Below are 140,670 nucleotides of genomic sequence, written 5' to 3'. Positions count from 1 at the left end.
TTCGCTGTAAAGGACAATAAGTACTTTTTAGTGATTGACAGCCATTCAAAGGGGTTGGAAGTTTTTCACATGACATCATCGAACGTCATTGAAAAGCTACAAAGCCTGTTCACAGCCTACGGATTGTGCAAAGAAATCATCTCTGATAATGGACCCCAGTTGGTCTATTCCGATTTCAAAATGAGTGGTCAACCCCAGAGGACATCCCCGATATCCCACGGACAGCTCTAGTCCTGACTGCTCACCAACGTTCCCAGAAAGCAATCTCAGCCCAAGTCAAGTTGCGCAGCCAGCACTTGAAAGGTACCAAATCCAGATCCAGTAAACTCAAGGAGTGCCATAACGTAGACTGCGGAGCTTACAGTGCATTCAAAAACCTTCACTTTTCCACATTTTGTTGCGTTGCACCTTATTTTGAAATGTATGAAAATAAATAATTGAATCAATCTACAAACAATGCCCCACAATAACAAAGCAAAAACAGTTAAAAATATATATATATTTTGGCAAAAGCAGAAATACCTTATTAACAGAAGTTCAGACCCTTTGCTATTAGACTCGAATTGAGCTCAGGTGAATCCTGTTTCCATTTATCATGCTTGAGATGTTTCTACAACTTGATTGGAGTTCACTGGTGATTGATTGGACATGACTTGGAAAGGTACACACCTGTCTATTTAAGGTCCCACAGTTGACAGTGCATGTCAGAGTAAAAACCAAGCCATGAGGTTGAAGGAATTGTCCGCAGAGCTCCGAGACAGGATTGTGTTGAGGAACAGATCTGGGGAAGGGTACCAAAAAATTCTGCAGCATTGAAGGTCCCCAAGAACATAGTGGCCTCCATCATTCTTAAATGAAAGACGTTTGGAACCACCAAGACGCTTCCTAGAGCCGGCCAAACTGAGCAATTGGGGGAGAAGGGCCTTGGTCAGGGAGGTAAACAAGAACCCGATGGTCACTCTGACAGAGCTCCAGAGTTCCTCTGTGGAGATAGGGAACCTTCCAGAAGGACAAACATCTCTGCAGCACTCCACTAATCAGGTCTTTATGGTAGAGTGGCCAGACAGAGGCCACTCCTCAGTAAAAGGCACATGACAGCCCACTTGAAGTTTGCCAAAAGGCACCTAAAGGACTCTCAGACCAAGAGAAACAAGATTCTCTTGACTGATGAAACGAGGATAGAACTATTTGGCCTGAAAGCCAAGCGTCACGTCTTGAGGAAACCAGACTCCGCTCATCACCTGGCCAATACCATCCATACGGTGAAGCATGGTAGTGGCAGCATTATGCTGTGGGGATGTTTTTCAGTGGCAGGGACAGAGAGATCCTTGATAAAAACCTGCTCCAGAGCGCTCGGGACCTCAGACTGAGCTGAAGGCTCACCTTCCTACAGGACAACAACCCTAAGCACACAACCAAGACAACGCAGTAGTGGCTTCTGGACAAGTCTCAAGCCTGGACTTGAACCAGATCGAACATCTCTGGAGAGACCTGAAAATAGGTGTACAGCAACGCTCCCCATCCAACCTGACGGAGCTTGAGAGGATCTGCAGAGAAGAATGGGAGAAACTCCCCAAATACAGGTGTGCCAAGCTTGTAGTGTCATACCCAAGAAGACTCGAGGCTGTAATCGCTGCCAAAGGTGCTTCAACAAAGTACTGAACAGTTATGTAAATATGATATTTCAGTTTTTTATTTGTAATACATTTGCAAACATTTCAAAAAACCTGTTTTTGCTTTGTCATTATTGGGTTTTGTGTGTAGATTGATGAGGGGAAAAAACTATTTAATACATTTTAGAATAAGGTTTTAAAGTAACAACATGTTGAAAAAGTGTAATAGATTTGTCTATTAACATGGTAATATGCTTAGATACAATTATCACTTACCTGATTGGTTAATCCTGTGACCTATTAACTTTGATACGTTGATAGAACGTGCTGCCTCAAACATGCCCCTGTGTGGTACTACCATGTTTTGGATTAGTAAAGTTACTAAATGGAGCTCCCCTCTCCTTTCCAGTTATTAGTAGTTATTCTATATATTATAAAACCTAAAATACTACAATAGTAAAACTGCAAAACATTTGGCAAAGAAATGTACTTTGTGTCCTAAATACAAAGCGTTATGTCACTGAATACCACTCTTCATATTTTCAAGCATAGTGGTGGCTGTATCATGTTATGGCAAGGACTAGGGTTTTTTTTAGGATAAAAATAAATGGAATAGTGCTAAGCACAGGCAAAATCCGAGAGGAAAACCTGGTCCAGTCTGCATTCCAAGAGACACTGGGAAACAAATTCACCTTTCAGCAGGAAAATAACCTAAAACACAAGGCCAAATATACACTGGAGTTGCTTACCAAGATGACATTGAATGTTCCTGAGTGGCCTAGTTACAGTTTTGACTTAAATTGACTTGAAAATCTATTGCAAGACTTGAAAATGGCTGAAGAATTGTTTTAATAATGATGTGCAAATATTTTACAATCCAGGTGTGCAAAGCTCTTAGAGACTTACCCAAAAAGACTCACAGCTGTAATTTCTGCCAAAGGTGATTATAACATGTATTGACTACTTATGTAAATGAGATTTTTAATTTGCATATACAAATGTGCATAAATAAATGAAGGGGGTTGAATACTTTCTGACGGCACTGTAAGTCTTCACATTGCAGTGACTTTGATATAGCCAAAGTTCACAGTTCAACGCGCATGCACATGTGATTCTGTTGCTTACTCCGAACTGTGAGAAATATTTATTTTAGTATGAAAAAACTTTCATCTCATTTATCATGAGCTGCCATCTGTCTAAACAGTTTTGGGGAAGGGTGGCATGTCTGGACATGAGCACAGGAGCTGGCTCCCAGCAGAATGTTGGTTAGCTGTCAGAAAGGGATCATTTCTCTCCAGGACTCTCCTCAGATTCAAGGAGGCAGAGTGTTAAAATAGATAGAATTATAGACATTTTTTTTCAAAAGTGGTGATGTCACCAGACAGTCCAAAACTCTATCCCACCAAAAACCGCTTTCAAAACGCTCTTACACGAAAATGGCATTACAATAATTTATCACAATTTCACAGTATTATTCCAACCAAGTGTGGAAATAAAATCAGCAAAAAAAGAAACGTCCCTTTTTCAGGACCCTGTCTTTCAAAGATAATTTGTAAAAATCCAAATAACTTCACAGATCTTCCTTGTAAAGGGTTTAAACACTGTTTCCCAAGCCTCTTCAATTAACCATAAACAATTCATGAACATGCACCTGTGGAACGGTCATTAAGACACTAACAGCTTACAGACGGTAGGCAATTAAGGTCACAGTTATGAAAACTTAGGACACTAGAAGCCTTTCTACTGACTCTGAAAAACAGCAAAATAAAGATGCCCAGGGTCCCTGCTCATCTGTGTGAACGTGCCTTAGGCATGCTGCAAGGAGCCATGAGGACTGCAGATGTGGCCAGGGCAATAAATTGCAATGTCCGTACCGTGAAACGCCTAAGACAGAGCTACAGGGAGACAGGACGGACAGCTGATCGTCCTCGCAGTGGCAGACCATGTGTAACAACACCTGCACAGGATCGGTACATCTGAACATCACACCTGTGGGACAGGTACTGGATGACAACAACAACTGCTGGATCAGACTGTGCTCAGACTATCCGCAATAGGCTGAGAGAGGCTGGACTGAGGGCTTGTAGGCCTGTTGTAAGGCAGGTCCTCACCAGACATCACCGGCAACAACGTCGCCTATGGGCACAAACCCACCGTCGCTGGACCAGACAGGACTGGCAAAAAGTGCTCTTCACTGACAAGTTGCGGTTTTGTCTCACCAGGGGTGGAGGATCCGTCATGGTCTGGGGCGGTTTGTCACAGCATCATCGGACTGAGCTTGTTGTCATTGCAGGCAATCTGACGCTGTGCGTTACAGGGAAGACATCCTCCTCCCTCATGTGGTACCCTTCCTGCAGGCTCATCCTGACATGACCCTCCAGCATGACAATCCCACCAGCCACACTGCTCGTTCTGTGCGTGATTTCCTGCAAGACAGGAATGTCAGTGTTCTTCCATGGCCAGCGAAGAGCTTGGATCTCAATCTCATTGAGCACGTCTGGGATCGGAGGGTGAGGGCTAGGCCCATTCCCCCCTAGAAATATCTGGGAACTTGCAGGTGCCTTGGTGGAAGAGTGGGGTAACATCTCACAGCAAGAACTGGAAAATCTGGTGCAGTCCATGAGGAGGAGATGCACTGCAGTACTTAATGCAGCTGGTGGCCACACCAGATACTGACTGTTACTTTTGATTTTGAACCCCCTTTGTTCAGGGACACATTATTCCATTTCTGTTAGTCACATGTCTGTGGAACTGGTTCAGTTTATGTCTCAGTTGTTGAATCTTCTTATGTTCATACAAATATTTACAAATGTTAAGTTTGCTGAAAATAAACGCAGTTGACAGTGAGAGGACGTTTCTTTTCTTTTTGAGTTTATATATCAAACACAGAAAAATCATGTTTTTGACCTCACTGGGCCTTGAAGTATTATTGCTGCAAATTAATTAAAGTAAACCAAACTGTTGTTCATGAATTACTTACACAGCTTTCTGCAGATGGCAGGTTCACTGAATAGAAATCAGAGAAAACAACTAATCCACAAATTGACTATAAAGTGACGAATTGTAACATTGACTGGTTTAACATGCACCAGTTTTATTTACTGTTGTCATGGTATAGCAATGCAATGTCTTATTGAAAAGCAGAGATGGGACCGAGTTACAATTTTGCAAGTCCTAAGCAAGTCTCAAGATTCGAGTCTCGAATCAAGTCCCAAGTAATAATGGGCAAGTCTCAAGTAAAGTCCACAGCTCAACTCACAAGTCCCTAATTTTGCATTTCCAGTCCTCAAGTCAATGGTTAAATGTGTCATGCCAATTTCAGAGGAGGCACCACAGAGTTTTAATCTGCTAATCTGCTAATCTAACTGTGATTAATTAATAGTTGTTTTTACATGGGCAATGATGGGACTGGGACCAGATTTATATTTCAGCAGACCCTCTTATCCAGAGCAATTTACAGGAGCAATTAGGCGTAGCTGCCTTTGCTCAATCAATCAATTGTATTTATAAAACCCTTTTTACATCAGCTGATGTCACAACGAGCTATACAGCAACCCAGCCTAAAACAAGCAACGCAGAAAGGCACAGAGAGATTTTCCACCTAGTCAGCTCGGAGAGTTGAAACATTGACCTTTCAGTTACTGGCCCAATGCTCTTAACCGCTGGGCTACCAGCCCCCTAGATATACAGCTATTTTCTAAACAGGTCACATATAGACATTCTGGAAAAACTCCTGGCCCTAGGGAGGAAACCCTGTCAAACTGCAGCAACCTTATACTTGTCAATATTAATTATATTTTAAAACTAGACTTTCCTTTACACAGTCACAATTTGACAATATAACTCACAAGGCTGAGCTTGCATCATATAGGCCTATGCAACTGCAATTAAAAAGCAACTCACAGTCTATTTATGTAATCCGTATCGTTGTGTTGTCGGATTAATTTCTGTTAATAATATGATTAAAAAAGGTCAAGGTAGCCTACTCAGCCAGACGCAGTTTAAATATAGCCTAAACCAAACTTGATCACGTTCATATTTTCTCCAAACACAAATAAATGGGCAATAAATAGGCTACATAACATTACCACTTCATTTACCCTGGCCAGAGGGCAAGTGGGGACAGGGCGTTATCAGTAGCCTAGTTGATCAGACTGAGAAATCGTCTTGTTTTCTTCCCAAACAGTTTAGTGTATGCTGCTGTAATATTTTTGTGAAGAGTTCTTGCTTGAGTATATCGGGAGTGATGTGTTATCAAGTTTGCTAAATGAATACCGGAGGACAGTGGAGCAGTGCACACTTTGCTAGATGACGTGCTTTGTGCCCTGCCTGCGCAACCTGTGATTTCCGTGAATCTGATTGGTCAAGAAACAGAACAGAACGCAAAGAACCTGCAGCACTCCGATATTAAGCACATATAGGCTTACATAGTGTGCGAGATGAAAAACAAGTATTTCGAGTTATACAGCACAAGTCCAAGTTAAGTCACAAGTCATAGATACTCAAGTCGAAGTCAAGTGGCAAGTACTTTTTCTTTTTGCCAAGTCAAAATTTGAGACTCGAATAGTACTCCAGTCCAAGTCACATGACTCGATTCCACATCTCTGTTGAAAAGACTCAAACCAGGACCAGGTTTTCTTCCCTCTGAAAAGACTCTGTGCAGTGGAGTGGGTCAAAAACATATTTTCTAACCCCTCATGACAACACAGGGTAACCTCTGACCCTCTAGCCTGCGATGCTGTTCATCCATACACCTTCAGAGTCAACAGCAGCGTAGACAAACACAAACACCCTGGATATCTGTGTGTTCGTATTAATGGGTGTATCTGTCAATGTGTGTGCCTGAGAGTTTGCAGATATAGTCAAGAGGGTCTTCAAGTTCACCATGTAAAAAATCGCAGATAGACTCAAACAACTAACACACACATACCTGAAAGTACAAGCACAAACCCTGTACTTTAATCATATTAAATAGGCTACTCCATATGCTTTTGATCAGATTGGTCAATGTGAGTAATGATATAAGTCGTCTGGGCAACTGTAAAAATAGTCGACACAAAGACTTCCGAGTTGTGTTTAACTGACATTGTCCCCACTCCCGTTGACTGATGCTTTTGTTCAAGCAGCCATACACCCAAAACATTATTTGTGAGTAACCCAGAGGTTTACCCGATTATCTCAGTTTGTTTAGACCATTTGCCAGGCCTGAAATAGCCTGTCACTTAGCACCTGCTATTTACCAATTTCCTTCAATAGCGTGCCGGCAAACATTACTCCCTAGCTGCCGGGACAGACCAACGTAAAACAGGACAAAAATACAAAAACAAGATTTTACTGGCGTTACTCCATTTCAGAAATCAGAGAAAGCAGAATGACATGTCAAAGAGAGTCAGAGAGAGATGGGGGGGAGTGAGAAAGAGACAAAGAATGAATGGACAAGAAAGACAAATTGACCTCCCTTCAAAGACATTCCTCTCCCACTGTTATGAGTTTATGAGTGATGAGGACTTAAGAGGAAAGCAGTTTAAGATATGATATGATAAACAAACAGTAACAGTGCATGAGCTTAAAAGATTACTGTGGGCACAATGGAAAGCATAACAAAGTTCTTAGGATGTGCCTTTTGAGCTTTTCGTTTCTCGTAAGACAAGTGCATTAATCAATAAAACGACAGAAAGCACTTTGAAGCTACCCCTTAAAAATCAACACTTAAATTTGCTTGCAAGAGTAAATCCTGCTTTTGATGGATTATTAAGAGTGTATTTGAACACAGATTTGTAAATACATAGTTTTGGCTGTGTTAGAATTCTTTACTGGATCAATTGTAGTCCTTCTTAGCGAAGCACAGTCGGCATAACACAATCATGCACAACTACAGTGGCTACCGGGAAGCACAGTCGGCATACACAATCATGCACAATTACAGGAGCTATTGGGAAGCACAGTCGCCATACACAATCATGCACAATTACAGGAGCTATTGGGAAGCACAGTCGGCATACATGGTCATGCACAATTACAGTAGTTATTGGGAAGCACAGTTGCCATACACAATCATGCACAATTACAGGAGCTATTGGGAAGCACAGTCAGCATACACAATCATGCACAACTATAGTAGCTACTGAAAGTTGATCTTTGTTGAACTTTCACTGTTAGGATTTGTTTTTAAACACAGGTCTGTCCTATGAGGTATTTTTTTACACATAGGAGCAGACACACACACAACACCACTCTATCACCAGCTGAGTCAAGGCAGGGATCTAAGTGTTGTCTGAGCAGTATGTCATCACACAACTCTCTGGAGAGCTCCTAAAGGTCTCCAAACAGTGGCATCTTCCTCACTGAGACTCACTTTATGTCAGTAACAGTGACTATTCCAAGACCTGTGGTAACATGAAGCCATGAAGCATTTTCCATCTGGTTTAGTCTGGGGCCTCCTGGCAGTTAGAAGATATAAAAAGCCTAGCGTGCCTGGCTCTCTTTCTGCCTCGTTCTGCCCCATGGAGATGAATGGCTGCTATCAGTGGATCCATCTGGCAACATGGCACTCCGCTCCCCATGCTTTCATCCCCACTCACAGGCCTGACAGCCACAGCCACCCAGCTTGCCAACAACAAGGACCTGCCAATCAGATCTTCCCCTGCTGCAATAACACTACTCTCTAGGCCAATCACATCGCTGGCCCTGTGGGAAACAACATGGAACTGTAGCATCCGTGCAGTTCTACAGTGCTGTAGCGATGTTTGGTTCTATCAGTAATGGTGATGCTGAGTGGACTGAGTGGTAAATCCCCGCCTTATCTCAGCTCACTGGTCACCATATCAGCACCCACCCGCAGCACGCTCTCCAGCAGGTATATTTCACTGGTCACACCCAAAGCCAATTCCTCCTTCTGCTGCCTTTCCTTCCAGTTCTCTGCTGCCAATGACTTGAAAGACCTGCAAAAATCACTGAAGCTGGATACTCATACCTCCCTCACTAGCTTTAAGCACCAGCTGTCAGAGCAGCCCAGATGGGCTGTGTACCTGTACACAGCCCATCTGTAAATAGCCCATCCAACTACCTCATCCCCATACTGTTATTTATTTTGCTCCTTTGCACCCCAGTACCGCTACTTGCACACTCATCTTCTGCACATCCATCACCCCAGTGTTTAATGCTATACTGTAATAATTTTGCCACTATGGCCTATTTATTGCCTCACCTCCCTTATCCTACCTCATTTGCACACAATGTATATAGACTTTTTCTATTGTATTATTGACTGTATGTTTGTTTATTCCATGTGTAACTCTGTGTTGTTGTATGTGTCGCACTGCTTTGCTTTATCTTGGCCAGGTCGCAGTTGTAAATGAGAACTTGTTCTCAACTAGCCTACCTGGTTAAATAAAGGTGAAAATAATAAAAATTGTTACTGAGCTGAATGTGTTTTTATTTTTTTTTAAGTAAAAAAATGAGACTATGGTTTTTATATCTGTAGGAGCAGTATGACCAGACATGGGAAGGAGTTGAGACAAGATGATGAGGCCCTGAGACCACTTACATGGGAGAGGCAACACACCATGCAGCCTGGCCAGTAACAAACCATGAGAAGTATGTCTACCGTAACATTTCAACACCGATTTGTCAATATTCAACACATGAAAGGTATATTCTCTCTACACATGCTGTTCAGGTATTGGATTAATGCTTCACAATATATATAGACTTTATTGTATTATTGACTGTATGTTTGTTTATTCCATGTATAACTGTGTTGTTGTTGTTTGTGTCACACTGCTTTGCTTTATCTTGGCCAGGTCGCAGTTGCAAATGAGAACTTGTTTTCAACTAGCCTACCTGGTTGAATAAAGGTTAAAAACAAACAAAAAACAAACATGGAAACCATGTGTTTTATGTATTTGATACCATTCCACTTATTCCGCTTCAGTCATTACCACGAGCCCGTCCTCCCCAATTAAGGTGCCACCAACCTCCTGTGCCACACACACTACCTCAGACATGGTTGTAATTGTAAACGGCTGCTGGTAGCTCTACTGTAAGCCGTGAGGTGGAGGGACCACCACGGGCCACTCATGTAGGCAATTCATGAATATCATAGCTGTCAGGATCAAACGAGAGAGACACTTCCTGTTTGGGTCAGGTGACAACTTAAGGCATGCCGCGAGGAGGGTGGCTCTGTCTGAAGGGGACTGAGTAGGTAGAAGAAGTCGCCCCTAACCACTGATACTAGGATCAGATATTTTTCAACATCCTAAAGTTTAACTTTAGGATTGGAGTAGGGACATCTGATCCTAGCTTTGTGGTTAAGGGCGACTACTACTGTACGTCTAGTAAGTCAAACCCTGAACCTCACCCTAACCTTGACCCTCTGAAGCTCTGTAATTTACCTAGCAGACTAAAGTCCACTCCGTGGTGAAGGAAGTTTCTGATGACTCCACCAACGGAGTGGAGCAGAGACCAGGCTTTGTGAAATCTAGCTCCGACTACATCGATTCCCCCAAGGTCAATACTTAAAAAATATATATATTATGAAATGCCTACCTTGTACCTATGTTTGTCCTCTGTAGTTGCGTGCCTTTCTTTGTTTGCTTAAATCCATACTTTTTCTATAAATGTAAATCAAATACAACCATCAACTGTTTGCTTATTACTGTTGCTCTAAGATGGCAGCTCAACATAAATGTGCATGTGCCAATTGAATCTCAACAAGGAAACAGTTGATGGTTGTATTTGATTAACGTTAGCGCTGCCCATGCTGTCATAGACCTTATAATGGCACAGATAGAGAGAGATAGAGAAATCATCTTTATCTCTCTCTATATGCCACTCTGATGAACCCTCATAGATATGGGATATAGCAATCTCTCTTAGCCCAGATAGGCCATATATGAAGATAAACAGTCACTAGTTACAGCCATAGTCATAAACCCTGCCTATTTCTAAAATGTAGCTTCTTAAAATCTGATTTTAAACCTAACCTTAACCCTATAAAAATATATGAAAACAAAAAATGTGCTTTTTGATCTTAATTTAAGGGTAGGGTAGGGTTAGACATAATGGGTAGTGTAAGGCATAATGGGAACGGGTTAGTCATAATGGGTAGGGTAGGGTTAGACATAATGGGTAGGGTAGGGTTAGACATAATGGGTAGGGTAGGGTTAGACATAATGGGTAGGGTAGGGTTAGGCATAATGGGTAGGGTATGGGTAGGGTTAGGCATAATGGGTAGGGTAGGGTTAGGCATAATGGGTAGGGTAGGATTAGGCATAATGGGTAGGGTAGGGTTAGGCATAATGGGTAGGGTAGGGTTAGGCATAATGGGTAGGGTAGGGTTAGGCATAATGGGTAGGGTAGGGTTAGGCATAATGGGTAGGGTAGGGTTAGGCATAATGGGTAGGGTAGGGTTAGACAAAATGGGTAGGGTAGGGTTAGGCATAATGGGTAGGGTAGAGTTAGACATAATGGGTAGGGTAGGGTTAGACATAATGGGTAGGGTAGGGTTAGACATAATGGGTAGGGTAGGGTTAGGCATAATGGTAGGGTAGAGTTAGACATAATGGGTAGGGTTAGGCATAATGGGTAGGGTATGGGTAGGGTAGGGTTAGACATAATGGGTAGGGTAGGGTTAGGCATAATGGGTAGGGTAGGGTTAGGCATAATGGGTAGAGTAGGGTTAGACATAATGGGTAGGGTAGGGTTAGACATAATGGGTAGGGTAGGGTTAGACATAATGGGTAGGGTAGGGTTAGGCATAATGGGTAGGGTAGGGTTAGACAAAATGGGTAGGGTAGGGTTAGGCATAATGGGTAGGGTAGAGTTAGACATAATGGGTAGGGTAGGGTTAGGCATAATGGGTAGGGTAGGGTTAGGCATAATGGGTAGGGTAGGGTTAGACATAATGGGTAGGGTAGGGTTAGGCATAATGGGTAGGGTAGGCTTAGACATAATGGGTAGGGTAGGGTTAAACATAATGGGTAGGGTAGGGTTAGACATAATGGGTAGGGTAGGGTAGGGTTAGACATAATGGGTAGGGTAGGGTAGAGTTAGACATAATGGGTAGGGTAGGGTTAGGCATAATGGGTAGGGTAGGGTTAGGCATAATGGGTAGGGTAGGGTTAGACATAATGGGTAGGGTAGGGTTAGGCATAATGGGTAGGGTAGGCTTAGACATAATGGGTAGGGTAGGGTTAAACATAATGGGTAGGGTAGGGTTAGACATAATGGGTAGGGTAGGGTAGGGTTAGACATAATGGGTAGGGTAGGGTTAGGCATAAGGTTATTATGTCTAACCCTACCCTTAAATTATGATCAAAAAGCACATTTTGTTTTCATATATTTTTATGATATAGCCAATTTTTACTTTATGGCTGTGGTAACTAGTGACAACCGTGTTGAGGCTGATACAAGAGGAGATGGTGGCCAAACAATCTCCCCCAAGGAGGTCGACAACACACACACTCACTCAAACACCACCCTCATCCTTTAGAGATAAGACATGATGTGCCGTTCCCAAAACATAAAACGAAGCAAATCCTTCACTTTTTTAGGTTGTTTGTTAAAATGGTTCTGGAGGCTGGGGAAGCCAAACACATTCACATCTCTACACAAACAGAACTAGCTCATTTTTACATCACAAGCTGACCTCATAATGTTCCAGTGTTGACCTTTGATGAGATCCAGTCTTGATGCCAAGCCTAATGTAGAAGTACCACTGCTTGACTATCAGCTGCTCGACTCTCTTGACCCTTACCTGTGTGACTCTCTAATATTGACTTATGTCAATCTGCTCCATTCAAAAATCTTATACATTTGACATAAAAACATTCACCTGTGGTATTGAAATGAGAGCTAATCGGGTGCGTGCATGGAAGGAACCAATTCTCTGCTCTACTCCACTTTAGGGGGCCCTAAGCGAGATTTGGTAGGGGGGCCCCTCCACCTCGCGGCAAAACATTTTAGTTGACGGTGGAGAGAATTTTTTTGTTTTAAAGTTAATTTCCAGCAATTCTGCACATTTTGCCATGGGTGGAGAGATCATTTTGCAGTTTTATAACAAATTTCATGCAATTCTACTAATTTTGCCATGGGGTGGAGCAATATTTGCAATTCTACACATTTACACATGACTTATGCCAACAGGTTAATATGGTATCTGAGTGAGAATGACTAACAAAATCAATGGGGGCCCACTGGAAGTCAGGGTCCCTGGGCATGTGCCCTACGTGCCTGGTCGGTATTCGGCCATGATTAATACAAGTTTAGACAGCTGTCTAGGCTAACTGCCAATTAAAAAATTGTTAGCTGACATGACTAATGGAGTGACTGTCAGTGACTGACATAAAAGAACAACCGGCCGGGGGCCCTAAGCGACCTATTATGTTGCTTATGCCTAGGGCCAGCCCTGGGAGGAACAATGATAATTCTATATGCCCTTTGAAGTACCAGGCAATTTTCTCTCTTTTCTATGAGGGCCAATTTCTGTCAGACAAAGGGGGAGGAGATTTTCCAACTAAGGTCAGATTGACAGTAAGAGCTGTAATTACTTGGTGACTGAGGAGCAGACTCCGCTATCCAATCAGCCACTGAAGGGACGTCCAGCAATCCAACCACCCGGCGTAGAGACACACTGCCAATCCTAATCTCTCACAACGAGCCACCCTGGACCTACAAGGCTCTATCAGTAAAGGGTGCATGCTGAATAATGATGCATGCAGGTGTCTACAATTTCCCCCTCGGTTAAAATCAATTACAGGTTATTTGTCTTATCCACCTTGAGGTCTGTGGCCAGCCAAGTGTTTATACTGCAGCATGCAGATTAAAAGGCACTCTAGCCTCCTCTTGAGGCCAAGTCCAAACATGGAAGCTGCAGTGTGACCCATATCATACAGCTCTCTGCAGATTAGCAAAACACCCTCTAACATGTTAGTCATTTAGCAGATGCTCTTATCCAAGAGCAATTAGGGTTAAGCGCCTTGCTCAAGGGCACATCAACAGATTTTTCACCTAGTTGGCTCAGGGATTCGAACCAGGAACCTTTCGGTTATTAGCCCCACACTAGGCTATCTGCTGCCCCAAGCATGTTATCCACATTTTCTGAAACACTACCAAGGAAAATTTATTCAGACAGGTGGGCTATTAAGTTAGGCAGGGGGGGGGGGGAGAACACCAAAATAATAGTAAGTGAAACACTGAACCGTAACTGGCCTTTGGCATCAAAATGTTCTATTGAAATATCTGTGTAACACTAGTGGAAACCCTGAAGTGAAGCTGGGCCTCCTGGTGGTTCAAAGCGGAGCCGGTGCAGTTCCTCCTGGTTAATGAGGCGGGTCTCCCTAATGAAGCATGCAAGAACCAAACGGGCCTGTACAGAACCTGACTGAATGGGTTCTGATCCGCAGGAAATGGGCTCTTAACCGCATGCCATATCCCCATCAGAGCCACTGTCAGAGATGAAAAAGGTGCTTGGTGGTCCATTGATGTATTTCCCCATAGTAATAATGAGTACTAACATCTCTCTCTTCACAGGCAAAGAGACCATCAGAGAGCAGCTGACTGTACTAAAATACAAAGCACGAATACATACACACATGGATGTACGTTTGTGTGTGTGTTCTCCTGCACGCTTTGAGACAATATGGTGGGTGGTCTAAGCTAAAACAGATGAGGGAGTTGCACTGGAGGCAAAAGCAAAACACAAATGTGCACTTTGTTTTGTTACACAGGTGCCAGTTATCAAAAATGAAAGGGGTGGATTATTTAGTGAGATTAGATTTACAGTGAATTTACATCAAGGAAAAATAAGCCTTTGTCTTATGGCTATGTTTGTGACTGACCTTGTCATAGACTTTCACTGTGGTTGGTAATGGACCTTTAAACTTCCTTCTGCTTTAGTCCACGAATAACACCATAGTTGTATACACTCCACTCTTTGCTCTGTCTAGACTATAGAACAGAGGCATTCAACTCTTAAAGACAATTCATGGTTGATCCGAAATGTGGTTGGAGGGAGTGAAGCAATTGCGGAGGCCAAATTGAGCTCCGTACTGCATAGCCGTGCACCAAATTGAGCTCCGTACTGCATAGCCGTGCACCAAATTGAGCTCCGTACTGCATAGCCGTGCACCAAATTGAGCTCCGTACTGCATAGCCGTGCACCTCCCACATTTTGTAACAACGCGGCAGGCGCCGTATATCTCCGCATTGACATGATTGGTTGACAGTAGGTGGGGGCTGGAGGTCCTGTGCAAACACAAACTCACTTGCTTGACAATAGCTCTTCTCAACAGCTCTGTGCTGCTCCACGAAGCACAACAAGTATGAATGCCCTGACTTCCGCAGAGTACGTATCAGAGGAGAAATCTGTATACAAACGACGGAAAAGACGACAGAGACATTAATCCAGTTGAGCTAAAGGACTGCTTGGACAATAGTTGGGCTTTGAGGTTCAGCTGGTTGCAAATCAGACTGTTGGTACTCATAGAACCTGTTGATGAATGAAAAGCTTTTACTATAGAGAATCATAGGCTTGAGTTTTGAGTCAAGTAAAATGTTTATGTCACATGCACAAGTACAGTGAAATGCCTTTCTTGCAAACTCAAAACCCAACAATTCAATAATCAATAACAATGTAATACTACAAAAAACACGAGAAATAAGAAGAAATATTAAGAATACAATAAGTAAGCAAGCATACTATACAGTGCATTCGGGAAAGTATTCAGACCCCTTGACATTTTCCACATTTTGTTACGTTACAGCCTTATTCTAAAATGGATTTTAAAAAAAATTCCCCCTAATCAATTGACACACAATACTCAATAAGACAAAGCAAAAACAAGTTGACATTTTTGCTAATCTATTTTAAATATATGTGATATATATATATATATATAGGTTATATCCTTCCTGTTTGGCCCTGTCCGGGGGTGTCCTCAGATGGGGCCACAGTGTCTCCTGACCCCTCCTGTCTCAGTCGCCAGTATTTATGCTGCAGTAGTTTGTGTCGGGGGGCTAGGGTCAGTTTGTTATATCTGGAGTACTTCTCCTGTCCTATTCGGTGTCCTGTCCTTTCTCTCTCTCGGAGGACCTGAGCCCTGGGACCATGTCCCAGGACTACCTGACATGATGACTCCTTGCTGTCCCCAGTCCACCTGGCCGTGCTGCTGCTCCAGTTTCAACTGTTCCCCATGCTGGTCATTTATGAACATTTGAACATCTTGGCCATGTTCTGTTATAATCTCCACCCGGCACAGCCAGAAGAGGACTGGCCACCCCACATAGCCTGGTTCCTCTCTAGGTTTCTTCCTAGTTTTTGGCCTTTCTAGAGAGTTTTTTCTAGCCACCGTGCTTCTACACCTGCATTGCTTGCTGTTTGGGGTTTTAGGCTGGGTTTCTGTACAGCACTTTGAGATATCAGCTGATGTACGAAGGGCTATATAAATAAATTTGATTTGATATATCACAATTTACATAAGTATTCAGACCCTTTACTCAGTACTTACAGCTTTGGCACCGATTATAGCCTCGAATCTTCTTTGGTATGACACTACAAGCTTGGCACACCTGTATTTGGGGAGTTTCTCCCATTATTCTCTGTAGATCCTCTCAAGCTCTGTCAGGTTGGATGGGGCCATTCTACGCTGCACAGCTATTTTCAGGTCTCTCCAGAGATGTTCGATTGGGCGACTCAAGGACATTCAGAAACTTGTCCCGATGCCACTCCTGCATTGTCTTGGCTGTGTGCTTAGGGCCGTTGTCCTGTTGCAAGGTGAACCTTCACCCCAGTCTGAAGTCCTGGGTGCTCTGGAGCAGGTTTTCACCAAGGATCTCGCTGTACTTTGCTCCATTCATCTTTCCCTCGATCCTGACTAGACAGGTCAGTTGAACCTCCAGACCATGGATACTTTGGACTGCGTAGAGAGATATCACACTGAGAATGCACTCTGAATTAAACACAGAACCACCACTGTTATACACAAGCATATCAGTAAAGCACTTCATACAGAAAAATTAATACATGAAAAACAAACTAAATTACAAACCAATATGATATTTCCCTGATTGCTGACAGTTAATCCAGAGTTTCTAAAGCCAGAATTTATTGCCACAGTGTACTGTAAAAATAAACATCAGCAGGGTAGCCTAGTGGTTAGAGCATAGGACTAATAACTGAAAGGTTGCAAGTTCGAATCCCTGACCTGACAAGGTACAAATCTGTCATTCTGCCCCTGAACAGGCTGTCATTGAAAATAAGATTTTAAATAAAGGTAAAATAAAAAAAAACATGAACAATCACAGCAGTGTTTTTCTGGCAACAAATGAAGATCAATCCAAATGTCATGGTACAGTAGTTTCAATATAAGTGTAGCCGGTGCTATACTACACCGCTGTAACTCTGCGTTGTGTGTGGTTGATAGAGACCATAAACGTGGACTTTGGAGATCAGGTAGTTTTAATCAAGCAGAACTGACTCTCTGCATCTTGCATCTGCATCCAAAAGGAAATAAAACATTTGTAGAGCACATCTGTTCTGAGAATCGTCGCCTCTTTCTCTCTCAGTGCATCAAAATGATTTTTTTTTGGGATACAAAAATTAATACACTCTCTCCTTATTATACATAACATATTTTACATTGATAAAACCACATACCTGCATCCAAAAGGAAATAAAACATTTGTAGAGCACATCTGTTCTGAGAATCGTCGCCTCTTTCTACAACAGATGCACAATAGGAGGGACTGGGATCATTCGAGGAGCTAGCCATCGTTCACACATACAATAGCCTGCTAATACCTTAGCTAGCTATTAACCACATGTTGAATTCAGAATGTTGATATCATCCTAAAAAGTACAATTACAAGTGCATCTTAACAATACCATCCACTTATGAGTAACCTCTAAATATACATCATTATTCATGAACAAAACATTGTGTGTATGACTTTGTACTTAAAAGAATCAAACTTTTCTGAAGACAGAAAAAGCGTGCCTACCTCTCTCAGTGCATCAAAATGATTTGAGCACGAGCACGCCGGGCAAAACGTAAGTACACAGGATGCAGGCATGCATAACAAATCAACACAACATATTGATATATGAACCTGGTGAAATTCACATAGTACTTTAACAACTGTTACATAAGCAAGGATACAAAGGCAACTGTGATATGTTGTAAACTAGTCTGGAGAGTTTGATATGTTCAATGAGAACTAGAGCAGGAGGGTTATCTGACTTACCAGAAACTGGGCTTCATCAAGCTGTCTGCATTAGACATGAAGCACAATAGGCTCAGGCTTTAGTGTCTGAAATAATGCAAAAGCTAGCAAAAAGCACACCCCATGGGTGGGTATAATTTGTGGAAGTTTCAAAGGGAATCGTTCCAACAACTTCGTAGAGGTTCGTCACTTCGTCACAAGGTTGCCAACAAACAACGCATCCAAAGATGTATAGCGGCAGAATAAAATACCGGGTAGGGAGTGCAATATTTCATTATGTTTTTCACTCACCACATTTATTCAATGTGGTAGCCTATGGACAAACATTAAGAATAAGCTACGTGGCGAGTTGATGCCTATTCAGCAGCTAGGTGAATTGATCATGCTACTTTGTATGCGTTGTTTGTTGGCAACCCTTGTACTCCACGAAATTTTTGTTACAGATTCCTGTTGGAACATTCCACAAATTATACCCACCCTGTGAGATGTCCCTTCTTGCTAAAAATATATTTGTTTAGACATAGTTTTTTGGATTGGATACGTGTATTTTCCATCCCAGCTAACAGATTGAGAGTATATTACTCCGTACCGTCTATAATGTACATCGTCAACTAATGCCAGCTAGCATGCTTGACTAATCATTATTCTGCTATGGTATATTGGGGATTACACAATTTAATGTGCATCCCGCCACCTACTATGCGGGATGGAAACAAGATTCCCAAAAAACTGAACCACAAAAAAAAAAATTCTCAAGAGGAATCAGGGGGTGGGTCTTCCACCTCTTGCAAGTTCTCAGATGTAAAAAATCCTTAAATCCCACAAACTTCTCTGCCGCAGCCACAATAATGTCCAGTTTCGTAGACTTCTTTGAGACTTGTGCAGTCCATTTTATAACTGTGGCAATGAACAGAACAAAATCCAAATTTTTAACATACAGGTTATCTTTTGTCTGGCAGCAAACATTTACTACAGGCTGTGGTGTATCCACTACCATAATTTTCACTTGCTTCACTTGTTCTCTCAATTATTTTAAGGAGATTCAATTGACCACTAAATTTGGCCACCTTCACAGGGCACTCCATGAACTCAGGATAATAATCCCCACCACAATTGGAACACTGTCCGTCCTTCTACACACCATTCTTCAGTATACGCTGTTCGTCTGCACTTCACTTGAAACATGACCAAATCCTTTACAAGTCTTACAGCGGTCTGGAAACTATAGCTCTTACAGTGTATCTTACATAACCAAGCTTCACATGCATAGGTATTTGCTCTTTATCAAAAAACAACAGGACTTCCAGACTTTCTTATTATGCGCCATTCACCCAGCGGGTTAGGCGCGTTTTACAGCATGACATCACAATCAGAACACGATCAAAACGATTGGGAACTATTTCACGCTGGGGAGTTTTACATGACACCGGGCAACAACCACACCAGGAATTTTGAACATGAACATCCATCGTCACCCCTGAGATGACTCCTTTTATGGATGCTCTACTCCAAAATTCAAAACTTCTGTTGTCCGGATTATTTTGAGGCCCACTGCAATCTTCCTCTGCTCCTCAGAAATATAATGAATCAAGATAAGACCACTCCTGGTAACTCTCACAGACTCCACTTTCCAAGCGCATACCTTACAATTATCGACACTTCAAATGGGTTTCCCACACATGCATCCCAAGAAGATGCGATTCCTTATAATTCACACGTAACCTTCACTGGAATCTTGGACAATTTCATGTTTGTTCCTGTTTCGATACCACTATCCGTCGCCAAATTTGCCTGACGCGCTGCTTGATTCGAACTCAACATCCACTTCCCCCTTCCTGCTTAATGTTTTGAATGAAGTGCAATATGTATCAAACGAGAAAAGCGTTTTACGGTGGCGGAGAGTGTCAAATTCGGATGTTTATAATGTCATGCTGTCGCCACCGTGCGGATAGTTATTTTGAGACAGAAACCACTGACAGCTTCCTTGCATAAATGGTGAGTCCGTTTCGACTTTTATTGCCTTGATATTAAGTTTATGCTAGTTGTATTTTAGAAGCATTATAGTATTTGTATTCAAATGTCCTGCTGATAAGTTAGCTTGGTAACCAGACAGTGCAGTGGCTCGTTTGGTAACGTTAGCTAAGTTCGCTAATGCCACTGCACTGTCCAAAGTCCACAAGCCACTCGTGTGTCTACTAACGTTACTACTTGCCAGCTAATGTAAGCTGCATGTAAAGGTTTTAGTTAGTTAGCTACTCTATTTGTGTGCAGATGGCAACAACACCCAAGTTAATGAGAGCCATTCGAGTGAGTGAGTTTGGAGGACCTTCCGTTTTGAAACTCTGCTCCAACATACCTGTGCCAAATCCAGGTCAGAAACAGGTAAAAATCATAAAATGATTCAAAAACGTTAGTAACTTACTATTGCAAACTGTAAAGTGCAAAGGACAATGGATACCTTTTACATATATTGTATTGCACTTCTACCTGTAGCTGTTTTCTAAGTTGTATTATGTTACTTAATTATAGTTCTGCAGAAGGTTCTCTATGTATGAAACAGCCTGTGTGTTATCCAGGTGCTAATCCATGTGCATGCGTGTGGAGTGAACCCCGTGGACACCTACATCCGCTCTGGGACCTACGCCAGGAAGCCCAGCCTGCCCTACACTCCAGGGACTGACGTGTCAGGGGTCGTGGAAGCTGTCGGAGACAGAGTCCAACTCTTACAGGTGCTGATCTTACTGTACCATCCATCCCTAGACTATCAGTAACATTATGATCACTGATGGTATTTAGTAACTATTCGCATGCAGCATGTGTAGTTTGTGAGAAAGTAATTGCTTACCAACATTTTGCTTTGAACACTCCTTGATTATATAGACTGAAATACTATGAGTAGTCATTCTGTGAATGTATTCATATTGAGTTTGTGTATGACTATACCATTAGTTGCTGGAGTGGAAGTCTGGTCTATTTTACCTTTCAGGCTGGTGACCGTGTGTTCACCACCGCCACAGAGACAGGAGGGTATGCTGAATACACTGTCGTGTCTGAGGACTGTGTCCACCGCCTGCCAGACCCCTTAGACTACAAACAGGGAGCTGCCATTGGGATCCCCTACTGCACCGCATACAGAGCTCTCTTCCATAAGTAAGAGACCAGCATTTTTTTGTTTTGTTTAAGGAGAACGAAATTCTGAACAGGTTATTTTTATGACAAGATGGGCGCAGAAGCAGGGAGACAGGGTTTAAGTGCATAGGGCTCACCGGTCCTACACCAATGTTTTGGTTGAGTTCTTTGGATTTGACATGGTTAGACAGACTCAGCATCACAATCGATATGATGTTCAATTAAGTTGTGATTCACCGACTCTCCTGCAAAAGAAGACTTATTATTATCTGTATTTACTAATAAAGTCTTTGATTGTGGGGTCTGTACAGTATAATGAGTGATTGAGTCTTATTCTCCATTGTGTCTTATGCTCCAGAGCACATGCTAAAGCAGGTGAGACAGTACTCATCCATGGAGCCAGCGGTGGGGTAAGATCAATGCTCTCTTCTGTTTAATGTCTGAGCTATAGTTATTTTCCCCCATTTTCATTTAATAAAGATCAAATGAATCCAAATTGCCTTTATTGCACTGCTTAATGACAAGTATTATTGGGGGGTTGATTTACTAGGGCCCAGTGTTTGTGGCCTTTTCCTTTGTGGTGTGTATCTTTTCAGGTGGGGGTGGCAGCGTGTCAGATGGCCAGAGCCTTGGGTCTGAGGGTCCTGGGGACAGCAGGAACCGCAGAAGGACTGGAGCTGGTCCTAAGGAATGGAGCTCACCAGGCCTTCAACCACAAAGAGGAAGGATACACTAGCAAAATCATGGTAGGTGGGAAGGAGTCATAGTTGCGGTCTCCATAGACCTGAATACATTTTAAGGACATTTTGTGTATGACTCTCAGTGGGTGACTGCTATTATGTTCTACTTTGACACCGATTAGCTTCTAAACCAGGGGGGGGTAAAATAAAACACTTGTTATTACAGATAAAAAATATTCAAATTTCTAACATGTTAGCCTAGGATAAGTTAAGAACTGGGGTGACGCTTTTGTAAACACAGGCTGTCTTAATGAGTTATGTCTGGGCAATTGTTTTTTACAGGATGCTACCAAGGGGCAAGGGGTAAATGTGATTGTGGAGATGCTGTCTAATGTGAACCTCAGCAATGACCTGCAGATGCTGGCCTACGGGGGGAGAGTGACGGTCGGTATATGTGTCATTTATTTGAGACTTTTAGAGCCACTGTTTTGAATATGTATTGGTTATTCATTGTTAATTCTTACTCAGTTTTCCTCTTTTGCTGTTTAGGTTGTTGGAAGTAGAGGCCCCATTGAAATCAACCCTCGAGACACCATGACCAAAGAGTCCAGCATCATTGGTGTTGCCTTACCCTGCGCTACTGTTGTAAGAGTCTAGATTCCTAGTATAATATGTAGGTTCAGGCAGTGGTCGTTCTATAAATCATACATTCTGTAGTGTAAATTATACTCTACCCTTCAAAAGTTTGGGATCACTTACAAATGTTCTTGTTTTTGAAAGAAAAGCACTTTTTTTTTTTTCCATTTGAAATAACATCAACTTGATCAGAAATACATTGTAGACATTAATGTTGTAAATGACTTGTAGCTGGAAAGGGCTGGTTTTTTTTTAATGGAATATCTACATAGGCATACAGAGGCCCATTATCAGCAACCATCACTCCTGTGTTCCAGTGGCACGTTGTGTTAGCTAATCCAAGTTTATCATTTTAAAAGGCTAATTGATCATTAGAAAACCCTTTTGCAATTATGTTAGCACAGCTGAAAACTGTTGTGCTGATTTAAAGAAGCAATAAAACTGGCCTTCCTTAGACTAGTTTAGTATCTGGAGCATTAGCACTTGTGGGCTCGATTACAGGCTCAAAATGGCCAGAAACAAAGGACTTTCTTCTGAAACTCATCAGTCTATTCTTGTTCTGAGAAATGAAGGTTATTCTTTTAATTAATGGACAAAAATGCATTTTTTTTCTTCAAAAATAAGGACATTTCTAAGTGACCCCAAATTTTTGAACGTTAGTGTATCTTCTGTTGTCTCTACAGGAAGAGAAAGCTGAGTGTGCCGCGGCCCTGTTTGCAGGGATGGATGCTGGTTGGCTGAAGCCTGCTGTAGGAAAACAGTACACCCTGGACATGGCCTCCCAGGCCCATATTGACATCATAGACTGCCCTGGGGCTTCTGGGAAGATGGTACTGACCATGTGAATGGAACAGCTGTAGGATTACTGTGAAATGTTACTGATTTACATTGGGATGAAATTCTGATTACTTTACATGTGTTTCATGCATATGGGATTAAAATAGCTGAAAATCTTGCCACAGACAAAGATGGTGTGGCTCACTTTCGGTGATCTTCGTGATTAATCATGTGCATTTCTAAACCAAGTTGTTGTCATTTCAATGCATTGGGTCAACAATATTTTGTTGTTGTTGTGAAATAACTAATTGAATGCCATTTTTGTAAAATATTACAAAGATAATGCCTCCTTTTCCAGATTAAATAATAGCGTTGAAGTGTGCAGTCTTTTACCTCTGTCAAGCACAAGTTAAGTCAGGAGTGAGTGTGACATCGTCCCATCCGGTGCCATCTCAGGTAACAGCCCTGCGAACTGAGCATGCTCAGAGAAGCACAGGTAACCTTACCCAGCCTCTCCAATACGAACACAGACAGTTGACTGTGAAACAGTAGAAGTGACTACCGTAACCTGGGCTGGTCAACATCGAAATGTTGAAGCACAATGAGTGCTTATGATGTTATATTGGACTGGTTGTAGAGGTATTCACCTGTAATAGAGTCGCAGCTGATATGTGGATGGTCATTGATGGTGTATGGTTGGATTGGTTGGATTCTCTGGTCCATTTAGGCCTGCAGGTAAGACTTGATCTGGATAATGTTTATTCTATGCACAGTTGAAGTCGGAAGTTTACATACACTTAGGTTGGAGTCATTAACTTGTTTTTCAACCACTCCACAAATGTCTTGATAACAAACTATAGTTTTGGCAAATCGGTCAGGACATCTACTTTGTGCATGACACAAGTCATTTCTCCAACAATTGTTTACAGACAGATTATTTCACTTATAATTTACTGTATCACAATTCAAGTGGGTCAGAAGTTTACATACACTAAGTTGACTGTGCCTTAATTAAACAGCTTGGAAAATTCCAGAAAATTTTGTCATGGCTTTAGAAGCTTCTGATAGACTAATTGACATAATTTGAGTCAATTGGAGGTGTACTTGTGCATGTATTTCAAGGCCTACCTTCAAACTCAGTGCCTCTTTGCTTGACATCATGGGAAAATCAAAAGAAATCAGCCAAGACCTCAGAACAAAAATGGTTGACCTCCACAAGTCTGATTCATCCTTGGGAGCAATTTCCAAACGCCGTAAGGTACCACGTTCATCTGTACTAACAATAGTACGCAAGTATAAACACCCATGGGACCACTAAGCCTTCATACCGCTCAGGAAGGAAATGCGTTCTGTCTCCTAGAGATGAGCATACTTTGGTGAGAAAAGTGCAAATCAATCCCAGGACAACAACAAAGGACCTTGTGAAGCTGCTGGAGGAAACGGGTACAAAAGTATCTATATCCACAGTAAAACGAGTCTTATATCGACTTAACCTGAAAGGCCACTCAGCAAGGAAGAAGCCACTGCTCCAAAACCGGCATAAAAAAGCTAGACTACGGTTTGCAACTGCACATAGGGACAAAGATTGTACTTTTTGGAGAAATGTCCTCGTCTGATGAAACAAAAATAGAACTGTTCGGCCATAATGACCATCGTCACCATCCCAACCGTGAAGCACGGGAGTGGCAGCATCATGTTGTGGGGGTGCTTAGCTGCAGGAGGGACTGGTGCACTTCACAAAATAGATGGCATCATGAGGAAAGAAAATTATGTGGATATATTGAAGCAACATCTCAAAACATCAGTCAGGAAGTTTAAGCTTGGTCGCAAATGGGTCTTCCAAATGGACAATGACCCCAAGCATACTTCAAAAGTTGTGGCAAAATGGCTTAAGGACATCAAAGTCAAGGTATTGGAGTGGCCATCACAAAGCTCTGACCTCAACCCTATAGAAAATTTGTGGGCAGAACTGAAAAAGTGTGTGTGAGCAAGGAGGCCTACAAACCTGACTCAGTTACACCAGCTCTGTCAGGAGGAATGGGCCAAAATTCACCCAACGTATTGTGGGAAGCTTGTGGATGAGAACCCAAAACATTTGACCCATGTTAAACAATTTAAAGGAAATGCTACCAAATACTAATTGAGGGTATGTAAACTTCTGACCCACTGGGAATATGATGAAAGAAATAAAAGCTTAAATAAATAATTCTCTCTACTGTTATTCTGACATTTCACATTCTTAAAATTAAGTGGTGATCCTAACTGACCTAAGACAAATTTTTATTAGGATTAAATGTCAGGAATTGTGAAAGCCAAATACATTTTAAGCTTAGGTTAAGGTGTATGTAAACTTCTGACTTCAACTGTATGACTCATAGGTAACATGGGTGAACTGAAAAGACTCCAGGGGGGTCATCATGCATGTTTCATTCATCTCCGATTGTTACCATTACTTTCCACCCAGTTTGTTTGGTCTCTTAGCAACACAGGCTAAATGAGCAAAGTACTAAGGCGATGTCCTTTACAAAATAGCCTCCAACAATCTACTCAGCAAATTGGATGCAGTCTATTACAGTGCCATCCGTTTTGTCACCAAAGCCCCATATACTGCCCACCACTGGGAACTGTATGCTCTCATTGGCTGGCCCTCGCTTCAATTCGTTGTCAAACCCACTGGCTCCAGGTCATCTATAAGTCTTTACTAGGTAAAGCCCCGTCTTATCTCAGCTCACTGGTCACCATAGCAGCACCCACCCGTAGCATGCGCTCCAGCAGGTATATCTCACTGGTCACCCCAAAGCCAATTCGTCCTTTGGCTGCCTTTCCTTCCAGTTCTCTGCTGCCAATGACTGGAACGAACTGCAAAAATCACTGAAGCTGGAGACTCATATCTCCCTCACTAGCTTTAAGCACCAGCTGTCAGAGCAGCTCACTGATCACCGCACCTGTACATAGCCCATCCAACTACCTCATCCCACATACTGTTATTTATTTAATTTATTTTGCTCCTTTGCACCCCAGTATCTCTACTTGCACATTCATCTTCTGCACATCTATCACTCCAGTGTTTAATTGCTATATTGAAATTATTTTGCCACTATGGCCTATTTATTGCCTTACCTCCCTTATCCTACCTCATTTGCACACAATGTATATAGACTTTTTCTATTGTATTATTGACTGTATGTTTGTTTATTCCATGTGTAACTCTGTGTTGTTGTATGTGTCGCACTGCTTTGCTTTATTTTGGCCAGGTCGCAGTTGTAAATGAGAACTTGTTCTCAACTAGCCTACCTGGTTAAATAAAGGTGAAAATAATAAAAATTGTTACTGAGCTGAATGTGTTTTTATTTTTTTTTAAGTAAAAAAATGAGACTATGGTTTTTCTATCTGTAGGAGCAGTATGACCAGACATGGGAAGGAGTTGAGACAAGATGATGAGGCCCTGAGACCACTTACATGGGAGAGGCAACACACCATGCAGCCTGGCCAGTAACAAACCATGAGAAGTATGTCTACCGTAACATTTCAACACCGATTTGTCAATATTCAACACATGAAAGGTATATTCTCTCTACACATGCTGTTCAGGTATTGGATTAATGCTTCACAATATAGGTCTATTGAATGTGTGAACAGCTAATATATTAAATATACTTGACACGAAATGTTGATATACTGTACCATTCCCCTCCCAAGCTAACCAGCTGTGTGTGTGTCCCCTTGGTGAAACCCAGGTGTTCTCCTGATGCTGATGCTGTCAATCACACATACCCAGAGCCTCTCCTCATGTCCAGCCTCCTGTGTGGTGTGTTCTGAAGATGCTGTCATCTGTTACAAGCTCTCCAACATCCTAGGTAAGAAGGAGCATTGACTGCCGAGTTGAGATTAAGAAATATCATCCTCTACTAATGATCTATGATAGCATTCATTTGAACAAGATTTGTTGGAATGTCTTGTTCCACACTAGCCTATGGCTATCATAAAGACGCTGACTCTTTGTGCCAACAACTATCTGTGTAGCCAGCCCTATTAAAGCAGTAATGATTGACAACCAGGTTTGTGTTTTCTTCCACCTCTAGAGGCCCCTGAGACCACCAAGGCCCTGATGCTGACCGACGGCACCATCGTGTCCGTGGACCGCCACTTCCTGTCTGACATGTCCAGCATGACCGTGCTGTCCCTCAGCCACAACGCCATCACCACCATCACCCACGACGCCTTCCAGAACCTCACCGTCCTCCACACCCTCCTCCTGGACCACAACCACCTCTCCAGCCAGGCCCTGGGGAGGGACACTTTTTCCTGGCTGCCCAGGTTGGAGATCCTTAAGCTGGGGAACAACGCCCTCGGGGATGTCAATGGCTCCTGGTTCCATGCCACCGGGGCCCTGCGGACGCTGCAGCTGGAAGGGAACCGCCTCTCCAGGCTGGACGCCACCACCTTTGCCTTGGCAGACCTCCAGGGGCTGGAGACCTTGGATCTGTCCGATAATCTGATCACCTATCTGGGGAAGGATAGCTTCCGGGGCCTGCTGGGGCTGCGTAGTCTGGATCTGTCCAGGAATCAGCTCCGGAGCGCCCCGCCAGAGGTGTTTTCGTACCTATCGTGGATGTCTAGTCTGAACCTGGAACTAAACTGGTGGAACTGTACATGTGAGCTGAGGAAGCTGGCGTCTTTCCTCACCAGCTATATGGAGGCTCCGGATAAGGTTATCTTCTGTTGCTCGTTTGAGCTTTTTTTCTTGTTTTCTTTTTATACTTTGATTTATTGTATTCCTTTTTTTACCAATATGTTTTATTATTTTGAATTAGGGCTAACACATATTTTGGCTGCCTGCAAGTATTATAAGAAAGGTGCTTTATGGTATATGGTATATATGGTATATAAACTATATTGTATAAAAGGTGCTATGTAGATGTGTGTTGTTATCATTGTAACAGTATGATTACTATAATAACATTCTTGTTCAGGTACTGTTCAACGGGCGTAGGATGGTGTGTGTGAGTGCTGACAACCCGGCAGTGAAGACAGTGCTGGAGCTGACAGAGGCCGACTGTATTCCAACAAATCAGAACATCACAGTGCAGGTTGAGGCTAAGAACGCCATCTCCTCTCAGCGTTATACCAGAGACCTGGCTCTGGCTGCAGCCTTCTGCTTTGCTGGTCAGTACCTCAGAAACTAGATCCTCCATGGCCACTTTCTAGCCACACGTAACTTTTCTCTACTCAAATAGTGGTAAATATATGAAATTGTATCGGACAATGTGACTTCTGTATCATGCAACTCCGTAAAGTGTATCAACAATTAAAGTAAAGCGTGTTTTTATCATTTTATCCCCATACATAAAGCTTAGGTCAGTCGGCTGTAACACATAACTATGCTAATAATGTACAGGTGGGGTTGGACTCACCCTAGCTGTGGTGTACATCGTTTACTGCAAACTGGGGATGAACAAGAGCCTGAAGGTCTGGAGAGACAGGACTGGAGCTGAGGAGGATGAGAATGGGAGGACAGCTCCCACCCAAACAGTCACCCAGTGGGATCTCAGCAGGGAGAATGAGGCCCTACGTATGGCTCAAATGGGACTGGAAACCAAGCTGATCATTCCCAATAGCCACCTTCAGCCTTGGGACAGGGAGAGAGCCATGTTTGACCTGAGAATAGGCAAAGATGGTGGCCATTTTACATGCCCCCATTGTGGCCCTGCAGTCAGTGGGTCTGCAATGGAACAGGGGGTAGGAGAAGGACACTTGGGGGCAGCCCTGCACATGGTCAGACAAGGAGGCCAGCCCAACAAGATGGAGAGTCTGGCCATGACAGAGGAGAGCGATGAGAGGAAGAGACATGTGCCCCAACAAGCACTTATATCAAAGACAGAAGGTGAGCATGTTTTGAATCAATATTTCACTGCATAGACTGATTAGGATTATATCAGTGATGAGACTATAGGCAGACACACACACACACTGCAGATGTCTAACTCTCTTTCCCTGTTGTCATTCACAGATCTAAGCGGTCAAAGGTCATTGGTCGGGCCACCACAGGGTCAGAGCAACCATATTCTTAGTCAGGAGGAGTTACTCTATCACCAGCAGAGTTTAAATATAAAAAGCCATGATGGTTCTAATGGCAACAACCAGCTATTGGGTGGCAGGAGTTACTATTCACCTGCACATGGAAACATGCCTACACATAAAAGTCTAAAAGATGAGATGGTAAGACCTGGAAATCACATAGGCCCTGACAACAGACCGTCAAAAATGGACTTCCAATCAGAGCATGGTAGAACTGTACCTGACTGTCAACACCAAACCGTCAGCTGTGTGAACTGTTATAGAACCTATGAGTATGGACAGCCAGGGGAGAAAGTCAGAGATGTATTGTATGACATCAGTGCAAGAGAATCTGCTGGGTATGATGGTTCTCCCAACCACAACCCACTTACAAGGCTAAACACCCGAAGGAGCATGAACTGCAACCAGTCTAATATGGATATCTATGCAAAGCATGCAAGCAAACAGAGGAGTGTGACTTTTGACTTGGAAAGATCTGGAGTGCATGTCGTTGATGTACAAAGGATGAACCATGACAGGGAAGATAAACATGACAGGATTAAAAGTTCTAGGAAAGTGGAAAATGGTGATAAACAGATCCTGAGCTATGAAAGCATTGGACGATCTGTGAGGAGTAATGGTCTTAAAAGAGAGGACCTCTCCAAAAGGCATAAACATAAAGCCCAGTCAGATGGTTTACTAAAAGTGAAGCTCAACCTTAACCCTCTTAAGAAAAGCAAGGTCCATCCAAGGAAAAACAGCCACAAGAGACTAGAACAGGGCGATAGAGAAAGAACTGACTCCAAGAACCGAAAACAACTGCAAATGACGGGTAAAGATGCCAAAGACACTAAAGAAAAAACAGACAAATCCAATAAAGGAAACTCGTCTCACAAAAACAAAGCCAATCAGTCATCCAAAAATAAATCTACCACCAGCAAGTCTAAAGAAACGGATGATAATGAAGATCAAGAGGAAGAAGATCCAGTGCCACAGGAAAACAATGCATCCTCCAAGCAAAAAAAGACAAACTCAAAATCAAAACATCAGGAGGGCTCGAATAGTGACCATTCCAAGAAGAGTAGAGCTGATCCAGATCAGAAAATCGACGTCACACAAAATAAAACTGGAGGAGAAACAGAGGTCTCTGGTGGAGTACCTATACCAAGTAATGTGAGTCCTTACCAGTCATACATCAACGGAGCGGGTGGGAGTTCAGTCAATGGGCAACAGGTGGAAGAATACAGAAATGGACAGGGCCAAGCACCGATCCCTGAGGTGCCCCAACACCCCGGTTACCTAGGCGATGGAGTGACTCTTCAGAGGACATTGAGTAGCCCACAACTGTCAGCAGCAAAGCCCCTCAAAGGAATGGAAAGGACTTCCAGTTACAGTAACCTTGCTGTCCAGGGAGGAAACTCTATACTATTACAAAACACTGTTGCACCAAACACCATTTATGGTGGCAACTCACAGGCTCAAAGTCTGAGTAGACAAGGCAGTTTAGGTCTGCCATCTTTACTGACTAACATCCCACCCACATCTTCACTATATACAGACAATGCAAGGAGCTCACCTGTAAATCCACTGATTCAGCTGTTGTCACAGGCAGTTCGAGGCAACTCCAACCAGGGGGCCATGATTGGTTCTCAGCCAGGCCAGTTTCCAGTACCCCAAAGAGTGGGAGATCTCACTCTGCTTGCCCAGGGTCCTGGATCACTAAATGGGCAGAATATCTCTCAGCTTGCCCAGGGTCCTGGATCACTAAAGGGGCAGAATATGTCTCAGCTTGCCCAGGATCCTGGATCACTAAATGGGCAGAATATGTCTCAGCTTGCTCAGGGTCCTGGATCACTAAATGGGCAGAATATCTCTCAGCTTGCCCAGGATCCTGGATCACTAAATGGGCAGAATATGTCTCAGCTTGCCCAGGGTCCTGGATCACTAAATGGGCAGAATATCTCTCAGCTTGCCCAGGATCCTGGATCACTAAATGGGCAGAATATCTCTCAGCTTGCCCAGGGTCCTGGATCACTAAAGGGGCAGAATATGTCTCAGCTTGCCCAGGATCCTGGATCACTAAAGGGGCAGAATATCTCTCAGCTTGCCCAGGGTCCTGGATCACTAAAGGGGCAGAATATGTCTCAGCTTGCCCAGGATCCTGGATCACTAAAGGGGCAGAATATGTCTCAGCTTGCTCAGGGTCCTGGATCACTAAATGGGCAGAATATGTCTCAGCTTGCTCAGGGTCCTGGATCACTAAATGGACAGAATATCTCTCAGCTTGCCCAGGGTCCTGGATCACTACAGGGGCAGAATATGTCTCAGCTTGCCCAGGATCCTGGATCACTAAATGGGCAGAATATCTCTCAGCTTGCTCAGGGTCCTGGATCACTAAATGGGCAGAATATGTCTCAGCTTGCTCAGGGTCCTGGATCACTAAATGGGCAGAATATGTCTCAGCTTGCTCAGGGTCCTGGATCACTAAATGGGGAGAATATCTCTCAGCTTGCCCAGGATCCTGGATCACTAAATGGGCAGAATATGTCTCAGCTTGCTCAGGGTCCTGGATCACTAAATGGGAAAAATATCTCTCAGCTTGCCCAGGATCCTGGATCACTAAATGGGCAGAATATGTCTCAGCTTGATCAGGGTTCTAGTTCAGGTCCAGGCTCACTAAATGTAAAGAGTCTCTCCAACAACAACAGTATGAACCCCGCAGTTGCCCCTGTTCTACAGGAGTACCTGTCCTCAGCAGAAGGCTCACCCAGAAGGATTAGACTGGTGCTGCCTGAGAGAACCACTAACAGATCGCCAACTGCTCTGGAGAGGAAAATCCGATAATAAGTGGATTTGAATTGTCCAATTGGGTTTTCTTATGGACTCACAAAAGGATGACTCAAAAATAACACTTAATCTTAATGCTCAAGTGAACTTAAAATGATCCTGTCTATGTCAGTCCTAAGCATCTCTCTTCATAGTGTACATGGAACTCAACCTGCCTCCCTATTGTTAATACCTGACTCAAAGCGTTCTAAACTATTTCATGTTTGTCAAGTGTGTAGGTGACTTACTTGTATTTTTATAAAGTCAATTTAGCACAGGTTTGGGTTACAGTTGGCGCAGGGTAGACAGGTGGCAGTATGGGTTTAGTTTGAAACCCCGACTGACCCCTAATTGCACTCCATTGGGTTTAGGCTTACACAAGTTGACACTTCATTATAAGGCTCTGCATTAGAGCAATGGGCTCACTTGAAACTGATTTTTATCTATCTGAATATTTTCTTCACTCTGTCTGGAAACAAGATCAAATAGTGGCTGAGACCACACTATTCAATGTCATTACCAACATGCCATAAAATGTGCTATTTTAGTTGAAAAGGAAATTGCAGTAATTGTTCCTAAGGTATTTCTATAACATAAAAAAAAAATGTGTCAGTTTTTTAAAAACTATTTTTGAAGTTTTCTTAATTATATACATTCGTCATTGTCATGTCTAAATGTCCATATATGCCTTAATGATACTCACATGTTTTCACTACATCAAAATCAGAATATTTGACATCATTTCTAAAATAATCTTAAGAACAAGCATATAAGGTTCACTTTTGGGAAAAATCATCAATATCAATTGTAATTGAATACACCTTTTCCTCAAAAATATGTACCGTGATGGTAATGACTTAGTATTGTGGTAATGACAGAGTGTGATGGAAATGACATTTCATATAAAACAACTGATCAAAAAAATGACCATTAAACATTTTAATATCACAGTTGTACATGTTTAATTTGATTGAAGACATAGAACACACCATTCAAAACCTCAAAACACAAAGGTTACTTACCTCAAGAACTTAAAGCATCTTTTAGAAAACAAATTGGCTTTCAATGCAATATGCAGAAATACATGTACAAGGTTGGAAACAATGGTTGACATTAAACAAATTATTGTTCACTGGCTGCAGTCTATTAATTCAGACTCATGAGACAGGTGTATGCTCACTCAAGATTAGGTTTGGCCCTCAATGCTCTTTATTGCTTAACGAGATAGCAAATTTCCTCCCAGACTGCGCCATCAAGCATCATATGCCATTTTGTCACTGGATGAGGCTGAGGGACAAGCCCAAGCACATTCTCTGGTTGGTACCATACAATGTCCTCTCTCATTGTCCAAAATATTTGGTTGTTTCCCACACAACTCATCGTCTTGACTAGAGCACAGCTCTCTGCATCAACATCTTGTATAATACCAGGATAAGGGTCTTCATCATATTTCACAACATACCACATTCCAATCAGTCCCTCATGTACAGTTGAAGTCGGAAGTTTACATACACCTTAGCCAAATACATTTAAACTCAGTTTTTCACCATTCCTGACATCCTAGTAAAAATTCACTGGCTTAGGTCAGTTGGGATCACCACTTTATTTTAAGAATGTGAAATGTTAGAATAATAGTAGAGAGAATGATTTAGTTCAGCTTTTATTTCTTTCATCACATTCCCAGTGGGTCAGAAATGTACATATACACTCAATTAGTATTTGGTAGCATTGCCTTTATTTTTTATCTTGGGTCAAACGTTTAGGGTAGCCTTCCACAAGCTTCCCACGATAAATTGGGTGAATTTTGGCCCATTCCTCCTGACACAGTGGTGTAACTGAGTCAGGTTTGTAGGCCTCCTTGCTCGAACACGCTTTTTCAGTTCTGACCACAACATTTCTATGGGATTGAGGTCAGGGCTTTGTGATGGCCACTCCAATACCTTGACTTTGTCCTTAAGCCATTTTGCCACAACTTTGGAAGTATGCTTGGGGTCATTGTTCATTTGGAAGACCCATTTGCGACCAAGCTTTAACTTCCTGTTGCTTCAATATATCCACATCATTTTCCATCCTCATGATACCATCTATTTTGTGAAGTGCACCAGTTCCTCCTGCAGCAAAGCACCCCCACAACATGATGCTGCCACCCCCGTGCTTCACGGTTGGGATGGTGTTCTTTGGCTTGCAAGCCGCCCCCTTTTTCCTCCAAACATAACGATGGTCATTATGGCCAAAAAGTTATATTTTTGTTTCATCAGACGAGGATTTCTCCAAAAAGTATGATCTTTGTCCCCATGTGCAGTTGCAAACCGTAGCCTAGCTTTTTTTATGCCGGTTTTGGAGCAGTGGCTTCTTCCTTGCTGAGCAGCCTTTCAGGTTATGTCAATATAGGACTCATTTTACTGTGGATATAGATACTTTTGTACCTGTTTCCTCCAGCATCTTCACAAGGTCCTTTGCTGTTGTCCTGGGATTGATTTGCACTTTTCGCACCAAAGTACGTTAATCTCTAGGAGACAGAACGCGTCTCCTTCCTGAGCGGTATGACAGCTGCGTGGTCCCATGGTGTTTATACTTGGGTACTATTGTTTGTTCAGATGAATGTGGTACCTTCAGGCATTTTGAAATTGCTCCCAAGGATTAACCAGACTTGTGGAGGTCTACAAGAGGCACTGAGTTTGAAGGTAGGCCTTGAAATACAGTGGGGCAAAAACGTATTTAGTCAGCCACCAATTGTGAAAGTTCTTCCACTTAAAAAGATGAGAGGCCTGTAAATTTTCCTCATAGGTACACTTCAACTATGACAGACAAAATGAGAAAAACCACATTGTAGGATTTTTTATGAATTTATTTGCAAATTATGATGGAAAATAAGTATTTGGTCACCTAAAAACAAGCAAGATTTCTGGCTCTCACAGACCTGTAACTTCTTCTTTAAGAGGCTCCTCTGTCCTCCACTCGTTACCTGTATTAATGGCACCTGTTTGAACTTGTTATCAGTATAAAAGACACCTGTCCACAACCTCAAACAGTCACACTCCAAACTCCACTATGGCCAAGACCAAAGAGCTGTCATAGGACACCAGAAACAAAATTGTAGACCTGCACCAGGCTGGGAAGACTGAATCTGCAACAGGTAAGCAGCTTGGTTTGAAGAAATCAACTGTGGGAGCAATTATTAGGAAATGGAAGACATACAAGACCACTGATAATCTCCCTCAATCTGGGGCTCCACGCAACATCTCACCCCGTGGGGTCAAAATGATCACAAGAACGGTGAGCAAAAATCCCAGAACCACACGGGGGGACCTAGTGAATGACCTGCAGAGAGCTGGGACCAAAGTAACAAAGCCTACCATCAGTAACACACTACGCCGCCAGAGACTCAAATCCTGCAGTGCCAGACGTGTCCACCTGCTTAAGCCAGTACATGTCCAGGCCCGTCTGAAGTTTGCTAGAGAGCATTTGGATGATCCAGAAGAAGATTGGGAGAATGTCATATGGTCAGATGAAACCAAAATATAACTTTTTGGTTAAAAACTCAACTCGTCGTGTTTGGAGGGCAAAGAATGCTGAGTTGCATCCAAAGAACACCATACCTACTGTGAAGCATGGGGGTGGAAACATCATGCTTTGGGGCTGTTCCTCAAAGGGACCAGGACGACTGATCCGTGTAAAGGAAAGAATGAATGGGGCCATGTATCGTGAGATTTTGAGTGAAAAAGTCCTTCCATCAGCAAGGGCATTGAAGATGAAACGTGGCTGGGTCTTTCAGCATGACAATGATCCCAAACACAACGAAGGAGTGGCTTCGTAAGAAGCATTTCAAGGTCCTGGAGTGGCCTAGCCAATCTCCAGATCTCAACCCCATAGAACATCTTTGGAGGGAGTTGAAAGTCCGTGTTGCCCAGCAACAGCCCCAAAACATCACTGCTCTAGAGGAGATATGCATGGAGGAATGGGCCAAAATACCAGCAACAGTGTGTGAAAACCTTGTGAAGACTTACAGAAAACGTTTGACCTCTGTCATTGCCAACAAAGAGTATATAACAAAGTATTGAGATAAACTTTTGTTATTGACCAAATACTTACTTTCTGCCATAACATAGCCCAGTCCACGTGATCGAAGCAATCTTGAAGCGTGGAATCCGATTGGTCGGACCAGCGTTGAACAGACCTGAGCTTGGGCGTTTCCTGTTTTAGTTTCTGTCTACAGGCTGGGAGCAACAAAATGGAGTCGTGGTCAGATTTGCCAAAAGGAGGGTGGAGGAGGGCTTTGTATGCGTCACGGAAGTTAGAGTAACAATGATCCAGAGTGCTGCCAGCTCAAATCGCGCATTCGATATGCTGATAAAATTTAGGGAGCCTTGTTTTCAGATTAGCTTTGTTAAAATCCCCAGCTACGATAAATGCAGCCTCAGGATATATGGTTTCTAGTTTACATAGAGTCCAGTGAAGTTCTTTCAGGGCCGTCGAGGTATCTGCTTGGGGGAGGGGATATACACGGCTGTGATTATAATTAAAGAGAATTCTCTTGGTAGATAATGTGGTTGGCATTTGATTGTAAGGAATTCTAGGTCAGGTGAACAAATGGACTTGAGTTCCTGTATGTTGTTATGATCACACACGTCTTGTTAATCATAAGGCATATACCTCCGCCCTTCTTCTTACCAGAGAGATGTTTGTTTCTGTCGGGTGGCTGTACCGATTCTGATAACATATCCCGAGTGAGCCATGTTTCTGTGAAACAGAGAATGTTACAATCTGATGTCCTTCTGGAAGGCAATCCTTGCTCGAATTTCATCTACCTTTTTGTCAAGAGACTGAACATTGGCGAGTAGTATACTCGGGAGCGGTGAGCAATGTGTCCGTCTACGGAGCCTGACCAGAAGACCGCTCCATCTGCCCCTTCTGTGGTGCTGTTGTTTTGGGTCACCTACTGGGATCAGATTCATTGTCCTGGGTGATGGTCCGAACAGAGGATCCGCTTCGATCCGCTTTGTATTCCTGATTGTAATGTTGGTAAATTGACGTTGCTCTTATATCCAATAGTTCCTCCCAGCTGTATGTAATAATACTTAAGATTTCCTGAGGTAACAATGTAATAAATAATACATAAACAAACAAAATACTGCATAAGAATGCGAAGCGAGGCGACCATCTCTGTCGGCTCCATCTTGCATCAATTATCAAGACTTTTTAAAGTATAATACGTACCAGAATGTCAAAAGTGTGGGTGTAAGAAAGGACGAAAACTGCTCAAAACAGTGAAATCCAGACATCAAATGCTTTATGAAGTAAATGTAAAAAAAGTTTACGGTTATTTTAGTCTCTACTATGTGGATGTTTGCTAAAGCGGATCTGATTGAATAGAGGCATAACTCTGTAAACTTCTGTGTTATATAACCATACCAAACGTAACATATCATTCTAATTTAATTATATTTAATATGTTTAATATGATACATCTAGTCTATGAGACCAGGCTGGTTTAGCATGGTCAAAATACCCACTGGGCACAGATGTCTATTCCACGTCTATTCCACTTTGGTTCAACGTAATTTTGTTTGAATTACATGGATACAACGTTGATTCAACCAGTGTGTGCCCAGTGGGTATGCTGTTGGTGCAGTATGGAACTGTCTGTCCTTCACAGGATTCAGCAGTGAAGCACTGGGTCATGTTCATTAGGCACCAAATGGAAGAAAATGGATTGAAACAGAGAGGGATTACCTTGACCAGTCCAGTTAGAAACATACATTTTTGTTTTACTTTGCAAAATATTTTTACGTTTTCTGTTGCATGCCATAATAAACACAACCCTGTTGTCTGGACAATAACAATGTTGTTCTGATTAACTGATAATGTGACATTAGAATACGATGTGCTGGACAATCAACTCCATATCACACCTGTAGTTATCAATAAATATCTTCAGATAAAAGTGTATAAATAATTAATCCATCAGTTTGAGAAATGTATTTGGTTGTAAATCATTAGGCCACCACACGTTTATCTTCTAAGTTCATCCTTGACCCGTGAAAAAACTATAGGCTAGTTCTCTCGGAATCCAAGGGTAGAGCGTCATAAGAATGAGATGAGAGAGGTAAGATACTGCCCTGTATTCTCTTTATCTGCTCTGTGAAATCACTGTGATCTCTGGTCCATAGATAACACTCATTGGCTGGACTGTGTAGGAAAGTAGAACACACACACACACACACACACACACACACAAACGTGTTCACTCATTATAAAACACTACACTTTCTCTCACTCGACAACAGTCCAACAGTCCTTGTCTGCCTGCCTGTCTGCACTGAATCTGACTGCACTTGTCACAGCTTTGAGATCTCATTGAGGAGGAAAAGACAGAGAAAATGTATGAAGAAGGAAAGAAGAAAGAGGAAGAAGCGAATGAAGACCTGAGGAGATATTGTCGATACTTTACTAAAGAACAGTTGATCATGCTGTGTGCCTGTATTGCTCTGCTTGTGCTGCTTCTGGTCATCATCATCACCTCTGTTCTCCTGACTCAAAATGGAGGTAAATAAAAAAAATACAATCAACAGTTATTTACCTACTGATCCCAGAATACAAATTAATCAGCATAATAATCAATTGAAATATATAATCTGTTGATTTTAACACTTTCAATATTTTTGTTAATAATGTTGAAATGGCGTTTGTATCTACTGTAAACCATGTTACGCCTTACTTGTATCTTGATCACTATAACTGCAGTTTCCATATCGATAAGGGCTACAGGTTACGATAGCTAATCATCTGTGACGAGAAGATAACTGTTCCTGTGCCTACTGGTAGGGCATCTGAAACGATCCTGCCGTTCCCTACTGATGGAGACATGCTGGACTTCCTCGTCCAAACTGGAGACATCAGGGAGAGAGACGCGCTGTACGCCACCTGGTATCACCGTGCCAACAACAAGTCAGAGATGAACATAGCACTGCAAAGTAATTTAAAAAAATAAAAGATGCATTGTTCTCAGAATTCTATGAATTCTATGTAACCTTAGCAGGCATGGTACAGAAAGTGTCAACATTAAGTCTACATTTGACAGTGTACAGAGGGGATTTGCAGTAGCATTCACTTAGGACACACCGTAGCAAAACATTTCCCAATGGAAAATTAAAAAGAGTGTTTCTTATTGGACACATTCAGGTAGTCCCTCCCTGTTTCAGTCCGTTTGAATCCGTTTGGTGGATAGTGAACACAACCCTGTTCTGTCCCCCTCTCTAGGTTCTATCATGGTTTTGGAGGCTGATGTGACTGTGCAGGGATACGCTACAGTCAACGTGACCACCATCCCCATCATGGCTCATCCTCCTGCTGTCTACAGTGACAACACTCTGGACCAGTGGCTGGATGCTGTGCTCCAGTCAAAGAAAGGTATCAAACCTAGCAATACGACTTCAGATATCAATTCAACTCTAAATATCAGTTAGAGCCTTGTGAAACAGTTTCTTCTGGTCCTTTAGTACCAATCTATAAAGTCAATCAATTATCCAAAAGGATCTAAGCTATGCATAATCACATGAAATCTGATGTGCTTTCGTATTACGTACAACATGTCTGTAATACAACTGACTCCTTCAGGCATAAAGCTGGACTTCAAATGCATCCAGGCGGTGACTCCCTCTCTGGGCATCCTGAGCATGAAGAACCAGACTAAAGGCATCAACCGGCCAGTGTGGCTGAACGCTGACATCCTCCCTGGGCCAAACGTCCCAGCCTTCTGGCCTGTCATCGACGGACCTGAGTGAGTAGCAAGGAAAGAGCAAATCGTGCTTCAGCAAACTCATTTTACAATACAGATCAGTGCTTTATTGCATGTCACTGTCTGACTTGGAGATCTAACAGGATCTCAGAGTTTGAATCAGTCTCATACTAATTATACCCAACTTTCCTGTCTCCATGCAGGTTCTTGGCCATGATCCAGCAGAGTTTTCCAGACGTGACCATCTCTCCTGGATGGGCAGTTCTGTATCTGCCCCAGTTCCCAAACGTCACCTACACACAGGCCATGGTGGAGGACATGTACGCCATCATCAAAAATGTCCCTCAGACAGTCACCTTCCCCGTCCACGCGCTCATGGCCAAGAACGGATGGCCTCACATCAGCTGGTTACTCAGCCAGTCACCAAAGTAACTAGAACAGCTCCTATACAGTAATTGATCTAGTCGTGACTTTCATATCTTCCAATCACACTGATGAAGGTTACACTTGTCTGAATGGTGGACAATGAGATAAGCTGTCTGTCCCTGTGTACAGGTTCAGTCTGACTCTGTGGCAGAGCCAGGAAAATAACCCCAGTGTGAATGACCTGCTGTTCGTCAGAGACAACACCAACCCTAAGCGAGTCTACTATGACATATATGAACCTGTCCTGTCCCAGTTTAAAGAAGCTGCCAGTAAGTCAAACCCTGTGAAACTCTCCTCTGGGACCCCCAGACGTTTCAGAATTTTGTTGTAGCTCTGAACTAGTTAACCCGATTCAGGATTAGTTGACATGTTGTGCTAGCTGTGCTAGCTCTGGAATAGATCAAACACATGGAGCAGCTGGGGGTCCCTGAGGAGAGTTTTGAGAACCATTTATGACTTATGTACAGTCATACGAATCATTATCATTAGCTTATTCATTATTAGTATTACCATTCTACATTCCTGTCTTGAAAATGTATTTCAAAATAATTTTCAACAACAACTAGTAAAAAACAAATGGTATTTCCAACCAGTCCATCCTGATATTAATGTAAACAGGACTGAGTTGTTTGTGTGATTGTAGAGCAAAGAGATCGGCAGAGGAGGTTCTACCCTGGAGGAGACCTGATTGACTATTTCCAGCCGAAATATAGAGATGGCTTGTACATCCAGTGGAACACAGTCACAGACAGAGCCTCACTGCTTTCTCTGCTGTCAGGTAGGAGTGATGATGATGATGATGATGATGGGTGCGGGTGTAACCCAAATGGCAACCTTAGAGAATTGCAATGATAGGTTTTATACAGATATTTTTGTTTTTTGTTCAGTGACATTCATACTGTCTAGAGTTGAATATTGAATACAGCGGTCAAATCTCCTGATGGATTCATAATCTGTTGCAGACAGTGCCAGTGGCATGCTCATCATTCCAGTAGGATCTGGTTCCGCCCAGCCTGGGGTCCCAGTGGTGGAGGGCTCCCGTCCAGAGTTCCTTCTCCAGGACTCCCTGAACCTGGTTCTGGCCTCTCCAAAACCCTTTGGTATCTATTTAAGGATCCAGTCCCAGAGCCAGCTGGAACCCTCTCTCCACCTGCTCAGCTCAGCCTACCACAGCGACCTCCTGTACCGCCCCGTCTGGGTCAACATGGCTCTGTCCCATGGAGCCTTCCAGACCCAGGGCTACATCTCTGGGAGGGAGTTCCTCCACACAGTCAACCAGGTGTTCCCCTATGTGACCCTGGCCCCCAGCTGGCCTCTTGAAGTCCTGAGGGAGGGGTATAACAGGGCCATGGTGGATGACATGGAGGTTTTACTGAAGGAGGTGTGGCAGGCTGTGTCCCTGCAGGTGAGGGCGGAGCCACTGGGGAGATCTGTGGAGGGACAGAGAAGGATTCGGGAGGTGCAGTCAAGGTACTCACTTACAGTGGAGACCGGGATAGAAAGTGGGATTGATGAGGAGGCAGGACCACAGGCAATCATGGCCAACCTCTCTGGGAGCAAAGACAGAAGCTTGTTTTTTATAACTGAGAACTACTGGTCTAAGATGTGAAGACCTCTTAAATGACAGTTTGCTACATTTTCATCTAATCTTTTGTTGTATTTAAAGTAAATAAAAACCAATGAAAAACAACCATTCAATTTAATTGTAATATATTTATTGTAAAATTGTTAGCAATAATTTTGTACACTCATCTTTGTAGTTTCAATTGTTTTATATATATATATATATATAAATAACTTTAATGCCTGTAGTTTAAGATATTCTTATCTTATGTGTAACTTGGCTGAAACATTTGAATGCCTCGCCATAAAAAACATAATAAAACACATCTGACATCAAATGCAGTGTTACTTTCTGTATTCTGAAAATACAGAGCTCTTCTCAGTAAAAAAAAACATCTCGTTAGTATTCATTCTCTGGAAAACTTAAAATACAATTTACATCTCATATAATTTTCACATGTTATAATTGGAGATGCAAAACATTGTTAAAAACCATCAGCGCCCCAAAAATGTTTACTGTAGATGCTCCTCTTTCATTAGCCTGGTCCCACATATATTTTACGGCCATTGTCAATGGCCATAGGAGTTGGCAAGACAGCACAAACAGATTCATGAACAGGCTCCTTACATTATTCAGTCTAATAAAAGAAGACTTGAACTTCATCAGATCATCTAATGGCAGTCTGTTAAATCCATCAGCACAATACTCATTGAGGGTGAGGGGGTCAGGTGTGGTGAGGATAGGGGGTTACAGTAGTGTACTATTCAGTGTGGAGGAGGGTGGTTGGTCTTTGGGGGTAGGGTTGTCCCTGTTGTCCTGGAGGAAGGTACTACAGGTGCAGAAGGTGCTGTAGAAGCTGGAGGAGAGCCCGGCGATGTCTGTGGAGATGTAGGGCAGGACCTCGGGAGACGCCTGGTTGAAGTAGGAGATCTAGGAGGGCCAAACAGGATAGGAGTTGTCCTCATCATTAAAGTTGCCATCGGTCATGGTCATTTTACCAGTGGTAATTCAAGAGACTAAACACATTGGGCAAACAATTTGTTACTGGTTGCACACTTTCTTACCTTGGATACAGTGTTGGAGACCTCCATGATGCTGAAGCCGGCACACAGCACCTCCCCTCTGTTGTAGCCCTCTGTAGGAGGGTGTGTGGGTAGAGTGACCGAACGCAGAGCAATAACATAAGGGTCCCTTGAAAATAAAAATACATATATTTCTATCACATTGTCTCTCTATTTGTCTTGTCTTGTCTGGTCTGGTCTGGCCTGCCTGTCTGCCTGCCCGTCAGTCAGTCTGCCCGCCCGTCAGTCTGCCACTCACCCGCTGTCACACGGTGGTCTCCTGGAGGCCAGGAGAATGAAGTCCTGGACCATCCCTCCCTGATTGGCTGAAGAGCTGCAACTGACCCCACCCCGGCATATGGAGGGAGTCACCACGCGGTACAGAAAGTCATCATCGTCCACCCTACGAATCAGCTCACACCTCCTACACAGGGAAAGTCATGAAATCAGGAGAAGCCAGTGACACAGACTATGCAGTGCGGGAGGCTGCTCTGTATACTCTTGAGGCCTTATACGCCACTTAAGAGAGGGTCCTGTGTTTGTGTGTGTGTCGGTCTGTCTGTCTGTGCATACAGATTCCCAAGATACCCACTCGTAGTTTGGATCCCACTCCACTCTCTTGCTGAGGTCAGAGAGCACCATGAAGGCCCTCTCAGCCGGGACGTCTGCCTCAAACTCAATCTTAAAACTCAACACCTGCTTCTGCTCCAGGGTATACAGGCTCACCTGTGGGCCAGAGGGGGATTACATAAGCCATGATTAGTCCTGAATTTAACATGAGCCCAGAGTATTTCCTAGTTTGGCACTGTGATCGAGAAAAACTCTGGTCCCTCGAGGCTATAGCCTGTGTCCCACAGTGGCTCCCTATCCATTATGCCTTGTGGATGGCCTAAATAAAAGTCTCAACCCAGCTCACCTTGTTTTTCTCAGAGTTTAACACCCAGTTGTTTCTGGTAGCCAGCATCTTCAAAGCAGACACGTTGTTGTAGCTCAGGTACACCTGCAGCCATTCAAAATGCATTCAAAGTTATTGTTCCCATTTGACACTTGTTCAGCTTCAAACACAGTAAGCACAATGTGTTCATTGGGAGATTTAGACATGACATAGCACTTTAGCACTCACGCTATCACCTGGCGATACATTTTATAATTGATTTCAAGGCCCAAGTGATTGGACAGTCCATAAAATGTATGACCTTTGGTCTTACTCGTGACTAAGATGTGCTAATCATTCTACATCAATCTTGGATCTTAATCAACATTTCAACTCTAACCTATGTACTATTCTAAACTGTTTCAACTGCTATGTTGAGTGAGAACCAGAGGGTGTATTCAGTACTGTTTGACGTTAAGGTCTCTCGTCGTCCTTTACCTGGTTGCTGAGGTCCCACGGTACAGATAAGGGCACCTCGGTCTGCTTGCAGGATATTATGTACTTCCTGAATGGACACACAGAAATCTGTTACAATATTCTATTGTGTGCACCACACACTTTGCAGGCTACATTGCAGTCACAATTAAAGTTACTCAGAGGAAGTATCCTTCTCTTCACCTGTCAAGTCGTATTTTCTTTCTAGCGATGGCCTCCTGATACCGTCTCCTTCCCTCCTGTCAGTGAAAGAGGTTAAATAAGACAGGAGGACCATACTGTGAAATAGGCTCCTTAGGTAGTTACTGTTCATTAACTGCTAATAGAAATCTAAATAGGAATGTATATAATTTTTAAATCTAATTTCACTCAAATTTGAATGAGAACTGGTTGACTCTGACCAGGGGTTCAGGTTGTATTTTTGGCAACGTGCAGGGCTTGCCATCCCTGTCGCAGACCTCAAAGGTCATGAAGGCGCTGTTGATGTGCCTCAGAGGCTCCTCCCCCTGATAGGCCTCTGCACACACGCCCACCTCCATGCTGCGACATCACAGGGACACATGACCATCTCAGGTCAACTCAACATTCCAATGTAAGTTAATGACTGAAATTTGAATTATCCAAGATTAATCAAACAATTACTCAATAAATCAAACAATTACTCAATAAATCAATCAATAATGTGAGCACAAGTTCTCCCGATCCTTATCACCATTGATTTGAAAGACTCAAATACAGAAAACTGTCACAGTCAAACCAATTTATAGCCTTGCTTTATAAAGTATATGATTTAAAGCTCACCTGTTCTTGAATGCGTTGTTTACGATGGCTTTGAGGACCAGCCGGTCGCCCACTTGTGAGGGACCCCTGAAATGGAACATGTCAATGCTCCGCAGGGTGGGGTGGGCGTTACACAGACGACTGGAGAGGAGGAGGAAGAGGTGGAGGAGGGAGGGGGAGGAAGAGGTGGAGGAGGGAGGGGGAAGAAGAGGAGGAGTGAGAAGAGGGAGCAGAGGAATGAGAGAAGGAGGAGGAAGATGAGAAGGATGAAGACGAAGATGTTACAATACGGTGTAATTACATTCTTATCACACTCTGCTTGTGTGGTGTTTTCTGTTCTTGTTTAACAGTGTGTGTGTCAAATTTTATTTGTCACATGCGCCGAATACAACAAGTGTAGACCTTACCGTGAAATGCTTACTTACAGGCTTTAACCAACAGTGCAGTTCAGGAAGAGTTAAGAAAATATTTACTAAATAAACTAAAGTTAAAGAAGTAACAAGAAAATGACATAACAATAACGAGGCTATATACAGCGGGTACTGGTACAGAGTCAATATGCGGGGGTACAGGTTAGTCAAGGTCATTTGTAAAGTGACTAAGCATAGATAATAAACGGAGTAGCAGCAATGTAAAAACAGAGGGGGGCGGGGGGATTTTGGGTCAATGTAAATAGTCCGTTTGGGGTGGCCCGGTAGTCCGGGTGGCCATTTGATTTATTGTTCAGCAGTGTGTGTGTGTGTGGGGGGTACCTAGCAGCGATAGTAGCCACGTTCTCCATCCAGGCCATGATCTGTCCTCCGAACGTGTTGACCTGGTGGTTGGCATGAGGAGGGAGAACCAACTCTACACTCTCTACCTGCGTCCTCTCTGCTGGCACTGCCTTCTCAGCCTCCTGGACCTCCACTAACACACACACATAAACACACAGGTCATTACAGCACCTGTCAGCACACAAACTCAACATTACTTACAGTGCATTTGGAAAGTTTTCAGACCCCTTGACCTTTTCCACATTTTGTTAAGTTACAGCCTTATTCTAAACTGTGTTTTTTCCTTTCATCAATCTACACACAATACCCCATAATAACAAAGCAAAACAGGTTTTTAGAAATGTTTGCAAATGTATAAAAAATTGATAACTGAAATATCAGACTTACATAAGTACTCAGACCCTTTACTCAGTACTTTGTTGAAGCACCTTTGGCAGTGATTACAGCCTCAAGTCTTCTGCGGTATGACGCTACAAGCTTGGCACACCTGTATTTGCAGAACCTCTCAAGCTTTGTCAGGTTGGAGAGTGTCGCTGCACAGATATTTTCAGGTCTCTTCAGAGATGTTCGATTGGGTTCAAGTCCGGGCCCTAGCTGGGCCACTCAAGAACATTCAGAAACTTGTCCCGAAGCCACTTCTACATTGTCTTGGCTGTGTGCTTAGGGTCGTTGTCCTGTTAGAAGGTGAACCTTGGCCCCAGTCTGAGGTCCTGAGCGCTCTGGAGCAGGTTTTCATCAAGGATCTCTCTGTACTTTGCTCTGTTCATCTTTGTCTTAATCCTGACTAGTCTCCCAGTCCCTGCCACTGTAAAACATCCCCCCAGCATGATTCTGCCACCACCATGCTTCACTGTAGGGATGGTGCAAGGTTTCCTCGAGATGTGACACTTGGCATTTAGGCCAAAGAGTTCAATCTTGGTTTCATCAGACCAGAGAATCTTGTTTTTCATGCTCTAAGAGGCTTTAGGTGCCTTATGGCAAACTCCAAGCAGGCTGTTTACTGAGGAGTGTCTTCCGTCTGGCCACTCTACCATAAAGACCTGATTGCTGGTGTGGTGCAGAGATGGTTGTCCTTCTGGAAGGTTCAACTATCTCCTCAGAGGAACTTTGGAACTCTGTCAGAGTGACCATTGGATTCTTGATCACCTCTCTGACCATGGTCCTTCTCCCCTGATAACTCAGTTTGGCCAGGCGGCCAGCTCTAGGAAGTGTATTGGTGGTTCCAAACTTCTTCCATTTAAGAATGATGGAGGCCACTGTGTTCTTGGGGACCTTCAATGCTGCAGAAATGTTTTGGTACCCTCCCCAAGACATGTGCCTAGACACAATCCTGTCTCAGAGCTCTACGGACAATTCCTTCAACCTCATTGCTTGTTTTTTGCTCTGACATGCACTGTCAACTGTGGGACCATATGTAGACAGGTGTGTGCCTTTCCAAATCATGTCCAATCAATTTAATTTACCACAGGTCGACTCCAATCAAGTTGTAGAAACATCTCAAGGATGATCAATGGAAGCAGGATGCACCTGAGCTCCATTTCGAGTCTTATAGCAAAGGGTCTGAATACTTATGTACATTTTATCTTTATTTAACTAGGCAAGTCAGTTAAGAACATATTCTTATTTACAATGATGGCCTACCACGGCCAACCCTAACCTGGACGACACTGGGCCAATTGTATGCCGCTCTATGGGACTCCCAATCACGGCCGGTTGTGATACAGTCTGGAATCGAACTAGGGTCTGTAGTGACACCTCTAACACTGATATATAGTGCCTAAGACCGCTGCGCCACTCAGGAGCAAATAAGCTACTTCTGTTTTTTTTGTTTTATAAAGTTGAAAAAAATTCTAAAAACCTGTTTTCGCTTTGTCATTATGGGGTATTGTGTGTAGATAAAAATACATTAATTTTGTCATCTTTAGAACAAGGCTGTAACCTAACAAATTGTGGAAAAAGTCAAAGGGTCTGAATAGTTTCCGAATTCACTGTGGCATAAAGTGTCATACATCATTACAGGTCCAATAGTGATAATAGTCCTCTTGCAGAGGTCATTGCCACGGCGACTGACCTTGTTGAAAGGCCCTGTTGGTGAGCAGGTCCTTCATGATGTCAGCGTGGACCAGCCTCATCCTCCTCCTCTCAGCTGCTAGGCTGTGCTCCACCTGCTCCGCCTGAGTACGGGGGACCAACGGACGCAGCTGCACCTGTGGAGTGAACACACGCGCACACACAAACACACACACAAATGCACGCACTCACGCACACACACACAGTCAACTCAACATTACTCAACATCAACTCTTACACACCATCTGTATCCTTTCATCCACGTTCTTCCACACACTATGTCCCCAATCAAATCTCACCTTTCCTCCCATAGTGCGCTGGGTGACAAACGTGGCAAATGCCTGACACACCCTCCAGTGGCTATCGCTGAACAGGTCCTCACAGTTCACCACGATGCCAACCTTGAGACACACACAAAGCATCACAAAGGATAAAAATCACAGGAATTCAACTATTTGTCCAGCCGGAAATCCATCCGTTAGGATAAAACTCTAGGTTTTATTAAGGTGTTATAGGGTTTGAACATGGCCTGACCTCCATGCTGGTGTTGAAAGCTCGGTTGACTTTGGCCTTGATGTTGACCACCTGTCCAACCCTGAAAAACACACACACCCATTTCCACTAGTGTATTATGTCAACCACACTAGGCATGGTAAAAATAACAAATCCAGAATCTAAGCTGTGGCTCCAGTTCTTTACTGTATGTCTAATGTGTAAGGGTATACCACACAGACCAAGGCTTCTTGTCAAAGAACAAAGTCCAGAACGACTTTGATGACTTATAATAAGGAAGGTGAATCAACAACACAGACACTTACCCAATAGTGTGTTCAAAGTGGATGTCATCGACCGAGGCGGTGACACAAGGACACCCAGCATGCCTTTCAGCTGTTGTGAGTAAGAACACAGTGACTTGTCACTTTCTGTCGCCTAGAGGGTATATGTACATAGCTACTTCAATTAGCTCGTACCCCTGCACATTGACTCGATACTGGTACTCCCTCTATATAGCCATGTTATTACCTCATATCCCTGCACATCGACTCGATACTGGTACTCCCTGTATATAGCCATGTTATTACCTCGTACCCCTGCACATCGACTCGATACTGGTACTCCCTGTATATAGCCATGTTATTACCTCATATCCCTGCACATCGACTCGATACTGGTACTCCCTCTATATAGCCATGTTATTACCTCGTACCCCTGCACATCAACTCGATACTGGTACTCCCTGTATATAGCCATGTTATTACCTCATATCCCTGCACATCGACTCGATACTGGTACTCCCTGTATATAGCCATGTCATTCTCTACTCCCTGTATATAACCATGTTATTACCTCATATCCCTGCACATCGACTTGATACTGGTACTCCCTGTATATAGCCATGTCATTCTCTACTCCCTGTATATAACCATGTTATTACCTGGTACCCCTGCACATCGACTCGATACTGGTACTCCCTGTATATAACCATGTTATTACCTCATATCCCTGCACATCGACTTGGTACTGGTACTCCCTGTATATAACCATGTTATTACCTCATATCCCTGCACATCAACTCGGTACTGGTACTCCCTGTATATAGCCATGTCATTCTCTACTCCCTGTATATAACCATGTTATTACCTCATACCACTGCACATCGACTCGATACTGGTACTCCCTGTATATAACCATGTTATTACCTCATACCACTGCACATCGACTCGATACTGGTACTCCCTGTATATAACCATGTTATTACCTCATATCCCTGCATACCAACTTGGTACTGGTACTCCCTGTATATAGCCATGTTATTTTTACTCGTTATTGTTATTTTTTATTCACTGTGTATTGATTCCTCGTGTTACTATTTTATTTGAAAAAATAAGTTTTACCCCCTTTTTTTCCCAATTTCGTGATATTACGATCTTGTCTCATTGCTGCATCTCTCCAACGGGGCTCGGGAGAGGTGAAGGTTGAGCCATGAGTCCAACAAAACATGACCCGCCAAACCGCGCTTCTTAACACCCGCCCACTTAACCCGGAAGCCAGCAGCACCAATGTGTCGGAGGAAATTTTCACACCCTGGTCTGTTTCACCTTTCTTGTGCTTGCCTCCACCCCCCTCCAGGTGTCACCCATTTTCCCCATTATCCCCTGTGCATTTATACACCAACTACTTTGCAGACAGATTTCAGTGTGTCAAATCGGAGGGCCTGTTGTCCGGACCTCTGGCAGTCTCTATGGGGGTAACACAGGGTTCAATTCTCGGGCCAACTTTTCTCTGTATATATCAACGATGTGGCTCTTACTGCGGGTGATTCTCTGATCCACCTCTACGCAGACGACACCATTGTGTATACATCTGGCCCTTCTTTGGACACTGTGTTAACTAACCTCCAAACCAGCTGCAATGCCATACAACACTCCTTCCGTGGCCTCCAACTGCTCTTAAACGCAAGTAAAACCAAATGCATGCTCTTAAACCGTTCGCTGCCCGCACCCGCCCGCCCGACTAGCATCACTACTCTGGACGGTTCTGACCTAGAATATGTGGGCAACTACAAATACCTAGGTGTCTGGCTAGACTGTAAACTCTCCTTCCAGACTCATATCAAACATCTCCAATCCAAAAATCAAATCTAGAATCGCTTTTCTATTTCGCAACAAAGCCTCCTTCACTCACGCCGCCAAACTTACCCTAGTAAAACTGACTATCCTACCGATCCTCGACTTCGGCGATGTCATCTAGCTTCCAATACTCTACTCAGCAAACTGGATGCAGTCTATCACAGTGCCATCCGTTTTGTTACCAAAGCCCCTTATACCACCCACCATTGCAACATGTATGCTCTAGTCGGCTGGCCCTCGCTACATATTCGCCGCCAGACCCACTGGCTCCAGGTCATCTATAAGTCTATGCTAGGTAAAGCTCTGCCTTATCTCAGTTCACTGGTCACGATAACAACACCCACCCGTAGCACGCGCTCCAGCAGGTATATCTCACTGGTCATTCCCGAAGCCAACACCTCCTTTGGCCGCCTTTCCTTCCAGTTCTCTGCTGCCAGTGACTGGAACGAATTGCAGAAATCGCTGAAGCTGGAGACTTATATTTCCCTCACTAACTTTAAACATCAGCTATCTGAACAGCTAACCGATCGCTGCAGCTGAACATAGTCAATATGTAAATAGCCCACCCAATCTACCTACCTCATCCCCATATTGTTTTTATTTACTTTTATGCTCTTTTGCACACCAGTATCACTACTTGCACATCATCATCTGCTCATCTATCACTCCAGTGTTAATGCTAAATTGTAATTACTTCGCTACTATGGCCTATTTATTGCCTTACCTCCTCACTCCATTTCCACACACTGTACATAGACTTTCTTTTTTTTCTATTGTGTTGACTGTACGCTTGTTTATTCCATGTGTAACTCTGTGTTGTTGTTTGTGTCACACTGCTTTGCTTTATCTTGGCCAGGTCGCAGTTGTAAATGAGAACTTGTTCTCAACTAGCCTACCTGGTTAAATACAGGTTAAATAAAAAAAATACCTGTGTTTTCTGTTTGTCTGTTGCCAGTTCGTCTTGTCTCATCAAGCCCACCAGCGTGTTTTTTCCGTACTCGTGTTCTCTTTTGTCCCTGTTTTCTAGTTCTTCCGGTTTTGACCATTCTGCCTGACCTGACACTGACCCTGCCTGCAGCTTACGGACTCAGCCCTGTATTACCAACCTCTGCCTGTCATTTGCCTGTCCCCGGTTTTGTAAATAAACTTCTGTGGTTTGAACTGTCTGCATCTGGGTCTTATCCTTAGCTCTGATAGAAACACTGTTCAATTGACAACCAAAGTCAGCCTTCAGTTACCCGGCCCGCTACTGCTCAACATTACAACACACTTAGCCTTGTGTGCGAAGTGTGTTGGTTCTAGTGAGTGTAAGAGTCAGTGTCACAAAATATTAGTGTTACATTGTGTTCATGTTTCATAGTGAAAACTATGCCATCTCCGTCTATGCAAAGGCCTTACTGAACATGATGCGGGTGTGTATGAGATATCGTTCAATCCAAAACTGGATCAATAGGCCATTCCCACAGGCCCATTGTGAGTGAGAACACAGACACAGACAGACAGACAGACACACACACCTGAAAGACAGGCTGTAGAGTCCATCCATTTGAGCAGCTGACCCACACTGAGCTCCTGCCGGTGGTTGGCATGGCAGGGCATCACTATCTGGCTCTTCTTTACCTCTGTAAGGTTCCTGAACACCTCCTCCCCCTCCTCTGCCAACTCATCCTGGGGTCTGCTCATCTTAGGGTCTCAGATCTTATGTCTCCTCTCTAGGAAAGGTAATATAACGTTGGTCAATGAAAATGCATTTCATTTGAGTGACCTAATGACCAACATGTTATCCATGCAAAATTCGGCTATAGAATAATACTTTTTTAGGAAGAATACAGAGCAATAGCAAAGAAAACGCTGTGGCAGTAGTCCTTGCCTGCCCCATGACATACCCAACCTCAAATCTACACAGGAGATGTGACAGATTATTGCACAGTGATTGCAAAAATCTTGTTCTGTTATAGGAGCTTCCCTTAACATAGCCGACTAAATAGCAATGCTAGTTCATTCCATTTTACAGCTTAAAGTACCGTCGTATAAAGTTAAGCAGCATATTTTCATATCAAGACTATAAGTGTATAGCTAAACTATCTGAGCTACCAGCATAAATGGGCATAGCTAAGTACCTCACCTCTACGATGATTCCACGTACGGAGTTGAGCGTAGACTATAATCTTTTTAATGAACCTCAGACTCCGAGCCACCATGCAGTCAATACCGAAAACATTTCCATTCTAAAACCCTTACTGTGTACCTGTTTGTCCTCTGTAGATGCGTGCCTTTCTTTGTTTGCTAAAATACCTACTTTTTAATAAAATGTTAATCAAATACAACCGCCGACTGTTTCACCTTGTTAAGATTCAATTGGCACATTCGCGATGAGTTGCCATCTTAGAGTAACAGTAATGAGGAAACAGTCGGTGGTTGTATTTGATTCATGTTTTATTAAAATGTATGGATTTCAGTAATCCAAGAAAGGCAAACAGAGGACAAACATAGGCTTAAGAATTGACAGATTCTGGTCTGCACTCAAATAATTATTGTGGATTTGAGGTACTTGGCTAGAATGGAAGTTCACTCGGGGTGCCAGTTTGCTACCTACAGAGAAAAGTTCACTCCAAAGTACCAGTCTGGTCTCATAGGCTAGATGTAACATAGTAAACTAAAATCTGGGACACTCAAATTAGTATGATATACTATTAATACAAAAGTATGTGGACACCACCTTCAAATTAGTGGATTTGGCTGTTTCAGCCAGACCCGTTGCTGACAGATATAAGATCGAGCACACAGTAATGCAATCTCCATAGACAAACAATGGCAGTAGAACGGCCTTACTGAAGAGCTCCGTAACTTTCAACGTGGCATTATTGCCACCTTTCCAACAAGTCGGTCCGTCAAATTTCTGCTCTGCTAGAGCTGCCCCGGTCAACTGTAAGTGCTGTTATTGTGAAGTGGAAAAGTCTAGGTGCAAAAGGAGCTCAGCCGCAAAGTGGTGGGCCACACAAGCTCACAAAACGGGACCACCGAGTGCTGAAGCGCGTAGTGCGCAAAAATTGTCTGTCCTCGGTTGCAACACTCACTACTGAGTTCCAAACGGCCTCTGGAAGCAACGTCAGCACAACAACTGTTCTTCGGGAGCTTCATGAAATGGGTCTCCATGGCCGAGCACCCGCACACAAGCCTAAGATCACAAGGCACAATACCAAGCGTCGGCTGAAGTGGTGTAAAGCTCGCCATTATTGGACTCTGGAGCAGTGGAAAAACGTTCTCTGGAGTGAAGAATCACGCTTCACCATCTGGAGACAAATCTGGGTTTTGAGGATGCCAGGAGAATGCTACCAGCCCCAATACATAGTACAAACTGCAAAGTTTGGTGGAGGAAGATAAATGGTCTGGGGCTGTTTTTCATGGTTCGGGCTAGGCCCCTTGTTTCCAATGAAGAGAAATCTTAAGGAAACAGCATACAATGTCATTCTAGACAATTTTGTGCTTCCAAATTTGTGGCAACCGTTTGGGGAAGGCCCTTTCCTGTTCAGCATGAGAATGCCCCTGTGCACAAAGCGAGGTCCATGCAGAAACGGTTTGTCGAGATTGGTGAGGAAGAACTTGACTGGCCTGCACAGAGCCCTGACCTCAACCCCATCAAACAACTTTGGGATGAATTGGAACACCAACTGCGAGCCAGGCCTAATCGGCCCAACATCCGTGCCTGACCTCACTGATGCGCTTGTGGCTGAATGAAAGCAAGTCACCGCAGCAATGTTCCAACTTCCAACATCTAGTGGAAAGCCTTCCCAGAAGAATGGAGGCTGTTATAGCAGCAAAGGGGGGAACCAACTCCATATTAATGCCCATGGTTTTGGAATGAGATGTTCGACGAGCAGGTGTCCACAAACTTTTGGTAGTGTATGTTGCATTCACTGTGGTGACAGAAGACATAGGTTTACTTGAAAGGAGAACATGAAAGGAGGATGGATGGGTTTTGTGTACAATTCGAACATCTAGCAACCCAAAGGTTGTGTGTTTGAATCTCATCAACTGAAAACTTTAGATCTTTCGCTAATTATAAATGTTGCAACTCCTTACTATGTTTTAGCTACTTGCAGCTACTTAGTCTTAGGATGTTAGCTAACCCTTCCCTTAACTCTCTACTGCCCATCTTTTCCCTCAGGCAGCAAATACACTTTTTGGCCCTCACATCCCCCCATATTACTATTTTCAAATTCCTACACATGAAAATACAGTGCCTTGCGAAAGTATTCGGCCCCCTTGAACTTTGCGACCTTTTGCCACATTTCAGGCTTCAAACATAAAGAAGCCTGAAATTTATTGGATATTTCAAACTTTTTTAACAAATCAAAAACTGAAAAATTGGGCGTGCAAAATTATTCAGCCCCCTTAAGTTAATACTTTGTAGCGCCACCTTTTGCTGCGATTACAGCTGTAAGTCGCTTGGGGTATGTCTCTATCAGTTTTGCACATCGAGAGACTGACATTTTTTCCCATTCCTCCGTGCAAAACAGCTCGAGCTCAGTGAGGTTGGATGGAGAGCATTTGTGAACAGCAGTTTTCAGTTCTTTCCACAGATTCTCGATTGGATTCAGGTCTGGACTTTGACTTGGCCATTCTAACACCTGGATATGTTTATTTTTGAACCATTCCATTGTAGATTTTGCTTTATGTTTTGGATCATTGTCTTGTTGGAAGACAAATCTCCATCCCAGTCTCAGGTCTTTTGCAGACTCCATCAGGTTTTCTTCCAGAATGGTCCTGTATTTGGCTCCATCCATCTTCCCATCAATTTTACCATCTTCCCTGTCCCTGCTGAAGAAAAGCAGGCCCAAACCATGATGCTGCCACCACCATGTTTGACAGTGGGGATGGTGTGAGCTGTGTTGCTTTTACGCCAAACATAACGTTTTGCATTGTTGCCAAAAAGTTCAATTTTGGTTTCATCTGACCAGAGCACCTTCTTCCACATGTTTGGTGTGTCTCCCAGGTGGCTCGTGGCAAACTTTAAACGGCACTTTTTATGGATATCTTTAAGAAATGGCTTTCTTCTTGCCACTCTTCCATAAAGGCCAGATTTGTGCAATATACGACTGATTGTTGTCCTATGGACAGAGTCTCCCACCTCAGCTGTAGATCTCTGCAGTTCATCCAGAGTGATCATGGGCCTCTTGGCTGCATCTCTGATCAGTCTTCTCCTTGTATGAGCTGAAAGTTTAGAGGGACGGCCAGGTCTTGGTAGATTTGCAGTGGTCTGATACTCCTTCCATTTCAATATTATCGCTTGCACAGTGCTCCTTAGGATGTTTAAAGCTTGGGAAATCTTTTTGTATCCAAATCCGGCTTTAAACTTCTTCACAACAGTATCTCGGACCTGCCTGGTGTGTTCCTTGTTCTTCATGATGCTCTCTGCGCTTTTAACGGACCTCTGAGACTATCACAGTGCAGGTGCATTTATACGGAGACTTGATTACACACAGGTGGATTGTATTTATCATCATTAGTCATTTAGGTCAACATTGGATCATTCAGAGATCCTCACTGAACTTCTGGAGAGAGTTTGCTGCACTGAAAGTAAAGGGGCTGAATAATTTTGCACGCCCAATTTTTCAGTTTTTGATTTGTTAAAAAAGTTTGAAATATCCAATAAATGTCGTTCCACTTCATGATTGTGTCCCACTTGTTGTTGATTCTTCACAAAAAAATACAGTTTTATATCTTTATGTTTGAAGCCTGAAATGTGGCAAAAGGTCGCAAAGTTCAAGGGGGCCGAATACTTTCGCAAGGCACTGTATGTGATGACATGTCTGTAAACAATCCAATGAGGTGCAGAAGTTGGTATGATGCTTCAATTGGGGCAGGGGCCTTCGCAGAGCGATGTAAGCACATGGTCTGAGCAAAAGGTCAGATACATTTCATTATTTTGCATGTTTAATTAGAGATAACATGGCAATAAAAAAAATATGTACTTGTGTAGGAACCTCTAAAGAACCATATTTGATAGGTTTTTTTGTTTCCTCAGGGCAACGTTGTGCAGTTTGGATACCTTTCAGGGCAAAATCATGCTCAATGAAAGATGTAAAATAATGTAAAATGATGGCCTTAGTCAATGTTTTTGCCAAAATATCCACTGACATTCACAGGCAATAGACACAGGGACTTTCTATAGGTGAAAGTAGTCTAATCGAGCATACTCTCTGATAGCGAGGACAATGACCCCTTTAGGACACTGACAGCGAGGAAGAATGGACCCCAGAATCAGGTGTGGCGTACAGCAGGTCAGCCACCAGGGGGAGACTCGTCAAGGCCTGGTGACAGAGGCGATGGTGACAGAGGCGATGGCTCTATCTGCTGGACGTGCCAGGTCTCGACGGGCTCTCCGGTCAGGACTAATTGGGGCTGATTGGGAGCTGGTGAGTAACCAAGGGCTGATTGCTCACCAGCTGTGCAAGGCCCATAAAGCTACCAGAAGGGCAGCACACAAGGGGGAAGAAAAAATCTGTCATTCTACCCCTGAACAAGGCTGTTACTGTAAATAAGAATTTGTTCTTAACTGACTTGCCTAAATAAATAAAAAACCTTAACCCCTAACAATTAGCGTTTGCCTGGTCATTCCTACCATGCGGTGCCTTTTGGTCCTCAAGTTTTTCAGGAAAAGTATGTATGTACCAGTCAGTAGTTTGGACGCACCTACTCATTCAAGGGTTTTTCTTTATTGTTACTATTTTCTACATTGTAATTTAAATGCATTCCAGGTGACTACCTCATTAAGCTGGTTGAGAGAATTCCAAGAGTGTGCAAAGCTTTCAAGGTAAAGGGTGGCTACTTTGAAGAATCTCAAATATAAAATATATTTTGATGTTTAACATGTTTTTGGTTACTACATGATTCCATATGTGTTATTTCATAGCTTTGATGTCTTCACTATTATTCTACAATGTAGAATAATCTATGGATTTCATGTGACTGGGAATACAGATGTGCATCTGTTGGTCACAGATACCTTCAAAAAAAGGTTGGGATGTGGATCAGAAAACCAGTCAGTATCTGGTGTAACCACCATTTGTCTCATACAGCACAACCCATCTCCTTCGCATAGAGTTGTTGAATGTTGTTCCACTCCTCTTCAATGGCTGTGCGAAGTTGCTGGATATTGCCGGGAACTGGAACACGCTGTCGTACACATTGATCCAGAGCATCCCACACATGCTCAATGGAATTGTGTACATATCCTTGCGACATGGGGCCATGCATTATCATGCTGAAACATGAAGTGATGGTGGCAGATGAACGGCACGACAATGGGCCTCAGGATCTCGTCACTGTATTTCTGTGGATTCAAATTGACATTGATAAAATCCAATTGTGTTCGTTGTCCGTAGCTTAAGCCTGCTCATGCCATAACCCCACCACCACCATGGGGCATTCTGTTCACAACGCTGACAACAGCAAACCACTCGCACACACAACACTATACACGCTATCGTCTGCGCGGTACAGTTAAAACCGTGATTAATCCGTGAAGAGCACACTTCTCCAGCGTGCCAGTGGCCAGCGAAGGTGAGCATTTGCCCACTGAAGTCGTTTACGACGCCTAACTGCGGTCAGGTCAAGACCCTGGTGCGGACGACGATCATGCAGATGAGCTTTCCTGAGACCGTTTATGCAGAAATTATTCAATTGTGCAAACCCAGTTTCATCAGTTGTCCGGGTGGCTGGTCTCAGTCAATCCCACAGGTGAAGAAGCCAGATGTGGAGGTTATGGGCTGGCGTAGTTACAAGTAGTCTGCAGTTGCGAGGACAAACTGATAAAAAAAATTAAAAAACAACGTTCGAGGCTTATGGTAGGAAATTAGCATTCAATTATCTGGCAACAGCTCTTGTGGACATTCCTGCAGACATCTGTGGTATTGTGTTGTGTATCAAAACGGCACATTAAAGAGTGGCCTTTTATTGTCCCCAGCACAAGGTGCACCTGTGAAATGTTTACTAACATGGATGTAAACAAATTTGTGCAGAACATTTTAGAGCAATACGCCTTGTGTGTGTGTATGGAAAGTTTCTGGGATCTTTTATTTCAGCCCATGAAACATGCGACTAACACTTTGCATGTTGCGTTTCCATTTTTGTTCAGTACATTTAATAGCTAATATTTTTCATAAATTGATGAATAGCAGCCGGGGAAATGGTAAAAACGCCGACACACTGAAAACAAAATACATAAAATTAACTTCGACATCCATATATTTGCGTTTTTATAGTAAAGGACACCTAACTTGATATTTAAAGGTGATCATTTCCTGGGGGCACCGGGCGATAGGAATGACCCAGGCATCTAGCTAATGTTAGCCACAACAAATTGGAAATCGTAACATATCATACGAAATGGATGGACATCCACAAATTAATATCATACCAGACCAAACGTAACAAATCAACAAAATGGCAACAGAGCAGCGAGGACACAAAGAACGGTCTGGTGCTTTTGTCGATGAACTTACCTCAAAGTTATAACACGCACAGGAACATCGCATTGGGCTTTTTAGATTGTGCACTCTACCCATGTACAGTGTAGACGATCTCGGGCGCGTTTCAGCTTGTTATGACAGCGTGGTAGGACAAGGTGCAGCATGAAATGGCTATTGCTGCCAACACCACCTCCCACCCAAACCACATTTTAAGGCGGAAGGGATCATTTCAACAGCACATTTCATTGTATGACATGCAATCCACCTTAATTGTGTGACATCTGTATCCATTTAATCAATTCTGGAAACAAATTAAGCATCTCAAAATAATGAGTTTGTCATAATGACATACATAGCTACATTTCCACATTGCTATTTTGGTAATTTTCTTAAGCAATAAGAGATATGGATCACAATCCTCTTCTACAGATGTAATTCAAAACTGAGCCGAGGGTAGAGCAACGCAATGAAACGTTTGACTCTGATGAGCTAGAGTATCTAGGGTCACTTTTCAGATATTACAGTAATGCCAGTAGAAAAAGGAAGGTTATGAATAGTGGAACATTGTTGTTTTGGTGCCGTTTAATGTAGCTAGTTCACACAGCTCCATGCAGATAGAGGGACAGGAACTTCTGGAAGGTTTCAGGCTTGTACCCAGATAGACCTGGTGGAATCTGCAGGGGGAAAGCCTGGTCATATTGATGTTTGAAATACCATTTGTATAAAATCTAAGCTACTAAGTAAAATGGATTCCCTGTTACTATCCATTTCAGATGTGGGACCCTATAAAGGTGTACAGTGTATTTTATAACTGTTTGATTATATAACTTTTGAAAAGAGACAAAGAAAGAAAGAAACAAAGTATTTCTTACCTGCACCACCCTCTTCTTGATGAGGGGGCGGACCTTGGCGAAGTCGTACAGCAGCTGGTCATTCTCCACCCACACCTGGTTCTTGACCCCCTCGTCAGCCTGCAGGTCTGTGGTGTTGAGCTGGAACACCACATACTGGAACATCCGGCCGTTGGTGGCCACCGACTGGACCACTATGGGCTGCTCTAGCACCCCAGGCTTAGTCTGAAGGGAGGGGGAAGAGAGGTTAAACAATAGTGCTGAGCGTTTGGTTTTGGTTCAATTATATTTTAATCTTTTTTTTATGCACTATGCATTATGTGGGATGAATGCTGTAACACAGAATAAAACAATTAATACAATTTTCATGATGGTAGTGACTGCTTCGAATTGTATTGGTCACAAACACATGGTTAGCAGACGTTAATGCAAGTGTATCGAAATACTTGTGCTTCTGGTTCCAACAGTGCAGTAATATCTAACAATTCCCCAACAACTACCCAATACACACAATTCTAAAGGAGTGAATGAGAATATGTACATATAAATATATGGATGAGCGATGACCGAGTGGCATAGGAAAGGTGCAATAGATGGTATAAAATACAGTATATTCATATGATATGAGTAACGGAAGATATGTAAGCGTTATTAAAGTGGCATTGTTTAAAGTGAATAGTGATCCATTTATTAAAGTGTCCAGTGATTGGGTCTCAATGTAGGCAGCAGCCTCTCAGACTTAGTGATTGCTGTTTAGCAGTCTGATGGCATTGAGATAGAAGCTGTTTTTCAGTCTCTCGGTCCCAGCTTTGATGCACCTGTACTGACCTTGCCTTCTGGATGGTAGCGGTGTGAACAGGCAGTAGCTCGGGTGGTTGTTGTCCTTGATGATCTTTTTGTCCTTCCTGTGACATTGGGTGCTGTAGGTGTCATGGAGGGCAGGTAGTTTGCCCCCGGTGATGCACTGTTCAGACTGCACCACCCTCTGGAGAGCTTTGCGGTTGAGGGCGGTGCAGTTGCCGTACCAGGCTGTGATACAACCCGACAGGATGCTCTCGATTGTGCATCTGTAAAAGTTTGTTGGGGTTTTGGGTGACAAGCAAAATCCCACTACTTTTGTGTCGTCTGCAAACTTGATGATTGAGTTGGAGTCGTGCATGGGCACGCAGTCGTGGGTGAACAGGGAGTACAGGAGGGGGCTTAGCATGCACCCTTGTGGGGCCCCAGTGTTTAGGATCAGCGAAGTGGAGATGTTGCTTCCTACCTTCACCACCTGGGGGCAACCCTTCAGAAAGTCCAGGACCCAATATTGCACAGGGCAGGGTTGAGACCCAGGGCCTCCAGCTTGATGATGAGCTTACAGGGTAGTATGGTGTTGAATGCTGAGCTGTAGTCAATGAACAGCATTCTTACACAGGTCTTGTCCAGATGGGATAGGGCAGTGTGATGGCGATTGCATTGTCTGTGGACCTGTTGGGGCGGTATGCAAACTGAAGTTGGTCTAGGTGATATGATCCTTGACTAGTCTCTCAAATCACTTCATGATGACAGAAGTGAGTGCTACTTTGCTACTTCATGCCTTCTTGGGTACAGGAACAATGGTGGCCATCTTGAAGCATGTGGGGACAGCAGACTGGGATAGGGAGAGATTGAATATGTCCGTAAACACACCGGCCAGCTGGTCTGCGCTTGCTCTGAGGACGCGGCTAGGGATGCCGTCAGGGACAGCAGCCTTGCGAGGGTTAACAACTTTAAATGTTTTACTCGCGTCGGCCACTGAGGAGAGGGCGCAGTCCTTTTTAGCGAGCTGCGGCGGTGGCACTGTATTATCCTCAATGTAGGCAAATCAAGTGTATAGTTTGTCTGGAAAAGTGACGTCGGTGTCCGTGACGTAGCTGGTTTACTTTTTGTAGTCGTGATTATCATAATTTATTCACATTACTTTAATAAAACATTTCAGTTCTGTATATTTGTTTTATTTGATGACTTTATTATTTAATTCCAAGTCATCATCTCTATAGAGCTGCTGCCTACTGTGTGCTGTCTGACATATGACTATTTTTCATTGTTCATAGTAAATAAGGCATACTTATATGACTCCTGAATACCAACTATCAATCATTTCGATAATGTATTTTCAGGTAGAGATACCTCACGAAGCAACAGCTGCTCTCTAGATCACCTCACGATCATGCATTCAGTCTCTTCTGTAGTAAGTGTAAAAGAAACAGACCGGACAAGAAGATGTGCAATGAATTATGGTAATTGTCGGTAAACTGTGAAAAATATTGGCCTGTTGGAAACTCCCTACTACATTGCACAGTTAATCTCTAGAGAAACTGTGCAATGTGCGCATTGAGCTAACAGAAAAAAACAGAATGAAATGGATTTAAAATAATTGAACAGACATCGGTCAATTGGTTGTTAAAACAGAGAAGAAAAATCACAGAAATGTAGGTTAATCACTCAAGACTAGACACGTGACCCACATACACAATCAGTGGCGGGAGAAATCGGTGGAGGATGTGTTCATTGTTGCAGCTTAATTTCAATGAAAGTCACGTTTGCAATCATATTGTGTGGAACAATGCATGGGAACTCTGTCAGGGTGGAATAGTCCATTATTATGAACCAGTCCGTGGGTGATTAATGGCACTTGTTTCTACTAGTATAAGAAAAACTAGAATTGTATTAATATTGATATGAAATATATGTATGGAAATAAATGATTGATCTTTTATGAATTATTTTTCGTCTGTATGGATTCATAAACTTTTTGGGGGCCTTTTTTGTCAAAAATTTGGCTGGCCTCATTAACCTGGGCACAGTACCCAGGCAAAAACCCCATCCCTCCCCATTTCCTTCGCAACTTTAAAGATTTGCGCAGATTTTGCTGCTGCTGAACCAACCTGCTAAAGCAAGAGAGAATGAGAGCGATGAGCTGAGCAGCCCACGACAGCGGGTCGTTTGTCTCGGGTTGGGGGGCCTCGAGCAGAGCGTGGGGGGGGGGGCCTTGCTGATGTGAGGCCTGTCGCAATTGCCTCTTCTGCCAAATTGTAAGTCCGCCACCGTAAGCAACCATCAGTTCATTATGCCAAGCAGAAATCCTGATCAAATCTCTTTCCCATTCAATCACTTTTTATCATTTCTGTTACAAATGTGTAACTACTACCCCTGTGTAATAAAGTATTGGACATTATACCATTATGTAATTAATTTACGTGTAAGGTTACAAACAGCCTTTACCCCGTGGAGTGTGTGAGCACGAGCCAGGGCGTTCCCGAAGGCAAACATGATCATCTTAGCACGGAGCTGCTCAGGAAGGAGAGTGACAGGGGTGTCTCCTGCCTCCAGGAGGAAGAGGGTGTGGGCATGAGGGTAAGGGTAGTCCTCCTTGAAGCCTGAAGGAACAGAGATTTTATTGTGAGTTCATTCCTGACCTGAATTCAACATTTCCATTGTTCTACATACAAATTGTATGGATCTGTAGCTGTAATGACTGGTTGGTTGATTGACAAACAGTAGTATTGCCTGTATGGTTCTGCTCCTCGTAGACCTGGACACTCTGCAGGTCGATGGTGGGAGAGATTGGGTAGAACGTCTCCAGGACATGGTCGGTCGTGCTCTGGACCTCCTCTTTCCCAGCAAGCACTGGGAGAGGGGCCATGCTGTTGAGCAGCAACCCATTCTGCCCTCGCACCTGGAACAAGTCTTCACCTGGAGGACAGGTGGCCAGGAAGAGTTGAGATAAAACAGCTAAGCTTTTAGTCAATGGTGTGTAGTAGTAGCCTATGTACTGTGGCTATCCTGTCTATCTCATAGATATTAAATAATGGGCCCTGGACACGTTACCTACTAGTGGGGCTTAGGGGTTGATTTTGGACTGGGTACAACTTGATGAGGAGATGGGCAATAGTGTTATTTCAGTAACACTAAAACAACAAATACATTCAAAGTCCAGTATAATACTGTATTTACCACTATTGCATAATGCTATTGAATGACATCAGGGGTCACGGGCCTACCTCTGCTCCATGTGGCAGCCAGACTGTATTTCTCTGCCAGGATCCTCCTGCCAAGCCCAGGATGACTGACCTGCAGGCTCCCACACAGGTGGATCAGGCTCCTCAGCAAAGCCACGCTAGAGACAAAGGACAGAAGAGAGATGCCACATGTCAGCACAGAGACAGTGGAATTAATGTTCAGAGACCCAAGCTGGCCCAGCCATGTATTTTATGATTCTGATGTGAATGAAAACCTGTGACACCAGACAAAGACAATTATGGGTCATGGACTAGTTTGTTTGCGTTCATCTGAGTAGTGGTAGACTAGACTCACCAGAAATTGTCTCTGGACGGTCGTTCCTCTGTGGTGTCCCAGAAGCGAGCATGCCTGATGGCATTCTGAACTCGCTCATCCTGGTTTTCAATCTGATTGGCTTCATTCTCAGCCAATGACAGAACCTGGTCCGGAAGTCCATTTGTCAGCTTGGATTTAGTGAGCCACAGTGCTTGCCTGACACCTGTAACATAGGAATAAATATTAAAGAGAATACACACAATTGATTAATTAGATTTATTGATTTCTATATGTTGGCCTCCAATTTACATTTAGTGGCATCTCTTTTGTTGACTGATATCTTCCTTTTGTCTAATACAGGATCAATAATAGGAGCCAACAGTTTATAGAACTTTAATATAAAATACCTTCAAGTGCGTTTGTCCTTTGGTTAAATATGAAGCAAGACTTCTCTTTATGGAGTGGCATTTCTTCCTCTTTCGGCGCATAATAATGAGAGGGGTCGTTCCAGTCTCGCACCCAGGTAGGGAAAGAGGGCTTTGCCAACCCAGGGACATAGTGCATTCTATCGCCATAGGTAATGCGCTCGAGTCCGGGTATGTCCACCTTGACTCGCGGCTTTTTTCTCGGCGGTACCTTCGCACATAAACTGCAGGTGACATTGAAATATCGATGCCCGTGGACACTGCTCCCTCCATGTGTCGAGCTGATTCTTACTTCTTTCCAAAGCGTCGTTTTTGCAAGCAAAGGAGCTGCGGCCTTAAAAAGTTGTGCAGTTTCTTTAAACATGTTGCTAAGTATTATTTATCTTTATAAAGTAATAATTATCTAAAGCATCTTCTCGTTACACGTATCACCGTAGGGCGCCGCCATCTTTTTCACCAGCACTGAGGTTCAAAGCAATTGGTAAACGACCGGTGTGGTATACTACCGCCTCCAGCAGGATGGGAGTGGAACCCACATGCAAAATAGGTCTTGTCCAAAAATGAAAGCGTCCTTTTTCTACTTTCACAATACTTGGTGGTATGAAAATGCATTTTGACAGGTGAGAAATAGTGTATTCGTTTATCTGTTCAATCATATCAAATATGTGAATACTTTGATGAGAAGTATGGCCTTTTCATATTTTTGGATGGAAATAGAGAACTTAATTTGATATAAGTCTGGTGACATTGTACTGTCGGAATTTTCACATTTGATAAATGTAATTCCAGTCATGATGTCAAACACAATCAGAGTCATGTATGTTCATGTTCTTTAATTGAGATAACACAAATTAAGATTATTTTTTATTTAACCTTTTGGTTAAGTTTGTATTATTTCATATAGATGGGCAAGGCTCAACCTAGTTTTTATGCTTTTTACAGACACACAATATCAGGAAATCAGGAAAAAATTGCTGCTTCAGAACCATCTGTAACTTTTCAGACAAAAGTAACACTGACATCACAAAAATATAAACACAACATGCCACAATTTCAATGATTTTACTGAGTTACAGTTCATATAAGGAAATCAGTCAATTTAAATAAATAAATCAGGCCCTAATCTATAGATTTCACGACTGAGCAGGCCTACCCACTTGGAAGCCAGGCCTACCCACTGGGGAGCCAGGCCTACCCACTGGGGAGCCAGGCCTACCCACTGGGGAGCCAGGCCCACCCACTGGGGAGCCAGGCCTAGCCAATCAGAATGAATTTTTCCCTACAAAAGGGCTTTATTGCAGACATAAATACTCCTCAGTTTCATCAGCTGTCCAGGTAGCTGGTCTCTGACGATCTCGCAGGTGAAGAAGCCGAATGTGGAGGTCCTGGGCTGGTGTGGTTACACGTGGTCTGTGGTTGTGAGGCCGGTTGGACATACTGCCAATTCTCTAAAATGACATTGGAGGTGGCTTATGGTAGAGAAATGAGCGTTCAATTCTCTGGCAACAGAACATTCCTGCAGTCAGCATGTCAATTGCACACTTCCTCAAAACTTGAGACATCTCTGGCATTGTGTTGTGTGACAAAACTGCAGACTTTAGAGTGGCCTTTTATTGTCCCCTTACAATGTGCACCTGTGTAATGCTGTTTAATCAGCTACTTGATATGCCACAGCTGTCAGGTGGATGGATTATCTTGGCAAGGGAAAAATGCTCACTAACATGGATGTAAACAAATTTGTGCACACAATTTGATAGAAATACGTTTTTTGTGTATATGGAAAATGTATGTGATCTTTTATTTCAGCAAATAAAACATGGGACCAACACTTTACATGTTGTGTTTATAATATTGTTCAGTATAGTTCCGATTATGACAATGGAATGAATGATGGAATGACATAAATAAGGAGAACCCAATAAGAGTCTTGTTCAGATTGTTCACCTCCATACTGTACATCCCTGTTTTGTGCCAACAAGAGGTGGGAGGCAGAGATGACCAGGAGGGAACAGAAGGCAATGAAGGAGAGACTGAGTGATATAGAGAAATTTAGTGTACAAGGTAAGAACACAAAGGCAGACAATAATGAAAGAAAAAGAGGACAGAAAACATGGGGGAACCCAAATATGGAGAGTGTGCAGCGGGACAAAAAAAAGGGTCCAGAGAAAGTGGGTGCCTGCTGTCCCTGTTCCTGTGCCAAATGGCAGGGCCATCGAGTGCAAGTCCAGGCCAAAACCAGACCTGACACCTGAGTATGGACTCGAGCCTAAGGCTGACCCAGCACCAAGGCACAAGGCTGACAAGGAAAACATAGAGCTGCTTGACATTGAGAATGAAGAGTGTGAGGATGAACAGTTGCCTCACAGGGGCAACAATAAGATTATGTCTTCCTCAAATTTGGAGGAAGCTCAGCATAAGTTTCAGAAGAAGGCTGAGGAGGCCAGGCATAGGGTCCAGACCAGGGCCAGGGAAAGTGATTGGCTGGGGGAACGAAAAAGTAAAAGTGAGAAATGAAAGAAAGATTGCAAGAACATACTGGAGGGAGGAGACTCAAAGTGATCAGTTCTACATTAACGGTGGAGTGATTTGCAGCCTTGCCCAGCGAGAGAAACAGAACTGGGCAAAACTGCTCAAGGGTGAGAAAGCAAGATGTAGGCCGGAAAGACGCTGGCAAGAGTGGGAGGAGATAGCCAGGAAGAAGAATACGCTGAAGAGAACCGAGAGAAATGGGCTCTGGTACAAGAAGTTGGAGAACAAACACAGCAGCCAGGGTAGTAATGAGGACAACTCGCTGCCTGAAGAAACATCTGAGGCTGAAGCTGATGAAAGCTGCAATATGTAACTTTTTGGGCGACCTGTCCAAATTCACATAGAAATGTGAGTTATAAATCTGTCATTCTCATTTAAAGCAAGTCTAAAAAGCAGTAGATCTGTTCTGTGTTATTTCTATGCTTCCACTTAAGTTTTGTTTTTGTGTCTTTTTCTTTTGGTTTTGTACACATAATTATCATAATCATAATCATAATTATTGGTTATAGAAAATATATTTCATTGTGGTTTAGATTGTACAATGATTCTCTACACTATACTTGTTTTTTTGTCGAATAAACTTAAATTAGGTGAACTATTACAATTTTAGCAACCAGGAAATGCCAGAACAATTTCTGAATAGTGCATCTTTAACATACTGGCCCCGCTGCTGCAAAACTCAGCAGGAGGGACAGATACAAATGTCTCTGGTACAGTTATGACACGGAGGAAACAGACTCCAAGGAGGCGAGGAGCAAGAGGGCGATAATAATTTGGATCAATACAAGAGTCAAAGAAGATGATCTCAGGAGAACTGTGAGAAGTCCAGCTCCAGAATGGTCATGTGAAAGTTCTCTCTAAATAAATATTTGGAAGCCAATCATACTATTTGTGTCCCAACTGAATCAATTATATACGGTTCCTATCAGATTCTATTAATTGATCAGATACTATTCCCCCTAATATGGTACATTATTGGAGACATAAGATAATATGTCAAAACAAGACACCTAAAAAAAGAAACATAGCTCAATTAGTTGCGTACATTTCAAAATGTAATTTAATGAAACAATTCAATCAAATGGAAAGAATACAGAGGGAATGTTATAGATGTTTTTATTTATTAACCCAAACCCTGGTACCCAAAGCAGGCAAGCTGAGATGTTCCCAAAGTGGCAATTCCAAAGCATAAAGGTGAACAACAAATTCAGAATGATCTGAAACAATTTCCAAAATGATCAATAAAAAAAAACAGTTGCTAATTCTGTAATGGACAGCAAAATGTCTTCCAATCTGTTTTTGTTCAGCAATTCCTGATATGTGATAAAGAAATCATTGTTGAGCTTTTGGCAGTTATAGCAAGCCATGTGTTTACCGCACAAATCTATTGGCAACCATAAGCAAACATTTGTGGTGAACACATACATTTGAATAAAAAAAATAGATTTATCCTCACATACACAGGATAGGTGCAGTGAAATCTGTTGATTTACAGGGGCAGCCATAGTAGTATGGCGCCCCTGGGGCAAATTAGGGTACAGTGCATTGCTCAAAGGCACGTCGACAGATTTTTCACCTTGTCGGATCAGGTATTCAAACCAGCGACCTTTCGGTTGCTGGCCCAATGTGTGACAATATATAGGCGCAACAATTCCCTATACATCCCACAGATTCAGAAATCCTGTAGGCCTAACCCCTGGAACGAAAATAAACTGTTAACTTGAATCTTGCTTGTCATTGTCTTTTTTCACATGCCATATTCTGAAGCAGTTCCTATCTGGTATTATGCAGAGTGCCACCTTGCAGGACTCGCACTGCCAAATGGTCTTGTGCTTACACAAATGACACTGCCTCCTTCCCTCAGAAGCTTTATTACACAACGCAACAGTGATGGGATCTTTTGTGGGCACAGGACAGCACAATAAACCAACTTCCACCTCTTCCTCTTCTTCACCCTGCTTTTCATCCTGCTTTTCACCATGCTTTTCACCCTGCATTTCCACTCGCTGTTCGCTCGGTTGTTCCTTCTGCTCCTCGTCCCTCTCCTCCTGAACATCCCCTTTCAGTGCAATGTCAGCAAGCTGCGAACACAGCTTCTCCCTGAACTGTTTTTGGGCCATGGGCTTTGTGTTCTTAGTCACAGCCATGTCCTTGTGCATGAGCCAGCTGTTCACCACAGCAACATCTACAAAGTGATAGAAGAAGGTCTTGTACCACTTCATGGTTTTCTGGGCCACACTGTAGCATTTGATAAGGGAATCAGACAGGTCCACACCCCCCATATACTTGTTGTAGGACTTGATCGGCGCTGGGGCGGGTACAGGCTCTGTTGTCCAGGTGCCATCCTCTAACCTCTTGCGTCGTTGCACCTGCTCCTTTGCAAAGGCTTTATGGATGGTGGTACACATGATGACTAGTCGTGCGTCCATCCACTTGGTGAAGAGCAGCTCCCCGTCACGAAGCCAGCGGATGGTCCCTCTCTTTGCTCTGGGTGGCATACTGTTCTCTTGAACACCAGCGAGGCCCACACGGTTTTCACGTATGGTTCCACAAGCTCCTAATTTGTTATTGTACAGGTCACGGAAGAGAGTTGTGCTGGTGAAATAATTATCAACGTAAATGTGGTACCCAGTGCCCAAGTGAGGGATATTCAACAGGTCAATGACAGCGTCATAGCTCTCCCCTTTGCCTGAAGCAGATGGATTTTTGCTCATAAAGACATTGAAGTCGCAGGTGTAGCCATTTCTTGAATCTGCTAAAACATACAGCTTGAATCCATACCTGTAGGACTTGGATTTAATGTATTGTTTGAGGCTGTGGCGGGCCTTGGAGTGCACCATGCGCTCATCAATGGAAAGGTTCTGGAATGGGTGGTAGAAGGCTCTGCATGCATCCAAAATCTGGTCTTTTAGAGGTTTGATTCTCATGAGCCGATCATAGTCTGCAGTCCCCTTCTTCTTGTCGTTTTCCTCATCCTCTGCTGGGTCACTCATGTGCAGTGAATAGGTGATTGCCCGAAATCTTGTCATAGTCATGACTGTACGGCAAAAAGGAATACCATACAACCTGTTCGGGACCCAGTAGTCTGATACAGTGTGCACATTCAGCAGACCCATATAGATTACAATGCTGAGGTAGTTGTACATTTCCTCCACAGATACAGGTTTAAATCCCTGTTCATGTCTTCTCTTGGCATTCTTGTTGGTGTTTGAGCAGAGAGTATCAACAACGTCATTACTGAAGAAGAGCTGGAAGAGCTCTAGAACAGTGTAGTTCTTTGAAGTGTCTAGCTGGGGTCCAGGAGTCCTAGTTGGTTCGAAGGGGAACAGTTTAGGCTCTTGGTCTGGTTCATCCTCAGTCTTCCACCTCCTCTCTGACCCAATGATAAGAGGTGTGGCTGCATGAGCGTTCCTTCTGGATTTGGCAGGGCTGGATAACCAGAGGGGAGAGGATGGAGGCCTGGCCTTCTTTTGCCCCTTATTCTGTGTTCCTTTAGAGCTGGAAATGGTTTTTCTCTTTTTTGAAGCTCTGGTCTCTATGGCTTCTGTCTCAAAGGAAAAGGTGTCTTCATCCTCCTCACTGGACTCTGAAGCCTCAGTGGAGAGAGGGGAGGAACCCCTTACTCTGGGCTGTGAAGAGTCTGTCCCATTGGACGGGGAATCATTCCCGTCTACCGTCTCTGAATGTTCTGTCCAACCGTCTTCATCTCTGGAACGTATCAAAGACAAAAAAGGATAAGAGTGAACAAAATCTGCTAATTGTGACATCCCTAGTACATGCAAATATATAATAGTCAAGGAACAAATGTATGTGTGACAAAATAATAATCATACCATCATTTGAAGGCATAATATCACATGTAGTGGTCAAGGGATGGCATTTTATGAGACAAGTTATAATACTGAAACTGATTCGACTCACTGGTCCAAAAGTTGATCCAACTCTTCTTTGAAATCGGAATCTATTAAGGAGGAAGACGAGGGAAACCTTACTCTGGACTGTAAAGAGACTGTCGCTTTGGGAGGGGAGTCATACCTCCCTCTAGTCTCTATAACTGCTGTTCCATTGGACAGGGAGTCTTCCCTCCCTCTAGTCTCTGTAACTGCTGTTCCATTGCAGTCTACAGTCTCTGAAGGTTCTGTCCAACAGTCTTTATTTTCCTCTCTGAAAACAAATCAGTGAAAAAATGTAGTCAGGGTGAAGCAAAATCAGTTTATTGTGACATCCCTAGCACAAGTGAATAGCCCTTCATCTTCAATAATCAAGAAATACAATTCTGTGATTTAAAAAAAAATCATATATAATATCACATGCTTACTGTGGATGAGTGGCCCAACACAAACACATAATTCAAGGTGTATGCTGCATTCCATAAGATTTTACAGCTAGCTATATGATATGTATCAGTACTGTAGTCGTCAAGGAATGACATTTGAGAGAAGTCGAAATAGTGAAACTTATTGTACTTACGGGTCCAAAAGTCGATCCATCTCATCTTCGAAATATGATATGTTGCTGTCACATTCATAGTTTTCATCCCAGTCATTCTCTTGTACTTCCCCTCCATCCTCGTCAGTGCTGTTTTCTCGTTGCCTTTTATCCCCCCTGTATGGCATTTTAATCAAATATTCAATCAAGGGTGAGAAGATCATGCCCAATTTGTTGAACAGTGATGAGTGACATGGTAATGATTTTGAAGAGCACTAGACAATATCTATAACGCATCCATTAGCACACACTAACCTCTTGTTGTTGCATCCAAAGAGAGAGTGTCTGGCCTGACTAATTGTGTCCGGCACTTCCTCCAGCTCCATCATTACCCACTGGCTATCTCCACAGCCTGAAACCACAAGTTTAGATCATTGAGTTATCCAGCTGACAATACCATTTCGGTTGGTACTGAAATCGGTTGGCACTGAAACTTTCTCCAACATATATAGATTTTTTATAACTTTAGCTAGATTTCTGAGTTCATAAATACAGATGACTTGAAATGGTTGTCTGACAATAGACTACACACTCCTAATATTAGGCTTTTTAGGGATTTAGGAAACAGCAATTCAAAACAAGCTATTGTATCTGTGAGCTAGCTGGCTTGGCTATGATTTTCATTTGTGGCCGTGGTTAGGGTTATCAGGTCTGTCAAGCAATGCCCCCACAGTGGGACCCCATGCAGATTTCTAACCAGCTACCCCACCTAGCTAGCTAACACATTTACTGTCTGTTTACTTAGCTACCTGGTTAGTGCTGAGGGCTTGCAACCATGTATTTCGTTTCTCCACGTTTAGGTGGCTAGCTGTGTTTAGGTATAATTATTTCATTACATGGTAGACGCCATACCAGAAGCACCATAAAGGTTATCTGATGGAACTAAACACTAGCGAGTGGAATGGCGGGTGACTAGCTACAAAAAAATGGTTTAAGTCCATCCCGGGATCTTTGGAACGTCCCTACTCTAACCTTAACTCCTGCTCTTACCCTAACCATAACCCTTGCCTAAACCCTAACGTTAACCCTTACCTTAACGTCAGAGTTGGTACGTCCCAAGGATACAGAATAGCATTCAACAAAGCATAAACAACAAAGCGCACTACGTCATGTAATGTGACGCCAATTTTACCCACAAGCCAGCGGGGCCACAGTACAAATACCAACGTCACCCCTTCTGAAATTCTTTTCCGCGCTGAACTCAGCAGTTGTAATGTGGAGGTCCTATTGTTTGCTTCAAAAAAGGGTAACTATTCGATTATGTTTTTACAAGATAGTTTAACTTGAAATCAGGAACTATATACAGGTATCAAGTAAAAACGTTAACATTTTGCTTGGTGGCCAGCTTTGGTATTAGTATTTGACTTGCGTGTAACGCTAAGTCAAGGTGCATGCGTGGCCTGCCATGTGTGTAGGAACTTGCTAACACTAACTACTATAGCTTGGCTACATCTTTCACAGCCGACTTTAATTTTTACTTTACTTCAGAATCAACACATTCTAAATATATATAAGTAAATTGTCTGGAATTTAATCCGTGTCTGATGTGATGAAGAACATGTTGGTAGGGACATCTGAGACCTCTGAGGAAACGCCAACTTTACTGACCAGACATGGATTGGATTTGAATTCTTCATTCCACTAAAATTTTGCCTGTATCTAACCGTCCCTCAACTTTCAGATTATGATGTACAACACGCGTGATCCTGGATGACTATCTGCCTAATGGTTTACAATCAGGTATGGCACACTGATGATAACTCATTGTAATTCATATTTAGCCTGTGATGAATATTTGAATAAGAGTAGTGGACAGGAGTGATTTCTGACACATTTTCAAACTGATGGCTATCTATTAAACTGATTGACATTTTATGACCTGACAAATTTAATAGTGAATGTTTTCCTTTTAGAGTAACTTCTTGCTGACCCTGAGAAACCAGGAGATTGCTCAAACCTGGTATGTTTTCATGGAAACCCTTAGCTGTTATGGATATTTACTAGCTATGCTGTTTATTAAAGTATCATTGGGAATCTCTGAGACTATGGAGGATCTTCGATCATGAAATGGTCTGCTGATATAATTTTTTTAAATGCCACCCCTCTGAAACAATATTGATCAAATTGTTTCAGGTATGCCTCCAGCGGGAACGCCATGGTCTGAACTTCCAGCCATAATGATCAAGGAACCATTGATGGTGAGTCCTGTTTACTTTGGCTGCAAGCATCATTTTCAACCATTGCTGATACAATGATGACTGCATAGTTCAGCAGATTAAACATGAAGAACTATCAGCATTGTCTTTCGCTCCTATCTGATGTATCCACTGTTAAATAAGACTGTAGGATTATTTTTGCTCTGATTCCATTTTATGAATCAACTTTATTTGTTCCTCAGGTGGTATGCCTGAAGTTGGGGTCACATGGGTGGAACCTTTAGTGTGACTCCTCGTACCAGTTGCTGGTAAGTAGTGTTTACTGCAGCTGGAACACTCAACTGTTGCTGATACAAATGATGACAGCATAGTTCAGCAGATTAACCATGAAGAACTATCAGCATTGTCTTTCGCTCCTATCTGATGTATTGGCTATTAGATTATATTTTAAATGTGGCTTCCTGCCCATCCTGACAAATTCTCAATTTCAGGCATGGTGAGATGGGAGTGACTGATCCTGGTTCTCGATGTAAAAGTCTTGACAAGATGAACTCAAAGTAAGCACTTGCACAACGTTGTCTTTACATTTCATCAGCCAGTGATGAAAAGATTCTGCCATATGATTACACTGCTTATACTCCAACCGGTCCATTTATTTCTGAGGGTTTAATGGTGTGAATATCTGTTTTTGGTGTGCTGCTCCTGAACCCTTTGCTTATTCCCATTCCAGGTTCCAAGGGGGTGTTGAAAGACGAGGTGAATATGCAGTAAATTCCCTCGCCACGTGAGAATCAACCGAGTGGGTATATTATTTTACGCATGCAGAAAGTATTTTTATCTGCCATTGGCTTACTGATTCAATATCTTACCCTTTACACGAGGGGTATATTTCAATGGGTTGGTCTGCATTCTTCCCTAAAATATTCAGAACTTTACTGTGCCCATTTCAAGATCAGCTTGAAATGGACACAGTAATTGACTGCAACCAAAAACCCATATTAGGTTTAGCTTGCTTGATGGACCTGTCAAAATGGTTGTATCAATGTTAGCTGGCTAATGTTAACTTGCTGATCCTGCTTTGTAGTATGCCCCTCTGGTCTGTATGAGTTATAGTTATATTGTGGGGTTAGCAAATGATGATTCAATTCTTGAACTCTCTCCCTGAGATCTTGATGACAAGAAAGAATACTGATCTCTCCCCAATGATTCCTAGTGTTTCAGCCTACCAGTGACTATTTGGCTCACTTGTGTTTTCTTCCCTCCAGTGTTTGGTCAGGAGGGTGTGCAGGACCTGTCATTTACCACTGACCTACAGTTGTCCTGAAGAAAGCAGTGCATCACCGGCTTGAATTTATAATTTAGCAATTTGTTTGGAGACGTGGGGAAAAACTTCATTAAACTGTACATGTGTTCTAATTTTAGCTTGGTAAATAAAACCAGTAAGTGTGTAACTTCATTGTCCAGAACCAATAAAGGGATTTGTACATAATCTGTGCCTTTTTTATTTTTTATTTTTTTTTATATAAATATTTGCTACATTAACTATTAGATGTGGTTTGTTTTCACCTTTATTTAACCAGGTAGGCAAGTTGAGAACAAGTTCTCATTTACAATTGCGACCTGGCCAAGATAAGGCAAAGCAGTTTGACACGTACAACGACAGAGTTACACATGGCGTAAAACAAACATACAGTCAATACAGTATAAAGTGACGGTTCTTATATATTAATGGTGGGTGCGGTTTGTTGCTACCAATTTGAGGTTCTGGCAAATTTGTGTTGCTGGTTTCTTGGCTACAGTATGGTACTTTAGCTGTACCACAGCATCCAAAGTCTCAGCTTCCCTGTCAACCAATGAAAATCGGACATTTGTTCATGGTGGACTGATTGGCCAGGCGGACCGGGAGTGGGGAAACTGCGTTTAGCAGGGTGGTCAACTATCATTTAAAATTTAGCAAGCCACGTCATGCGAGGGTCGATGCTATTCAGTGCACTGATTGCACTAGCCAGTGCCGAACCATCGCTGTATTTTGAAGAGCAGTTTGAAGATGGGGGTGAGTTCCGTTAATTTCGGCTAGGCTGCCGTTATTGCCAGATTCAACTGGAAATTTCCAACTAGCCTAGCTAGTATACAGCTAACTGTTAGTGAGCTAATCAACCATAACGATGAAACGACAATAGCTAGCTATGCTTCGTTAGATGCAATAATGCATATTTAGTTTGCTTTTTAGCCACACTGAGTCGCTTACAACAATGATGGCTGGCATGTTTGCCAGCTAATTAAATGTACCTAGCCAACGGGTGACGCTAGCCTAGTGCTTGAATAAACCTTTAACGTTAGCTAAATTTGTATTCACCTATGCCAATATTGTGGCCTTTCTAGTATTTGATTCTGTTTTTGCTGTCAGATTCTTGGACTACCCGGTGGGTTGAATCCAGCCATAGGTCTGACTACGGGGAATTTGTCCTGACACCTGGGAAATTCTATGGAGATCCAGAGAAAGACAAAGGTAGCTATCGTGTCATGAACCTGAGGCTTCATGCAGTTTAAAGTCTGCACGCTAAAGATAAGCTTGTCCAATATGATTCCTCTGACGTTAAGACCATGTGATAAAATATTTGCATTAAACTTTTAATCCAGAGAAAGTCAGTTAAGAACAAATTCTTATTTTACAATGACTGCCTACACCTCATCTGGTCAGTCAGTTTCGTGACCCCACCATTGTTCTGAGAATTTCAGAATCAGTCTCTTACACATTTCTGCTTTTCCTCTCGACTGTGGAGCAGGAGGCAACTCTGAATTTGAAACAGTCTAAAACATATCTTATTCCCCTCAGGTCTCCAGACCAGCCAGGATGCCCGCTTCTACTCTTCTTCTGCTCGATTTGAGCCCTTCAGCAACCAGGGCAAGACCCTGGTGATCCAGTTCACTGTGAAGCACGAGCAGAACATCGACTGTGGGGGAGGCTACATCAAACTATTCCCCGCTGACCTTGACCAGGCAGACATGCATGGAGACTCCAAATACAACATCATGTTCGGTAAAGTCCATTTACCAATGAGATAATGATGGTACTAGCAAAATGATTGATAACCACTTAGTTACACCGTACCCTCATTGTTTAGGTTGTATATTTAATTTGTACAGCTAATCATAATGGTTTTCCCATATCCAGGTCCAGACATCTGTGGCCCTGGCACCAAGAAAGTTCATGTCATTATCAACTACAAGGGCAAGAATCATCTCATCAACAAGGACGTCAGGTGCAAGGTAAAGCATATGTCACAAAGGAGCTTTTTTCGACGTGACGTCCACATTGGGTGGATCAAATCAATCTTCTTTTTTTTGTTTTCCAGGATGATGAGTACACTCATCTGTACACTCTGATCCTGAACCCTGACAACACGTACGAGGTGAAGATTGACAACAAGAAAGTGGAGTCTGGAAGTCTGGAGGAGGACTGGGATATTCTGCCTCCTAAGAAGGTCAAGGACCCAGAGGCTGTGAAGCCAGACGACTGGGACGAGAGGGAGAGGGTGGAGGACCCAGAGGATAAGAAACCAGAGGTGGGTAGATAACGGTAGACACCTTTTCTGTCTAGAGACCCATGGCTGTTTCTGCATTCAACAATGCTAACAAGCCACATTATTGTATTGGCAGGACAATGGCAGAAACTGACTGGCCGACCAGGAATCTAACCAGCTACTCTTGATGCAAAAGCAATCCCTTCTGTCAATATTTTATGAATAGAATGTCTTTCATGATTTTCACTTTGTTAGTGTGGGGTTAATGATTCAATGTTGTCATTTGTCAGGACTGGGATAGGCCAGAGAACATTGCTGACCCTGACGCTAAGAAGCCTGAGGATTGGGACAATGAGATGGACGGTGAATGGGAGCCACCCATGGTCTCCAACCCTGACTATAAGGCAAGCAGTCAGACACATAACTGGGGCTACGGTATTTCCTGGCCCTATACACATGACAGAACCACATTTTGTTTTTTGATTGAGACATCGAGTATGACAGTAGTTTTCTCTATTGCCACTTCAGTCATATGAACAGCTGTTTAATTGATTTGTTTGCCTTCTCAGGGCGAATGGAAACCCCGCAAGATCGACAACCCTGACTACAAGGGCAAATGGGTGCATCCTGAGATTGACAATCCAGAATACAGCGCAGACTCTGAAATATACAGATTCGACAGCATCGGCGTCATTGGCCTGGACCTGTGGCAGGTACTGTGGAGGACCTAATTCAGTTGTTTCAGTACCTTAATTATTGACACGTAATGCTAAAGAGTGGAATCTTATTGAAAAGTATTCTGTTTGTGATTATTTAAAAAGGCTATATTTTTCCTTTTTAATTGAAAAGAGAAAATGCATCCCTGAAATAATATTTTTGCCCAGAAGTATTTGGAGTAATTCAGACATGTTCATTGCTGTCACAGGTAAAGTCTGGGACCATCTTCGATAACTTCCTGATCACAGACGACACTACGCTGGCAGAAGAGGTTGGCAATGAGACCTGGGGTCAGACTAAGGTCAGTGGTACTCACCTCTCAGGTTCAAACTTTAATACATACCCACTGGGCCAGACGTCAATTCAACGTCTATTCCACATTGGTTCAACGTTATTTCATTAAAATTACGTGGAAACAACGTTGATTCAAACAGTGTGCCCAGTGGGTATTCACACTGGTGTCTCTTGAGTCGCATTCCCCTAACCCCAATTTGTTATCTGACAATTTGTTACATGATTATTTGTCTGAATAAATTCACTAGTTTGGTTTCAGATCCTTATGAAGACATATTTGCAACGTTGCCTAACAGCACACTACAAACTGTAAAAATGCTAATTCCTGTGGTTTGTTAAAATGGCTGTCTCTGTTTCATGTTTTGTAGGATCCAGAGAAAAAGATGAAGGTGTCCCAGGAGGAACAGGAGAGGAAGAAACTAGAGGCGGAAGAGATGGGGAGGAAAGAGCAGACAAAAGACGAGCCTGAAGACGAGGAGGAAGAAGAGAAGGAGGAAGAGTTAGAGGATCGTGAAGAAGAAGAAGAAGAAGAGACTGGAGCAGAGGAAGAAGAGGAGGAAACAGACTCTATAAAGGATGAACTTTAGAGGACTGACTTTCTCATTGGGGTGAATCTTCCGTTGAGCCTGGGGAGGGATTATGCGTCATTTCGATTTACCATCCAGTCAGTCAGGCCTCAAAGTAATGTTGAGAATGAAGAAGTCATTTAGATTTTACTGCAAAATCTGTGACATTTTTTATTTTATGTTTTTTATTTAACTTATTAGATTTTGACACACTGGTTTACCGCCTTATTAATTAAGGCAGTAAACCAGTGTGTCAAAACTAACCTATTTCTTGTAAGTATGCATTTAATTGTCTGTTTCTCCACCAAATATCACATATGAAGTCTAATTGATTGAAGCTTGTGTGTTTTTGTTTTCTTAATTCACATTGAGTGAATATGTACTCCATGTAAATCCTACTCAACCTTGACATGCATAGCGATAGTTTCCCATTCATTCAATGTCCATTTGCTAACTAAATGCAGTCACATACTGACATACTATTAGGTAGAAGTAGCATCTATAACCTCACCAAGGCCAAATTCATTCACCAACCTCTAATTCCATTGACATTCAGCCATGAACTACTGTAGCCAAGTCAGACGTTTACTCCATTGTGAGTTTTCACTGTTGTATTTTGTCTTGCACAGTAACCGCATACTTCTTAATGTAGCCTATTGCATTTGTTCCCCCTTATTGTTTTTGTAGATATTTGGAACCTTATTTGGGAAATTATGACGATTACAGATATTGTTGTGCAAAAATACTGTACAGTAGTAAAATAAATAAATAAAGAGGGTTGTTTGGATTTTACATGTGTAAAGTGTTCCTTTTGTTACAAATCATCATCATAGCCTATATAATACACTATTTAGGCTACAGGCAATTAGAAGCCAAGCTAATTAAGTAGCACCATATGCTTCCAGACATTTTTCTACAGACCAGAATTAATGACAAACATTGACTTTCATAAAATCTCATAAGAAAGTTTTTTTTCCTGTGTTGGAAGTTATTGCCTTGTTATTTATAGGATAATGAGAAAGGCACACAGTTTAATTTATTCTATTGCATCCACTGTCACTCCAAAGTGCATTTTTGTATCACCAACATTCAGCGCAAATCAATTATGTTTGTACGGCGCCTCTGAACTCATCCAGTCTCAAGGGTTGACTCCCCCACGTGATGAAACAGCAGCTACTGTACCTCTCAATGATGGAGTCGGAAGAGGCAAGGATAAATGGTCAAATGTATGAGCAGCGCCAGTTTACTTGAAAACAGAGTCGACCACGGTTATTTCAAGGTAGATAACCGAACTAGCCAAACCTAATCGGATAATCGCTTTGTGATCCCACCTTGTGCACGGGACCGCAGCCTAGATCTAGTCGGGTACCTGGGGATGCGATGGGAGAGCGAGTACCGCAGAGATGATGCGTTTTGTACTGGATTGCTTGCGGACGCCAAGGCAACGGGCACCCTGCAGTGAAAGGTTGGTAACGATAATGGATTAGGAAATGCTTAGTTGACGAAAATTTCCTTGTAGGCCTACATACATTGACCCATCATCCATAATAGAGTGAGTTCGTGTTCATTTCTGACCCATCTTTGCAATTTCAGTAATATCATTTTTGAAGGGATGCTTTTTTATGAATGGCCAGTAAGAGGCAATAAAGCAGCGAGTAGTTCACCTCTTCTCAATGTACAGTAGCTGGTCAATGCATGCAATATTCACGGACATACACGAGCAATAACATGTATTTTAGACAGACAGGCAGCAATTGGTTAATTTAAAATTGACTGGAATTAAGGAAATTCTAAAATGGAATTCTTGACCAACACGAAAATATTAATAGGATGCAAATTTATAGTAGGCTAATGAATAGCCTTTTAACTGCACATTGTATTATTTTTTGTAAACCTGCCATTTATGATGATCTTTTATATAAGCCTACTGTATACTACATTCAAGAAAAGTTGCAGTGTAGAATTTGCATTGGGCCAAATGTTTAAACTCTTTCATAGAACTGTATTGTATTGAACTGCACAATTGTTGAGAGTCATCAGGTGAGCCAATAGTGTTGCATTAACACTGCAGTCCTATTTATATTACAGTCATTCTCAAACAAGGCTATTTTACTACAGCCCTCTGAGCCTTGAGATGTTCGCCTAGTAGTTAGGCTTCAAATTGGAAAGTCACAGCACATAGGCATGGCCCATACTGCAGCTTGGAGAAAACAGTCATTGGCATAGAGAGACAGCGGGGTTAAGTGTAACACAGCACTGTGATATTAACTCTGCAATGACAGATACATTCGGTGTCATGGAAATGGTTAAGGAACAGCATGTCCTTGAGGAATGGCACATTCCCATTATTTCTTATGATTGTTAACCTTTCACGGTGCTAAATCAGGTATGGTAGGGGGAGAATTACGGTGTGAGAAGAGGAGGAAGAAGTAGTTCATTCTCCTGTCAAGGATGGGCAAGCTTTTTATGTCTTCCCTGGAAATACGACTGCACCTCTCTTTCATGTCCTCTCCTTCTTCTCTCATCCCTCTCATCCCTCCCTCCCTCTCTGACTTTACACGCAACCCCTTTGCACATGCTCAGTTGGTATATTCTCACTCTCTCTCCCCTTCTCCCTCCCTCTTTTGCTTCTTGGTGACCACACACACACACACACACACACACACACACACATACACACACACACACACACACACACACACACACACACACACACACACACACACACACACACACACACACACACACACACACACACACACACACACACACACACACACACACGTGTTCACGGACAGCCTGCCTCTGGTTCCATATGCTATGTCTGTTTGACTGACATACTAAAGAGAATGGATGGAGTGGCGATGGAGGATGGGGAAGAGGGAAGGGGGAGGTGGAGATGGAGGAAAGGGAGGATGGTTAGGTGCAGCCCTCGTCAAACATTCCTGTCTTCTCTGCCGGTCCCCCAGGGACCAGGACTTTGTGGAACAGGACCAGGGTGTCATTCAGAAGACTGGAGAAATCAAAGTAAGGCTGCATGTTTCATATATTGTCATCTGTGTGTGTGTGTGTGTGTGTGTGTGTGTGTGTGTGTGTGTGTGTGTGTGTGTGTGTGTGTGTGTGTGTGCGTGTGTGTGCGTGCGTGCGTGCATGTTTGTGTGTGTTTGAATGTGTATGTGTGTGTGTGTGAAAGTGCATGTGCATTTGAATGTGTGTGTGTTCGTGTGCGTTTGAATGTGTGTCTGTGTGTGATGCGTGCGTGTGAAGGTGTGTGCGTGCGTGTGAAGGTGTGTGCATGAGTCTGTGCATGTGCTCTCATGTTTCACTGCATAAGTTGTATGTGATATGTGCGAGCCTGATTATATTCTCTTGGACTGATCAAGACACCTCCCACTGGACACAGATATCAGTTCAACGTCTAATTTTGATTTACATTTGATTGAGTTGTCAACTAACGTGAAGTCAATGTGAAATGAACAACAAATGTCACCATGTCATTGGATTTAGGTTAAAATAACAAAATGCCCTTACGTTGATGACACTTTGTAAATCCAGGTTTTCCAAGTTTTTGCCCAGGGGGATGGCTTTACAAATGGCACCACACATTTTATTAGTAATTTTTTATTTAACTTGCCAAGTCATTTAAGAACAAATTCTTATTTACAATGACGCCCTACCAAATCAAATTAAATCAAATATTATTGGTCACATACACATGGTTAGCAGATGTTAATGCGAATGTAGCGTAATGCTTGTGCTTCTAGTTCCGACAGTGCAGTAATGTCTAACAAGTAATCAAACAATTTCCTAACAACTACCTAATACACACAAATCTAAAGGGGTGAATGAGAATATGTACATATAAATATATGGATGAGTGATGGCCGAACGACATAGGCAAGGTGCAATAGATGGTATAAAATACTGTATACACATGTGATATGAGTAATGTAAGATATGTAAACATTATTAAAGTGGCATTATTTAAAGTGGCATTGTTTAAAGTGACTAGTGATCAATTTATTAAAGTGGCCAGTGATTGGGTCTCAATTTAGGCAGCAGCTTCTCTGAGTTAGTGATCGCTGTTTAGCAGTCTGATGGCCTTGAGATGTTTTTCAGTCTTTTCAGTTTTTTAGTCTCTCGGTCCCAGCTTTGATGCACCTGTACTGACCTCGCCTTCTGGATGGTATCGGTGTGAACAGGCAGTGGCTCGGGTGGTTGTTGTCCTTGATGATCTTTTTGGCTTTCCTGTGACATCAGGTGCTGTAGGTGTCATGAAGGGCAGGTTGTTTGCCATCGGTGATGTGTTGTGCAGTCCGCACCACCCCCTGGAGAGCCTTGCAGTGCAGTTGCTGTACCAGGCTGTGATACGGCCCGACAGGATGCTCTCGATTGTGCGTCCGTAAAAGTTTGTAAGGGTTTTGTGTGACAAGCCAAATTTCTTCAGCCTCCTGAGGTTGAAGAGGCACTGTTGAGTCTTCTTCACCACACTGTCTGTGTGGGTGGACCATTTCAGTTTGTCTGTGATGTGTACGCCGAGGAACTTAAAACTTTTCACCTTCTGCACTGCTGTCCCTTCGATATGGATAGGGGAGTGGTCCCTCTGCTGTTTCCTGAAGTCCACGATCATCTCCTTTGTTTTGTTGACGTTGAGTGAGAGGTTGTTTTCCTGACATCACACTCCGAGTGCCCTCACCTCCTCTCTGTAGGCCGTCTCGTCGTTGTTGGTAATCAAGCCCGCTACTGTTGTATTGTCTGTAAACTTTATGATTGAGTTGGAGGCGTGCATGGCCACGCAGTCATGGGTGAACAGGGAGTACAGGAGGGGGCTGAGCACGCACCCTTGTGGGGCCCCAGTGTTGAGGGTCAGCGAAGTGGAGATGCTGTTTTCTACCTTCACCACCTGGGGGCGGCCCGTCAGAAAGTCCAGGACCCAATTGCACAGGGCGGCGTTGAGACCCAGGGCCTCCAGCTTGATGATGAGCTTGGAGGGTAGTATGGTGTTGATTGCTGAGCTGTAGTCAATGAACAGCATTCTAACATAGGTATTCCTCTTGTCCGGATAGGATAGGGCAGTGTGCAATGTGATGGCGATTGCATCGTCCGTGGACCTGTTGGGGCGGTATGCAAACTGAAGTGGGTCTAGTGTGGCCAGTAAGGTGGAGGTGATATGATCCTTGACTAGTCTCTCAAAGCACTTCATGATGACAGAAGTGAGTGGTAGTCATTTAGTTCAGTTATCTTTGCCTTCTTGGGTACAGGAACAGTGGTGGCCATCTTGAAGCATGTGGGGACAGCAGACTGGGATAGGGAGAGATTGAATATGTCCGTAAACACACCAGCCAGCTGGTCTGCGCATGCTCTGGGGACGCGGCTAGAGATGCTGTCTGGGCCAGCAGCCCTGCGAGGGTTAACACATTTACATTTTTTACTTACGTCGGCCACGGAGAAGGAGAGGGGGGGGGCAGTTCTTGTTAGTGGGTACTATATTATCCTCAAGTCACTGGTACATCTAGTCACTGGTACATCCTGCTTGAGTTTCTGCCAATAAAACGATAGGAGCAATATGGCGAGTTTGCCGAAGGGAGGGCTTTGTAAGCATCGCGGAAGTTAGAGAAGCAGTGATGAAGTGTATTACCCCAGCGCATAGTGTAATCATTATGCTGATAGAATTTAGGTAACCTTGTTCTCAAATTTGCTTTGTTAAAATCCCCAGCTACAATAAATGCAGCCTCAGGATATATGGTTTCCAGTTTACATAGAGTCCAGTGAAGTTCCTTGAGGGCCGTCTTGGTGTCTGCTTGAGGGGGAATGTACACATCTGTGACAATAACTGTTGAGAATTCTCTTGGTAGGTAATATGGCCGGCATTTGATTGTAAGGTCGGGTGAATTCTACTTCCTGTATGTTGTTATGATTACACCATGAGTCGTTTATCATTAAGCATACACCCCCGACCTTCCTCTTCCCAGAGAGGTGTTTATCTCTGTCGGTGCGATGCATGGAGAAGCCCGGTGGCTTCATATCCAGAGAGAGCCATGTTTCTGTGAAAGAGAATGTTACAATCTATGATGTCTCTCTGGAAGGCAACCCTTGCTCAAATTTAATCTACCTTGTTGTCAAGAGACTGGACATTGGCGAGTAGTATACTCCAGAGAGGTGGACGATGTGCACATCTACGGAGCCTGACCAGGAGACCGCTCCGTCTGCCCCTTTTGCGGCACTGTTATTTTGGGTCGGCTTCTGGGATTAGATCCATTGTCTTGAATGGTGGTCCAAACAGAGGATCCGCTTTGGGAAAGTCGTATTCCTGTAATGTTGGTAAGTTGACGTTGCTCTTATATCCAATAGTTCTTCCCGGCTGTATGTAATAAGACTTAAGATTTCCTGGGGTAACAATGTAAGACATAATACATAAAAAACAAAATACTGCATAGTTTCCTAAGGACTCGAAGTGAGGCAACCATCTCTGTCGGCGCCATCTTTATCCCGGCCAAACCCTAACCCAGACGGCACTGGGCCAATTATGCACCGCCCTATGGGACTCCCAATCACGGCCTGTTGTAATACAGCCTGGAATCGAACCAGGGTCTATAGTGATGCCTCTAACATTGAGATGCAGTGCCTTAGACCGCTGCACAACTCGGGAGCCCTAAAACATGAGAATACAGTACTGTATGTAATATGTTTGTTAGCTCAGGGGCCTCTGTGTTGTTGTGTGATTCTGTTGAGGATTGAGGAAGGCGTGCCTGTCACGCCCTGACCTTAGATATCTCTGTTTTCTATATATTTTTGTTTGGTCAGCGTGTGACTAGGGTGGGTACTCTAAGTTTTTGTATGTCTAGGGTTTTTTGTATGTCTAGGGTTTTTGAATGTCTAGGGGTTTTGTATGTTTATGTTGGCCTGATATGGAGAGACAGCTGTTTATCGTTGTCTCTGATTGGGGATCATATTTAGGCAGCCCTTTTTCCCACTTTCCGGTGTGGGATCTTGTCTACAGTTAGGTGCCTGTGTGCACACTAGTAGCTTCACGTTTCGTTTGGTTGTTTGTTTTGTTGTGTCTCAGTTCATAAAAAATATGTGGAACTCTATTCACGCTGCGCCTTGGTCTCATCATTACGACGATCGTGACAGAAGATCCCACCAAAAAAGGACCAAGCAGCGTGTTCAGGAGGAATGGACCTGGGAGGAGATCCTGGATGGAGCAGGACCCTGGACACAGGCTGGGGAGTATCGCTGTCCGAGGGAGGAAATTGAGGCAGCGAAAGTGGAACGGTGACGTTACGAGGAGTAGTACCAATGAGGCAAGCACGAGAGGCAGCCCCAAAATATTTTTTGGGGGGGTGGCACACGGGGAGATTGGCGGAGGTAGGGTTTAGACCTGAACCAATTCCTCATACTTACCGTGGGGAGCGTGTGACTGGTCAGGCACCGTGTTATGCAGTGATGCGCACGTGTCTCCAGTGCGCATTCATAGCTCGATGCGCTCTATTCCAGCTCCCCGCATTTGCCGCGCTAGAGTGGGCATCCAGCCAGGACGGGTTATGCCGGCTCAGCGCTCCTGGTCTCCAGTACACCTCTTCGGACCAGGATATCCTGCGCCGGATTTTCTGCACTTGCCGGGCTAAAGTGAGCATCCAGCCAGGACACGTTGTGCCAGCTCTATGTTCCAGACCTCCAGTGCGTCTCCACGGCCCAGTATAGCCTGCGCCGGCCTTAAGTACTGTGTCTCCAGTGCACCTCCACAGTCCAGTACGTCCTGTGCCGCACTCGCCCTGAGGTGCTTGTCATCAGCCCGGTGCCACCTGTACCGGTCCCATGCATCAGGTCTCCAGTGAGCATCCACAGTCCAGTTCGTCCTGTGCCTCTTCCCCGCACTCGCCCTGAGGTGCATGTCATCAGCCCGGTGCCACCTGTACCGGTCCCACGCATCAGACCTCCAGTGCGCCTCCACAGTCCAGAGCTTCCGGCGACAGTTCCCAGTCCAGAGCTTCCGGCGACAGTTTCACAGTCCGAAACCTCCAAAGACGGTCCACAGTCCGGAACATCCAACGACGGTCCACAGCCCGGAGCCTCCAGTGACAGTCCACAGCCCGGAGCCTCCAGCGACAGTCCCCAGTCCGGAGCCTCCAGCGACAGTCCCCAGTCCGGAGCCTCCAGCGACGGTCCCCAGTCCGGAGCCTCCAGCGACAGTCCCCAGTCCGGAGCCTCCAGCGACGGTCCCCAGTCCGGAGCCTCCAGCGACGGTCCCCAGTCCGGAGCCTCCAGCGACAGTCCCCAGTCCGGAGCCTCCAGCGACGCTCCCCAGTCCGGAGCCTCCAACGACGGTCCCCAGTCCGGGGCCTCCAGCGACGAGCTGCAGTCAAGAGTCTTCAGCGACGAGCTGCAGTCCAGATCCTCCAGCGGTGGTTCCCAGTTCTGAGCATTCCGGCGATGATCCACGGTCCGGTTCCTCCGACAACGATCCATGGTCCGGTTCCACAGAAGCGGACTGATCAGTGTAGGGAGCGGGGACTGTGTCCAGAACCGGAGCCGCCACCGAGGGTAGATGCCCACCCGGACCCTCCTGTATAGGTTCAAGTTGGCGGCCGGGAGTCCGCACCTGTGGGGGGGGGGGGTTCTATATATTTTGGTTAGGTCAGGGTGTGACTAGGGTGGGTACTCTGGGTTTTTGTATGTCTAGGTTTTTTTGTATATCTAGGGCTTTTGTATGTCTATGTTGGCCTGATATTGAATGGCCCTTTTTCCCACTTTCCGGTGTGGGATCTTGTCTAGAAGTAGGTGCCTGTGTGCACACTTGTAGCTTCAAGGTTTGTTTGGTTGTTGTTTTGTTGAGTTTCAGTTCATTAAAAATATGTGGAACTCTTCATGCTGCGCCTTGGTCTCACTCATACAACAATCGTGACAGTGAAGAGATTAAAGTGCAGGTATTTGTATTCCTTCGGGAAATCAGTAGCCTTTAATGAGCAGATTCCATTTTCCTTTACGCATTTCTTATTGCCAGTTTTTAGAGAAGGCTATCTCTGTATTTCAGAGCCAAATGCATACACCGTACTATCAGGCCATTAGAACAGAGATCATATCTACTGGTGTTCTTCAGCATCATAGGAAAGACCATTATGTTAACTACTATACACTTTGAACGCTTTCAGTGCACCGCTGCCTGCTGGGATGACAGTGTGATGTATGATATTTTATTTTTGTAACCCAGCACTAACCTGGTATGGAGCTCTATATCCCCCAGCAACAGCATATCTCTAATTTCCGAGAGGTGGCCCAGATATGATCTCACCAAAAACTGATTTCCTATTTCTCTAGTGGTATTATTAAAAAATATTATTGTTGCAGATGTCTATGGTACTGTGCCCGTATTAAAAAAGGAGTGCTTATCTAGGATTAGGTCATTTCTGAATACAGTCCCTGATCCACTAGGTTTTCTCCTGTCAAATAGCTGCAATGTATTTGGTGTTTTTGGTATTTATTAGGATCCCCATTAGCTGTTGCAAAGCATCAGCTATTCTTCCTGGGGTCCATATGAAACATGACATAATACATATTACAGAACATTATTCGTCAAGGACTGAAATACATACACTTAAAATGTCACACATAGCCTACATATCAGTACATGCACACAATATCTAGGTATAATACATAGTACAGTGAAAATTACAATATATATAAATGACTACAGACCCGTAGCACTCACGTCTGTAGCCATGACATGATTTGAAAGGCTGGTCATGGTCAACACCATTATCCCAGAAACCCTAGACCCACTACAGCTTGCATACCGCACCAACAGATCCACAGATGATGTAATCTCTTTTGCAGTCCACACTGCCCTTTCACACCTGGACAAAAGGACCACCTATGTGAGAATGCTATTCATTGACTACAGCTCAGCGTTCAACACCATAGTCCTGCCATCCAGGCGGTGTCAGAGGAAGGCCCTAAAAATTGTCAAAGACTCCAGACACCCTAGTCATAGACTGTTCTTTCTGCTATCACATGGCAAGCAGTACCGGAGCACCAAGTCTAGGTCCAAGAGGCTCCTATATAGTTTCTACCCCCAAGCCATAAGACTCCTGAACAGCTAATCAAATGGCTACCCAGACTATTTGCATTGCCTCCCCCTCCCCTGGTGCGCTGCTGCTACTCTCTGCTATTATCATCTATGCATAGTCACTTTAATAACTCTACCTACATGTACATATTACCTCGACACCGGCGCCCCCACACATTGACGTTGACTCTGTACCGGTACCCCCTATATATAGCCCCGCTATTGTTATTTACTGCTGCTCTTTAATTATTTGTTATTCTTATCTCTTACTTTTTTTCTTTTTTTTGTATTTTCTTAAAACTGCATTGTTGGATAAGGGCTTGTAAGTAACTATTTCACTGTTGTATTGGCGCATGTGATAAATAAAATTGGATTTGATTTGAAAATGGCTATGTCTCTTCACAGTTCTCTTTGCGCAGTAAGGTGTTGTTTTATCTGGGGTTTTTTAAACTGGTTTTATTGCTACCTTGAGTTACCTGGGGTGGCAGAGTGAGCAGTAGTCCAGGTGCGACAAAACTACTGCCTGTAGGACCTGTCTGGTCGACTGAGATGTCAAGAAGGCAGAGCAATGCCCTATCATGGACAGACCTCTTCCCATTTTAGCAACCATTGAGTCTTTATGTTTTGACCATGAACGCTTGCTAACTAAGCTTACACCCAGCAGTTTAGTCTCTTCAACTTGCTCAATAGCCACATTATTCAATAATAGATCTAAATGAGGTTTAGCATTGAGCGAGTGATTTGTCCCCAAAATAATGCTTTTAGTTTCTGAGATATTTAGCACCAGCCTATTGCTAGTTACCCTTTCTAAAACTGACTGGAGCTCTATGTTAAGTGAATCATTTTTTTTTTACTGTTGCAGCCAACGTGTATACTGTTGAGTCATCAGTGTACATAGACACAGGCTTTATTCAAGGTCAGTGGAAGGTCATTTGTAAAACAGAAAACAATAACGGCCCTAGCCGGCTGCCCTGTGGTACACCACACACAACTGAATTAGCATGAGAGAGACTTCCATTAACAAAAACACTGTTCTATTAGATAGGTAACTCTCAGTCCATAATAAGGCAGAGGATGCAAATCCATAACACCTATGTTTTTTCAGAAATAGGTTATGATCAATGACATCAAAAGCTGCACTGAAGTCTAACAAAACAGCTCACACAATCTTCTTACTATCAATTTCTTTCAGCCAATCATCAGTCAGCTGTGTCAGTGTTGAGTGCCCTTTCCTATAAGCATGCTGAAAGTCTGTTGTTAATTTGTTGTCTGTAAAATAACTTTGAATTTGTTCAAACACAATTTTTTTCCAAAAGTCACAGTGCAGAATGAACTGCTTCTACATGCATACATGGTAGTAAATGCATGATAGATGCATCGTAGCATTGTGAAGGTTACTCAAGTTAATTAACTTCCCCTCATCCAAGATAGCAACTGACATTAGGTACATTTCAGATTTGGTTGGAAAGATAGCAAGTTGGCCTTGAATTTTTTCTGTGTCAGCTTGCTATCTGGGATAATGTCCCAAAATTATTAGAACTTGATCCCCCGTTGTTAACTCTTAGGGCCTTGAGCAGAAGGGCTGAAATCCATTCCAGACATTAGCCAACTGTCAGGATGAGCTGTGCATATTGTGCCTGAGTGAAGCAGCTCTCTAGTGGCATATACAGTACAGGTCTAAGTCACTACAGTGAGATTTTCTCTCAGCTCTACTTCTTTCAGTAGTTATAAATATACTACATAGCTCTTTAGTCTTTAGTCTGAAAATAGAGAACCCTCAAAGTGTGACACGCCAGAGGTTGAAGTGTTGATAGTGCCTGTGAATATAAAGTGATTTATCTGTGTTAGTACAGCACATTGTCATTCATAACACCTCTTATTCTAGTGTATTGAGAAGCTCATTATCAGAATACTCATGCGTGTAGAGCCCTTGATAATTTTTAGGAAAGTCTGAAGTGTCTCTCTCTCTTTCTCGCACTACCCTCCTCTCCTTCCCACTGCCCTTGCTCGTTCTATTTCTGCTCACCTCCCTTTTCTTGGCAGTTTTCCCTCCCGCCGGTTTATTTTCTAGTCATTCCTCTTTTTAGAATGGAGATCACGTTTGATACTGCTTTGTAAAATTAATGGAAAAGGATCGCCTCAAGTAAGCTTTATTTCTGCAGTGAAAGGGACTTTGCATAGTTATCTGTCTCTAGCCTCTATTTCCTCAGCTTTTCAGTAACTACTGATATCTTCTCTCTCTCTCTCTCTCTCTCCCTGTCTCTCTTTCTCCCCTCCCTCCTTTCTCTGTCATTGCTGCCTCTACTCCATCTACCCCTTTTTTTAAACTCTCCTTCTTCTCTCTCCATTCCCTCTCTACATGTCCTTCCGTTATTTCCATCCCTCCACTCTCTCACTACTTCAACTCTATCTGCCCCTGCTGTCCCTCCATCGCTCTCTCCTACCCTTCATCCCTCCACTCCATCCATACTTCCATCCATCCCTCCCTCCACCTGCCTGTGTGTTCCACCCCACCAGGACCTACAGGATGCAGTGCAGCAGGAAGTCATTGAGCTGCAGGAGCAGCGGGGCGACCGCCAGGAGCTGGAGGAGACCCTGGAGAAGCTGGAGCAGCACAGGGTGGAACTGGAGGAGCAACTCAAACTGACCAGGCTGGAGTGCGTCCAGGAGAGCCAGCAGGTCAGACACACACAGAGATGACAGCTGCTATGACTACTGTTACTGAATAAAACATAAGAAATAACTATTTTTATGCATGATGATCATTTCTATCAGTGAATGTTTTTTGCATGTTTTGTAATTTGTATGCAGTCATCTATGCTGTGATGGTGAGACACTGAACAATAAAGACATTTACCAACCATAGACAGACTTGGTTGGTTTGTGGTCAGTTCAGACCTCTTCTCCAATCTTCAAATGAATAAAGATTTGATTCATGCAAATGATTCTTGCTACCCTTCACGGCTCCGAAGTTAGGTCCCTCTGACTCTGCTGTCTACTCCTGCTCTCCTCCTTTGTCCCCTGTCCCTACTCTTCCCAATACAGATCCTGTCCTTGCAGGCGGAGGAGGTGGCCAGGGAGACAAAGGTGGAGGAGTATGAGCGGGAGCTGGCCAGGGCCAGGAGGAAACTCAAACAGCTGAAGATGGAGGTCAGAAAGGCCCAGGGGAAGGTGGAGGAGGCGGGTGAGCGCACCATTCCTCTGGAGGAGTCCATCAGCCAATCATACGAGGAGATTTTACAGGTGGGTATGTCTTCATATGTCCCACTCTGGTTACCCTTCAAAATGATTGCTATAGAAGCACTGGATTGATGACAGCCTTCCGACAGGCTGGTCTTTCATGTATCCAGTCAATAATCCAGTCTTGCAGTTTTGAAAAGGGACAGTCGTCACATAAGACAGCATACATGCCCTGGGCTATGGTCACAAGGGAGAGCATTCAAGAGAGCATTCAAGGTTGAAAAGCCCATTAAGCGAATTGGACCAAGGCCTCAGATTTTTCCTGCCACTGTGTCTCCTGCTGTACTCCTCACATGGCAGCTGGAAGCCTGATAGCAGTAGCTAATAAGATAGTCTCGCTTGCCAGGCTTCTAGGGTTCTCCTAGAATGCCAAGATGCAGAGCGAATATGAGAATATGGTATCACAGGAGGCTGGTGAGGGGAGGATGGCCCATAATAAATAATGGAATGGAATGAATGGAATGGTTTCAAACACATGGAAGCTATGTGTTTGATGTGTTTGATACCATTCCATTGATTCCGTTCCAGCCATTACTATGAGCCCGTCCTCCCAACCTCCTGTGTAATCAGGCTATATGCGTGTGATAGACTGGGGTTCAAGGTCTCCTGCGACTGTGTTAGCGCGCTGAGCAAAGCTTCAGGTCTCAGGCAAAGGTTCTCATTACAGGAGCAAGGTTCCAAACCACCCCAGTTACATGACACTACTAATATAAAACGGTTCAGTCAGACCAGCAGGTAGTGGTGGTGATTCTGTGTCATTTCAGTCCCCTGCTGACAGGTGATTCATGTGTAGCCTTCATCATGCCTCCAGTGTATTGATCTGTGTTGTCATGGCAGCTGCACCATGCAGACAAGCTCCAAACCCCCTGTGGAACTGGAAGGTGAAGAGGTTGGTCACATTGATCCATTATGTGTGCCATTAATCCTCCATGTTGATTTTTGCTCCTTTTAATCATACTGCGACTTTAGAGAAAAGCCTTCAAGTTGTAAAAGCCTTCAAGTTGTAGTAGACCAATATTTAATATCAGCTGGATTTATTTTGTTTGCTGATGATGTACCAGAGAGCATCTTTAAAGAGACAACTGTCTGGTTGGTTCAGAGATTTAAAAAGGTCTGTGTTATTGGGTAGACAAGCATAGTGTCTTTCAACAGCTGTGTGTCTGGCACTTAGGGCCAACCACTTACTTACTTGGCCTTCCCCGAGCCAAGTGGAGCATGAGGCTTCCCTCCATCTCTTCCCGTTCCGAGCAAAGATAACACATATATAGACTTCTCTGAGATGTATCATATGTATTCGACAAATAGTGGCTTTCGTTGATGTCTGCTGTGGATTAGGAGGAGCAGACGTTCAGTACACTGAGGAGTGAGCGGACGGGAGATGCAACACTGCCAGACCACCAGCAAGTGGAGTCAAACGACACATCTCCCAGCAGCCTCAGGACAGAGGACGGAACTCTGGATGTGCCCGATGTACCAGCCAGGTCATGGGGCAGGAGCCAATCACTGCCTGTCTATGCTGAAATCCTGGTATGTGCCATACAATTGGGTTTAAATCCCACATGATGTCCATCATAACCATAAAATTTGGGATAGCTTGAATTTTGGCTATTCTCTCTTCTCACAGGCAAACCTTGGGTGCGCAGCTCGCGCTAAGGACGGATTATCTTATACACAAGAAGAGGAGGAGGAGGAGACACCTGTACCAAGCACACCAAAGGTATGGCTACCAACTCAGTAAAGTTTTGTAAAACAATAATCTATTGGAGAGACTGGCAAATTACTAAATTAATCTTTCACTGCACTGGGCTGTATCAGGGTCACACAGAGTGTTTCTTGGTAGTCTTAAACAAATCTACTTTGAAACGAAAGTATACACCTCACATACATGTTATGGGCTTAAAAAAGAAGACACCTGTACCATGTCAGATATAGAGTTGAAATGTATTACATTTTGAGTTTGCATCACAACATTACACTTTATTTACATCACAGAGGACTGAACTATAACAACACTGTTTGACATAAAAACACCAGATTTTTTAAAATAATGTTTATTAATTATGAAATTATGAAAAATATTAATAACATTCCACCCATGAGGCCACTAGGTAATTTAACTGCAGGAAAGCACTACAGTGTATGCTGGATGTATGAGGAAAACTTCCTTCATCTGTGAGAAAAGTTTATCTTATACCTCTTTAGCAGATAGATAAGGGAGAAGAGGAAGAGAAAGTGGAGGAGGAAGAGAAAATTTCCCAGACACGATCCACCAGTAGCATAGCAGTCGAAGATCTAGACTTCTACCACCCCGACCCCTTCATTCACTGTGAATCTGAACGTGAGCATCTGTTCTCTCTTCCATATGCTTTGACGATGATCATGGTACAGCTAAAGATGATGTTGGTGATGATGATGATGATGATGATGATGATGATGATGATGATGATGATATTGGGGGTGGTGGTAGTGATTATGACAACAGTGATTATGATAATGAAGATGATGGTGGTGGTGATGATGATGGTTGTTGTAGTGATACTGAAGATGATGATGCTTGTGATGATAATGATGACGATGATGGTGATAATTTTTTATTTGCAGATGACCTTTTCAAAGATGACGACTTCTTTGCCAATACAGATAAATCTGGTGAGTGACGTTCATATGTAAAACTTTGACAATATGATTGATTGATGATGATGATACGCTACAGCATTATCCAGGCCTCTAATTCTGTTGCGACTGATCCTTTCTCCTAGATGATGACCCATTCAAAGGCACGGACCCCTTCGCTGCAGACATCCTCTTTCCAGAGGGGACAGAGGAGCCATATCCATCCACTGACCCTTTCCCAGACACCCCTGCCTGCCTGGAACCTGGATTTAACGAGGACACAGACAACAGCCTCTCCTGCCCTGAAAACAAAGCCTCTACCGGCACCCAGTGCTTTGAGTCCGAGTTCCCCGACGAGGATGAATCCAGTGACATAGAAATAAGTTACAGCAGGGAGGATCTGGACACTGTTCACACGGACGCTGTTGAACTCTCCTTCGTTGAGCCCAAAACCTTGATCATGACCGAACGCTTGGGTTTCAAGCCCATCTACACAGCTCAAACCTGTTCTTTGGACACTGAATTAGATGACGCAGATGAACCCGGCTTAGCTTTGGGACGCCAACCCTTCAGTGAATCATCCCGGGCCAACACCTGGGCTGCCGGGCCCAACTTATCCACCGAATCGGACCCTAATGGATACGAGTTTAATATCAACGCAGTATCCCCACCTTCCGACATAGAAGAGATTGACATCACTCTTGGATCTATACAGGTTGGCTTTGGCGTTGTGTGTGACTCTATGGAACTCAGCTACCCTGTTGGGATTCAGGCCTGTGACTCAGAACCTGCCGAAACAGGTGGATGCGACCTTCCTGAACCCAGCCCTCCTGTGCCCATCCGCCCGGTCCGTCCACCTAGACGCCTCAAAGGGGGAGCGTCAGCTGTCCTTGTAGAAGAGCCAGACACACCCAAAGCTGAACGCTGTGATCCAGGTTCTTCCAACCGCTCAGCTGATTCAGAGCTGGACAGTGCTATCGGGATGGACCCTCTTACCAGCTCAGCTGACCACAACAGTAAATTCAGCTTCAGCAAAAACAGTCTCGAGCTGAACTATGAACCCATTAGTCAAACTTCGTACAACTATGGATTCAAACTCAGCCCTGAACACCACAGCGAAGAGATTCTCGATCCTTTTGGCACTGAACTCAGCGATGAAGAGGCCGACAACCAAGCCTCATTTGATCCGTATGAATTTGAGCCTACCGCTCAACCTGAGACCCAAGACAAGTTCGACCCTTACGAGTTTGGACAAAAGCCTCATGCCACCAACCAAGACACATTTGACCCCTATGGTTTCAAACTCGTAAGTTTTGAGACTGACAACCAAGCTATTGTCGACTTACACAGCGGCGATGGTACCAACCTTAAAGACAACAATAACAGAACCAAATGGGACCCCTTTAGCTTTGATTTCAGTAACGCAGCATCAATAGACCACTATAGTTCAGACCCCAGTAATACTGCAACAATGGACCTCCTAGGTCTGGAACTCAGCAGAGCCAACAGTGTTGCTGAGTCAGACTGTAACAATCCTACAGTGTCTGACCCATTAGGAACAGTACAAACCATGGCAACTGGAAGCAACCTGTTAGACCTGGACCTTGTGTTTGGAAGCAGTAGTTATGGAAACCCTGAGGTCGCCCCTGAGCTCGACCCCTGTGAGCCTAGACAGGGAAACCCTGCTGGTCCAGACAACTTTGCGTTCAGAGCGAGAGACACCGCCCACTCCGAGTCTGTAGACACCGTTTCTGACTGGATGACTGTTAAGGTCAGTGGCTCTGTTGTTTGATACTCTGGGGACGTGTGTACTGGATGTGTGAGTGTGTTTGCTGTATGGTGGTGCATGTGGTGTACTGTAAGCAGGTGTGTGTAGCTGTGCGTTCGTGTAGAAGAAAGGCATGTATGTGTGTGTGTGTGTGTGTGTGTTTCTTTGTGCATGTCAAATCAAATCAAATTGAATTTGTTACATGCGCCGAATAGTAGACAGTAGACCTTATAGTGAAATGTTTACTTAGAAGCCCTTAACCAACAACACAGATAAAAAAAAATTTAAATAAAAAAAATAAAGGTAACAAATAATTTAAGAATCGGAACTTGCATGTGTGCATATTTGACTGTTTACGATCCAGAGACAGTAACTTCATTTGTATTCTTGCCTCACAGACCAACTCCAGGGAGTCTTTCGGCCCAGTCAACTCCCGCACACACAGCCTGGACAAATGAACCATTCCCTGGGAAGAAGTCACCAGTCTGGCCATGAGTCTACTGCAGTACAACCCAACAATGGGGAAGTAGATGGAAAGATAGCAGGTGAAGGAAGGAATGAGAGAAAGGAGTCACTTTTCTCCAACCTGGCATGATTCACCTTGACTCTTAGTCAAGGGTTGCAACATTGCATTGATTTAAAAGGGATTGATATGTTAATTGAAAATCATAATTTGAACATTCTAATTTATGAGTTATTAATTGGTGATGGTTGTTTTGCAGCTGTAAGGCGTTGGTTCATTCTATACCCTGTTATAGGTGCAATATAGTATTTAATCTTGGTCAAGATATAGGTAGAGGTGAGAACATACATTTCCATATCCCTAAGAACCTCAAGTTTTAATTGCATGAAAACGAAAGGATTTATTATCCTGTTTATCTTGAAACTCTTTAACCATCCATCCTTTATCAGAAATATATGAGATGCCAAGGGATAGGGTAAAGGGTGGAGTGAATTATTTGGAATTGAGCTTTCTGGAAATACAACCAATCATTTTTGATGGAGGTGAGCAAACCAGGTTGGTAGAATGCAGGGTATGAGCTTCTTTATGTTCATGCTTTATGAGTCAACTGTAAATAAATAATTGAATAGGTTTTAAGTAAAGCCAACTTTGTCCAATACAAATTGTTAAAATCAAATCAAATGTTATTTGTCACATACACATATTTAGCAGATGTTATTGCCGGTGTAGCGAAATGCTTGTGTTCCTAGCTCCAACAGTACAGTAGTATGTAACGTAAATATATTAAACATAAATATTTAAAACCCCTTGGACCTTGCACGCCCGATTTTCCCTCCTGGTTAGCTATTTAATATTCTACCTACCAATGTGACATGGCGTGAGCCATACCTTAAACAAATGTGCGTCCATGTATATAAATGTAAATCCATATGTACTTTCTCAGACGCCCTGGGCCAGTAATACATAGATAAATGTAGGGAACTACAAAGTGAGTGAGTGGCTGATCTTACACCCATACTTATAATAAAGGGGCTCTACTCATTCAGATCCGCTTTAGCCAACATCCACATAGTGGTTGTTTTGGCGGTGTCTGAGGTAGAACTGTGTCAGAGCTGTCAGATCCACAAGCAGCTCCTGGCATTATACCTAAAGCGGACATTGCCATTGGCTGCACAGAGTCGCATTAAGATAAATTCCATGCAGCCTTGTTTACAAGTTTCAAACACTAGAACGTGAGACGTAATCTACACCTCGATTAGGCTGGTTGAAATCCTAATTTTGTTTAATGATTTTGAGCATCATTATTTCTAGATATACACTTCCTTGTTCTGAACGTCTAACTCGATTGGGACAATGATCAAGAGCAGCTGCTCACCGATTTGACAGCTCCAACGCAGTTACTCCTCCGACACAGTTACTCCTCCGACACCGCCAAAACATCAACTGTGTGGGTGTCGGCTATCGCCGATTAATGCTTTATCTGATTGAATCTTGGCCTTAACCTTTCGTCCAGTTTGCAAATATCTATCGTTACAAAATGGATTCCCATTTTTGCATACTGGTACTGCCAATATAACACGCCATATTATTTGTACAAAGTGTCTTTATTGCAGTGATGGGGAATGGCAAAAGAAACCCAAACAGAAAGAAATAATCTAGACCCAACTGCATGTAACACATTCATTATCAGCTACAATGCACAGTAAAACAAATGAAAAATACACAAGCAATCCTGCCTGGTCAAATAAAAATGAAGTGCATATAATCAACGAAAAACAAAATCGACTATTTTTTACCCATAAAACATTAAAAGAATGTAGATACGTTGTGTGCATATGCACAATATAGGCCTATGTAGACATTTTCACCTCGTTTCATACCATTTTTAATCCAGGTTTTATACTCGAAACATGATTTAGTTGATACTACACAGCATCAACAAGATGTCGTTTAAAAAAAGCACACAGAAGAACCTTCCTGCCACTGAGAATTGTGTTCAGAAGCTACAGATGACCTTGATGTAATCAACTACCATACCCCACAATTGTGTCGGCAGTGCAGATAATGGCATCGCTTTTGATGAGTGGGTTTAGTAATATATTCACAGTTCATATTGCCCTTACAAAAAAAGATTGCAGTTTTGAAACTGCAGTCTACTGTGGTATTTTGGAGCAATAATTGCAGCATACTGCAGCTATACTGCACTCTGACTGCAATCTCTTTTCTTAACGGTGGGTTGAAAAACATATCCATTCCCCGTTAATTTGTGTTCTTCAGCAAATAACTCTATAACGAGACACTCATTGACTGTCCAGCAATATATTTTTTGCATGCTTAGATACTTAGAATTAGAACAGCAATAGACACGTAGTGACCATGAGGACAACAGATCGACTTGACTTTAATGTAGACTCATGGAGTCAACCACCAGAGGCAACTGTATGATTGAGGAGATTTAAAATGTGCCATGCTATATAAAAACGGCAGCGCTTTCAAAATGGGGACCTAAAACTAAGAAGCTTTAACTCTGACAACTGAGGCACCTAAAAAAAAAAAAGCACAAGTCTTATATTGTTCCACATAATGTGATGGAAATTTACTCTGCCATTTCTTCATTTGAAATGTCAGACTGCCAAGAATAACACTGCTGCAGTTTTAATATCGTTCAGTTTACCCACAAACCAAAATAAGACTTGTTCAACATTCCAAGCTTTAAGCCCCAGAAAGTTATTTGTCCCGATAAGAGTTTGATTGGGTTTACAGTGTAGTCAGCTACTGATAGCACATAACAAAAAGGCATCCCTTCAACATTTTACTCCCAAATAGAGTAACACTCAGTGAGAGTTCTAAAAGAGATTACAGTTGCACTTTCTTTTACAATCTGTATTTACTAGAGAATATATTTAGCCTGGGGTCAAATACTTAAGATGTGCTCGATTTAGTTAACCAGACAGCTAACTCCAAGCACACAAGTATTTGACACATATTTGTCCCAAGATCTGTTGAATACTGTGATATACAACACTTTACTTGGACCGTAGAGTGACATTTCCAATGACTGAACTTGGTAGCATACTTGTGATTTTTCATGAGTGAAGGATAAATACACTGTACTGTTTTACACATTTATTACGCGATAAGTACTTGATGATAGTTTAATAAACCCATATTGATCACACAATGTTCCAAGGTATCAATTGAACAGACACTGCATCCCCTCTAGACCATCATTCAACCATCAAAATCATAATAATTCTGCCAGCCATCCAATCAACAACCGAGAACATACCAACTTCCTGATATGGGCTTAATACTTGTACATTCCTGTCCATTGACAAGCTCCTCCCTTGGACGTAGCGGAACTGTGTTTGTTCCTAATATGTTCCTTCTGCCGACCACTTGGTTCTCAGTTCTAGGTGAAACGTGGTCGGACGGTTGCACACAGCTAACGAGTAACCCCAGACGCCATACGGACTCAAAACTACCAGTGGTCTATGGTCATATCAGTGAGGGGTGTAGACTAGAGCCGTCTTTAGAAAGACAAGGGTACAGGGGTCAGCCTAGGCTTGGTCCCCCCTCTGTTCTAGGCTTTGTCCTTGCGCTTCAGCTTGTTGACTTTCTTCGCTCCGCCGTTCTTGTTGATTAACTTCATGACTTTCTCCTTGTGGTCCAGCACCTTCATCATGGCATCTCTAGCTTCAGTGATCTGGTCCATCACCAGCTTACAGCGCTGCATGTTACCCTGGGGGGGAGAGACAATTCAAGATGGCTGACTGACATTCATAACAAAGGCCCAGGTAGATTTTCCCTTGAGCCCTCAGAAATTATATACACCTGCCTGTGGAATTGATTAAACAACAGACCAAATACGCTATAGAGCAGCATTCCACCTGCCTGTGGAATTGATTAAACAACAGACCAAATACGCTATAGAGCAGCATGCCTCACTTTAATATGAGTGTCGTAGCAGTGTTTACGGGAATAGTAAGTTCTTAGATATTGTGATTAAACATGTGCTCAAGAAAACCTGTGTGGTTTGTAGGCTATAACTAAGGGCCAGAGTTTTTTTCTGGTCAAGTCTCCAGGTCTGGGAAAACTCTGGGCCTCCCCATGAGCAGCAGACGTGCATGGATTTCCTTTGTGTTGTTGCGTGTATGACCTCTGACCTGTATGAGCTCGTTGATACGGTGCATGTCATCATCCGACCCGGCCTTCTTCTTTGGGATCAGGCCCTCTTGGAGGGTAGTGAGGCGGCTGTACACGTCATGCTCCAGACTAGTCTGGGGATAGATAGGGGATACAATAGAGAGACCAATACAACATGATTGACGTCACAAATGACTGCTATTCAGGAGGACAATTACTGTCTTGTTCTAAGAAAATATGGGTATAGGACCACTTCATTGTCTTCCGACAGCTACGTCAAACAATGTGAAGTGTTGCCATGAAGCACCATCAGCGCAGATGGCCGTGGTGCTAAATGACGTGAGACAGTGAGATCCACTTGGATAACTTTAAGAGTCACCCTTTTTCACGCCAACTTCATAACTCTAAGGATCTCTTTTTGTTGTGCTTAAAATCCAGCTAACTGCACGTAAAAGGGAAGTGTTTCTCACCAGCTGCATGAGCTGTGCTGCACACAGGTGCATCTTCCAGCCCTGTGCTCTGCACACCACCCCCTTCTGATTGGCTACATCCTGCAGGGTGCCCTTCTTCTCCTCTGAAACCATGACAACACACCATTAAGCCATTTTATAATATAATAATACCTTCAACAACACATCATTAACCCAATGAGCTACATACGTCCGTGGTGTACCATTGCATTTATCCATTTCTTCTGCATCCGTAGATACCAACCATTAGTATGTGTGATTAATTGAGGCTGAGCTAGTGGTGTTTGAGACACCCCCGAATAGTTTGTAGCTCAAACTATTAAAAGCTGTTTATGAAAAGACTCATGAACATGTGACATGTTTTGCTCTATGATGCCCACAAGCCACAGAAGAGTCAGTCATTAGAAGGTAAGGTGTTATAGAAGACTGTAGGAAATCACAGGACATGTGTCAATAATACTGTAATAAGCTCACAGTTGCTGTCACAAACTCCAAACAGTTGTCACTGACTAGTGGATATTCATTTCCCAATGAGGAAACAATTTCTGTACTTACGGCATTCGTATAAATACATTTTTGAAACAGGTTTTTACTTTGGCAGACCTTATTTTTGTTATTGACATTTGTGAATAAAATTCATGAATGCAACCATTTGTCAAATTGTTTTGTGTTCTACTTACAGCCCTGGTTACCCTGAAAAAAGTAAACACTTAATTGTGAGGCTAAATATAAAGGGATCGGAAAGCCACATAAATGAAGGTCAGATAAATGAAAAGGTGTTTTTTGCTAGGGTCTCGGGTCTGACAGGGTTAAGCCATCTTATAATAATACAGTAACACCTTCAACACAAGAGGTCGACCGATTATGATTTTTCAACGGCGATAACGATTATTGGAGGACCAAAAAAAGCTGATGGCGATTAAATTGGCCATTTTGTTTTAGATATATATGAAATAATGACAATTACAACAATAATGAATGAACAATTAACACTTCTTTTAACTTAACATAATACATAAATAAAATCTATTTAGTCTCAAGTAAATAATGAAACATGCCTAATTTGGTTTAAATAAGGCAAAAACACAGTGTTGGAGAAGAAAGCAAAAAATATTCCCAGTAAAGAAATATTAGGTTGTAGTTATTATAGGAATTATGACGCGTCGACTATTTCTCTCTATACCATTTGTATTTCATATACCTGACTATTGGATGTTCTAAGAAGCACTTTTGTATTGCCAGTCTAATCTCAGGAGTCGATAGGCTTGAAGTCATAAACAGCGCTGTGCTTCAAGCATTGCTAAGAGCTGCTGGCAAACGCAGGAAAGTGCTGTTTGAATAAATGCTTACGAGCCTGCTGCTGCCTACCACCGCTCAGTCAGACTGCTCCATCAAATCATAGACTTAATTATTATAAACACAGAAATACGAGCCTTTGGTCATTAATATGGTCAAATCCGGAAACTATCTAACGGGTGGCAACCCTAATTCTAAATATTGCTGTTACATTGCACAACCTTCAATGTTATGTAAAATTCTGGCAAATTAGTTTGCAACGAGCCAGGCGGCCCAAACTGTTGCATATACCCGGACTCTGCGTGCAATGAACGCAAGAGAAGTGACACAATTTCCCTAGTTCCCTAGTTAAAACTTCAAATCGGCCATGTAGATTAAAATCGGTCGACCTCTAGTGAACACACCATTAAGCCATTTTATAATATGATACAGGGTTTTTTCTGTATCAGAAGGGGCTTAGGTGGTGGACGTTAGCGCCGCAACATTGCTTAGAACATTTTAGAGGTCCCCATCTTGGCGGTGTAGAGAAACTGTTGCATTTAAGCCAATTTCCTGCAATTCTACAAATTTCTCAATGGAGCACAGAAAAATTATTGCTGTTTTAAAGCTAGTTTCTTGTAATTCTATATTATAAACAGAAAAATAATACAGTAATACACACCATTAAGATATTTAATTATAACTAGGATCAGGAGTTTTTCCTGGGTAGGAAAATCTCTAGACATAAAATATTTGTGCTTTGAAAGTCACTGGTCAATTGCTAGCAAGCCATGCTGGAGACTACTAAAACAGAACAGTGGAATTAACTGGTGTTTCCCCCCAACTAGCGTTACTAATGAAAAGGTCTAACAATGATGTGACGACAACAAATGACATTAGCTTTCATAGCATACTAATAATTCCTTTACGTTTTGCTTCACAGTGCACATAGCACAATAGAAAGAAGTCCTCTTGGTGTGTGTGTGTGTGTGTGTGTGTTCTAAATGTTTTCATATGTGTGCACTCTGGAGAGAATAATAACCTTCCTTGTGTGTGATGTCGTAATAATTGTTGTGCCATTTAGATTGTCAAAACAAAACAATGAATAAACAATTCAACGTCAAAAAGCCTCCAGAGCATTACTGGCATTTTTGTACACGAGAAGCGCATTTCAGTCAGTCCCACGAGAAACGCATTTCAGTCAGTTCCACGAGAAATGCATTTCAGTCAGTCCCACAAGAAACGCATTTCAGTCAGTCCCACGAGAAACGCATTACCACAACAAGCTCTTAGAACCCAGAATGTATGAACATTCTTTAGAAATACAGTTATCATTGAACGTTATCAACAATAAAAGACGTTGGTCTGACCTTTGACCCGAATGTCACTGTATCTCTGGAAGTGGTGGTAGGCAGCCTTCCAGGGGTTCCTGTAGTGGCGGAGGAGGGTGACCGGGGGGCGAGCACGGGTGGGGACATAACGAACACCCTCCTCATCTGCAGGGCAGAGAAACAGTGGTCACTCACAGGGTTAATATGGCTGTTCTTTTACAAATCTTGTCCTTATAGACTAGTGAATCTTTAGACAAAATGCACAACAGGAGTAGACTCTAACCAATGACGATTTATTGTCTGAAAATAAGGAGAATGCAATAAACATTATGTAAGACTGCAGTTAACTTGAGCCCGTTTCCAAGTTACTGAGGCTAGTTTACCGTTCACTAGGAACAAATCGCTCACACACACACACACACAAAAAAGGGATGTTCCCTTACCTATGTACTCCTTGGGGGGCGACTTGCGTTTCTCGGGCCTCATGCTGTGTGGTCTGGCCAGGACCTTCTCCTCGTCTGTGCTGTTGGTCTCCATCATCTCGCTCTCCTCCGTGGAGATGACGTGCTGCTGCTTCCGGGGCTTCTTCCTGGGTGAGGCCCCGAGGATCACGTCCCCACCAGGCATCATGGACAACATGGGGGCACCGCAATGGGGCATAGGGGGACCTGGAGGGAGATGAGGGGCAAGGCCCGTATTCACAAAGTGTCTCAGACTAGGAATAATGATCCAGGATCAGCCCCCCCTCTTATTCATTCTGTTTTAAAAAGGTAAAAGCATCGTACACCATATGAGCAATAGAAGGACATCAATAAAACAAAAAGTGTTACAGAGAAATTCATATTTCAATTCAAATGTACCTGCTTTGGAGGTATCCATAGACTCCACTTCCTGCTTTATCTTGAGCTCAGGGAGGGTGGAGCTTATTCCACATGCCGCTGTGCTACTGGCCGCTGCCTGTGTAGGCGGAACCACCACGTTGGCCATAGACGAGATTGGTGGAGTTATGGCGGACATGGCGGGGCCAGGCTGGGAGTGTGGGGGTGCAGACACTGAGAGGAGGGTCTGGATTGGCTGAGAGGGCTGCTGCTCATTGATCTGATGGCTGGGCAGCGCTTCCATGGAGGACGACGTCAACGGGGGAGCCAGGGACACGTGGAGATCAGCCTTGTGCTTCATACTGGGTGAACAGGGAAGATATCAACCACAAAATAATTTGAAATGTAATTTTTAACTACAAGATGTAGTTGAAGGATACCAGCATGTGTTATCAGCATCTACTGAGGATACCAGCACGTGTAATCAGCATCTACTGAGGATACCAGCACGTGTAATCAGCATCTACTGTGATCAGGGCCTACTAACAAGGTGCTGTGCTAAGTCCTACCCTGATGCAGGCCTGATGCCTCCATCTATCCTGGGGCTGGTGGCCTCTGGGATCAGGTTCTTCCTCACAGCAGACCTTTATAGGGCAAACAGAAACGGGTTAGTGCTGGGCTGGAACAAAAACATGCACAGGACCACTGCTCTAGTAAGTTGTAGCATCCAGAGGAAAACAGAGGGGTGTTCTAAACTCACCCTTCATTGGCAGGCTTCTTGCGCAGGATGCTAGGCCGGGGGGAAGACAGCAGGGTGGGGGCACCAGGCCCAGTGTTCTGGGGGTGTGTCTGCCCAACGCAGGTGGGAGGCTGGCTGCTGCCGAACGTCTGGCCAAGGGGGTTGGCTACCAGAGTGGAGCAGTCTGCTAACACAACTAAGAATAAAGAACAATGTTACTGTATTTTTTCCAACTAAATTAATTTGAACTAATAAATTAATATAATGAGAACTTAAGAGTGGAGGAAATCTGTAGAATGATATATGTATTATATTCATAATATGTAAATCTCAGACCCGACAATTCTGGACTTGTCTCTATGCTGTTGTGAGTTTGTTGCTACTTGGCTATCTGTCAACTTTTTGGTTTTTACTTTTAATAAATTTACCAATGTTACGTTCCCCAGTTTCTGTGTTGTGGGTTTGTGTATTTCAAGAAATGGCTTCCTGGATTCCAAAAGCAGCTGATTGGCTGGCCCAATCGCAGATTGGAGCTCTGACCCCTCCCTCTCGTCGTCAAGGGATACAGCTGTCTGCAATTACAACTCCTTCTCCAGCTGGATAAAAGCCTGTGTTCTTTTGTTAGGAGGAGAAAGCTTCTTTGTATGTCCTGTGTTGGTCTGTATAAGTTGTTGAACGTATTTTGTAGCCGCTCCTGCAGCGGTATGTGTATGCCATAGGACTTAGTACTTTGGTTTATTTGTTAAAAGTAGTGGTGAATTATTCTGTTTCATTTGTTCCCCGGGGGGGGAGGAGAAGCGAAACACACATTGGGAGTGTTTAGGCAAGAGGCCTGCGGGCATACATAACCCGTAGTATTGAATCTGTCTATGCACACCAGGTGAGACCTGGGAGGACCACCACCTGTATTTTGGTTAGCGCGCCACTTGGTGCTAAAGGTTAGGTAAGCTGTGGGAAGGCAGCTAAGGTAGGAGAGAGGACTAACTTTTACTTTCTTTGCTTCCGTCCAGCCCCTTTTCCCCACCTTACCGTGTATAAGGAAGAATAAATTCCCTGCAAACTGTATTTCTCTCTGCCTCTGTCGTCCTTCCCCGCACCTACAATCACATACCTTTTTCACTTCCCGGGAGGTTGAGTTGTGGCAGGGTGTTGTGTTCCCTCCGCCAAGAGATGTATGTAACAACCAACATCTTCATTTTTTCAGCCCAGATACTTTTTATCTGGACATGGTTCTACAGAACCTCCACCAGCCGAAAAAGCAACATTAACACTATGCCATCTAATTGCAGTCGCTGTACTCATCATACAGGAGAACTATCAAAACTTACTGGTGAAGATAGCTGTGCTGCAAGCGCAACTTCAGATGCAATCGTTAGGCAAGGATGAAACAGCGACTGTGCCACCAGTAAGTACAGCTAGTACTGTAGTGTAAATTCCCCGCAACCAGACAATTCTCTCAAGGCTTCTGGAAAGAAATGCTGTCGGCATGCTCAACCAGTGGCGCTCATTCAGCCGTTTGAAAATGTCTAATGTGTCCTCCCCATTAAGCAACGAGTCGAAGTCAGAGGCCGAGCCTTCTCAGGCCTCTCCTTCACCCGTTACGGGGTATGGCCTGCCGAAGTCTCCCACCATTAGTTCTGACACATTGAAAACCCTAGTCATTGGCGACTCAATTAACCTCAATATTAGACTTAACGAATCATCCAGCGATCTTACACTGTTTACCAGGGTGCAGGGCTACTGACGTAAAGGCTGATCTGAAGATGGTGCTGGCTGAGGCTAAAACTGGCGAGTGTAGAGAGTATAGGTATATTGTTATCCACGTCGGCACCAACGATGTTAGGATGAAACAGTCAGAGGTCACCAAGCGCAACATAGCCTCAGGGTGTAAATCAGCTAGAAAGATGTCGGCATTGAGTAATTGTCTCTGGCCCCCACCCAGTTAGGGGGAGTGATGAGCTCTACAGCAGCATCTAGCTGATTTACATTCAACTCAATCACTGGTTGAAAACTGTTTTCTGCCCCTCCCAAAAGATAGAAAGAGGGCTAATCTACACATTCTGGGACTCACCGACAAACAGTACCAAGCCTGGCCTGCTGAGGAGTGAGCTCATCTTATCTATGAACATAGACAGAGCTCTAACTCCTCCAGCTCCACAATGAGATAGCCAGCCTGCCAGCTTAGTGGAGTCTGCCACTAAGGCAGTCAAATCAGCTTTCCCCATTGAGACCGTGTCTGTGCCTCAATCTAAGGTGTACTCGCATTAGCAGTCTCACTGAAATAAAGACCTCCTCCATTCCTGTCATTATTGAAAGAGACTGTGATATCTCAAAATAGGGTTACATAATGTAAGATCCCTCACTACCAAGGCAGTCATAGTCAATGAACTAATCACTGATCATAATCTTGATGTGATTGGCCTGACTGAAACATGGCTCAAGCCTGATGAATTGACTATGTTAAATTAGGCCTTTCCCCCTGGTTACACTAGTAACCATATCTCCCGAGCATCCCGCAAAGGCTTAGGTGTCGCTAACATTTATGACAGCAAATTTCAATTTACACAAAAAAATTGACTGCGTTTTTTCTTTTGAGCATCTAGTCACGAAATCTATGCAGCCTACTCAATCACCTTTTATAGCTACTGTTTACAGGCCTAATACAGTGTTCTTATCAGTAGTCATGGCAGATAATATTCACATTTTTGTTGACTTCAATATCCACATGGCAATGTCCACAGATCCACTCCAAAAGGCTTTCGGGGTTTGTCCAACATGTTTCCGGACCTACACATTGCCACAGTCATACCCTGGGTCTAGTTTTGTCATGTGGAAAAAATATTGTGGATCTCAATGTTTTTCCTCATATTCCTGGACTATCGGACCACCAATTATTACGTTCGCAATCGCAACAAATAATCTGCTCAGACCCTAAACAAGGATCATCAAAAGCTGTGCTATAAATTCTCAGAAACCCAAAGATTCCTAGATGCCCTTTCCAGACTCCCTTCACCTACTGGACGTCAAAGTACAAAAACCAGTTAACCACCTAACTGAGGATCTAAATTTAACCTTGGATAATACCCTAGATGGAGTCGCATCCCTAAAAAAACAAAAACATTTGTCACAAGTACTTTGCTCCCTGGTATACAAAAAATACCTGAGCCTTGAAGCAAGCTTCCAGAAAATTGGAATGGAAATGGAGCTCCACCAAACTGGAAGTCTTCCAACTAGCTTGGAAAGACAGTACTGTGCAATAAAGAGCCTTCACTGCTGCTCGATCATCTTATTTTTCCAGCCTAATTGAGGAGAATAAGAACAATCCAACATTTCTTATTGATACTGTTGCAAAGCTAACTAAAAAGTAGCATTCCCCAAGAGAGGATGGCTTTCACTTCAGCAGTGATAAATTCATGAACTTCGATGAAAAGATCTTTAGAAAGCAAATTACAGACTCCTTTTTGAATCTGCGTATTTCGTCAAAGCGCAGTTGTCCTGAATCTGCACAGAACTGCCATGACCTAGGATCAATGGAGACACTCATTTTTTAAATCCTACATCTCTTGACACATTCATGAAAATAGTCATGGCCTCTAAACCGTCACGCTGCATACTGGACCTTATTCCAACTCAGCAACTCAAAGAGCTACTTCCTGTACTTGGTCCACCAGTGTTCAGCATAATAAAAATGGCTCCCCTATCCAATCAAATGTATTCATAAAGCCCTTTTTACATCCACCGATATCACAACGTGCTATATAGGAACCCAGCCTAAAACTCCAAACAATGCAGATGTAGAAGCATGGTGGCTAGGAAAACCCCCTACAAATGCAGGAACCTAGGAAGAAACCTAGAGAGGAACCAGGCTCTGAGGGGTGGCCAGTCCTCTTCTGGCTGTGCCGGGTGGAGATTATAACAGTACATGGCCAAGATGTTCAAACATTCATAGATGATCAGCAGGGTCAAATAATAATAATCACAGTGGTTGTAGAGGGTGCAACAGGTCAGCACCTCGGGAGTTAATGTCAGTTGACTTTTCATAGCCAATCACATCCACCGGATGTGTACCAAACTCACTAAAGTGGCAGTAATAAAGCCCCTCTTCAAAAAGCCAAACCTCGACCCAGATTATTTTTTTTTTTTAACTATCGGCCTATTTCGAATATCTCATTCCTCTCAAACATTTTAGAAAACGCTGTTGTGCAGCAACTCACTGCCTTCCTGAAGACAAATGTATATGAAATGCTTCGGTCAGGTTTTTAGACCCTATCATAGCAGACTGCACTCGTGAAGGTGGCAAATTACCTTTTAATGGCGTCAGACCAAGACTCCGCATCTGTCCTTGTGCTCCTAGACCTTAGTGCTGCTTTTGACACCATCGATCAACACATTATTTTGGAGAGATTAGAAACTCTAATTGGTCTACATGGACAAGTTCTTGCCTGGTTCAGATCTCATCTGTCGGCGAGATACCAGTTTGTCTCTGTGGATGGCTTCTCCTCTGACAAAGCAATTGTAAGTGTCGGCGTTCCTCAAGGTTCCGTTTTTGGACCACTATTGTTTTCACTATACACTACCGGTCAAAATGTTTATAACACCTCATTCAAGAGTTTTATTTTATTTTACAATGTAGAAAATTGTAAAAACATAGTGAAGACATCAAACTATGAAAAAACATATTGAATAATGTAGTGACCAAAAGTGTTAAATCAAAATATATTTTCTATTTGAGATTCTACAAAGTAGCCACCCTTTTCCTTGATGACAGCTTTGCACTCTTGGAATTCTCTCAACCAGCTTCACCTGGAATGATTTTCCAACAGTCTTGAAGGAGTTCCCACATATGCTGAGCACTTGTTGCACCCTCTACAACCACAGATTATTATTTGACCCTGCTGGTCCTCTACGAACGTTTGAACATCCTGAAGAACAATCTGGCCTTAAATGTCCATTTACTCTGATAATCTCCACCTGGCACAGCCAGAAGAGGACTGGTCACCCCTCAGAGCCTGGTTCCTCTCTAGGTTTCTTCCTAGGTTCCTGCCTTTCCAGGGAGTTTTTCCTAGCCACCATGCTTCTACATCTGCATTGCTTGCTGTTTTAGGCTGGTTTTCTGTACAGCACTTTGACATCTGCTGATGTAAAAAGGGTTTTATAAATACAATTTGATTGATTCAAACCTCTTCAAACTTCCAACTTAACTTAAACTTCTTCGTTCACAAACTCACCTGAGGTCTTGTTCTCAATGGCTGGCTGTTGTTGGTTGATGGGCACAGGTTGAATGTTTGGCGCAGTGATCTGACCGGTGGCAGTGTGCAGGCCCTGGGTGCTGATGTTGGTTGACTTGATGCCCTGCGTGGCCATGGTGGCGGGCTGGATGTTCTGCGTGTTGATCTGAGCGATACGGTCCACCGTCATCAGCTGCATGGGGTTGAGGTGCACCGCCGACGCTACGCCCACACTGGCCTGGGTCTGCATGGCCGTGCCGCTGGGGGCCTGAGGGGTTACTGTAGGGGTGACAGGAAACAGAGATGAGGGGTTGGGGTTGACACACACAGGGTTAGAGACTTGTTTAGAGACAGATTACACTAGCCCACAATTGGGTCAGACCCTGGCTTGGGAAGACAAAACTAGAAACTAGTGATTTAATGATACAAAATTATCATTCATCTTGATTGAAGTGAGAGTTGGTTCAGTACTTTCATTATCTAGCATTTTTATTATTGGTTATCATCAGCATCATTGTCTAGCATCATCATCAGCATCATTATAAACATAATTATATAGCATTATACCCTGAGAATTCTAAATATCTGATTGGTTACAGAGTCATATGGAAGCAGTGATTTAAATAGTAAGAGAAGAGGTGAGTGGTACCTGGGTACTGTCGGATGGTTGAAACAGAGCTGGTGATGGGGGTGTAGGTGTGTGTCAGAGGGTACGACGAAGAAGGGTAGGTAGGCAGGAAGTACTGAAACTGCACTGGCACCGGTTGCCTGTGTGTGTGTGTGGCGGGGGAGAATGCATGCCAACTGAATAAGATAAAAAAACACAACTTTTCCCTTGTCATAACATTTTCAGCTTTCAACTATCAACCAGAAATGTGCTCCAAGTACAGCAGAAATAAGGAGAAGACATTTTAGACTATTGATATATAGCCAAGGACAATCGAGAAACATTAAGTGTTCTCACGTGCTATCTATCCTCTGGGATCAGATACTCATCTTGTTCATGCATGTATTATCGTCAACCCAAAATAAAAATCTATCAGTGCCCATCTCTGACCTGTTGTCACTGCGGGCCTCCATGGTGATGGGGTTGGGGGAGGAGCGGGGGCCTGAGATGGGGATCAGGTTGCCCCTCTCTCCAGGGTACTCCGGTTGGATCCTGGGCGAGGTGTGGGCTATTGGCTGGGGAACCACTTTAGCTGAAGAGGGCGGAGGTGGAATGGGGGTGCCAATTTCATTTCACAACATAAAATCACTCCGTAGGGACTGGTGCTATAAATTCAATTTGTTGCTATCAGTTCGGCAGTTTATAATTCAATGTGCCACTGTTTTTAATAGTCTCTACTCATACCAATGACTTATTAGATAAGTAAACATGACATGTGGAGTATGTTACTCCAAAGAGTATCCTGGTGCCTTTGACTCCAACATTAACGATTGAGATACTTACCCACGGGGATGTTGGACGTGGTGACTGCTGTGGCGTGGGAGGAATGAGAGGGCATCGCCATGGTGACGATGTTACTGTTGGGGTGGGGTCCTGAGCCTGGGTGAGGTACGATGTGGTTATTACACAATTAAAACAGAATAAAGGAGACATTTAGTCTTGCTAACTGTTCCCTCTGCTTCCGCACAACAAGCTGTACCAGTACAACACGTCTGACATCAACAGGCTCCTGAACAGCTTCTATCCCAACCCATAGGACTGTTGAATAGCTAACAGAATGGCTACACGGACTGAGTTGACCCTTGTATTTTATTTTTGCAATGATCTATGCACACTCACGGGACTCTACACATACAATCATAATTTATGCTGCTGCTGCTACTCTTCATCATATATCTGATGCCTAGTCACCTCACCCCTATACATATACCTCCATACCTCCATCACTCCAGTATCCCTGCACATATGGCATTGGAACTGATCCTGTATTATAGCTTTTTACTTTCTCGTGTCCTTTTTATTTATATTTCTTGTGTGTTTTTGTTCTACCTTATGTTATTTTTAGTGCTATATTGATAAGTGCATTGTTGGGTTTGGAGTTTGCAAGAAAGGCATTTCACTATACTTGTGCATGTGACTTAAAACTTGAATATGATGCTGAAATGAAAATAGATGAGTTAGACCTCTCTCAATCACAACAATAGCATCATACCTGTAGTGCTAGGCGATGGAGCAGTATTGGTGGCTAATATGGGGGCAACAGTTGCTGCAGCAACAGGAGTAACATTGCTGAATATGGGCTTCTGTGCCATGGTGTTATACAACTGGGGTTTCTGACCCCCAATGGCAGGGTGAGAGGGCAGGGTGATGCGTGTGGGGGTCTCCCGAGATTGGGGAGGACGCTGGATGCTCAGAGTGGCTGGAGGGGGGTGAACGGTCAGCCCTGGACGCCTGATGGAAGAGAACAAGAGGAGAGTTAACACTGGTTTTACGTACCAATAGCTGGAATAGTATTGGGCACTATCTAGACACATTTACACAATGTGGAGCTTAGTTGGTAGAGCATGGCGCTTGCAATGCCAGGATAGTTGGTTTGATTACCGGGACATAAAAAAAACTGATGTATGACCAAGTCGGTTTGAACAAAGCATCTGCTAAATGGCACCCACACACACACATAAAACAAAATAAAACAGTACAAAATGGTTCAAAGTTAATGCTTTGAGCATGTCGTACCCATGAACCATCTCGGCGGAGTGCGTGGCTGAGCTAACCACTGGGGACTGAGGCCTGGTGGCAGTTACCGGGGCAACCACCGTGGGCAACACAGCCGTGGACGTTGTTACTATTGGCCGAGACTGGATAGGCTGGTGGATGATGTGCTGGACAGTAGGTGGGCCAGTACCACTACCAGGGCCTGTAGCAGGTCTCAGTACGGTGGGTCCTTTGGAACTGGACATCACAGCAGCTGCAGCAGCTCCTGGAAACACACATGAAAAACAGTTAGACATGTCTGTGCTAAGGATGGTTTTGCTGAGGACCTAGAATGGGTAAAAATATGAACCAACCAGTATGGTGTACTTTGTTTGGTCACGGTAAGCACCGTGACTATTTTCTGAATTATAAAAATGTCTATCTGCTCTGGGCTATGCGACTGACCTCGGGGTAGATGGGAGGTAAAGGTGTGCTGGGGAATGCCAGTGGAGCCGAGCTGCAGGGGCGGGCCGTTGCTGCGAATGATCTGCACGTGATGGTGCAGGTTACTGGGGTTGCCCTGGAAACGCCACGCCCATGGACACAAAGCATTATAGATTTGGAACCACATTTTTCATCATGTCATCACATTGGGTAACCTTAAAAGGGTATATTATTGCTGGGGTACATTACAATGGTAAACAACACCAGTCCTTACCTGTTGGCCACTGATAGTTGCTACAGGGATGCCGGGGGTCGGAGGCACAGTGCTCTCCATGGTTACAGTGAGGTGGCTTGGCACCTTGGGTGGCAGGGAGATGTGGCCCTGGATGTTGGCTGGTGCTGGGGCAATCACTCGACTGGGCATGGGTGACTTCAGAGATGACTGCACCTATGAAAAGGCATGGAGAGATTAGATAAAGTAGGCAGTAGGCAAATGCAGCATACAGAACTCTGAGCTGCCTCATCCATACCTTTATAGGTCCTTCAGTGAAGGCCAGAGGCAGGCCCTGGGGAATGTGCGGTGGAGGAGCTGACACTGTGACGGGCATGCCCTGCTGGAGGGGCAGGTGCTGAGGTAGTGTTGGGTGGTGACCCTGGGAGGGGCCGTGGACCTGGGGGTAAGGCCGGACCACCACTGTCTCCTGCTTGTCATCTCTGAACCCCGGTGCTCCACTACCACCACTGGGGCGGTCATAAGGACTGTGGTCTGGGTGAGGGTCACGGCTGCTATCGTCTGTCCCACCTGTGGTACAAAGAGTTGGAGTACTAACCCTTGTTATGCCTCAGACTTGACTGACCAATGATTTCTCACACTTACTAACCATTGCAAATAGTTGTAAAAGCTGTGATACAAAGCGAGTTAGTTCAGCAGGTTGCATGACATTACCTGTTGTGTTTGGTTGACTACTAGCCACCATTGCAGTGTTTCCTCCGGGAATCTGTTTTTTTCCCATACCAGGGGGTATTCCCGGTCGTGAATATTGTTGCGAACTCATCTTCTGACACAATTGACTTCTATGTAATGAAGAGAACAATATTAAACTTGAAAAGTACAGGTAACTGCCAAAATAAAGGAAACACCAACAAAGTGTTTTAATATGGCGTTGCACCACAACGAGGCACCAGCACAGCTTCTATGTGCCTTAGCATAGATTCTACAAGTGTCTTGGATCTCTATTCGAGGGATGCAACACCATTCTTCCACATTCCATAATTTGGTGTTTTGTTGGTGGTGGAAAATGCTGTTTCTGGCACAGCTCCAGAATCTCCCATTAGTGTTCATTTGGGTTGAGATCTGGTGACTGAGACACACACACCCTTTAAACCCCCTATGCTCGTGAGTCTCCTCCTTCAAAATCACTGAGATGTCTTCTTCTAGCCATGGTGGACAAAATAATGAGCAACTGGGCATTTTTATACATGACCCTAAACATTATGCAATGCTAACTGCTTAAATTTCTTTAGGAACCACACCTGTGTGGAAGCACCTGATTTCAATATACTTTGTATCCCTCATTTACTCAAGTGTTTCCTTTATTTTGGCAGTTACCTGTATGTAGCTAGCAAATATAAGTTCACAACTGAATTTTGCCGACATCTAACGTTAAGCAGACGTTTTCTCAAAATCGTCCATTATGTGGTCCATCGCACACAGTCAATGCTGCAATGCTTAGTTAAGTAGCTAACGTTAAGTGAGTGCATTGACATCTGCAAGGATTTCTCTGCAAGTTGTAACCATATAACGTTAGACATCAATAACTAGCTAACTTGATGGCCAACATTTTGACTATGAACACTCTGTTTGCAGTGGACTGGATTCAAGCCAAGGATAACATTAGCTTGCTACAACTTCAAAGCAGTCACTCGCTAACTGTACCGTTAAGTTAGCTTACTAGTCACTGACTTGCTAGTTTGTTGCTACTTCGATGAAGCCAGTGTGGGCTAGCCGCTAACTAAGCAAGTTGAACTGACAGCTCTTTTAGTCGATTTAAATCGTAGTACCGTTAGATACAGTACACAACTAGTTACATATTAACTGAAATCGCGCCTTAGCTAACAATGCTAGAAGCTAGCTAAATGCTGCATTGTGTCACTGAACTAACAATAATCAATACATTTGTTGATTAGCCCATTCATCAGAAAGACGTACATTCATCTGCAATTATTATTGGTGGTTACTAAGAAACAGTACGATTATATAGAACCAGCAACAAGAACATACCTTGTTTTTGATCAGGAATCTCCATCCGTGTCTTTCTACTACGCGCGTGTTCCACAAGCATCACTATTTCAGAGCTTCCGGTTTTCAGTGAGTTTGTTTAGCCATATTGCAAAATAAAAGCCATATGGAAAAATAACGCTACAATAAGGAGGTTGCTGTAGCATTCTATAGTTGCTCGTGTTCATACGAAATTGTCTTCATTAGTGTGTAGTATTTTCTCTAAGAGTCCTTACTACTTTTAATTTGAAGGATTTGCTTCCGGTTTTCTCCTGCCAAATGTCGCTGAGTTTGAAATGAAAACAGAAGTGAAAATGCAATGTTGATACACATAGCTAGCATGGTTTACTGAAGATAAAGGACATGCTGACTTTTTTGTCCTTGGCTAAAACAGTTTATTCATACGATGTGTGCATTGCATTTGTCTGATATACTGAAATGTTGCACCATATAGCTCATTATGCTAGCACGCCAGCCAGGTAGCTACCCCAGCATGCATCTCGTTACTTCTTTGGTCGGTCGACAGATGAAAACATGGCGGTGATCAGTAAATACTTTACAGCTAAGAACTGCACTGTAGCAGGCGCCACAATCGTTGCCTTGTATCTTCTCAAGAGGAAAAGACATGCTGACAAGATAAATGGGTAACTAAGTTAAACTTGACAACTATTTCGTAGCTAAAGTAAGATTAGCTAGATGACTGCCCATCATAATGCTAAACTGATGTAGCCAACAACATTGGCTAGCTAGTAATGTCGCGTTGAAAACAACTGGGAACTAGGAGAAAGTAAGAGGTCAAATCATGACGTCAGTGATCTTCAGGTCGGGAGCTCTAGAAAGAGTCGCGAGTTCCCGAGTTGGATGACCGTTCTAAACGATTTTCCCAGCTGGAGATCGTTTTTTTTGTGCCGAATTCACAGTTGTTTCTAACGCACTTAATTCGGAGATTTCCGAGTTCCCAGTATTTCTGAACGCGGCATTTGTCAGACAAAATGTAACTGAGACAAGTTGCAGTATGATGTCATTGAATCAGAGATTTCTGTTATGTTGTTTTAACACTTTTAGGTAGCTAGTAGTTTATGGAATACATTTTCTCTACTGACACTCAGAGGCCCTGGGGGACTATGATTGAATTGCCTTTTATAGCTGGGTGGTCAGGATTCCAAGGTCTAGCTAACAAAGTAATATGTGTGTGTTGTGTGTCTTTAGGTACCATTGATTGGCTTCATTTACTGTTTTATGTTTAGGGTGAAAAGATCATCAGAACTACAGTTGAGCAAAGATGTAAGTGTTTGTATTCAGGAAATATTACCAACTACTGAGTTGTAACACTCAATGTTACTTTTTACAATTTTCTACATTGTAGAATAATAGTGAAGACATCAACTATGAAATAACATATATGGACTCATGTAGTAACCATAAAGTTGTTCAACAAATCAAAATATATTTTATATCTGGGATTCTTCAAAGTAGCTACCCTTTGCCTTGATGACAGCTTTGCACACTCTTGGCATTCTCTCAACCAGCTTCACCGGGAATGCTTTTCCAACAGTCTTGAAGGAGTTCCCACATATGCTGAGCACTTATTGGCTGCTTTTCCTTCACTCTGTGGTCAAACTCATCCCAAACCATCTGAATTGGGGTGATAGTGGAGGCGAGGTCATCTGATGCAGCACTCCATCATTCTCCTTGGTCAAATAGCCCTTACACAGCCTGGAGGTGTGTTGGGTCATTGTCCTGTTGAAAAACAAATGATAATCCCAATAAGCGCAAACCAGTTTGGATGGCGTATTGCTGCAGAATGCTGTGGTAGCAATGCTGGTTAAGTGTGCCTTGAGTTCTAAATAAATCACTGACAGTGTCACAAGCAAAGCACCATCACACCACCTCCTCCATGCTTCACGGTGGGAACCACACATGTGGAGATCATCCGTTTCACCTACTCTGCGTCTCACAAAGACATGGCAGTTGGAACCAAAACTCAAATTTGGACTCATCAGACCAAAGGACAGATGTACACCAGTCTAACATCCATTGCTCGTGTTTCTTGGCCCAAGCAAGTCTCTTCTTCTTATTGGTGTCCTTTAGTAGTGGTTTCTTTGTAGCAGTTCTACCATGAAGGACTGATTCACGCAGTCTCCTCTGCACAGTTGATGTTGAGATTCGTCTGTCTGTGAAGCATTTATTTGGGCTGCAATTTCTGAGGCAGGTAACTCTAATGAACTTATCCTCTGCAGCAGAGGTAACTGTGGGTCATCCTTTCCTGTGGTGGTCCTCATGAGAGCCCGTTTCATCATTGCGCTTGATGGTTTTTGCAACTGCCCTTGAAGAAACTTTCAAAGTTCTTCAAATGTTCCGTATTGACTGGCCTTCATGTCTTTAAGTCATGATGGACTGTCGTTTCTCTTTGCTTATTTTAGCTGTTCCTGCCATAATATGGACTTGATCTTTTACCAAATAGGGCTATCTTCTGTATACCACCTCTACCTTGTCACAACACAACTGATTGGCTCAATCGCATTAAAAAGGAAAGAAATTCCACAAATTAACTTTTAACAAGGCAAACCTGTTAATTGAAATGCATTCTGGTTGACTACCTCATGAATCTGGTTCAGAGAATGCCAAGAGTGTGCAAAGCTGTCAGCAAGGCAAAGGGTGGCTGCTTTGAAGAATCTCAAATATAAAATATATTTAGATTTGTATAACACTTTTTTTGGTTACTACATGATTCCATATATGTTATTTCATAGTTTTGATGTCTTCACTATTATTCTACAATGTAGAAAATCGTAAAAAATAAAGAAGAACCCTGCAATAAGTAGGTGTGTCCAAACTTTTGACTGGTACTTATATATATAATTTATTTATTTATTTTAGAAACTTAGTCCGGCTTTAAACTTACTCTTGAAAGTTGTAATAGTAGAATGCACAAGGTGCAATTTCGACATTCGGTAGCGCATCATCAGTTCCTATTGTCATGTTAGTCATTGTGTACCTTAGAGAGCTATTTATAACTTGTCAGAAATGTCCAGATCAACTAGACCATGTCAGCTAACATAAAAATAAAAATAAACTTTAACCCATAGATAGTGTTGTAATTTTTTAGTCACTCAAATATCACATGAATACATATAACATATGCCAAAATGTATAGAATTGCAAGAACATTTGCTTTAAAACTGCTGAAGGTTCTTTGTGCCCCTTGTCAAATTGCATAGAATTGCAGGAAATAAGCTTGAAACCTGTGAAATTCTTTCCACCAACAAGAGGGATGTGAACAGTTTGTGTTATGAGCAGTGCATGTGTCCATAGAAATGGACATGGCACTTGCGCGGGGATCTTCCCCAATGCTGGAAGGGGGACCAGAGTGAAACAGTTTGGGACCCCTGTCTTACCACACCCAGGGACAACATTTTGGCAATCATGTCAATATCCACATGCCATTACCAGATTAACCATGTAGGACTGAGCTGGTGCGATTTGAAGAGGTTTATTTATCTGATTAATCTGTAAATGTTTGGTATGATGTGTGTCAGGAGGCCAAGAAGGAAAGGACGGTGGTGGACAAGGTGTTCTTTGCACGTATCCTGAAGATAGTGAAGATCATGGTTCCTGGAGTGTTCTGCAAAGAGGTAAGTCTACAAACTTGATGACTTTGAATGCACTCCAACATTTTCATCTTGATTGGAATTACATTTCACTTAATGTAAGGAAGTGTATTGTGTAACATCTCAACACATTTCCCAATCACTTGTGTTGACCTATTTCTGGTAATCTACCTCTCCACAGTCAGGATACTGTCTCCTCATCGCTGCCATGCTGGTGGCCAGAACCTACTGTGATGTGTGGATGATCCAGAATGGCACCATGATCGAGAGGTAGGTATTTGAGGTTTGGTCCAACATAATCAGTCTTATGGACACCGAAACGCTTTGAGACACTATTTTACTGTTTTAGAGAATAAATTATATTTTCTAACGATACCCTTTTTGTCTCAACTGCCAAAATGTAGAACAGAGGAGACCCTACTAAAACGAGAGTATCAATGAACATGTGGAAAATAAATGCTACATTTCTGTCGCACGCGGCATTGCAGTACCACCTACCGCCTCTGCAGCATTTTAGCCACATACTGTTGTGCTAGTTGTCTAGTCTGTGTTTTATGAATGTGCAATGAGCATAAAAATACGCATTTATAAGCAAATAGATCCAAGTTGGCTAGACTTTAAAAATAAAGATTAGCTGGCTACTCACTAGCACATGGACTTGTGCTTCAGAGAGTATTTATGAGACCTGTGTTCATTTTCTATAATGCCTGCTACAAGAAGTTAGTCATTATTAGTGAATGTGCATTATGCATGGTTCCTGTTCAATTTGTAACAAAAATGTCATTTGCATAGACGGACTTGAAAGCCAGATCAGTGGTTATTGCAACAAAACCCAATTATTAGTGGGTCTTATTGTTGTAGAAGGCTTATATTTAGCCTAGGTATAATTTTCCAAGCCCTGAATTCATTAGATTATTCCTGACCTGACTGTTTGAAATGTAGTGTATTGACCTTTTAATTGTTCAACAAAGTTTAAGAGAAAACGTAAAAAAAATATAGATGTGAATCGCCCATGACTTTGAATAAATCAAGATGTGATTTTTCAGGCCATATCGCCCAGCCCTAGAGGTAGGACTCCATAGAAAACCCTAGCACACCAGCATTGCCAGTAGCAATTTCGACATAGCTTTGCAGAATTGTTATTTATCATATTTGACAGGTTGTAATCATCTCTTAATTCCTCCACAGTGGAATAATTAGCAGAGATGTCAATCTTTTCAAGAAGCGCTTTTATTGCTATATTGCTGCCATACCAGTGTCCATTTGCATGGAATACTTTGCTGCTTGGGGTGCCTGAAAGCAGAATATGATTAAGTGCTGAAATAGTGTATTTACCTTCTAGTCAGTTATTAGCATAATCCTGGTTATTTTCTAGAGCGGGTTTCATTTTGTGTTTGGGGTGGAAAAATCAGCCCTACAGCCCTACAGGACTAGACTGGCCCAACTTATTAATGAGACTTTATTTGCACTCCTCATCCTGCTGTGTTCACCTTTTACCAGTGGCTTTTTCCAATGTTCAGTAATTGATCAGGGTGATAGCCTTTTTCAAGATCCAGTGACTCACTCTCGCCCAACTAGCTGGGTCAGTTTAAATAGCGACTGCCTTTGAAAGCAACTAATCCCTTTGATAAAGGCCTATGTGGCATCGATATGAGTCAGAAGCAGGTATTCTAGTGTCAAAATCTACTACAAAGTGTAAATAGGGTAATTTGGATAATAAAGTCAATCTCATCTAAAACAGAGTTTGTAACATTTCTGCGTCACAGCGGGTTAATAAAGTTTGGGATTTAAATTGGCGATGTCCATTGGCCCAATAACATGGGGTGAACAGCTGCAGTGATTGCTCTCTATACAATAGCATAGAGTGTGAGGCAGACCTGCTCAGCAGCGCCGACTGTTTACATAAGACAACACGTCATGCAATTTTTTTACTTGAGAACTACTGCACCAAACACCATAGCTAGATGTAAAATTGCGCAACTAAAGCAACTAAAGCAACTCGGCAAAAACGTCAAAATTAATGATACATTTCTTGAGTTATCTTAGATTTTCTCTGTATACATCAATGATGTCGCTCTTTGCTGCTGGTGATTCTCTGATCCACCTCTACTCAGACGACACCATTCTGTATACTTCTGGCCCTGCTTTGAACACTGTGTTAACCTCCAGACGAGCTTCAATGCCATATAACTCTCCTTCCGTGGTCTCCAACTGCTCTTAAACGCAAGTACAACTAAATGCATGCTCTTCAACTGATCGCTACCAGCACCTGCCCGCCCGTCCAGCATCACTACTCTGGACGGTTCTGACTTAGAATATGTGGACAACTAAAAATACCTAGGTGTCTGGTTAGACTGTAAACTCTCCTTCCCCAGACTCACATTAAGCATCTCCATTCCAAAATGAAATCTAGAATCGGCTTCCTATTTCACAACAAAGCATCCTTCACTCATGCTGCCAAACATACTCTCGTAAAACTGACTATCCTACCGAGCCTCGACTTCGGCGATGTCATTTACAAAATAGCCTCCAACACTCAACTCAGCAAATTGGATGCAGTCTATCACAGTGCCATCCGTTTTGTCACCAAAGCCCCATATACTACTCACCACTGCGACCTGTATGCTCTCGTTGGCTGGCCCTCGCTTCATGTTCGTCGCCAAACCCACTGGCTCCAGGTCATCTATAAGTCTTTGCTAGGTAAAGCCCCACCTTATCTCAGCTCACTATAGCAGCACCCAACCGTACATAGCCCATCTGTAAATAGCCCATCCAACTACCTCATCCCCATACAGTATTTATTTATTTATCTTGCTCCTTTGCACCCCAGAATCTCCTGCACATCTACCATTCCAGTGTTTTAATTGCTATATTGTAATTACTTCGCCACCATGGCCTATTTAAATAAAGGTGAAATAAAAACAATTCATGCTGGGCATTTTGAGGAAGTGAAATAGGCTTCTCGGTCTACAGTGTCTCATGAGGGACAAACATCATAAACCAAATGCGGAATCGGTTTGGAAATCCACCTCCAAGACTGAAAACAAGTTTTTCTAATGACAGAAAAACACACGCGCCAATTGGCGTGTTCAGTGGCTCTTTAAGGTGCGGACAATCTAGCTCTTCCAGTGTTGGGTTTTTCTGTGCGCTAAGAAACACTGAAAAAACACAGACACCTTTGGTTTACAATGTAGAATGACCCCACTTTTGCCCTGTATGTGACATTGTGAGTGTATTCACTTTGTGGATGTTGGTTTGCAGTGCAATTATTGGTCGTTCAACAAAAGATTTCAAGAGACTCTTGTTCAACTTTATAAAAGTCATGCCATTTGTAAGTGCAACTTTCATACTTCTATTTTTGTGGTTAATTTGTTGTCTTAATTGTCTCTACTACCCGTAGATTAAAACAAAATATATGATTATATAACTAACATTATAATGTGTAATTCTACACATTACACTTTCTCAATACAATATATTTGATAATAAACTAATGAACTTACAGTTAACCTCATGATTTGGGAATGGTGGCTTACGTTAGTATTAGAATTGGGCCCAATGGGGAGAGCGTTTGTGTGTATTTTTGGTCAATACTAAAACTGCCTGATAACAGACTTGTGATCCCTGGCCTATATTTATTAGAGGTTTTATGAGGTGTTTATGATTATTTACTCAGTGCACACATTCCATTGAGTGGTATACTCGCACTATAAAATGTAACGCACTGCTTTTAAATGAGACTACTATTATGGCCCGTTTGCCTGTTTCAGATCTCGCTGGTTAACAACTTCCTCAAGCTGGGTTTGAATGAACTGAAGCTCTGTTGCCGGGTTCGACTCACCAGGCACCTCTATGATGAGTACCTACAGTAAGTCCTGTTGATCACATTCCCAGGCCTACTTCTTGCAGTATATTACTTCTGAGAGAACATCTGTTTGTCTGCCCTTAGCTTGTCTCTTGTGAACGACATTAACATTTGCATCCAACCCAAATAACGTAGCGGGAGATTTGTTTCTGGATGACTAGATTAGCTCAGGTCCCCGGGTTCCGGACTGGAAGCACACGTTCGGCTGTGCCCAGATGACAGCTTCGTTATTGCAGTTTAACTGAAGTCAGGCCCAGAAAGCAATTCCCATAGACGGCCCCATAGAGAAGTCACATTTGAAAATTCTTAATAAGACACTTATGTCTCATACCTTTGTGCACACAACTACCATTGAATTATTCACTTAATTGTCACTGAAGACGATTTTTCTTTTTCAACACTCACAGCCGAAGATATGGAAACATTTTATTCATGCTGAGCCCAGTTGGCCAGGGGATGTGCCGGTTGGTTTGTGTAGCTGTCCACGTTCTTGGCACACTCTGGCAGAGTTCCCGGAGCATGTTCGTGTGGTACTGCTTGCTGTCTGTCCAGTGCGCACTGAGCGCTAGTGCGCAGGTATAGTTGTCCCAGTAAAAACGAATATAGAAAGATGGCAGCAACCAGAAACAGCGTATGCAAACTTAAGTTGATTACGCTGAAAACAACAGGCGTCCATCCTGGACGCTGTCTCTAGATCGTATATAACCCAGTGGATTAGCCCTTAGCAATAGAGCTAGTTTGGAAGGATTTTGATCTTTCTTACAAATTTCATAGCCCTAATGCAATAGGTACAGTGTAGTGACCCTGTTACAATGGTGTAATGAACAATGACTTCATAAACTCAGTGATAGAAAATACATAACCCACCTGTCAAATCCTGTTTCATGTTTTCACCACACCATCCTCCAGAGGTTACACGTACTATAAGATTGGTAACCTGGACAACCGCATCGGTAACCCCGACCAGCTGTTGACCCAGGACGTTGAGAGGTTCTGTAACAGTGTAGTGGACCTCTACTCCAACATCAGCAAGGTAACCTGCACTTAAATAGCCTGGATAAACTAGACTGAATTCTGCACTCAAATGAAACAATGGTTAGTGCAGAATTCAGTCGGGTTCAACCAGGCTATTAAAAAACCCCTCTGTTGTAGAGACAACTAATGCTGCTCAAAGCCTGATACAATCTACCGCTATTGACAGTACACTGAACCTATGATAATCAGACAGGTTTTCTGTCCCTTCAGCCTCTATTGGACATTGGTCTGTACATCTTCAAGTTGACCTCGGCCATCGGGCCACAGGTGAGTCTTGCTTTGTCTAATGTAGCCTTCTATGGATCTCTGGAATTGTCCTACAGTTAGGCTTATGTAGTTTAAATTGAAAGAATGACCATGATAATCTCCAATGCATCCGTACAGCAGAATAGAGTTTCTAACGTCTCTATTCTACTTTCCTCTCCCCCTCAGGGTCCTGCATGTATGATAGGCTACCTGGTGTTCTCTGGGCTCATCCTGACACGTCTGCGGCGGCCCATCGGCAAGATGACGGTGATGGAGCAGAGATACGAGGGAGAGTACCGATTCGTCAACTCACGCCTAATCACCAACAGGTCAGTCGGGACACACATCTCTCCTTACCACTGTTCCTCTCTTCTTTTTTTAGACAAAGAATTTCTGTTTCGTGTTCTTTTTCCACTGTGAAAAATTAAAGGTTTAATGTTTTGTTTCCCACAGTGAAGAAATTGCCTTCTACAATGGAAACCTGAGGGAGAAACAGACCATTCACTCTACCTTCCAGAAACTGGTGAGAGGGCAGGGGCTTTAAATGTATCAGTGGCAGTAGTTGACTTACTATGGCAGGGATCACCAACTAGATTCAGCCTGAGGATGATTTTTTTCTTGGGTGGATGGTCAGGGGGACAGAATATAATTTAAAATCATTTGTAGACTGCTGATTTGCTGGGGGGTTTTACAGTCTTTTATGTACCCAACATAAAAATGTAAAAAAAATTGGGCGGCCAAATAAAATCACCTGCGGGCCCTGTGGTATCACAGAATATCTATACTGCAGTGCATATACAATGTCTCACGTTGCATTTCCTTTTACCGCTAGGTGGATCATTTGCACAATTTCATTGTCTTCCGCTTTTCAACTGGTTTCGTGGACAGCATCATTGCAAAGTGTGAGAACTTGTCATGTCTTTGATTTGAAGTTTGTTATCAATTGCTTTATTTATATTCTCTCATCCAAATTAAGATAATATAGCTGAATTAACTGACAATAGCTGAATTAACTACTTGTGGTTTTCCCCATCTCTGTAGATATTGCCACTGTTGTGGGGTACCTGGTGGTGAGCAGGCCGTTCCTGAACCACACCCACCCACGCCACCTACGCAGTACCCACGCTGAGCTGCTAGAGGTGAGGAGAGACAGAGTGTGTGTGTCTGTGTTCTGGATGGTTGAGATCCTAACGTCCCTGTCTCTCCTCTCCCTCGTTCTCATTCAGGACTATTACCAGAGTGGGCGTATGTTGCTGAGCATGTCTCAGGCCCTGGGCAGAATCGTCCTGGCTGGCAGAGAGATGAGCAGGCTCTCTGGGTCAGTCATACACAATGCTCTTATCTCACAATTGGTTCAACTGGTGCAATGGTTCATTGGTTTGGTGGTTCAATGGTTTGGTGGTTCACTGGTAGTCTGAATGCCAGTCTGTTTGTGCTATCATGTCAACTCCTTGTCAGTTATTGCGATAGAGTTCCAATATTTCTATAGATGTGGGGGTTATCAAATTAGGATCAATCCTCTGTTCTCCTCAAACTCATTAATGTTCATATTTGAAGATTGCTGTTAGGCTAGACTGTTTGGCCTGATAATGACAGCAATGGAGACGGTAAGAATACAAACAGATCTGGGACCAGTTATATTGTTCACTGGTTTAATGGTCTGAGATTGCTCCACTTGTTCTTCTTTCTCTCCATCTGCTGTCCCCTCCTCACTGACCCCTGCTGTCCCCTCCTCACTGACCCCTGCTGTCCCCTCCTCACTGACCCCTGCTGTCTCCTGCTCACTGACCCCTGCTGTCTCCTGCTCACCGACCCCTGCTGCCTCCTCCTCACTGACCCCTGCTGGCTCCTCCTCACTGACCCCTGCTGGCTCCTCCTCACTGACCCCTGCTGTCCCCTCCTCACTGACCCCTGCTGTCGCCTCCTCACTGACCCCTGCTGTCCCCCTACAGGTTCACAGCTCGCATCACCGAGATCATGAAAGTCCTGAAAGAGCTGAACTCTGGGAAATACGAGAGGACCATGGTCTCTCAACAGGGAGGAAGAGGTGCCCGCTGCATGTTCCCTGATGATGTATTGATGATATTATTGTTGTTGGATAGCAGTCTGATGTTGTAGTACTCTAATGCAGGAACATGACAACATTTTACTAGTTGATGTGAGAGATGATTGCTTTAGATTTTTTTTGTCACATTTTCAGATGGTGAATTACAAGATAGAATCACCTTGGTCCCAGGAAGTGGTGAAATCATCCACAAAGACCATATTATTAAGTATGTGTCTGACAGAATAAACATGATTAACATGCTTAATGAAAGTAGGTACTACCTGGTTTGACGTTGTACTTGTGTCTCAGGTTTGAGCATACACCCCTTGCAACGCCCAATGGGGACATTCTTATCAAAGACCTCAGCTTTGAGGTGAGTATCTCAATCCCACCTAGAAGCAACTCCGTACTGAACCAATTTATACAATTCATGAAATCGATAGACTAGACTTTAGACGGTTGAGGGACTGTTTAATCTGTAAGTGCAGACGGCTGTACTGTGCCTTCCCATCCCCTGCTAACCTAAGGTGACGTCAGGGACAAACGTCTTGGTGTGTGGCCCCAACGGCTGTGGGAAGAGCTCACTCTTCAGAGTCCTGGGAGAGGTATGAGGAACCAACAATTGCTGAAAATGCCTGTTATGTTGCTGTAGTGTTGACTTTTTTACATTCATGAGTAGTAATGGATGTGTCTGTTTCTCAGCTCTGGCCTCTGTTTGGTGGCCGTCTCACCAAACCTGAGCGAGGGAAACTCTTCTATGTTCCCCAGAGGCCATACATGACCCTGGGCTCTCTGAGGGATCAGGTGATCTACCCAGATACAGTGGAGGACCAGAGGAGGAAGGGCACCTTTGATAAGGTAGACTAACTATCTAATCACATCAGCTCATTACTGGATCATATATCCAATCACAGCAGCCATTTTCTGGACCAATGATTGTAATGCTTCTCATGAAACCCCCGAGCTGACAAGGTACAAATCTGTCATTCTGCCCCTGAACAGGCAGTTAACCCACTGTTCCTAGGCCGTCATTGAAAATAAGAATTTGTTCTTAACTGACTTGCCTAGTTAAATAAAGGTAACATTTAAAAAATGAAGAAAGAACAGTATGCTGTATGTGGCCTCTGTCAGTAGGGTGTGGTATGTCTGAGTATAACACAAAGCTATGCATGCTGTTTGCTGACAGTGTGGTATACTGGCGTGTTTGTACGTATCTGTGTGTCTTTGTGTGTGTGTGTGTGTGTGTGTGTGTTGTGCTGGGGAACAGGTGCTGAAGGAGTACCTGGACAACGTCCAGCTTGGTCACATCCTGGAGCGGGAGGGCAGCTGGGACACGGTCCAGGACTGGATGGACGTCCTCAGTGGAGGAGAGAAACAGAGGATGGCTGTAAGTCACTGCTCATTTCCTAAAAAAAACAACAGAGAATAGTGTAGACACATGTAGTTGTTTTGTCTCTTTCTATGCCAGACTAATTCTGCTAGCTGCATAGCACTTCACTCCATTTATGTTGCCATGACGTTTAAGACAATTTTACAAGCACATATGGCTGTAAAATGGGTAAATGTAGCTTTTCATTGATTGGACTCTCTTTCTCTCTCTCTCTCACTCACTCACTTACACACTCTCTCTCTGGTATCTAGATGGCCCGTCTGTTCTACCACAAGCCCCAGTTTGCCATTCTGGATGAGTGCACCAGTGCTGTGAGTGTAGATGTGGAGGACTTCATCTACAGCCACTGTAGGACGGTAAGATACAACACTGTGGACTATTAATGAAGATTATACATTAAATAGGCCATTTTGTCAATATAATGATGATTATTTAAAAATCTATTATTTATGTGCACATTGTGAAAGAGGAATGAAAAAGATCCAAGGAAACTGATGCATGGTAACTTGATGTGATGTGTTATTGTTTCTACCTTCTTGCCCTTTGTGCTGTTGTCTGTGCCCAATAATGTCTGTACCATGTTGTGCTGCTGCCATGTTGTGTTGCTACCATGCTGTGTTTTCATGTGTTGCTGACATGCTATGTTGTCTTAGGTCTCTTTTTATGTAGTGTTGTGGTGTCTCTCTTGTCGTGATGTGTGTTTTGTCCTATTTTTAATCCCAGCCCCCGTCCCCTCAGGAGGCCTTTTGGTAGGCCGTCATTGTAAAAATAATTTGTAAACTGATATGCCTAGTTAAATAAACTTACAGGATGTTGAGAAAGTGTTTTCCGAGCTTATGGGATGTCATATCTACCTTTCCCCAGGTGGGCATCACGTTGTTCACAGTTTCTCACAGGAAGTCTTTGTGGAAGCACCATGAGGTAAGTCCTTTCACACCGAACGATGAAACATAAAATGTGCATATAATAGTGAAATGCAGGTGAATACTAAAGCCCTGTTCTTTTGTCCTTTTTCAATTCTGAGAGAGTTTACTTGTTTATATCTATTTTATATAGGTTAAAATACGTTCCAAATATCTAGAAGGACACCTTCTAACCAGTGATTTTTGTCTCTTCTCCAGTACTACCTGCACATGGACGGAAGGGGAAACTATGAGTTCAAAGCCATCACCCAGGAAACAATTGCGTTTGGGTCATAACGACCTCACCACAGCTAATTATTGCTCACATAGATGGTCCTAAGTAATTCTGCACTACATGAAGCATAGGGAACAGAGAAGTCAAGTCCTAACATATTAAAATGTTATGCAACGGTATGAAGACTGGGAGCTCAATGTCAAGAGAGAAATAGCTAAACCTATATTAGATTTAAGGTAGAGTCCACAATATGACATCATACAGAGCAGGGTACACTTCCTGCTTGCAGAAATAAACAAAACAATTGAATTCTGCCAAGACTGACCGTATTGGCTCTTCCTGAGGGCAGATTGAATTCTGCCAAGACTGACCGTATTGGCTCTTCCTGAGGGCAGATTGAATTCTGCCAAGACTGACCGTATTGGCTCTTCCTGAGGGCAGATTGAATTCTGCCAAGACTGACCGTATTGGCTCTTCCTGAGGGCAGATTGAATTCTGCCAAGACTGACCGTATTGGCTCTTCCTGAGGGCAGATTGAATTCTGTTTAGAACTGGAAGCCGCCCCGCTGTGTATGATGATGTCATATTGCAGAGTCTACCTTTAAGGATGTGCGTGTAGTGAGTTTTAATTGTATATGACGCAAATAATGTACTAAGAAAATTAGCCTTACCGATTGTATGTTCTGTTAATATTGCATTGTTTTTCATTATTTAAAATGGTCAGTTTTAATGTCAAGTTTTGAATTAAATGTTTGTTTAGTGCTGTTTGTTGAAACACTGAAGTGCATTCTTCTTTCATGAAGCCAGTAACTGTAAATGACATTAAGCATAGCTAGTCCAAATATGTCAATTGTAGTACATACATGTACGCAAAAAAATGTTTTGTCTCATAGTATAAACCCTCAGTGGCTGCCTCAATTTGGAAGGTACTGCACTGTAGTTACTTTACACTGTACTTCATTTAGCTTTGATTATTTTGTAAAAGGGGATTGAGGACCTGGTACTTTTTGTTAACATAGGATATTTAAAATGCCATTGCTATGAGCTGAACAAGAAATAAATATTTCATTAATATCTATTTCTTAATTGTTTCAAGACCCTGGGTCTTCTGTTCTGCAGACTACCCATTGTGTTATTCTCTCTGTTAGATATCAGAGTATAGTTTGTGCATCCCAATACCTATTAAGTGGCTTCCTATCTCCTTTCATTCATCCACTGATTCCACACTGATCTTGAAACATTTGGACAGGTGAAAGCAAATGCCCCAGAAAGCTTCTGCCATGTCTCTTATTCTGCCTTTTCAGATGCATGTTAGCCCAACACGGTGCAAGAAAAATATAGGGGAACTAGGAATAGGTTACAGTGGCATTTAAGTCCATTCAGATGAAGAAGAGGCAGTCATTTTTTTTTATTGAGCTGCACCCGTTACTTGGACCTGCTCCAAGGCATGTCTCAGAGGTCTCTGGCTCAATGTTGCCAATGTGACTGTGGTGTGACTATGGTTTCCTGGGTCATAAACTGATAAGCAGGCATTAAGCTACGATCAATCACTATGAAAAGGCTTTCTCCTTGTCTCATCAGTTTCAAACATGATTTAAGTTCATTTTAAGGCAAATGTAATACAAAGGTGACATTAGATGGCGCTGTAAGTCAAATTTCCTTCACAGGGATAGTGTTAGATAAAAGACAAATGAGAATTGACTCGTATCAATCCATTTACTTGTAAAACAACATTAAAAGTACCACAATGCACCACAGTGATCACATCCAAAAGTACCAAATCCATGTTCCAACAGCACACAATATGGACAAATCCCATTCAACATGAACTTTACATCAACATATTAGACATCCAAAAATAAATATTTAACAGAATAAAATTGATTGAAATAAATAAGTGGCGAAGTAATTAAATGTTTTTTCTACATTCATCTAATTGTTCAACATTATTAAACAAATAAATAAGACATGTAAAAAATGATCTACCCATTTAAAAGAACCAGCTAATAATGAGACTTACAACGGCAATGTGAACACAGACCTCATTCATTTCCAGGGTTAAGACACATTTGTGCTAAATTATTGGAAGCACAGCTCCCTCCCTCTGAAAGGGTTGATTTAGTGAAGTACCATTATTTATAAGACACACGTACTCTATACATACACAAACCTTTACACTGGACTCAACTGCAGGTTCTCCTTGTCCACAGTTTCTTTTTTGATGCAGCAGAAGCGTTTGCAGCACACCACGGTTAAAGTGATGAGGATGATGAGCATTGCCAGCATGATGGCGATGGCACCTGCGATCACACCAAAGGGGAATTCTGAGAGAAGTGAGAAAGAATACTTAATTTATTTGAAGTTCTTGAAGTTGCTACACACTGTAGTCTATAGTAAAAAGGGCTATTGCCCAAGTTACAGTTTATCTTTATAGACTAGATTTGTTGTAGTTACTCCATCCACTACACATTTGAGTACACTGAATTTCACCTTAAACTCCTTCCGCCCAATCTCAACTCCAACATACCAGGTGCTTTGCATTGTGGGGTCCCTTACCCTCAAAGATGGTCTTGCTCTCTCTGGGTGAGCACTGCGGCTTGCTCCAATCTCCAAGTCTCTTCTCCACAGAGCGGGAAGGGATATAGGCTGCCACCATGAAGCAGTAGCTCTCTCCTTTATCCAGGTTGTTCAGCTCGACATCTCTCAGGTCTGACATTGTCTCTTTCTGTGGACAGAGGTTTAGAGTTAGATACAATATTATCTCAAGTCGCACACTGTTTGTTTTGTGTCATTGGTGGGAATCAACAGGTATAGAATCATAAGCAACGCATTTACAATCTATTGACTGTGATTGTTCAACTCACCTTTCCTGTGCTCCCGGCTTTGTTGTATATGACGTTGTACTTCAGGTCATTCTTAAAGATGTCTCTGATAGTCACCAGCTGGTCATCTTTGTAGATGGGAGTGAGAGGGTCCTGTATGTGGAGTGTCATCTTGGTCTTGTCTTCGCTCCACTTGATGTTGAAACTCGGTGCTCCTATTTGAGCTAAAAGGAGAACCAGACGAGTTAGGCACCACAGACAGAATTTATTTGGGGAATTTCCAGTGAAATCAACATTTATAAATTAATGCTATAACGGCATTATTTTACAATGCAATAACAAGGTGCTTAATGACTCAGGTTGTTACTGTGTGAGCGTAAATAAAATAATAATGTATTTATTACTGTAATAATAATGTAGCTAATAGCACTCACTGTCTTTGTAGGGGCAGAACCTCTCGGCCCGGGTGTAGGGGAACTCTACAAGGTCAGAGTTCACGCCAGGCAGGGGTTCTGATAGGACGTCGGCAGAGTAGGTCTCCTCCAGGTTCCGCAGCTCGTTGGTGAGGTCACACTCTGTCCCCGAGCTCCGAATGCAGTAGGGTTTTCTCTGTCTATCCTTGCCGACCCTGAACACACACACACAGACACACACACACACAACACAGCAGTCCCACATCAGACAGTCTTTGAACTGTGATGGGTACAGTTTGTACACTCAGTTTTAAGTTAATTCTGCTGACATGAAGGAAGGTATTCATCAATAAAAGTGGTCAATTTGTGCTTGTACAGACAGGGCGTTTTTTTTCAACGATGACGTAATGAACAGAACAGTGCAGACACTCTGCAGAGACATGATGTAGGCTACTTACTCAGAAAATTCAACGGTGTATGTGTAGTTGGTAGGTTCAGGGCCCCATGTTAGAATAGTCTTGAAGTTATTGGACACCCATTTAACATTCTGCGCCTCTGGGAAATAATCCTCCCCTGTTAACCCAGGAAAAATAAGGCATGATTAGTTATTTAGTTTAGTCAAATGGATTTGCGCCAAAGAAAACAATTGATAGACAACAAAACAGATAAAAACAAACCCCCAAAAATTAAACAGTGTGCAGGTGTGGTTAGAATACCAAGGGCTTATATGAAAACCACACCACAACAAAACATAAATACAACATTTTTAAAAGTTTGTTAAAACATAACAAAACCGACTAATTATAAATTAATTGATCAGTAATCACACAAAAAAAGTGTTTTGTTGAACTGTGTGTGTGCATGTCAGTGTGTGAGAGTTAGGTTATATGGAGGAGATTACTGAGTAGTTTGGTTCACCAGTCTTCCCTTTAAGTTATTTAGGGATGTTGATGTTTTGTAAAATGTGAAGATAAGAATTCCAGAGTATTGTACCTCTGTAACTCAGATACTGTAACCTGATAAAAAAAAAGCAAGAATCAAGATATCATCCACAAAGTATAGCCTATAAATTAAATAGGATCTATAGCCTACATATGTCGATTTGAATGCACATATCTCGCATATTTCCCACTGAGCATCAGGGCTACGTAATTGTGCATATTACAATGTGGAGTGCAAAAACGGTGCCAATGGAATAAACAGAAATGTTTATGTAGAATCAGCTGAAAATTTAAATCTCTGGCTATTTAGGTAGCCTTGGGTAAAAAATAAAAAATACAAAAAAAATAGGCTAAATGTTTGAGATGAAACTCATAATAAGCCATAAGTAAAACGTACCAGATGCTCCAATCGTGAATAGTACCGATAAGAGTGAAACACCAAAGTGAACAGAAGTCCTTACATCCATCATAATCCAAAATGTTACGGGCAGTAGCAGTAGCCTCTTACTATCGAAAACGAATAATGAATGCTGATTGTCTTCCCTTGAGTCAGTGTTGCTAGTGTTCGTCTAAAAATAACACTTCAGAGTTTGTTAGATAACTGCTCTCACAGTGCTCCTGGTACCTCGTTTTTATAGCCTACCAGATTTAAGTTGCGAGCGGTCGGAATTTTAGTTACGACTCATTCAACAATAGCTCCACCTCCCTTACAACTGTCCTCGATCATTGGGTTTTGTCCAATGGTTCATATACATCATTTGTTTGTCACTGGCTGAGCATGCTGCACATACAACCTGTCAAGGCATTTACTGTCCGTACATGGTCATCCGGATAGTAAAACCTTACCTGTAGCTTGCCGTATATCGTAGCAGCGGCATGGCATGAATGGAGAGACATAGACTCAAATGTAAAAAATGTCCATGTAAGATTTTTGATAGTCCTCTTTTGAAACTGTGTTCTTAAAATAACTCTAATGAAGAGTTTCATTGTAATAGTACATTTTGTTTTAACTATAAATAACTATTATACAAATACTGTTTTTTTAAGTACTTGCAAAATGGTTTGTGACAAATTGTGATAAGAAACATTATGATGAAGGGGATATAATCTATTTCTGACCATACTGTGAACCGAAAGCAATTAGTTGGTTCTGAAATGTTTTGGGAAACCAGATTTGCTTGTAAACAGATTAGCATACCGTAGTCTAAGCCCTGAAATCCCAAAGCAGTGACTGAAAGTTCTCTGATGACTGAATCTGTATCCATTAGGAGAACAAGCTGTGAGTCAGCTAGGCCTTTCTGAAGTGTAGGATTGTTGTGATATTGTGGATATACAGTGGCATGAAAAAGTATGTGAACCCTTTGGAATTACCTGGAATCACAAAGTTACTTAAAGAACACAGTTTCAAAAGAGGACTATCGAAAATCTTACATTGACTCAAATTTCTAAAATGTCAATGTCTCTCCATTCATGCCGCTGCTACGATATACGGCAAGCTACAGCTGAAGTTTTACTATCCAGATAACCATGTACGGACAGTAAATGCCTTGACAGGTTGTACGGACAATAAATGCCTTGACAGGTTGTACGGACAGTAAATGCCTTGACAGGTTGTACGGACAGTAAATGCCTTGACAGGTTGTACGGACAATAAATGCCTTGACAGGTTGTACGGACAGTAAATGCCTTGACAGGTTGTACGGACAGTAAATGCCTTGACAGATTGTACGGACAGTAAATGCCTTGACAGGTTGTACGGACAGTAAATGCCTTGACAGATTGTATGGACAGTAAATGCCTTGACAGGTTGTACGGACAGTAAATGCCTTGACAGGTTGTACGGACAATAAATGCCTTGACAGGTTGTACGGACAGTAAATGCCTTGACAGATTGTACGAACAGTAAATGCCTTGACAGGTTGTACGGACAGTAAATGCCTTGACAGGTTGTACGGACAGTAAATGCCTTGACAGATTGTACGGACAGTAAATGCCTTGACAGATTGTACGGACAGTAAATGCCTTGACAGGTTGTACGGACAGTAAATGCCTTGACAGATTGTATGGACAGTAAATGCCTTGACAGGTTGTACGGACAGTAAATGCCTTGACAGGTTGTATGGGCAGGATGCTCAGCCAGCCATCCGCAACTACAGAAAATGTTTCGTTGAGGTTATTGCTGCCAAAGGAGGGTCAACCAGTTATTCTATCCAAGGGTTTACATACTTTTCCCATCATGCACTGTGATTGTTTACACGGTGTGTTCAATAAAGACATGAAAATGTATAATTGTTTGTGTGCTATTAGTTTTGTTTAAGCAGACTGTGTTTGTCTATTGTTGTGACTTAGACGAAGATCAGATCAAATTTATTAACCAATTTATACAGAAAACCAGGTAATTCCAAAGGGTTCACATACCTTTTCTTGCCACTGTAATTAGTTACATGAAACAGTAACATAATGAGCATTTCTAAGAACTGTCTACGAAAAGCAAGAAAAGGACTCCAGTCCAGACCTATTTCAGCAATATTTTTGAAGTACTGTACACCTATATGAATTCAGAATGTTACAAATAAATGAAATCTACAAGTTACCCAACCTGTGATATATGTAGTTGTACATTGCCAAATGCGGGTGATTTAGTGCATGAGAGAGTGAGCGGATAGATTCAGCATGGTGAATTAGTATTAAGTGAAAAGACAGCGTGAGATACGGGTGTACATGCATCGCCACACAACTTACAGACCATTTATATATTCTAGCATTGATTTCATTGATAGGGCTATTCTTTCCAAATATATGCCAAACCACAGCAATACATTTTGATATCTTTTGATGTATGTTTGAATTTGCGATTTGGAAAATATCCAAACGGATCAATCTCTCAAGTCATATTCAGAGAATGAATGGTGGTTGTCTTTACACATAGCCTACTGTACTTCTGGCTAAAATGTATAACTATCCTTTAATTCTGCTATGCACTCTCAGAGTGTTGCATTGAGGAAAAGTATTGTCTCCTCTGCCATCACTGTTATTTCATGAATATGCTGAATATGACATTACATCATATATTATCATTTGTGGTATAATTGATAATACAGTATCAGCCTACACCAGGGATGGGCAACTTTGATGGGGGTGGGGGCCACAAAAAAACAGAACTCATGAGGGGCTGTAGTGGCAAAAAAAAAGTAGTCCGTCAGAAGTTTCCATTTCTTTTTCCCACACATAATTCATCTCCCAGGTGGCCCCTCTCTCCCAAATGAAACATGACTTCATAAAACAGGGGTTGAAAAAGGATTAGCAAGACTGATAAAGACATTTCGCTTTACTCTAATCACCCAGTCTTGATGAGGACCCATTTGGATGATTCTATTTACTCCACTCCAATCAACCATTTTATTGAATTGTTCATGTGGTCTGAGATACCACTGACCTTTAACCTTTGACTAATGACCGGGGCGGCAGGGTAGCCTAGTGGTTAGAATGTTGGAAGGTTGCAAGTTCAAACCCCCGAGCTGACAAGGTACAAATCTGTCGTTCTGCCCCTGAACAGGCAGTTAACCCACTGTTCCTAGGCCAACATTGAAAATAAGAATTTGTTCTTAACTTACTTGCCTAGTTAAATTAAGGTAAAATAAATATATATATATAGCTATTGTAATGGTATTGTACATTCAGTCCTTGACTTCCATTACTGATGTAATGTGTCACAATGTGCTTTGCAACGCCACCTTTCTTCACAGAGGTAATTCATTTCAAGAAAACACTTACAATCCTTTTCAATGAAAACACTCATAGACATCTTATTTACAATCCTTTTCAAAGAAAACACTCTTAGACATCTTATTTACAATCCTTTTCATTGAAAACACTTCTTGTGTTAGTCAAGGTGTCATAAAACATTAATAGCACCATAAACAATGATAATTGGCTACAACACATCACTACTCTAAAATCAACTCATATGATTTCCCATTCTCATCTCCAAGAACATGTTACTCATGGAGGAATGTCCGGTAGTCTGGTGGGCAGGGAACAAACATGTGACTCCAGCTGGAGACCTCTGGACTTTCAGGATTAGCTGTCCTCCGGACAACCTTTACCAACCCTCCGCCATTCGCTGAAAGCGGTTTCCGGTTGAATATGTATATGGACATAAAAGAGCACTGTTGAATTTTACCTGTCTACATATGGTCCCAAAGTTGACAGTGCATGTCAGAGCAAAAACCAAGCCATGAGGTCAAAGGAACGTAGAGCTCTGAGACCGGATTGTGTTGAGGCAAAGGTCTAGGGAAGGGTACCAAAACATTTCTGCAGCATTTAAAGTCCCCAAGAACACAGTGGCCTCCATTGTTCTTAAATGGAAGAAGTTTGGATCCACCAAGACTCTTCAAAGAGCTGGCCGCCTGGACAAACTGAACAATCGGGGAAATAGGGCCTTTGTCAGGGATGTGACCAAGAACACGATGGTTATTCTGACAGAGCTCTAGAGTTGCTCTGTGGAGATGGGAGTACCTTCCAGAAAGACAGCCATCTCTGTAGCACTCCACCAATCTGGCCTTTATGTTAGAGGCTAGATGGAAGCCACTCCTCAGTAAAAGGCACATGACAGCCCGCTTGGAGTTTGACAAAAGGCATCTAAAGACTCTCAGGCCATGAGAAACAATTTTCTCTTACTAATGAAACCAACATTGAACTCTTTGGCCTGAATGCCAAGCATCACGTCTGGAGGAAATCTGGCACAATCCCTACGGTGAAGCATGGTGGTGGCAGCAACATGTCATGGGGAAGTTTTTCAGTGGCAGGGACTAGGAGACTTGTCAGGATCGAGGCAAAGATGAACGGAGCAAAGTACAGAGAGATCCTTGACGTGCTTGACCTGCTCCAGAGTGTCCAGGAACTCAGACTGGGGGCAAAGGTTCAGCTTCCAACAGGACAAAGAACCTAAGCACACAGCCAAGACAATGCAGGATTGGCTTGGGGACAAGTCTCTGAATGTCCTTTAGTGGCCAAGCCAGAGCCCGTACTTGAAGCCAATCGAACATCTCTGGAGAGACCTAAAAATAGCTGTGCAGCTACGCTCCCAATCCATCCTGACAGAGTTTGAGAGGATCTGCAGAGAAGAATGGGAGAAACTCCCCAATTACAGGTGTGCAAAGCTTGTAGCGTCATACCCAAGAAGACTTGATACTGCGAAAGGTGCTTCAACAAAAGTACTGAGTAAAGAGTCAGAATACTTATGTACAGTTGAAGTCGGAAGTTTACATACACCTGAGCCAAATACATTTAAACTCAGTTTTTCACAATTCCTGACATTTAATCAGAGTAAAAAGTCCCTATCTTAGGTCAGTTAGGATCACCACTTTATTTTAAGAATGTGAAATGTCAGAATAATAGTAGATTCTAATAGTAGAACAATAGTAGATAGTAGAATAATAGTAGAATAATAGTAGAACAAAAATTATATTTTTGTTTCATCAGACCAGAGGACATTTCTCCAAAAAGTACAATCTTTGTCCCCATGTGCAGTTGCAAACCGTAGTCTGCCTTTTTTATGGCGGTTTTGGAGCAGTGGCTTCTTCCTTGCTGAGCGGCCTTTCAGGTTATGTCAATATAGGACTCGTTTTACTTTGGATATAGATGCTTTTGTACATGTTTCCTCCAGCATCTTCACAAGGTCCTTTGCTGTTGTTCTGGAATTGATTTGCACTTTTCGCACCAAAGTACGTTCATCTCTAAGGACACAGAACGTGTCTCCTTCCTGAGCGGTATGATGGCTGCGTGGTCCCCTGGAGTTTATACTTGCGTACTATTGTTTGTACAGATGAACGTGGTACCTTCAGCCGTTTGGAAATTGCCCCCAAGGATGAACCAGACTTGTGGAGGTCTACAATTTTTTGGGATGATTTCTTTTGATTTTCCCATGATGTGAAGCAAAGAAGCACTGTATAAAGTAGATGTCCTAACCGACCTGCCAAAACTATAGTTTGTTAACAAGACATTTGTAGTGTGGTTGAAAAACAAGTTTTAATGACTCCAACCTAAGTGTATGTAAACTTTCGACTTCAACTTTAAATGTCATATTTCCTTTTTGTTTTTTTATTAATTAACCAACATTTCTAAAAACCTGTTTTTGCTTTGTCGTTATGGGATATTGTGTGTAGATTGATGAGGGAAAACAATTTTTAAATCAATTCTAGAATAAGGCTGTAACGTAACAAAATGTGGGAAAAGTCAATGGGTCTGAATACTTTCCGAAGGAGCTGTACATATCTACCTCAAATATCTCTTACCCCTGCACATTGATGGTACTGGTACTCCCTGTGTATAGCTTCATTCTTGTATATTTTATTCATTTTGTGTTACTATTTTTATTTTTCATATTTTTTTTAACTCTGCATTTTGATTTGATGTTAAAATTTGGTCCAGCTAAAACGTTGCCCTTTTAATGCCCGTTTGGATAATGTAATCTTTTGTGTGTCTAGGGCTAAGTTCTTGTCATTAAATAAGTTACATTTTCTCAATATCCTGTGTGTTGACTAGAATCCACCCAGGAAGTCATTTACCCTGGAAAGCAGTGACTTAGATGTCATGGGATGTAAATTACAAAGCATGCGGCTGAGGTTCATTTCTAAGATGCTGCAATCTAAGGTTTGTCACTGGCACAATCTTATGCCTTTTAGTGCAATTCTCATGTCATGACTGTCCTTTCTTTAAGCAATCAGGTAGATTTCCATTGTAATGTTACATGAAAAGTAGCATACCCCCTCATGCTTAGTCACAGCTGGAACAAAAACATACCTAAATTAAGAGCAAAGTTACACAAACAAGCCTCAGAAGGCATGACACAGTGGCACATGTTTCATTACTAATATTAGTTGATATTGATGTATTCTATGTGTGTATTCATTTCTTTCCATACATTGTGACAATGACCATAAAACACATTCAAGATTTCACTTTTAAT

General features: G+C 42.9%; 10 protein-coding genes, 1 long non-coding RNA gene and 5 other non-coding genes across 21 annotated transcripts; 11 read left to right on the top strand and 5 right to left on the bottom strand.

Annotated features, from left to right (window-relative positions):
* The first annotated feature begins 19,724 nt into the window (after positions 1-19,724).
* Positions 19,725-23,433, top strand: LOC139377297 (crystallin, zeta (quinone reductase)). 2 transcript variants are annotated; one of them, XM_071120313.1, is made up of 9 exons: positions 19,725-19,829; positions 20,106-20,216; positions 20,411-20,563; positions 20,821-20,984; positions 21,322-21,373; positions 21,560-21,709; positions 21,986-22,087; positions 22,193-22,288; positions 22,963-23,433. In XM_071120313.1, the coding sequence occupies exons 1-9, from the start codon at positions 19,827-19,829 to the stop codon at positions 23,122-23,124; spliced, it is 993 nt and encodes a 330-aa protein (XP_070976414.1). In that variant the 5' UTR covers positions 19,725-19,826; the 3' UTR covers positions 23,125-23,433. The 2 variants fall into 2 exon arrangements, with proteins under 2 accessions (XP_070976414.1, XP_070976413.1); XM_071120312.1 differs by having other exon boundaries at positions 19,729-19,829; positions 21,521-21,709.
* Positions 23,434-38,319: 14,886 nt separating this feature from the next.
* LOC139376906 (family with sequence similarity 151 member A) lies at positions 38,320-41,712 on the top strand. Its single transcript, XM_071119897.1, has 8 exons — positions 38,320-38,488; positions 38,767-38,913; positions 39,200-39,349; positions 39,557-39,719; positions 39,881-40,105; positions 40,233-40,372; positions 40,747-40,881; positions 41,066-41,712. Exons 1-8 carry the CDS (start codon positions 38,320-38,322, stop codon positions 41,710-41,712), a joined length of 1,776 nt encoding a protein of 591 aa, XP_070975998.1.
* An 87-nt stretch (positions 41,713-41,799) lies between these two features.
* Positions 41,800-58,962, bottom strand: LOC139375996 (acyl-coenzyme A thioesterase 11-like). Of its 2 annotated transcripts, XM_071118013.1 has the most exons (17): positions 58,858-58,962; positions 58,047-58,161; positions 51,868-52,062; positions 48,539-48,608; positions 48,255-48,315; positions 48,020-48,121; positions 47,722-47,857; positions 45,630-45,783; positions 44,899-45,018; positions 44,499-44,637; positions 44,281-44,336; positions 44,101-44,167; positions 43,645-43,728; positions 43,321-43,454; positions 42,988-43,152; positions 42,732-42,858; positions 41,800-42,597 (listed from the first exon to the last, which is right to left on the bottom strand). In XM_071118013.1, exons 3-17 carry the CDS (start codon positions 52,031-52,033, stop codon positions 42,415-42,417), a joined length of 1,764 nt encoding a protein of 587 aa, XP_070974114.1. In that variant the 5' UTR covers positions 52,034-52,062; positions 58,047-58,161; positions 58,858-58,962; the 3' UTR covers positions 41,800-42,414. The 2 variants fall into 2 exon arrangements, with proteins under 2 accessions (XP_070974114.1, XP_070974113.1); XM_071118012.1 differs by lacking the exon at positions 58,047-58,161 and having other exon boundaries at positions 58,858-58,943.
* Positions 58,586-64,886, bottom strand: LOC139375997 (mitochondrial ribosomal protein L37). Its single transcript, XM_071118014.1, has 7 exons — positions 64,382-64,886; positions 64,014-64,197; positions 63,701-63,816; positions 63,207-63,392; positions 62,922-63,076; positions 59,697-59,900; positions 58,586-59,498 (listed from the first exon to the last, which is right to left on the bottom strand). The coding sequence occupies exons 1-7, from the start codon at positions 64,761-64,763 to the stop codon at positions 59,421-59,423; spliced, it is 1,305 nt and encodes a 434-aa protein (XP_070974115.1). The 5' UTR covers positions 64,764-64,886; the 3' UTR covers positions 58,586-59,420.
* Positions 64,887-68,027: 3,141 nt separating this feature from the next.
* Positions 68,028-72,560, bottom strand: LOC139375995 (piggyBac transposable element-derived protein 4-like). 3 transcript variants are annotated; one of them, XM_071118010.1, is made up of 5 exons: positions 72,166-72,560; positions 71,672-71,768; positions 71,399-71,533; positions 70,850-71,092; positions 68,028-70,636 (listed from the first exon to the last, which is right to left on the bottom strand). In XM_071118010.1, the coding sequence occupies exons 2-5, from the start codon at positions 71,743-71,745 to the stop codon at positions 68,644-68,646; spliced, it is 2,445 nt and encodes an 814-aa protein (XP_070974111.1). In that variant the 5' UTR covers positions 71,746-71,768; positions 72,166-72,560; the 3' UTR covers positions 68,028-68,643. The 3 variants fall into 3 exon arrangements, with proteins under 3 accessions (XP_070974111.1, XP_070974110.1, XP_070974112.1); XM_071118009.1 differs by having other exon boundaries at positions 72,449-72,534; XM_071118011.1 differs by lacking the exons at positions 71,672-71,768; positions 72,166-72,560 and having other exon boundaries at positions 70,921-71,092.
* Positions 72,561-72,608: 48 nt separating this feature from the next.
* Positions 72,609-75,061, top strand: LOC139375994 (uncharacterized). The gene is made up of 6 exons (XR_011627869.1): positions 72,609-72,662; positions 73,098-73,156; positions 73,330-73,376; positions 73,815-73,880; positions 74,064-74,375; positions 74,838-75,061. It is a non-coding gene; the product is annotated as an uncharacterized lncRNA (long non-coding RNA).
* Positions 72,953-73,032, top strand: LOC139377762 (small nucleolar RNA SNORD74). Its single transcript, XR_011628234.1, has one exon. It is a non-coding gene; the product is annotated as a small nucleolar RNA SNORD74 (small nucleolar RNA).
* Positions 73,196-73,266, top strand: LOC139377773 (small nucleolar RNA SNORD75). The gene has a single exon (XR_011628244.1). It is a non-coding gene; the product is annotated as a small nucleolar RNA SNORD75 (small nucleolar RNA).
* On the top strand, positions 73,660-73,743 carry LOC139377765 (small nucleolar RNA snR60/Z15/Z230/Z193/J17). The gene has a single exon (XR_011628236.1). It is a non-coding gene; the product is annotated as a small nucleolar RNA snR60/Z15/Z230/Z193/J17 (small nucleolar RNA).
* On the top strand, positions 73,920-74,004 carry LOC139377764 (small nucleolar RNA snR60/Z15/Z230/Z193/J17). The gene has a single exon (XR_011628235.1). It is a non-coding gene; the product is annotated as a small nucleolar RNA snR60/Z15/Z230/Z193/J17 (small nucleolar RNA).
* On the top strand, positions 74,166-74,238 carry LOC139377761 (small nucleolar RNA SNORD47). The gene has a single exon (XR_011628233.1). It is a non-coding gene; the product is annotated as a small nucleolar RNA SNORD47 (small nucleolar RNA).
* Positions 75,062-75,325: 264 nt separating the features above from the next.
* On the top strand, positions 75,326-79,465 carry LOC139375993 (calreticulin-like). The gene is made up of 9 exons (XM_071118008.1): positions 75,326-75,625; positions 75,980-76,081; positions 76,409-76,612; positions 76,748-76,842; positions 76,929-77,138; positions 77,387-77,500; positions 77,666-77,809; positions 78,022-78,114; positions 78,476-79,465. The coding sequence occupies exons 1-9, from the start codon at positions 75,538-75,540 to the stop codon at positions 78,692-78,694; spliced, it is 1,269 nt and encodes a 422-aa protein (XP_070974109.1). The 5' UTR covers positions 75,326-75,537; the 3' UTR covers positions 78,695-79,465.
* Positions 79,466-79,913: 448 nt separating this feature from the next.
* LOC139375991 (uncharacterized) lies at positions 79,914-98,604 on the top strand. The gene is made up of 10 exons (XM_071118006.1): positions 79,914-80,138; positions 81,643-81,700; positions 91,257-91,418; positions 91,785-91,982; positions 93,315-93,506; positions 93,604-93,696; positions 94,182-94,317; positions 94,581-94,628; positions 94,739-96,363; positions 96,759-98,604. The coding sequence occupies exons 1-10, from the start codon at positions 80,077-80,079 to the stop codon at positions 96,816-96,818; spliced, it is 2,634 nt and encodes an 877-aa protein (XP_070974107.1). The 5' UTR covers positions 79,914-80,076; the 3' UTR covers positions 96,819-98,604.
* Positions 98,412-116,728, bottom strand: LOC139375990 (histone deacetylase complex subunit SAP130-like). Of its 2 annotated transcripts, none has more exons than XM_071118004.1 (19): positions 116,197-116,728; positions 114,862-114,989; positions 114,446-114,717; positions 114,190-114,363; positions 113,937-114,051; positions 113,514-113,757; positions 112,990-113,228; positions 112,281-112,376; positions 111,888-112,029; positions 111,480-111,598; positions 110,831-111,109; positions 105,624-105,798; positions 105,433-105,507; positions 104,906-105,225; positions 104,489-104,713; positions 104,085-104,210; positions 101,440-101,543; positions 100,990-101,103; positions 98,412-100,565 (listed from the first exon to the last, which is right to left on the bottom strand). In XM_071118004.1, the coding sequence occupies exons 2-19, from the start codon at positions 114,968-114,970 to the stop codon at positions 100,407-100,409; spliced, it is 3,087 nt and encodes a 1,028-aa protein (XP_070974105.1). In that variant the 5' UTR covers positions 114,971-114,989; positions 116,197-116,728; the 3' UTR covers positions 98,412-100,406. The 2 variants fall into 2 exon arrangements, with proteins under 2 accessions (XP_070974105.1, XP_070974104.1); XM_071118003.1 differs by having other exon boundaries at positions 113,937-114,067; positions 114,191-114,363; positions 116,197-116,251.
* On the top strand, positions 116,457-130,602 carry LOC139375992 (ATP-binding cassette sub-family D member 3-like). Its single transcript, XM_071118007.1, has 22 exons — positions 116,457-116,837; positions 117,441-117,477; positions 119,733-119,828; positions 119,986-120,074; positions 123,066-123,135; positions 123,575-123,672; positions 124,579-124,702; positions 124,915-124,971; positions 125,137-125,279; positions 125,404-125,473; positions 125,783-125,852; positions 125,992-126,089; positions 126,177-126,268; positions 126,903-126,997; positions 127,151-127,223; positions 127,307-127,370; positions 127,525-127,602; positions 127,700-127,855; positions 128,265-128,384; positions 128,639-128,743; positions 129,252-129,308; positions 129,509-130,602. The coding sequence occupies exons 1-22, from the start codon at positions 116,728-116,730 to the stop codon at positions 129,584-129,586; spliced, it is 1,980 nt and encodes a 659-aa protein (XP_070974108.1). The 5' UTR covers positions 116,457-116,727; the 3' UTR covers positions 129,587-130,602.
* A 626-nt stretch (positions 130,603-131,228) lies between these two features.
* Positions 131,229-134,308, bottom strand: LOC139377296 (tissue factor-like). Its single transcript, XM_071120311.1, has 6 exons — positions 134,098-134,308; positions 133,218-133,332; positions 132,781-132,974; positions 132,389-132,570; positions 132,081-132,249; positions 131,229-131,848 (listed from the first exon to the last, which is right to left on the bottom strand). Exons 1-6 carry the CDS (start codon positions 134,168-134,170, stop codon positions 131,697-131,699), a joined length of 885 nt encoding a protein of 294 aa, XP_070976412.1. The 5' UTR covers positions 134,171-134,308; the 3' UTR covers positions 131,229-131,696.
* Between the last annotated feature and the right edge of the window lie 6,362 nt (positions 134,309-140,670).

Source organism: Oncorhynchus clarkii, chromosome 20 (assembly GCF_045791955.1).
Source record: "Oncorhynchus clarkii lewisi isolate Uvic-CL-2024 chromosome 20, UVic_Ocla_1.0, whole genome shotgun sequence".
NCBI classification, from domain to species: domain Eukaryota; kingdom Metazoa; phylum Chordata; class Actinopteri; order Salmoniformes; family Salmonidae; genus Oncorhynchus; species Oncorhynchus clarkii.
The sequence above is the reverse complement of the archived record's forward strand: the minus strand, read 5'-3'. Positions and strand labels throughout refer to the sequence as shown.

What these genes read in the sequence shown, in the direction of transcription:
- LOC139377297 (XM_071120312.1), top strand. An exon ending in ACAGAGTCCAACTCTTACAG is followed by an intron (nt 20,564 to 20,820) that starts GTGCTGATCTTA and finishes TTTACCTTTCAG; the next exon opens with GCTGGTGACCGTGTGTTCAC. An exon ending in GATACACTAGCAAAATCATG is followed by an intron (nt 21,710 to 21,985) that starts GTAGGTGGGAAG and finishes TGTTTTTTACAG; the next exon opens with GATGCTACCAAGGGGCAAGG.
- LOC139376906 (XM_071119897.1), top strand. Translation starts at nt 38,320, where the DNA reads ATGTATGAAGAAGGAAAGAAGAAAGAGGAAGAAGCGAATGAAGACCTG. An exon ending in CCTGTCATCGACGGACCTGA is followed by an intron (nt 39,720 to 39,880) that starts GTGAGTAGCAAG and finishes GTCTCCATGCAG; the next exon opens with GTTCTTGGCCATGATCCAGC. An exon ending in TTACTCAGCCAGTCACCAAA is followed by an intron (nt 40,106 to 40,232) that starts GTAACTAGAACA and finishes CCCTGTGTACAG; the next exon opens with GTTCAGTCTGACTCTGTGGC.
- LOC139375996 (XM_071118013.1), bottom strand. Translation starts at nt 52,033, where the DNA reads ATGAGCAGACCCCAGGATGAGTTGGCAGAGGAGGGGGAGGAGGTGTTC. An exon ending in CAACAGGGCCTTTCAACAAG is followed by an intron (nt 45,784 to 47,721) that starts GTCAGTCGCCGT and finishes TGTGTGTGTTAG; the next exon opens with TGGAGGTCCAGGAGGCTGAG. An exon ending in AACAACGCATTCAAGAACAG is followed by an intron (nt 44,638 to 44,898) that starts GTGAGCTTTAAA and finishes GTGATGTCGCAG; the next exon opens with CATGGAGGTGGGCGTGTGTG.
- LOC139375997 (XM_071118014.1), bottom strand. Translation starts at nt 64,763, where the DNA reads ATGTTTAAAGAAACTGCACAACTTTTTAAGGCCGCAGCTCCTTTGCTT. An exon ending in GGCTGCCACATGGAGCAGAG is followed by an intron (nt 63,393 to 63,700) that starts GTAGGCCCGTGA and finishes CCTGTCCTCCAG; the next exon opens with GTGAAGACTTGTTCCAGGTG. An exon ending in TCAAGAAGAGGGTGGTGCAG is followed by an intron (nt 59,499 to 59,696) that starts GTAAGAAATACT and finishes TTCCCCCTGCAG; the next exon opens with ATTCCACCAGGTCTATCTGG.
- LOC139375995 (XM_071118010.1), bottom strand. Translation starts at nt 71,745, where the DNA reads ATGATGGAGCTGGAGGAAGTGCCGGACACAATTAGTCAGGCCAGACAC. An exon ending in TTTGGATGCAACAACAAGAG is followed by an intron (nt 71,534 to 71,671) that starts GTTAGTGTGTGC and finishes AATGCCATACAG; the next exon opens with GGGGGATAAAAGGCAACGAG. An exon ending in TTGGATCAACTTTTGGACCA is followed by an intron (nt 70,637 to 70,849) that starts GTGAGTCGAATC and finishes GATACGTTCCAG; the next exon opens with AGATGAAGACGGTTGGACAG.
- LOC139375993 (XM_071118008.1), top strand. Translation starts at nt 75,538, where the DNA reads ATGCGAGGGTCGATGCTATTCAGTGCACTGATTGCACTAGCCAGTGCC. An exon ending in TCTCCAACCCTGACTATAAG is followed by an intron (nt 77,501 to 77,665) that starts GCAAGCAGTCAG and finishes TTGCCTTCTCAG; the next exon opens with GGCGAATGGAAACCCCGCAA. An exon ending in TTGGCCTGGACCTGTGGCAG is followed by an intron (nt 77,810 to 78,021) that starts GTACTGTGGAGG and finishes TTGCTGTCACAG; the next exon opens with GTAAAGTCTGGGACCATCTT.
- LOC139375991 (XM_071118006.1), top strand. Translation starts at nt 80,077, where the DNA reads ATGATGCGTTTTGTACTGGATTGCTTGCGGACGCCAAGGCAACGGGCA. An exon ending in AGAAGACTGGAGAAATCAAA is followed by an intron (nt 81,701 to 91,256) that starts GTAAGGCTGCAT and finishes CCACCCCACCAG; the next exon opens with GACCTACAGGATGCAGTGCA. An exon ending in GCGTCCAGGAGAGCCAGCAG is followed by an intron (nt 91,419 to 91,784) that starts GTCAGACACACA and finishes TTCCCAATACAG; the next exon opens with ATCCTGTCCTTGCAGGCGGA.
- LOC139375990 (XM_071118003.1), bottom strand. Translation starts at nt 114,970, where the DNA reads ATGAGTTCGCAACAATATTCACGACCGGGAATACCCCCTGGTATGGGA. An exon ending in TAGTCAACCAAACACAACAG is followed by an intron (nt 114,718 to 114,861) that starts GTAATGTCATGC and finishes TTTGTACCACAG; the next exon opens with GTGGGACAGACGATAGCAGC. An exon ending in TCACTGAAGGACCTATAAAG is followed by an intron (nt 114,364 to 114,445) that starts GTATGGATGAGG and finishes GCCTTTTCATAG; the next exon opens with GTGCAGTCATCTCTGAAGTC.
- LOC139375992 (XM_071118007.1), top strand. Translation starts at nt 116,728, where the DNA reads ATGGCGGTGATCAGTAAATACTTTACAGCTAAGAACTGCACTGTAGCA. An exon ending in AACTACAGTTGAGCAAAGAT is followed by an intron (nt 117,478 to 119,732) that starts GTAAGTGTTTGT and finishes GATGTGTGTCAG; the next exon opens with GAGGCCAAGAAGGAAAGGAC. An exon ending in GAGATGAGCAGGCTCTCTGG is followed by an intron (nt 126,269 to 126,902) that starts GTCAGTCATACA and finishes GTCCCCCTACAG; the next exon opens with GTTCACAGCTCGCATCACCG.
- LOC139377296 (XM_071120311.1), bottom strand. Translation starts at nt 134,170, where the DNA reads ATGATGGATGTAAGGACTTCTGTTCACTTTGGTGTTTCACTCTTATCG. An exon ending in TACACCGTTGAATTTTCTGA is followed by an intron (nt 132,975 to 133,217) that starts GTAAGTAGCCTA and finishes GTGTGTGTTCAG; the next exon opens with GGTCGGCAAGGATAGACAGA. An exon ending in AAGCCGGGAGCACAGGAAAG is followed by an intron (nt 132,250 to 132,388) that starts GTGAGTTGAACA and finishes CTCTGTCCACAG; the next exon opens with AAAGAGACAATGTCAGACCT.